Source organism: Adiantum capillus-veneris, chromosome 1 (assembly GCF_014529385.1).
Source record: "Adiantum capillus-veneris isolate H3 chromosome 1, ASM1452938v2, whole genome shotgun sequence".
In the NCBI taxonomy this organism is placed as follows: Eukaryota; Viridiplantae; Streptophyta; class Polypodiopsida; order Polypodiales; family Pteridaceae; genus Adiantum; species Adiantum capillus-veneris.
Genome location: NC_140931.1, coordinates 113,602,907 through 113,747,085, shown reverse-complemented (window position 1 = coordinate 113,747,085; position 144,179 = coordinate 113,602,907). Strand labels below are relative to the sequence as shown.

General features: G+C 42.3%; 1 protein-coding gene and 1 pseudogene across 1 annotated transcript; one reads left to right on the top strand and one right to left on the bottom strand.

Annotated features, from left to right (window-relative positions):
- The first annotated feature begins 35,120 nt into the window (after window positions 1-35,120).
- On the top strand, window positions 35,121-80,170 carry LOC147465378 (uncharacterized). The gene is made up of 2 exons (XM_086519763.1): window positions 35,121-36,011; window positions 78,945-80,170. Exons 1-2 carry the CDS (start codon window positions 35,286-35,288, stop codon window positions 79,800-79,802), a joined length of 1,584 nt encoding a protein of 527 aa, XP_086375889.1. The 5' UTR covers window positions 35,121-35,285; the 3' UTR covers window positions 79,803-80,170.
- Window positions 80,171-86,740: 6,570 nt separating this feature from the next.
- On the bottom strand, window positions 86,741-88,592 carry LOC147465377 (uncharacterized; annotated as a pseudogene).
- Window positions 88,593-144,179: the final 55,587 nt, after the last annotated feature.

Below are 144,179 nucleotides of genomic sequence, written 5' to 3'. Positions count from 1 at the left end.
AAACCAAACAACAAATATGTGCCTTCATCACAGGAGGAGCCGGCACCGGAAAAACAACAGTACTGAAAACACTTGTTGAGCACCTAACAAGATTCTACAATATAGTCCACAAATGTGACCCACTTAAAACCAAAGTACTCAAACTAGCATTCACGGGAAAAGCGGCATACAACATAGACGGAACAACGATACACTCTGGATTACATATACCCATCAATCAAAATATGCTCACATAGGTGCCCGACGAACAATTGGATACTTTGACAAAAAAATTATAGCGAGCTAAAAGTAGTCGTTATCGACGAGATCTCATTGGTCGGTGCAACAATGTTGACACACATCAATAAAAGGCTACAGACAATCCATCACACACATCGTTTACCCTTTGGAGGGCTACATGTCATATGTTTCGGTGACTTATACCAACTTCCACCTGTCAAAGACAAATGGATTTTCAAAGACATTACACCGATGCACTCAAATTTATGGCGAGCAAAATTCAAAAAGTACGAACTCACACAAGTCATGCGCCAATCAAACCCCACATTTGTAAACATTTTGAATAAAATAAGGAAAAACACTCATGATATCCAAGACATTGACTACATAAACAACATTTGCCTTGCAAAAGAAACATACAATATTCACATGCCACACCTGTTTTACACGCAGCAAAAAACACAAGAACATAATAATTTATTGTTCCAAGAAATTGAAGGCCCAACATATACCCTAATAGCAATAGACTCCCCTCCAACATTGCCTTCAGGAATTGCACAAGACGTTAAAAAACAGCAGGCTTTCAAACAAGTCTCAAGCTTAAACCTACAATGCTTGTTGAGCTTTGCTCAGGAAATTATGACATAGCAGATGGCCTTGTCAATGGTGCCGATGGGTATTTTCAGACAATATCAACTTACAAGAACCAAACAATTATTTGGATACAATTTCTAAATACAAATGTTGGACATCAAACACACCAAAAATACCACCATCTTTATACTGATAACATAAAATCTACATGGACATGTATTTTTCCAATCACAAAGGAGTTCCATATATCAAATACAAACACAACCAAACTATTCAGAACACAATTTCCCATTCAACAAGCATCAAGAAGAACTGTTCATCGATCCCAAGGGTTATCTCTAGACACAATGGCCTTCTCACCTGACAAAGCACACACACATGGGTTAGTCTACACATCATTATCTAGAGTTAGAACCAAAGAACAACTATTTCTCTTACAACTGTTACAAGCTAGAAATTTTTCCCTGGATCAACATGTACTAAATGAAGATCACAGATTGTCCACAGAAGGCAAATGGAAATTCTCAATAGACCCGTTTGTCCTAAACAGAGATCAAACAACCATCATAAGTACTCTGAACACTAGATCACTACCTAAGTATTTTGAGGACTTAAAGGCACACCCACTTTATAGATATAGTGACATCATTTGTTTGCAAGAAGCAAAAGACACCGACTCCATCATAACAAATAAGCTAACATTATACAATGCAATTTCTTGTCCTCCACAAAATAACACAATTGCACTGTATAATAAAAACTACACACTATCAACCACATCAATACACAAACATCCAAACCACGAAATCATTGGAACATTGCTTTTGACAGATACTAACCAAGCAATCAAAATTGTTAACTTATATCACTCGCCGACCAGCAAAGACACACACACATTCTTTGAAACTCTGAGCAACACCTTGCAACGCACAATCCAACCAATGAAAACTTTTGTGTTGGGCGATTTCAACATTGACTACCTTCAGCAGTCAAGAGATCGAGAAACTCTTATCGCCATAATGACAGAACACAAGTTCCAACTTACTAACAGTGGACCAACAACAGTCTACGAATCTCAACTAGATCATATATGGACAAACTTTGAAAAAAATCAAATCATATCAAAAAATTACCCAGCATACTGGACATATCACGATCTCATATACATATCCCTCAAAATAAAAAACAACAACTACGTTCCCTATACAACACCACCAACTACAGGTAAACCTCTTCCATTGCACTTTGCATATCTTTGCCTTACTGGGATCAAATCCGTACTTTTGAAGATATCTCCCATGCAATACTATGACATTTTGAAAGTTGCTCGACGGCCACCAGCTCATACACACAGTCCCATTGTCAGCTTCTTCTACCTTCACATCAAGGACACATGTTATCACATCAGGTACTCAACTACTCGCCGCCTGTCGCCCCCCATCTCTCTCTCTCTCTCTCTCTCTCTCTCTCTCTCTCTCTCTCTCTCTCTCTCTCTCTCTCTCTCTCTCTCTCTCTCACACACACACACACACACACACACACACACACACACACAGGCAGTGCCGCCGTTGGCAATTTAGTGCCAGCCTTGTTTGGTAGGCATTGCTATAGAATGTTGTGACGAACTTTGTGTTTCCCAATAATGGATTAAACAAAAAATGAGATACGATTAAATATACATGAAAATGAAACCACACAAAAGTATTAATGAAGTCTTAAAATTGAACTACTTCACTAATGTTATGGTAATCATGTACGGGCATCATCCAAATGTGCATTGATTCGACTCCAAATTAGGCCAATTGATCATCAATTGAAATTTGATATCTTCTGTTTCAGTAGCACTAGAACAGACCTCTGCCATGGAATGATCGCACGAACGTACGCCGGCATTTCCAGCAACTGCGGTCATTGATGCTTCGGCACAGCTTGTTGGCGGGCCTTATTCGAAGTTCTCTTCACAATCTTAACGCAAGTCTTGAGGTGATGGATCTTTCACACAACACCCTTGAGGGTGGGATACCCCCATGGTTTCAGGACATGCGATCTCTGCGTGTTTGGATACTCAGTCACACAACAACTTCTTTGGCTCTCTCCCACACACAAAATGGAATACCTCTCTGCTTCAGGTTCTTGACCTCTCCTTTAACAACTTGAGTGGAGGCATTCCTGGTGAAAGCCTTGACCAGAAATTGCTACAGGGTTTTCTTCACAACCTGAAAGCTGGCAAGGACTCAGTTTACCTTGTACAATGAGGAGATCACAATTGCGGGTAAAGGGGGCGAGTTTCACTTGACCTACATCCTTAGAGCCACAGTGTGTGAAGACCTCTCTAACAATGCTCTTGTGGGGGGTATCCCCCCCAACTAGGTTCGCTTGCTGGTTTGATCTTCTTGAACTTATCCCACAATCATCTCACTGGAACCATCCCAAAAAGCCTTGGAAAGCTTCAACAGTTACTCTCCCTAAATTTGGCTAAGAATGAACTGGATGGAGAGATCCCTAGAGAGGCCTTATGCACACTTACATTTCTGAGTGTGGTGGATATGTCTAATAACAATCTGGAGGGCCCGATCCCACGCTGCAAGCAATGGAGCACATTCAATACACCTCAGCCTTTTCTTGGGAACAAAGGGCTCTGCGGACCACCTCTCCAGTGACAATGCATCCCTGGAAAAGGAAGTGGTAATACTTATACAAGTACAAATAAGCAAGAAGATGGTGATGAGATCTTCCAGCTAGAGGCAATCTTTGCGGGCTTCTGTGTGGCCTTCACTATGGTTTTTGAAATGAGCATGCTGTGGAGACCACTCAGTCACCGCATTAGCCGAGCTTCTTGATGGTTTTACAACAAAATTATTTAGCTCTTTCATAATTATGAGTCTCCAAATGTGACATGTATAAAGCTTAATGGCTCTAGTGTTCAAAACCTTCATTCTTCTTTTTAGTATTTTTCCCTTATAACATGTTTCATGGTACATTAAATCCAGTTTGCTTTGGAGGTTCCAACCATACTATTCTTTTGAGAGTGCTTATCACGTCAAGAAGCAGCCAAAGTACCCTCCATCTTGATGATCTGTGAAATATAACCAGGTTCGAAAGGTCATATAGCAAAGACAAAATCGTACTTTCACAATAATACCAGCTTGCACAGACAAACATCGCGGAAAAGAATTGGTGTGAATATTGAGAATTAGGCATGGGGATCTGCTACAATATATCATTTCCATGAACATTGAACATTTAAGCATGAGCTATAGTTGGAGCGGCATAATGTTGGCCATAACTAGTTGCATCTGCAAAAACGATCTAAGTATGGTAGTTGAAGCTGGACATATTGTTCAGTTGGCCACTGGATCTACTGCTATGATCGCTACGTGGGGAAGGCACAAAGATCACTAGGTGGGGAAGCTGCAGGTAGGCTTATAGTTAGGTATTAAGGCTTCACTGCAAAAGAAGGCCAATTCCACCAAGTGAATAAAATAGAAAAAGCACTTTGCATTGCTCAATTGCTCTCAGAAGCAGTTCGATCTGGACTTCTCAAGTTCTAAGGAGCTCCGAGCTTTGTCTGCAGGTTTTTCTCTGTACACTCTTTGCAAGCGAGAGAGAGAGAGAGAGAGAGAGAGAGAGAGAGAGAGAGAGAGAGAGAGAGAGAGAGAGAGAGAGAGAGAGAGAGAGATAGAGATAGATAGATAGATAGATAGTTCTATTATCGTCCTGGGAGGTCAAATATGACCTATGGGACCAAATGAACATGTCACGTGGTGTGAGTGGAGTTCATAAGTGACTCTCGATGCTCAAAAATGGCTGAAATGAGCGTCGCAATAGAGAGTCCACATCGTGGTTGGGAGAGGAAGGTATGTAGGGAGAGCTCATGGCTGAATATATGGGGAAAAGAGGACCTAATGTGGTCAAAAGCTGAGCACTCAAGTAGTGTGTGGTACTCACTCTCTCGCACTTGACGAGGGCATAAGGTGCAAAGTCGATGACACTCCTCGCCAGTGCCCCAACGTCCTGTCTCGCAGCGTAGAGAATGGGAGCTAAGACGAATGGAGGCAATGGTGCGGATCGCACTCAACGGGATGGGCTCAAGGATGTAGGAATGGGTTCGGTTACCTCGTTCCGAGAAGAAGAGAGATTTGTAGTTTGGGGCAACGTGTGTGGTGTAATGGCTGAAGCGAGAACCTCCAGATTTCTCCCAAGCCATGATACATTGGCGTTGTAAGAAGGCCTCATTAACTTGGGAGTCGATCGACGCATCCTTGACCAAGTGACATGCATCCCATCTTCCAAACCATTTCTTGATATCAAGCATCCACCCCGAACTTAGTATTTTGCTCTTGCATGTCTTTTGAACCTTTTGACTTGCTTCATATGCGATTCTAGGAAGTCGATGCAAAGGGCTACGTTGTGTCTTACGCATGTACTCCACAACCCTTTCCATGCCCAAGACCTCAATGGGAAGCGATCCGGACTCAAGAAGTAAGAGCATGTAGGGTGTTTGTGTCTTGACTTGGAGAAAGTTGGTGAGAAAACGCTTTTGGACATTCTCAAACTCTTTCCAAGTAGACTTCCCGATGCTTCCACCCCACACCTCCACTCCATAAAGAAGCACCGGTGTCACCAATGTGTCAAAGAGGTACTTTTTGAGAGCCCAACACTTGATCTCTCCTGCATTGCACATGTTCTCAAATGCATAATAAGCCCTCTTTCCAGCTTCCAAGCGACGCATTGCACAATCCTTCCATTTATGATTGGATGGAACCTCAAGGCCAAGGTACTTGAAGTGATCTACCACTTCAAGTTTCTCATTGTTGTATACAATGCATGGATTTTTGTCATTGAGGGTCTTTACAAGCATAACCTTGGTTTTGGATCCATTCACGATCAGCCCGCTATGTAGGCAAAAGCGTTCCAAGACACTCATAAGCTTTTGTGCATCTTCTAAGGTATGTGCCAAGAGCACTACATCATCGGCATAAAGCAAAAGCATGATCACCGCATTTCCAATCTTAACCTCTTCTATGCCTTCTTGCTGCATAAAATCAAGAACCATGTATTCCAATTCATCAATGAGTAGCCCAAAGAGGGTTGGGGAAAGTGGGCATCCTTGTTTGACACCAATAGTGCTTGCAAAAAATTCTGAAATTCCATCTCCCATACGTAATCGACATATCACTTTTTGGTAGATGCGAAAGACTGCATGCATAAATTCTCTCGGCACTTGAAGGCTTTGCATACGTCTCCAAAGATTTCCTCGCGGTACCATGTCAAAAGCTTTCTTGAAATCCACAAAGCAACAATACAACTTTTTTCCTTGCAATCGAGACGCTTCCATAAGAACTCGAAGAGTGACAAGGTGATCAATAGTGCTATGATGCTTTCGAAAACCTGCTTGGCCAAGCGCACGTTTGCCATTCTTTTCAGCCCATTCACTTATCTTCATCTCCATGATACATCCAAATAACTTTGCCATCAAAGAACCAACCATTATAGTGCGATAGTTGTTCACATTGTTTACATCTCCTCCTTTGTGCAAAGGTTTGATCCAATTTGCACTCCAATCATGAGGCATGCCATACTGAAGTGCAAGGTTAAACATATCGCATATCCAATATCGTGTTTTCTTGCTTGTCCATTTAATCATTTCAGCCTTGACACCTTGAAGGTCACCTGCCTTGCGAGTAGCAAGTTTCTCAAGCGCGCGGCATACATCTTCAATGGTAAAGAAGGGAGACATAAATGGAAGGGAGCTACAACCCTCCATCTTATCAACATTGGGTTGCTCATAGAGGTTCTTACAATGCATATACATATCCTCAAGAGTCAAGTCACCAAAGCTCTCAACGCGCTTGCCTTTTAGATTTTGCCAAAACTTGCCACATGCATGTGCTTTCTCTTGTGCTAAAAGAAGTTGTTTTTCGACTTCCCACCTTCTCCTCTTCTTTTGAACAAGTGCTTTGTATGTGTGTGAACATTCCAAGTAAACTTCCTTGTCTTTGATTGCATCCAATCTTAGCAAGTGTTTTCGGGCTTGACTACATTCCATGTCAAACCATTTCTTCTTGGTGCTACCCTTCTTAGACCTTTTGCAAGACATGTGTTTCACCGAAAAGCATTCCTTCGCACAAGAGAAAATTACTTCTTTGAAAACTTTCCACTTGCATTCTAATGTTGGGCTCCCTTGATGCTCTATCATGCTTAACATTTGGTCCACCATATCAGCATATATAAGTGCTCGTTTGAAGTCTAGACGTAGGTACAAATGATTCACATCATGATTGGAGGCTACATGCTCGGGCCGTTTACCACACTTGAGGTCAATACATAACATCCTATGATCCGATTCCGGATTCCATTCACCAAGTGTAAAGCTTTGTATGCATTCTAGAGTGGCTTCTGAGAACAACATATAGTCAATCACACTAGCACCATTGTGCTTTCTACATGTAAAGTCATTGGTGCCTTGCCATAGAGATACACCATTTGCAATGAGCATTCCGGTACTATTGCACATATGTAGAAGTGACTTTCCATAGTGATCCACTTCTTTTGCATCATTAGAACTTCGATTATACATGTATGAGTCATCCACTCTTCTTGATACATGCGGCATGTCGACTTGTTGTGTGTCGTGTTGTAACATATTTGTGCGAGCATTCATGTCTCCAAAAACAATGACTTCACCTTGATTCTTGTAATAAGCAATGTCTTCCTCTAGTTCAACAAAGGGCTGATCTCTATCCATATTCAAGCGAGCATAAAAGTTGGAGTCATAGTGAGGAATGTAGCAGCCGGCCACAAACATGACTTGACCATTTGGTGGGCTGATTTTCAGCCATAAGTAGCGTTTATACTTATCTTCTTTGACAATGGAAACATCTTTCAAACCCTTTTTGGTCATACATGCTATGCCTCCTTGGCCTCTTCGTTGCTTTGCATTTTTGGCCCACATCAAAGAATGTACATCGTATTTGTCAAATCCAAGAATTCGTTGCGCATCATGCTCCCATGTTTCGACAAGAAGTATCACATCGGAGTCATTGGTAAGCTCATCAATGCCAATTCCCGCATTCCATGGATACCCGTTACAATTCCAAAAGCTTATTCGCAAGCGTGAGTTGGTCTCATAGATCATGTGTCCCTATTTGTTGGGTGGACTTGCATCCTCCTCAAGTGCCTTTTCTTCTTGAGATGATACCTTAACCTTCTTGCTTCTTTCCTCGTATGCTTTGCGACGTACATTTTGTTGCATAAGAGTGCGATCCTCATATACATTACAACCCGTTCCTTTGAGGTAGATCCAACCATTGTCAAGGATGATCTTTCTCTTTACCTCATCAGCCATGGTACATACAATAGGTCTTTCTCCCGAGCGAGGGACTCCTTGTTTTCCAACTCGATGTGCACCATAAGCCATGATTCCTGACATGCCAAAGTGTGTAGCAAAAAACTCTTCAATAGCAACTGCAAGAGATTGGGGTGTTTCCATGCTTTCCTCCTTGATTCCACGAATGACGATGTTCTTTGAGCGTTTTTGTCGTTCTTGCAATTCTTGAGTGTCCACATTCTCTACATTCTTTGCTTGGACAACGGCTTGCGTGATAGGAGATGTAGAAACCACATTATCCTTACATATATCAGCCCATGATTTGGATGCATTTCTCATCTCACATACATCATGTCGTATTGTATCTATCGTTTCCTCTTTCAATACATGATCACTCTCAACTTTGCTCAAGCGCTCTTTCACTACATTCATGTCCACAAGAGAGCGTTTACATTCTTGAACTTCATTCTCAAGATGCATCAAGCGCGTTGTTTGCATTTCAAGAACCTTCTTGAGGTGCTCATTCTCCACAACGAGAACTCTTAAAGTACCATTTTCCATTGCAAGTGCGCGCAACTCTTCACCTTGCTTGTTGACGGTTTCTTGTAACGAGATCAAGTAAGCCATGATCATTGCTTCCGTTGTTGTAGACGATGTGGTTGGATTAGCATCCAAATTCCTTGGAGATTTTGCATCATTCTCCATGGCGAGTGTGGCTTTTCCACCCTTGCGAGTTTTGTCTGACATTGCCTTCAAGTTGGCAACAAAAACGCAAAGTTTTGACAGTTTTTTCAGTTCTGAGATGCTGTTACAGCAAAGCCTTCCATTACACAGAAAAATTCTGTCTTTACATCAATGCGTAGAGGGCTTCGTGCTCTTCGATTGAGGCTATAGATCACCTAAATCGGAGTTCGGATGAGCAAGTTATGGTCAAAAGAGTGAATTGCTGTCTACTAGGTCAAAAAAACGGCTGTGTGTGTGTGTGTGTGAGAGAGAGAGAGAGAGAGAGAGAGAGAGAGAGAGAGAGAGGGAGATAGCGAGAGCGAGATCGAGAGAGAAAGAATGAGAGATAGAGTACATAGACAGAGAGAGAGAGAGAGAGAGAGAGAGAGAGAGAGTCGGCAGACTAGCTTTTCGCGTACTGGAGTCTTTTTTATTTAGAGCTTTTCATGACAGCGATGTTTTAAAAAAAATTAAATCCAATGCCACGTGGTGGCTTTTGCGTTCAGATACTAGAAAAAGAGCCTTTGGCTCAACCTGGCATCCTGCTACAACCTGCTCCTTAACCTTGAGAGCACCAAGTCATGCGGTGTAGGACAATCTGCAAATAACGTTATGGAGTGTTCATTTGAAAAGCTACACATATCAGCTAGTGAGGTGCCAGAGCATATTTCAAAAATGTTCATACATACTAGGTGACATACTATATTATTCCAAAGTAGGAAAGAATAGCAATTTATAAGAAAAATATACTTACTAGAGCCTTGATTCTTGTCTATAATGTTGGCATGCAACAACATGCAAAACATTGAAATGGTCCAAAGAAAAGGGATGAGATTGTTAATCAGGGATGTGCATTGCAATGCTTTGGTCTGCATGCATCCCAAATGTGATGCACTTTTCAAAGCAGAATATAAGATATGCTTAACACAGACACATGTAAGTAGGTATGAGCTACTTTTAATGATTGTGGATCAAGGGCTTTTATCCAAATGTGATCAACTTTTCTTTTCTTTTTTTGAAGGCATAGGGAATTTTGCAAGACATTGACATATGCAAAAAAATATCATGATGAGCCCTCTAGTCAAGCTCTATAATTTTGCAAAAGCTCTAATTGAAAAGCTCCCTTTTTTAATACCCTCATATTTTCACATGGCCTCTAATTAGGAAATTTTATGCCATTGTAGTAGTATGATACTCCTATGCCTTTCACTTGCTTCTACCTGCCTTTGGCTACTAATGTTGTTAAGCTTACTAATGCCTTGGATTCTTCACATTGGATGGATATACTGCATTATTTAGGTGATTTTTTGGCTATAAAAGATGTCATATTATTTGAAAAGGGAATTTTTGAAGTTTGAATGCTCATTACCTTTGACTCATGGATTTCTTTTAGTAGTAGTATTTTTTGAAAGAATTTCCTGGCTTGACGTTCACTATCATAAACCATGCAGTGCGGTCATATTCAGACCCTAACTCCTATTTATTGGTCGACATACATTAGGATGATATTTTTTCGTTATGTTCATTTGTTGAGGTCTTACTCTCTGTGTGGAAAGTGAAAACTATGGGTTGTTCACCAGTACGGAGATTATGAAAACGACTTCCTCCACTTTCACAAAAGCCTATCTCCTTCATTTACAACAACAAAGGTCTTTCTAATAAAAGAAAGCTCTGAATTAAACCTCTCTCAGAAAAGGAATAAGGATAACTTGTAAATGCACGTCATGTTGCCTTCTGGAATTTATATACAGGGGATCAATCAGAGGAATTAAAAAAATTACTTGACATGATTGCTTGTAATCAACAAAAAATTGATACATTTGTGGATCACCAACGAGTGTTCCAAATATGAGGGCAGAAAAATATGCTTGACCACTCATACATCCTCTCATTAACAACACCCTTTATGTCTTTGGCTCACCCATGGACATGTAATTTTTGAAAAAAGGACCACTTCAGTCTCCAATCACAAGCACTTGGATGAATACGAGAGTGCGGAGGTAAAGAGAGTTTATAAGCCATATCTCCAACTCACTTGAGTATATTTAAAGGCCCACAATATCTCGAAAATTTGCATAATCACAATATTGCTAGGCAACCCATAAAAGCATATAGTGCCATGAGTAGTCCCAAATCACAAAAAGCATCTACTAGTGCCATGAGTGACCACCACTAACTGCTTCAGTGGAGTGTGCAAGAATATAAGCTTGATTTATGTGCTATGAATAGTATGCCCCTATCATTGCACAAATGACAATTCAACTATTGTGCAAATGATTTTCTCTCTCGACTGTCGCTTCCACTTTGGCATTTTCTCTCTCTGTATCCCTCACACACCCTCTCTCTCTCTCTCTCTCTCTCTCTCTCTCTCTCTCTCTCTCTCTCTCTCTCTCTCTGTACTCTCACACCCCTATCCTATCTCTATTCCACAAGTATGTTTTTCTCTCTCCATCTACCCTTCTTCTCTCTCCTTCTCTTGGTACTTATTTCACCTACCTCAACGCCACCATAGAGAGTGTACATATGAGAGAGCTCCATACTTATATAAACTCAAAAAAGCATCACCTTTAGCCAAAAAAAAGGAATTGATTAACTCGCAAATAAAATTAACCCCATTTTCTCCTCTTGTCATGGAGGTAGCCTTGACATCTTACTTCACATCAAGGATTGGTCCTACGTATTGGCCAACTACTAGAATGAATTTTTATTCCAATTATCTCACAAACTTGTTTATGCTCTTCTTGTTTTTTCCTAGTCCATCGTATGTTTTGTATGACATACTCATATTTTGGGCGGTGGGAAACACCTTCCTTAACAGGCGTTTCAAGTGTGCCCTAATGCTTTTTCCTTAGTGTTTGTGCATCACCATCAATGGATACTCTCCTTTTGGGTACATTCAACTCCATTTCCACCTCATTGGCTAGATTAATAACATTGCTCAATACCATAGACATTGAATCTCACCTATTTTTCATTTTTTGTAGTCTTGGACCACACCCCTTGCATCCACCTTTGATAAATGAGTCAAACCTTGATTGTTGCAAGAGAGAAGTGTCTAGATCTCCTTGACAAGAAATTAAAAAAACTCTTGTATCTCTGCCACCAATGAAAAGCTTACTTTAAGAGAGTTTCTTTCATAAAGTTTTTTAGGCATGTTTATCACACTGAAACTTGGAGTCTGACTACTTAATGCACCTGTCTCTGTATTGATGAATCTTCGTTTGAGGTGACTCTGCTTGTCAAGCTACCATGCACCACAAAAGTTCTCCCAAATTGACTATAAAGTTGAAACATGTTGATGTCTCCTCTTTTGGTATTTGGCATTTCAAATGACAAGCCATTTGCTCTGCTTCTAAAGATGTGATCAAGTCGAAAACTATCTTCTCTAAACCCAAATTTTGCTAACAAATCTTGCCTTGAGACGTCAACACCACTATTCTCTATGATAAACTCTACTTGCTTTATTTTCCTCTTGTTTCTAATCGCAACAGTAGTTATCTCGCTGCATGACACTCCCTCAATGCTCTATTCGATTACAAAACCTTATTATCTTTAAAATCTCTACTTATCATTTGAGATTTGGTGTTCAATACATACATAATTTGAAAGGATGTGCAGCAATTGATTCTCTCTCTCTCTCTCTCTCTCTCTCTCTCTCTCTCTCTCTCTCTCTCTCTCTCTCTCTCTCTCTCTCTCTCTCTCTCTCTCTCTCTCTCTCTCTCAAGGATACTAAAATTTAGTTTGCAGAAGATCTCACACCCGCCCAACTCAAACAAAAAAAGGCAGAACTCCAAAAGATGCGAGAAGCACGCATAGCAGGGAAATGGGCAGTCTATCGGGGAGATAAAGCCATCATCCAGGAGTTTTGAACTCCCACGCCGGCTCCCTCATCACCTTCCCCTTCTTAGTTTTGGTCATTTTAATCTTCCTTTCGACACCTCTTTGGACACCCTCAGTCCTTAGCTGAGATGTATCTCATGACCCTCCTGTTAGAAGAACTCCTTTGTAATGTTTTGGTCTCGGTCCCATGGGTCATATCTTACCTCCGCGGACGTTAATTCAATCTCTCTCTCTCTCTCTCTCTCTCTCTCTCTCTCTCTCTCTCTCTCTCTCTCTCTCTCTCTCTCTCTCTCTCTCTCTCTCTCTCTCTCTCTCTCTCTCTCTCTCTCTCTCTCTCACACACACACACACACACAAAGAAAAATGTTGCCCCTCCTAGACGTGGGTTTTGCTGGCCAAACCCTATTGAGGGTAGGAAATAGTGCACATGGCTTCGTAAGGAAAAAGGTCAGGAAAACCTTCAAATGGCATGGAAAACAATACCTACTGGAAAAAAGGCGCTCTTCAAGTGGGTTTCGTTGGCAAAACCCTTTAGAGGCTACGAGTTGTGTCTAGATTGGAGTAAACAAATTGCATGAACCAGTTTTCTTGTGGACTCACAATGTGGAGCAAAGTGTGAATTAGATTCACTGTCAAAGGGACTAATCATTGTGCATGGATCAAGGGACTTAACGTCAAAGGGAATGATCATTGTCCATGGATCAAAATGGGAGGCCTTTTGAGGTCGTCATGCCCTTCTTGCACCAGATTAAGTTGCACACCTTAACAGTCGTTGTTGCACTCACCATCAATTTGCAACGTAGTGACTTTGAATATTATGTAGAAATTCTTGGACTTGCAAGCTGCTCATTCCCTGACTCAATTTGGGGCGACTATGCACCGTCACATGACCTCTCATTCTACTTGGTAGTGCGCAATAAATATATGATTAGCTCAAATAAATTTGGAACTAATAAGTATATTGCATGAATTTAACAATGGGTGTGTCCAATTGATGTTCATGTAGGCTTGTTGCTTCGAGGACTAAAATATAGGCCGTTTAATAGCAATGATCGAATCGTTCTCCCTTTCACCCTAATGGACATGGCCTTGGTAGAAGATGAAAACAATCCCATAACTCACTTAATTTAGGGTGCAGATAGCCAAAACAATGATCGTAGGTTACTAAAGGGGCCATGTCGGGCCATTTTCAGTAACACAAACTTAAATCTTTCGTGGACTGTGAGACTTGGGCAGATAGGAAAACAAACTTCATGGGTGATGCGGAGAGAAAAATGAAATGAAATGTTATATTAATGTCTACAAAAGGCCAAAATGACCTGTGAGACCAATCTGTTACAAAATAGTGAATCTGATACCATGTCTGGGTACAAAAGAACTAGAACAAAAATACTACTGCTACTAGAACCCATCCTCATTTGTACTCTGGATGTCGAGAGAATATGGCTCGAATACTCTGATGTAGTCTTCGTCGATTCTATGTAGCCCCTCTCCTCAATCGTGGTCGTCTGGATCTCCGTAGCTCCAATGCTCGGTTAATGAGAGTGCCGATAGTGTTCGAATGAGTGTCAGCCAAGATCTGCAATGATGGATGCTCCTCTGGCTATCCCATATCTAGTGAAAAGAAATCTGTAATCTGTCTTTGGATCTATCTCTCTCTAGCTCTCCCCAGTAAAGTGTCTCTATATCATTGTAGCTCAAGTAGATATAGCCCAAGACATCTCTGATCCTCATAACTCATGACCCTAGAGAAAGGACCGAAACCCTCTCTGAATAAGCAGTGGAAACGGCCCCATATCTCATAGTACATTGTGCAATGACATATATATTGTAGCTTTGTCTCTTGCTCTAGCTGGCATAAGTAGCATATCCTATTGTCTACAGGTATCCCTCTAAATCTACCAGTCTCAATCTCCAGCTGATGTGAGAATGTGCATATTTGGCCAATGGCACACTGCAAACCATGAGACATATACGTGTCCATTTAGTTGGGTCGAATCACAAATCCATCTCCTGTGAGGAGGAGAAGATGGTCTCTATAGAAATCCATCTTCTTTCCCAACTCATGTGGCGGCTCTATCCATGTCCTCGTGGTATCCAGTTGGATCAGGTCCTGACAAATGATTCTAGTAGTCTGCACCCATGTAAGAGACATCAAAGGTGCCCGAAGAGAGTACTGGCAAGGGGCAACCTTTCCATGGTGAAGCCATGCGTCTAAAACCATGATGTCATCTTTGCATACCAGCATGAACTGTCCCCCTGAAGAGCTAACTGTCTGGAAGACTCAAGGGCCAGTTAGCACATCTGTCTCTAGTAGTATCCCACAAGCTATGCACATAGGAGATTGATCTGGTAAGTGCCTCAATCTCCATAGGAGGGGCATCTAGCTCTGCTTTGATAGGATGGGGTACGAAGGCCTTGGCTATGATTAGTTGAGAGATCATAGATACCAAGGGCCTCTCCATACGTCTCCAACCATCTTAGCCTACAAAAGGTCCCCATATTTGCACCCCATACAACATAGCTGAGGCTACTAAAGTATCAACCTTAGGGCCATAACTTTGTCTGAGGTTCCTATAATTGAACTTGCGAGAACACATCCTCTCCAAGCCTCCCAAGGCCACATAAGCTCTATTCAATCTAGTCTCTACTACTCTTCCCAAAGAAAACCTTGGCCTAATGAAGACAACCCCAAGGTAAGTGTATGCATTTGTATACTCTACAATCTCCTGATCCACTATGGTGTGGTGTTAGAGAGAGAGAGAGAGAGCTCTTTTTCTGTTTTGGCATTGAGGCGGTCTGGGGCGGGCAACAAGAAGAGTGGCCTCTAAGCACTCTTTTAGGCTCCCATGCTGCTCAATTGGGTTGGGGTTGGAAAAAACAACAAACACACACACAAACACGCAACCTAACCCTACACAAATTTGGGGCACCACCTAGTTTTGGATGCGAACTAGGACACGTAAAGAGAGAGAGAGAGAGAGAGAGAGAGAGAGAGAGAGAGAGAGAGAGAGAGAGAGAGTGCTCGGACTGCTTTGAAATGTATCGGCAATGATCAAGCAAACACAATTATATATGTAAGAAAGAGAGAGAAGGGGGAGGGGGTGCTTGTTGCATTAATACCTTCTTACAAATCTGTCATGACCAATCAAAGTGAGATTAGTATTTGTTCAACATAGCTTGAGTAAATTACACCACAACACATCACAAGAAAAGACACCCCAATCACTATCTTAAGGCCAGGGGAGTCCTCTCCACCTTGTCTCCCTCTTACAGTATGTGGAATTTATGGTTGAATTATGACAACACCCAGAGACAAGCTATCAAGAACTTAAAGAAAACACCAAGACACTTACACATCATTGTTGTCCATTACTTCACGTTGGAAGAGAAACAAAGTATCCAAGCTTAGTCCAAATCCACCCTCCTTGATTCAGCAAATGTTGGGCTTACACTAGTAGGAGAAATGATAGATTTCCTACTCTCAATTGAATGATCGCTCTCTCTTACAACCTCGTAGAGCTCCCTTGCTAATCACCCCTAATACAACACATGCATATGCATAAGACAATGAGCTTCCACTCAAGAGCTCCTTCTAGAGAGGTTGATCTCGGCTTCTCAAGCTATAGCATAGTGCTCTTGCTTATGGCTCCCCCTTTTGTGCTAGCTACACCCTCCTTTTATAGCAATTTTGAGGGCTAGGGTTACTCCTCTAACCATGGTTGGGTTAGATTTTCAACACTTATCTAATTTCTTTTGCTTGGAATTATCAAGAAGTTGGTGGGGGTAGATGAAGAAGAGAGAGAGGAGAGAAGTGGAGGTGATAGGACTTTTCATAGTAGATTAGTGTTAGTAAATTAGTAGAGTTAGTATTTTTATTGATTTACAAATGGAATTGAATATTTACAATGGGAGTATCCATGTAGGATACAAATAAGGAAGAAAAAACTCTTAATAGGTAAGAAAATATGGATTTCTTACAATGTTGATGCTCCAAGTGTCTTGAGTGGGGTCAATTTTGACGCTTGTTGACGGTCCACTCGCTTTGACGGTACGTTTTTTCTCCACTCTTGACCTTCCTTGAGAGCCAAGGTAATTGAATATGAGTAATCAATCAACATGGTGCTTTCTTTCAAGAGAAGAGGCTGAATTTTGTGGTTTTTTCAATAGATATGGCATGTGATGCTCATCAAAAACTAGTAGATAATTGGGGTGAATACCTTCAAAGTGTTATGTGGTGTAGTCCACAACCCATTGACGTCGCATAGCTAGAGGCTACAAAGAAGCCAAAGTTGAGCGGTACTGTAAGGAGACGACTAAATCAAGAGCTAGCTCAACAACCAAAGGAAGCGGAAGAGAAGTCATAGTCCGCAGAGCAACAAGACCCCACAGACATACATCCAACACCTGAGCACTTCAAATACTACACAACGAAGGAGCATAAGGTTGTGTATACAAAGGCATAGAGAAGACCTATCAATGGAGTAATGGAGTCTATGATGGTCCCGTGATAGTGAAGGAAATAGAGTTAGCGGACCCAGGTAAGGAGTACAAACCTCTCTTCATTGCCCAAGATCTGACAAAGACAGAGGAATATGTTCTTAAGGACCTTCTCAAGGAATTCAAGGATATATTTGCTTGGACATATCATAACATGAAAGGTGTTCCACCTTCCGTGGTGCAACACACAATCCCCATGAATAGCATGGCTAAACCGGTCCAGCAACGACCCTACCTAATGAATCCTAAGTATGCAAAGATTGTTCAAGAAGATATTGAAAAGCTTATCAAATGCGGATTCATATACCCTACTGAGCACTCAGAATGGGTGTCTCCAATAGTTATTGTGCCAAAAAATAATGGGAAACTCGAAGTGTGCATGGATCTCAAGAAGGTCAATGCCGCCACTAGGAGGGACCATTACCCCTTGCCATATTTGGAACATGTGCTGGAAAGAGTTGCAGGAAAGGAATCTTATAGATTTTTAGATGGGTATTGTGGCTACAATCAAATCACAATTGCACTAGAGGACAAATCTAAAACTGCTTATAACTCAATTTTGAGTGTTTGCATTTCATGTTATGGCTTTTGGTTTAACCAATGCCTCTGCTGGAAGCTTTCTTAGATGACCTTTGTGTTTATTCTTCTTCGAAGGAACGTCTATCATGTTTACAAAAAGTATTTGAGAAGTGCGGATTGTATTGCATCTTCTTAAACCCTTTCAAATGCCAATTTTGGATTAAACATGGAGTCATTTTAGGGCATGTAGTGTCCAAAAATGGGATTTCCACAAATGAGAGCAAAATTAAAGCCGTTTTCAATTTTCCACCTACAAACTATAAAGGAGTTCAAAGGTTCATGGGCCATGTTGGTTATTACACGCGGTTTATTTTAAACTTTGCCGAGATAGATCACCCTTTGTCCAAGCTTCTTATTGAGTTCCACTGGACCGCAGAGTGTGACCATGCTTATGAGTCATTGAAAAGAGCTTGACTAGTACTCCCTTTGGTTCTCTTCCTGTTATGCAAGCTCTTAATTGGGATAAGGAGCTTTATGTGAATCCATCAGTAGGTGAGGATGCTATTGGAGCTATGCTTCTCCAAAGAGGTAGCAACTCCCACTACACGAAGCCTATCTATTGTGCTAGCAAAGTGAAGCTAGAGATGGAAAGAGTCTATACTAAGGTGGAGCTCATTATGGTGAGTGTGATTTATGTATGTAGAAGGTTTAGGCACTACCTTCTCCCTAAACCATTCGCATTCCTCACTAGTACACTCTTCTACCTCAATTGGTGAATAGCCCTACTTTGTCAAACAGGCTCATGAAGTGGATTGTGGAGCTACACGAATTCCAATTCTCTTTTCTTGTTGAGGAGAGTACAAGGGCTACATTGGCTGATTTGCTTCCTTATATGGAAAGCCCTCTTCTTCTTAAGGAAGACACGATGAAGAAGCAACAAAAAGAAGCTCTTGACATAGACAATGCCTATCTATTGTTTTTTGATGGATCTTACAGGAAGTGCATGGTGAAGCTTCAGGAGGTATTGTAATTTATGATCCTCAAGGTGCTTTGGTAACTAAAAGGAGTTTGAAGCTTACAGCACGAAGCAACAATGAAGCCAAGTATGCTACTTTGGAGGAAGGACTCAACCTTTGTCTTGAGCTTCGCATCCACCGTGTGAGGGTAAGAGGTGATGCTCTTTTAGTGGTTAAGCAAGTACTTGGGGTGTGGCAAAGTAAGAATCCAAGGCTAAAAAATATGTGTTTTTAAGTGAAGAATCTGCTTAAGCATTTTGAATCTTGGAGTTTAAGGCATGTGGACAGGTCACAAAATGAAGAAGCACATGGTGCAGCACAAGCTTCAATTGGACAATTGTATGTGATAAGGGCTGATTCTCCTCTTTATTCAGGAATGGAATCTTTAGAGAGGGAGGAAGAGTTTCTACAAACAAGTATGCTTCCATCATATTTGGAGAAGTCAAAAAAGCATGCCTTTCTACGTCGTGCCAAAAGGTATGTGCTACTCGGTGATGCCTTATATATGAAGGGGGTTGATCTTGTGATGAGAAAAGTTCCTTCGAAAGAGGAAATTTACAAAATTTTAGAGGAGAATCATGAGGGTTCTTGTGGTTGTCACTTTGCTTCAAAGATGACTTTGCATAAAGTCTTGCAGGAGGGGTATGTGTGGCCAAGCATTCAACGTGATGTTCATCATTGGTGCAAGTCATGTAAAGAGTGTCAAAGCATGGCAAATAGGGTTCTCAAATCAAAAATTAAAGGCACCATTGTGGTTTATGATGTGTTTCAGAAGTGGGGTATTGATGCAATAGGTCCTCTACCTATGACAGCTAGAAGAAAATGTTACATACTTATTGTCGTTGACTATCTATCCATGTGGGCCGAAGCCAAAGCTATTAAGCACATCACGAGTAAATATGTTTCCTTATTTATATATGAAGATTTTTGCTACAAATTTTGTTGGAATTAGGGTTGCAGAGAAACGCACACAGCTTGGAGAAGATGAAGGAAGCTCAAGGTACACAATAGAGAGTGTGTTACTTAGTATGCAATGGAAAGATAGATAGCCCTAGAGTGATGGGCGTATATATAATGCTCAAGGGGAAAAACCTCTTAAAGAGGGAAAAAATGCCCCCAACGGTCCTAGTGTGTTCACACACATCACTACCACATGTATATGGTAACAAATCCCCCCTGGAGTGATGCGGTGAATGAGATCTGGCACATGAGTAAAGGGAAGTGCCATGCCTTGAGGACATGATCAGTCCACAAAGGAGAGTAAGCCCAAAGCCTTACGGAAAGCTTCAAGCTTCTCACAAGACAATGCCTTTGTGAGAAGATCTGAAAGGTTGTCCTCTGTTGGCACACAAGCCAAGCTGATCTCTCCTGCTGAGAGCCTCTCCCTGACATAGTGGTAATGCACCTCAATGTGCTTTGTGCGAGCATGAAAAACTAGGTTCCTCGCAAGTGCCAATGCGCTCTGACTGTTAGTGTAGATAGTGTTGGCAGTGTCCTGTCCAACACCCAAATCAGCCATAAGATGTCTGAGCCATACACACTCAACCGTAGCTGTGAAGATTGCCATGTACTCAGTCTCACAACTCAAAGTGTCCACAGTAGGTTTCTTCTTGCTCAACCATGATATACATGAACTGCCAAGCATGAAACAAAAACCACTTGTGGACACTCGCGTGTCACAACAACCAGCCCAATTTGAGTCCAAAAAAGCATGTAAGTCTAGCGACAATGATCCCCCCTTGGGATAAAATAAGCCAAGATGTAAAGCGCCACTAAGGTAGCAGAAAATTCTCTTGACAGCCTGCCAATGCTTAGACCCTGTGCTATGCATAAATCTGCTGACATGTGAGACTGCAAACTGAATATCCGGCCTCGTGTTGCATACATAAATGAGGCAGCCACCAATAGTAGTTTGGTAAAGAGTGACATCAGCAGGATCGCCAGCATCATGTAGACTCAACTTCAAACCTGTTTCCATGGGAGTGGCAATAGGTTTGCAGTCCTCAAGTCCAAACTTACATAGCAATGTCTCTATGTAACTTTTTGACACAAGGCAATACCACCATCACACTGCTTAAACTGTATACCCAAGATGATGCAATTGTCCCAAATCTTTCATCTTGAAAGTAGCATTCAAATCAGCCTTAAATTCGGCAATATGTCTCTCATTTGGTCCAGTGATCAACAAATCATCGACATAAAGAACCACAATGAGAAGTACATCACCCTCACGCTTTACATACAATGTGCTTTTTATTGGACTGTTACAAAAGCCTCGTTTGACCAAATGAGTGTCAGCTTTCTCATACCAAGCACGAGGAGATTGCTTCAACCCATACAAAGCCTTCTTACATCTGCACACTATGTCCTCTTGTCCTTTTATGACAAAACCGCAAGGCTGCGTTACATAAACTTCCTCAAATATGTCACCATTCAAAAAAGCAGTAACAATGTCTGATTGATGTACATCTCAACCAAAATGAGCTGCCAATGCACATAGTAAACGCACAGTAGTCATACGACAAGTGGGAGCAAAAGTCTCTTCATAATCTATGCTTTTTGTTGTGCATAACCCTTTGCAACAAGTCGAGCCTTATGGCGATCGATCTCACCATCCGTCTTGCATTTCAACTTGTAAACCCACTTCGTACCAATGGCCTTTTTGCCAGGAGCCAAATCACATAAAGTCCATGTGTCATTTTCTATAAGTGCAACATATTCTGATTGCATGGCAGCCATCCAATTTTTTGAATTTTGTGCTTCATCAAAAGACAGAGGCTCCTCAACATCACGTAAGCTAGACACAGCCAAAGCATAACAATCTGATGCATAAGATGCATGGCTAGAGTCTGAACGAGTACGACTAGACAAAGGTGCATCCAATTTACTGTCACGCAAAGTGTGCACCATCCATTTTGGCATACCTCTAGCCTGCTCATTTTCAGCCCTTTCCTCATCAAGTACATCATGTACATATGCATCAGTAATAGGCTGATCTGTAACATTTTCAGAAACCCCCATAGGCTGTACATTTGCCTCATTGGAACTTACATTCATATTTCCACCACTGAAAAGAGGCAACAAAGCGTCATAAATGTCAAGTGAGCTTACGTTACTGTCTCTAGTACATGACAGCAAGGGCTGAACAAAATCTTCCACAAAAACTACATCCCGTGAAACCAGAATTCGTTTTGTTTGCGGATGATACAACCTGTAACCTTTGCTTTCGGCACTATAACCAACAAAAATACATTTGACAGCCTTATCATCCAATTTCTACGCTGTGTTTCTGGCGCCAAACAACCAAAAACACGCATGTGCTCAATAGAAGGCTTTCTATCATGCCATGCTCCATATGGAGTAATAGACTGCAAAGCTTTTGTAGGACACCTGTTTAGTACATAAGTGGCACACATGATGGCCTTAAGCCAAAAAGAATGTGGTAAAACTTGACTTTTGACCATACATCGTGCCATTTCCGTAAGTGACCTGTTTTTCCTCTCAGCAACACCATTTTGCTAACGTGTATAAGGCACTGTACATTGCTGTTTTATCCCACGACTAGCCAGAAATGCATTGAATTCATGAGACATATACTCCCCCCCTCGATCAAAACGGAGGGTGCCCATAGTACATTTTCAGCCATAGCCAGAAATTGTTTGAAGCACATAAAAACTTCGGACTTCGCTTTAAGCGGAAATACCCATGCATGCCAGGAGTAATCATCAATGAAAGTCACGAAGTAAAGGTAAGTGCCCAAGGACGGAGTTTGCATGGGCCCACAAACATCACTATGCACAAGCTGCAACCTGCATGTGGCCCGAACTGAACCATCCTTTGGAAACTTAGAATGCTGCATCTTACCCAAAATACAGCCTTCAGACCGTTTGCTCACCTTCTTTGCTTGAGACAGTGGTTTGCTCTTGGGTGGCAGAGTCTTGTGATTTGGAGCATTGTTTGCCATAGTTTTGGCATAAATATGGAGATGCTTCAGGTTAGAGGCGGTTCTTGCTCACGATCGCGACTGACATGTTGGCAATGCAGCCACGATGAGCATATTAGGCGTTGTTGCTTCAGGCGTATGAGGTAGTAGAAGAGGCAAATGCATGGTGCTACTATGAGGAAAGATGCTAGAGAGTATGCATGTGACGGGCATGTCACTTTTGAGTCTATCTTGCCTTCAGACTACTTTGTGTCTTGGGATAGAACATTGTCTACGCGTTTTCTACTAGACGAGCATATAGTCTTTCACTTGACACCACGTCATGATTTGTTTTGCTCTTTCTCTAGTGGGAGACTTGGTTGTGTGCAGTTTGTTGATGGTTCAAAATATGACATAAAGGGTGTTGTAGATGTATGCATGTCTTTACCTAGCAGTGCATTGCTTACACTACGAGATGTACATAATGTACTAGGACTCAGCCAGAGTCTCATTTCAGTGCGTCAATTGTAGAGTAGTGAACATTGTGTATTGCTTAAAGAGCGGTCATTTTAGATGCATAGGGGATCACTGGTGATAGCCAAAGGTGCTAGGAGTGGTCTGGTATACCCTTTTCATATTTTTGACACACAAGGCGGTGTAGTCTATGTGTATTTGCAGCCATGTTTGGAGCGAGAGACGAGGCGTGTCTCTTTTGCGGATGTGTTGCATGGAGAGCAGGTTGTACATTTGTCTTGTGGTGACGTTCACGCAGACAGTGGTAACTCTAGGGATGTGCAGCTTGGCAAGTCATTAGTTGAGGTGACATTAGTTGGAGCCAAAGACAGATGCATTGTTCTATGATGCGTCTGATATGTTTGAGGGAGACAATGTCCTTCAGACAGCTCTGTGTGATTGCAATGGTGCTGATTTTTTGGTTTTGCAATCATTCTCAGCAGATATGCCTTTGCCAGATGATGCTAACATGGTGATGCACAGTCAGGTGGTTCTTGATGAGGATGCATATGGCACTGAGGTTGCTTACAGGGATAGGTTGGCACACATAGTGCATGTTTCATCGGCTTTCGAGTCTCTCATGTCTAACCTTTTGGTCTCAAAACCTGATCTTGCTTATGCGGTTGGTGCATTTGGAGTGGGAGTCATGTCAGTTATGTGATGACTAACACTGGCATTGTGCAGTGTGGAGCCATGCAGATCGTCACTCGATACATGCATCAGGAGTGTCATCGTGGCTCTAGCCCTATTGGTATGCATGTTGCATCTATACTAGAGCAGTTATACAGATGCACTCACATGTTTGGAGTGAGCCAATGGGCATAGGTTGAGAGCCGTCTTCTCTCACCTCTTGTATATACTAGTTGTAGGCTAGTCTTACCGCCACTTATCGGAACACAGCCTTTAGTGGAAGAATGTTAGGTAAAGGCAGTGTGCCTCACCGTGCTTTTCCCGTGTTCACCGGCCACTGTCCGGCCACCTCATTTATCTCCTTATTCTTTATACATACAAAGAATAAGGAGCTCTCACTCATTCTCACGCTGTGCTCATACAGTGAGATTTGGGAGCACCACCCTACATCTTGAAGTCATAGTCGTCCTCGACTATGGGGTACAGAAGATAAAGCCTATTCATTAGTCCTTTTTCTAGCAGGTAGAGGATCCATATCTTACCCTATGACATCGTTCTAGAATGGATGACTAATCCATTTGGTGCTTGAGAGCCTAAGGCTGCGCAAGCATGTCTGCGCATTAGTCCTATCAATCTTCCATAGTAGAGTGACAAGCTCTACTTGGTGTTTGGAAGACGTCATCTCCACAAACTTGATTCTAAGCATGCATACTACTTAACATTTGTGCACAAAAAAAAGAGAGTCTTAAAAGACAAAAACTTTGTTTATTTTTGAACATTTGTACATTTGCTTACTCTAGGGAATCATTGTAAGCATTGACAAGGTTTAGGTTATCCTTTTATTATATGACTTGCATCCATCTAGCATCTTCAAAAGGATAATTCTTAAACTTAATAAGATATATATCGTCGGATAGTCTTACCGCCTCTTAATACCTTGTCTTCATGTCGGAGAATGGACTCCGGCTACAGCACTTCTTCTTGGTCCTCGATCTCTGGTGGGTCTTCAATAGTTGGTTCTTGAGGTGGCTCTCCTTTGTAAGGCTTTAGTAGGCTCACATGGAAAGCATTGTATGAGCCAATGGCTGGGCAACTTGAGTTGATAGGCCATTTCATTGTTGGTCAAAGAATCTGGAAGGGACCATAGTACCTTTTTGCTAACTTAGCATAGTACTTTTGGTGTCCCATAGGATTCTTGCCCATCGTGTGCCTTAATCAAGCCTTGGGAAATTTAAGCAAGACCTAATCATTTTCTTTAAAGGCTTGGGCTCTTTTGTGCTTATCAGCAGCAGCCTTTTGCATTTGTTGTGAGATAGAGACAACATCATTAATCTTTTGGAAAGATTCTTGTAGGTCTTGGCTATACTCATCTGCAGCAAAGATCTTCCCGTGTACCTTAAGTAGCAGGGGACTTTTTGATCTTCCCTCAATTACCTCGAAAGGTGCTTTTCCAGTGGAGGTATGTACAGTATTATTGTAGGCATACTCCACCAAGGGTAAGTACTTCTCCCATTGAGACCTTTGATCTACTTCCGTTACGTAGGATTTTAGTAGATTAAGAATTTTTAGGTTACCTATTTCACTTTGGCCATCCGTTTGCGGGTGATAGGCCGAAGAGAAGTTTAGCCTTGTCCCTAAATTCTCAAAGAGACCCTTCCAAAAATTACTGGTCATTCTAGGATCTCTATCCAACACTATGGACATTGGCAAGCCATGGTACTTGAAGATTTGTGAAAAGAAGAGGGTTGCCATTTGATGGGCTTTGATAGGCTTTTTGACAGGTATAAAATGAGCTTGTTTGCTGAACCTGTCTACTATCGTCCATATTCCAGTATTCCCATGGATAGACTTAGGCAATCCAAAGATAAAATTCCATGGATATGCTCTCCCATGGTGAATTAGGGATTGGCAAAGGTTGAAGCAATCCAGGTTGCTTCTCTCTATCAAACTTCGTCTTTTGGCATACCAAACATTTAGAAACGTACTCTTGTATGTTTGCTTTTATGGTAGGCCAATAGAAATATGTTTCAATCCCTTTAAGGGTAGACTGAACCCCTCGATGCCCCGCATAAGGAGGAGCATGAGTTTCACACATTACTTTCTCACGGAGTGAGTTAGTAACGCATAGTCTATTGCCATAGAGAAAATCGCCATCTTGTAAAGTAAATGGTTCCTCTTTCTTCCCTAGTGCAAGGGCTGAAATCACATGTCTCAAATCGGGATCAATAGCATACTCATCTATCATAGAAGATAGATCATTGTGAGTTGATATGGTAACCGCATTCACTCTCGGCGGTCTTGAGAGTGCATCGGCTACTTGATTATGCTTGCCAGCAATGTGAGCAATATGAAAATGAAATTGCAAAAGGAAATTTTCCCACCTCATTTGTTTGTCGGAGAGCTTGGTCTGCGTCACGAAGTGCTTAAGGCTTTGGTGATCCATCCCATATAATGAAAGGAGTCCCCAATAAATAGTGCTTCCATGAGTCTAAGGCATGTAGAACTGCGAGGAGTTCCTTTTCATATATGCCTAGAGCTTGCTCTACAGGGTCGAGCCTTTGACTTTCGTAGGCTATGGCGTGCCCTTCTTGGAGCAAAACAGCTGCAAGGCAATCACAACAAGCGTCACATTGGACCTTAAATGGCTTTGAGAGATCCGGCAGTGTAAGCACAGGTTGAGAGATAAGCTTTTATTTAAGCTTTTTGAAAGCATTATTCTCCTTGGCAGACCATGAATACCTGCCGTTTTTCTTTGTTAGGTCATGTAATGGTCCTGCTATTAGTGAGAATTTTTCTATGAAGCGTCTATAGTATGCACGCATACCTATAAAGCTTCTTAGTTCATGAAGATTCCTTGGTTAAGGCCATCCTTTTATTACCTCTAGCTTTGATGGATCTATTTGGATGCCATCTTGAGAGATAATGTGACCTAAATACTGAATCTCTTGTAAGAAAAACTCACTTTTCTTTCGATTAACATAAAGTTTATTCTCTCTTAATACTTGAAATACTACCTGGAGGTGTTGCTTGTGTTCGTCTAGTGAATTAGAGTAGATGATACTATCATCAAACAACACTCCAATAAAGGTTCAGTGAGGCCTAAATAGCTTCTTCATCAAGCGTTTGAAGGTGGCTGGTGCATTGGTCAAGCCAAAAGACATGACAATGTATTCGTAAAGACCAAATGTAGTGCAAAATGCGGTCTTTACAATGTCTTGATCAATATCCTAGTTTGATGGTAGCCACTTTTTAGGTCAATCCTACTGAAGTAGGTCGATCCTTGTAGCTTATCAAATAGGTCTTCTACCCGTGGAACGAAAAACTTATATTTGATAGTGATCCTATTTAGTGCTCTATAGTCGACACACATACCATATGTGTCGTCCTTCTTTTGCACTAATAACACGGGTGAGAAAAATGGAGATGAGCTAGGCCTAACCATGCCCTTATCAACTAACTCGTGCACTTGCCGCATAATCTCCTCTCGTTGAGCTTGAGAAACTCTATAAGGAGGTTTATTAGGCGGTGAACTTCCTGGAAGAAGTTAATTGCATGGTCATCATTGCCTCGTTTAGGAGGTAGTTCACAAAGGGATGTCGTCAATAAAGACATCTTGAAATCCCTTGAGAAAATTGGATAAATCTAATTCTTTGTGATTATTTATATTTTCTTTTGCTAAAGCATTAGGTTCATTTTGAGAATCTTTAACAAAAATCATGTACACGGAAATAGAGCTCTTTATTAACTTATTGAAAGCTTACGTATGTACAATGGGTATGGTGTTACCCATCTCTTTAGCATCTATGTACATATCTTTTTCCCTGAACCTAAAGTAGATTTTCCTTTCAAGGAATTTAACATTGGCAGCCATGCGATCAAACTATGGTTCCCATATTACATCCTCGCGCTTGAGAGGAGAGATAAAGAAGTCCTCTTTGTCCACATAGCTTTGGACATGGAGCCTCAATTTCCCAATTAAGGGAGTGATTGAAGCTTCTTGCCCCTTGAGAGCACCATCGGCGGGTAGGACATCTCCCATCTCATAGGCTTGGATTCCTAGCTTGGTGGCCAACTCTGTGGATATGAAATTGTGAGTAGAACCAGAGTCAAAGAGAATAAAAGCATCATGTTCTCTTACCATTCCCCAAGCGTAGCATAGAGGAGATCTCTTGTGGTGAGCTTCCTCTTCTTGGATTTCGACCAAGGTAGCTCTAGGAGGCTCATGGTGGCGGGTGTTCTTTTGGGGGCAAGCATGGTACGCATGCCCTTGCTTGTCACATTTGAAACAACGGTTATCCTTGCGATAACGCTCAAGCTCTTCAGGAGAGAGTTTGTTTTTGCCTTTGTAAACTCCCTTCTCCTTAGCTTTGTTGTTATTCGAATTTCCCTTAGGAGACTTTTGTCCTTCCCCTTAGGCTCATTGGAACCCTTGTTTTTAGTGGGCTTAAGATTTCTCTTAGCCCCTGTTTGGAAATTGATTCGTGAAGCCACCATGATATGGTGTATGACCGCAGATATGGTGTGTGGCCTTTAAGAGTTGACATACTCCGCCATATCTTCAGTTAAGCCCGCACAAAATTGTTGTTTTTGCTCTCCAAAATCCATGTTTTTGAAGATAGTGGCTTTGAGATGTAAGTCCCAAAACTTTTCTACATATTTGTGAATGGATTTGTAGGGAGAGAGCTTCAAGATTCACCATTCGGTGAGTACTTTGTCTTTGGCATCGGTGGCCAAAAATTGCTTCATGATGAAAGCTCTTAAAGCTTTCCATGTTCGTGGAGCTTCAACGTTTGCCCGTAGGCTAGACCACCATTGCTTGGGAGACTTTGGAAAATGCATAGCTACATGGCGTTGCTTAGAGGACTCCATGAAGCCCTCATCTCCAAACGCCGCATTGAATTGCTGGATGAAAGCCAAGACTTTGTCCATAGAACCAAAGGTGCCATCATAGGTAAGGAAAGAGATGCTCTTTCCTCCATCTTTGAACTTCTTGAGCTTGGACGATCTCTTCCACGCGGCATAGCATTTCCTATGGCCTCTTTTTTATGGTTCAAAAGTTGCACCATCGCTTTCTTCCGAAGATGAAGAATTTGAGGAAGATGGAGAAGAGGGTGACCTCTTTCTCGCCTTTTTCTTTCCTTGATCCTCCTTGTCTGCACTATCACTTTCTTCATAAGAGGAAGAGGATGAAGAAGACGGAGAAGAGGGTGACCTCTTTCTCACCTTTTTCTTCTCTTGTTGTCTGCCATCTCCCTTTCAATTATGATGTGGAGAATTGTGCGATGGTCTTCTCCATTTAGGAGGTGATGAAGAGTGTTTTGCCCGCTGTCTTCGTGGAGCCGTCTCTGTCGAGGTGGCAGGAGACTCACTTCTTTCTCGTTCTTTTGGTGGGGGCTCTTGAGTTCTCCTTTGGGAAGGAGATATGTCATCAAGAAGTAATTTTTTGAGCCCTTCGTATGGATCCTCTTCTTCTTCCCGAATTGGAGAGAGGCCTCTTTTGGAAGTCTCACAAGGAGGGTTCCTAGGTACTCTCTCTTCATGGTGGGGAGCTTGGGGAATCCCATGAGCACGAAGCTGCCGTTGCACTTCACTTTGGAGGGATGGATTGCCCATGGCTTGTTGAAGCCTAGAAACAAGTTAGTTAACAAGCATAGGGGCATCATTAGTAGCCTACTCATTAGCAAAATCAAAGCTATCAACATTAATTTCACTCTCTTTACTATTGTCAGGCATTCTAACAACTTTTAGGTGTACTTTAGCACTTCAAGCCCTAGTTGTTGCTCCTCCTTACCCCTTTAGAAAAGCACTCAAGCTCCTGTACCCGTGGCTTGAATATCATTAATTGCAAGGAATAGAAGAGAGGGTCTCTCAACACCAAAATAACACCGGCTCCTATCAAGCTTCTAATAGCTCGATAGTGGTTAAGCCGTAGGCAAGCCCCATAGGACTCCACTATTAAGACCATAGCTCTCGACGGTGATGCCCCGTTATTTGCACGAAGGCATGCGCACTGCAAGGCTGAAAAATCCCTATTCTACTTACTCAATTGCAATTAATAATACCAACCATTTATAGCTAGCTTGAGGACCTCCCTTCTTGAGCAAGAAAAGAGAAACCTTGTCCTCTGATACCAATGTAATATTTAATGGCCTAGTAACTTGTGTGTAGCGGAAAATAACATGAACATAGTGAGCATTTCATTAGAAAGAGATTCCTAATGAGCATAGCAAGAGTGCTTGGATGGAGAGAGCAACAAAAAGCATAACACCTAGTTAGATAGGCATGAAGAATACTTTGAAAGAGAGAGAAATTAAGCGATTGACAACAGTTGAGGACATGGAGATGGTCCCCCCTCCAAAAGGCTTTGTATTATAGGTTTCCCCCATCAAGCGAGACATTTTACGATACACTTCTTTGTGTTCCTTCAATAACTAGCTAGTGCAATGAAGATGGAAGCTTCAAGCACTAAGCAAACACTTTAAAACACAACATCAATTCCCTCACAATCTCAGACCCAAGACCTCCCACACCTTCGAAGATGGTGAGAGCTAGCGGGGTATGAAAGTAGATTGAGAGGAAGAAGGAGTAGTCTTACGAGAAAGAAGTATGTCTCCTCACATAATCACTCATAATATCTTAGCATAGCTTAGTAATTAACATGGTAGACGAGATGAGCATGCATTGAAGCTTGGATCTTGGTTGGATTTGCATCACAAAGCCAAGAGTGGTTGGTGTAGGCCTCCCTTCTCACAAGCTTGGAGTAGACAATGAGCTTTCCATTAAAGCTTGAGAAGGAGAGAGAGAGTCTTCTTGCTTCACACATGAGATTGTGTGAGTGTCTGTGATAATGCCTTGCCAAAATCAGCCCCCTCTCTCTCTCTCGGTCAAGCCCTCTTGCAAATTACTCATGCTGGCACCCCATTGGACCCTGCAAAGCTTAGCCAATCATAATTGAGAAGCATAAGTGATAGCCTTGTGACATGTGTCCCCCTTTCCCCTTTTGTGAGAGCTTTAGGTAGTTAAATAATGCAGCTAAACTCTCATTGGACCCCTTTGTCTTCTAGCCAATAGGAATCAGGCAAGCCATTGGACCCCTTGGGAGAATATCCAATAGTCTTCTAGAGAGCTTAACTCTTATTGGTTCTTTTATCAAGTGTTTTTAAATGAATTAAACTAGATTTACTCTAGCCTAATTCTCATTGGTCGACCTCTGTGGCCATCCAATAGTATTTGAGTGCACCTTGTGGGCAACTGGGCTAGGGAGCTGACATGTGTCCCCTATTCCCTTTGTGTAAAGGGAGCCTGTGAGTGTACGTGTGCGTGTGCGTGTGCGTGTGCATGTGTGTGTGTGTGTGTGTGTGTGTTTCTCTCTCATCCCCTACTTACAGGGCTCGCCCCCCCCTCCCATGTAGGAGTCTTGAAGACTTTTGTGTACACTCACAAAACATCCAATTTCCCTAAGGTTTGACCATTGGACACAACCTTTGAATTTTGGAACCTTAGCATTTTGGAAGTCTTAATGGGCTGAACCTTAGGGTCTTTAAAGCCCATTGTTGCACATTGCTCTTTTGCAGATGCCCCCCCTTTGGATCCCTATTTTCCCTCCTTTGGATCCCGACTAAGGCCGGTCTGCCAGCTTAACCAATATTCTAGCTTTTTCTCCCTTGGTACTTCCCCATATTAAATGATAAGTTTAACATGAGAAAATCATTTCGGAGAATTAAATATTAGTTATTATGATAGCTTAAGGCGTGATTATGATAAAAGTTCTCCTTATAAAATGACCTAGGTACCTTATATACTAAGGCTACCATAGATTAAACCTAAAATAGAGTTCAAGGGTAAAATGGCTTTGTATTTACAATCTGGAAGTGCCATTGCACCCCGGCTTCTGCAACTAGAATAGCTATTCATTACAAATGGTGTTTTTAACCATGATCCGTAGCATTTCATAACTCTCAAAAAATAAGGCTTTGTTGAGTTATGTCGTACTGTTGACCCACGGGTCAACAGATTGCCTCGACGATCCTTCTCCCTTTGATAAAACCTTTCTGTTATGCACAAATACATTTCATTAGGATAAGAGTGATCCAAAAAGCAACCACTTTGGCAAAAATTTTGTAACAAGTGGAGAGCATAGTAAGCGGTCTCCAATTAGCAAGGTATTCCTTGACACCTTTCTTATGCAATAGTTTTACGATGCCTATATTAATGGAATAAGGGATAGCTCGATGCCTGATAGCCTCTTCCCATACCCTAAGGAGAAAGGGGGCTAGAATTTCTTTAAACATTTGAAAAAATTATGCAAAGGTAGTCCTTCAATACCCGGCGATTTATGAAGAGCCAAGGATTCGATGGCAGCCTTCATTTTTGAAATTGGGAAAGGGAGATCAGCCTGAAGTCTGGCTTCATTAGGAACCACTTTCAGCCTTTATTTCCAGATTTCTTCGCTAGCATGGGACACTTGGGCATATATAACTTCTTTTGGGTTGAACGTTTTCTCAAAATGAGACCAAGCGAAAGCAAGATTATCTTGCTGATTTTGAATTGAGCAATCTAAATCTATGAACAGAGGGGTGGATTCTCTTGCTTGCTTTTTTCTAAGAAGTTTAAACATCTGTTTAGTAGGTCTGTCGATTTTTCCCGCCCACCATTTTCAAAAGAATAAGGTGGCATGTCTGTTTGCCACATCCTCCTCCTGTTTCAGTTTGGATCTCAACTCAGAGATGGAATTCTGAGAATTTTCATCCTGTGGTCTAGATTCTAGCTCTATTAGCACACTAGAAATTTTGTCCCTTCTCTTCCTGCGAATCAAAGAAACTTCTCTTCTGAAGTTAGACAGTAATTTTTGTGTTTCTCTTATTGGTGCAGACCATGCTGCAGCAAGACTGAATGAACCCGAGAAATGTGACTGTCAGACCCTGCCTATGGCTTCTTGAACCATGGGTAGTTTGAAAAGAGAAGGGTCCATGTGAAACCACTGATTCCTAATATTCTCCACTTTTTGGTCAATGACAGTGACCGCTAGGTAGTGATCCGTCAAGAGGCAAGAGTTAAATTTAACTTTTCTCGTGATTGGATTGAACGAGTTAGCGAGAGGCAGGGAGATATAGGTGCGATCAAGTCTAGCTTTTCTGGCCATATTTTCTCTGGAGTAATTCTGCCAAGAGAATATTCCTATCTCCCCACTATCCCATAAGTCTTAGTTCTCTTTAAGTCTGTCCCAAGCAATTTTCTCACTACCATTAATGACCAACCCTTTGCCCAAGAACTTGTCCAGAGAAGACTCCACCATGTTGAAGTCCCCCGTTAGAATGACATCCCCCCCTGGCCTGAGAGATTTCATCCCACATACGGGTTCTTTGGACCGTGGAGCCAACAACATATACCGAAACAATAATGCAAATTATCAGAGAGGAAATATTTACAGCAATCTAGTGCTCCCCTGAGAGGACAGACGGGTTAGGAGAGAGCTAGTTAGGGATGTCTAATGCAGTTCCCCCTGATCCTCTTTGATGGGAGGAGGAGAACCACCTCAGAGATGACAAGATTTCCCGAAGTCGTTTGGAGAGATCTTCCCCAGAGACCTTTAATTCCTGCAATGAAATAATATCTACCGGATTTGCCATGACCCAAGACTGGATCTTGCGAGATCTGGATGGGTTGGTGAGACCCTTAATATTCCAAGTTAGGGCTTTCATCTATGAGAACTCTTATCTTTTTTGGCTTTACCTGATGGGGACTTGTTAGCCTTCTACCCAGCTTGTTCGTGTGCCTGTTTGTTGTCCTTCTGAATCTCCATATGCACTGGTGGGGGAGAGGGAGGAACATTTTCTTTGTTAGCAGGGACCGGTTGAGGAGAGGCTAAATTCAAGTCAATGAGGGTGTCCTCATCCATCTTGTTTACGTGAGATTCTAACTCCGTAGGAAGAGATTCTTTTGCATCTGATTCTAAGACCTCATATTCTTGGAAATCAATGTCATCAAAACCATTTAATGGGGCCAAAACTAAAAATCTGTTTGGCTGCTAGGTTTTTCCTTTATCATAGGGTTTTTCCTTGTTCTTCTCTGAAATGTGTGACACATTTTTTCCTCTAGCGTGAGACATCATGGTGAAGTTGTTCGAAGCAACATCCTGATCTTGGTCTTCTTTCACTACCGGGTCGGGTTGAGGGGAACTTGATCGGACAATTTTTTACATGATGAGATTTATCCCCGCAATGAAAACAAGCATTAGGGAGATATTTATAAGTAATCTCTTGTTCAAATAACCCCCATCATCTGTGTAGATGTCTATAGCTACGGGGAGGTCAATTGAAATATCCATTCCTATTAGGACCTGCAGATGCCAAGACGGTACATAGTTGGTCTTCTGTCTTCCTCCAAGAACTTTCCCCAAAGGTGCCCCTATTTCTGCTAAATGTGCATGGTAGTGCATAGGTAGATTTGGGAATTCCACCCATACTGGATAGTTAACCAATGCTGAGGGGGGATGACCTAATGACCCACTCACTGGCCATGACTGAGCACAGAAAAGGCCATTTCTGCATGCCCCTTAGGAAGAGCCTGGATAGTTTCCACTTCTGCTGACATGGGACTCCATTGTGTCCGGATCCAATTCCTAAGAATGTCTACAGGAGGTCTTGGCCCAGCTAACAAACCTATTAAGGCTCTCTCCTCGAGGTCCTTCTTTTTCTTTCGAATTTGAGAGGCAGGTAATGTTACGTAGGGTTTACCTCGCTGACTTGACGAAGCACCTCCCCAAGCAACTCCAGGGCCTTCTTGCTCGAGAAGCTCTTCGGACAATAGATTCTGCTGGATGTGGGGGCATTGCCGATGAGCCTCACTATCTCTTTCTGCAGTTGCTTGGGGATGGAGTGGCGCTGAGGGGGCTCCATCTCCAACAACTGGAACCGAAGCTCTAAGTTTCTGCGCAAGCCCTTGTGGTAGAGCCGATAGCACCTCTTGGAATAGTGACGCCTTGAACTGAATGTTTGCTTAGGGTGTGTTAGCCATGACTAGACTGCGATGGGGAAGCGAATTAGCTGGATGCCACGCGTTTGGCGAGGATGGGGCATTTAACATAGTTGATGGGTGCAGAAGTGACATGATAAGGAAGATAGGGACGTAACCTAAACAATTATGCCCTGTTAATCTGCTTGTTTGTGGCTACTTACGCCATAGCTAACCCTAATGTTAGCCCAGGTGTCTCTCTCTCTTACCCCCCACACACATACATTTGTGACCCTTTGGTGACCCTCCTCTTCCACTGGCTAATAAATAATCATTAAACTAACGCCGATGAGTTACTCCGTGTAGGTTCGAATCCTCTCTCTCTCTCTCGCAAGGAGAATGGGTCGACAACAGGCTCTGTCGCGAAGACAGCCTCTCGTGGGCACGTGAAGCTCCTCTTCTTTGTTATAGGGAAAGAGGCTGGACCTGGGCTAAGGTTTTTGGAATTTTGCTTTGAGGATTGGAAATGGACGACAATACCATTGAAGCACTGCGAGAGGTTCTGCAGGACATGACCTCGGCAATCGAGCTCTTATCCTCGGGAGAAAGAAGCGGCGCAGCCTTAATTCACTTCATTGAGGAGATGCTGAAGACCATAGAATCGTGGGCTGCCAAATACAACGTCTTTCTTGAAGATGGTTCCTTGGCCATAAATTCTGCACACGGTTCTCACCTCAATCCTGAACCCCACGATCGATCTAACACTAACCCTCAAGTAGAGGAAGCCGTTGATCCTATGAATTTGGACCAGGCTGTGACTGGGTCGCTTGATACAGCTGACCAATCAGCAAGACAGCATCCTATTGAAACAGAGGCCCCCAACCAAAAACTTTCAACTTGCAATGCAGAGGATAGAGGCGATCACCTGGTGCACCCTCAAAATGAGGGTCGAGAAAGTGGTGGATGGCAAACAGTCCCTTCACAAATGGATCCTAGTTCAGGAGTTACTGCTTCTAGAGGAAGAAGAAAGACACGATCACAAGCAGCTTCGATGCATGCAGATGCAACTCCCATAGGTGATGGCGAAGCAAATATGCTTTTATCTCAGTCTGAAACGGGTTTGAATTTGTTGGGGAATGAACCTTTTGAAAGCAAAGGGGAGGTGATCGAGTCACCTAGCTGGCTTCCTGAAGGTTGGGTCACAGAGGTGAAGACTAAAAGTACCAGCAGCAATGTTGGCTCCAAGAACAAGGTCATTTATTGTGCTCCTTTTGGCTGAATGGTACAATAAGACCTTGGTTTTCAAATCAACCATGTAGGAATTAGGCTCATGTGCATTAGGGGCATTAGGAGCATTATTGTTGTGATAACCTAAGCATGCTAGGCCTGCAGCATTTTTAGTGTTATTTCGCTTGGTGTAGTCCAAAAGTCTATTTTGTGTGCATTTAAGTTGCCCTACATTCCTTTTTTTAGTAAGCATGTTTCACTTCCAGCACCTTTCTCATGCTTCACTTGAATATACAAATTTGATTTGAAAAAAAATAGACATGCAAAATATTGGGTTCAATCAATTCAATCATGTCTTGTTTGGAGCATGGCATGATGGAATCAGCCACATGCCTTACTATTTCAGAGTTTCAAACTATTAAGTGGTTGTGTGAACGGATAGATTGTTGGCTATAACTTTTAGAAAATCATGTAGATGTATTATGCATGTTAGCTCAATTTGTACGCGGCAACTTCAGCATGTCTATACCTCACACAATTTGTGCCATGAAAGGTTGCCGCTATTTGTGGCCCGTGGGTTGCTGCAGTGCTATCTTAGGCCAGACTTTAGTGACCGACGTGTTGTCTCCCAAGCCACATATATCCACCATCACGGCGGTGTATCATCCGCATTTTGAGGAAATGCTTGAGCAGTATGCTACAGATATAGATTTTGCAGACTTCTTTGGTAGGAAACATAATATGGAGATTTTTGGAAGATATTCTCTCAAGGAAGGTTATTTGATGTGAAAATTCATGTTGTGTGACACATGGATTGAGGCAAAAGGTGTTAACAGAATGCCACAATTCTTCTTTTGTTGGGCACAGGGGCATTGAGGCAACCTTGAAGGGTGTTGAAAAGTATATCTACATGCCTCATCTCAAGAAGGATGTGGACGAGTTTGTGCGTACTTGCGTTGTAGGTCAGATTCGATAGGCACAAAGTGATAGGCCTCCTACAACCTTTACCTATTCCGGATCTACCGTGGGAAACTAGTGACTACAAATTGATGGGCTCGAAAATAGCCAACTCAGTGGAGTCTGACAACAAGACTCAATGGGAGAAATATTTGCCATTGGTGGAGTTTGCTTACAATAACACTGTTCACACAACTTAAATTCTCTTTGTCGTTTGATCCACAGATTGATGGGCAGTTGAAAATAGTCAACTTAGTGGTTTTGGATTTGTTGAAGTCCTATATTCCTAACAACAAGACTCAATGGGAGAAATATTTGCCATTGGTGGAGTTGCTTACAACACTGTCCACATTTCTACGGGAAGACGCCATTTGAGATCGTCGAGAGCGTGAGAAATGTTCCACCGATTTTGTGCACCAAGGACAATTTTTTTGAAGAAGATCAATGCGCACAAGATCTGGAGACTCCTTTTAAGGTGGAGGCTTTGAAGAAGTCTCAAGCACAACATAAGAAGGCAGCAAACAAGCATCGACGTGACTTGGAGTTGAAGGAGAATGATTGGGTGCTACTTTGCTTTGAGAAAGCATGCCTATGGAAGAGGAAGGGTAAAAAGTGGCTTTTTCCAAAGCTTAGTATGCAATACTATGGGCCCTTCCAGATTCAAGAAAAGATCGACTTATTTTGAAGTTACAGATACTTGGTGTCAGGTGTAGCGAAATTGAGTCTAGACTTTACACTTCCACAAACCTTTACTTCTTTCCTTACTTAAATGTGTGCTACTTAGCATGAGAGATGGTTCCTTTTTCCTTGTATATATATATATATATATATATATAGAGAGAGAGAGAGAGAGAGAGAGAGAGAGAGAGAGAGAGAGAGAGAGAGAGAGAGAGAGACACCCGATGGGGTCCCAACCAACCTTTGAAGGGCCCCCCATACCGTTGCCAATGTGATATTTGCTTTTGATTGCATAAATGGAATGTACACACATACAATACCTCAATGCAGACTCTACTAACTCGAATGGGGAATGTCACCGCGGTAACTCTTCAAATTGAAGCACCTTCGGGGCAGGGCTGAAAACACAGGTGATGATGGAGCCGATAATGGACGGCAATGTGAGCACTTGGTGTGGTGAGGGAATGGCCGAGAAGAGGCTCAATGGGCTGTCGAAGGTGCGGGCTGCAGTAGGGGAAGTAGTGTTAGCAGATCCGAGCAATCTTCAGCGATGGAAAGGGCCGAAAACTGAAAACGCTAGCTGCTAGGGCAGGTGGCTTGGGATGGTAGCAAAAACGCGAAGGGCTGATGTGTAGATGCAAAACGCTAGCGCTGAATTGTGGCGTTGGCTAAATGTCCCAAAATGTTGGCTGAGCTGCTCCATTTATACGGCGAAAAACTTCTTGTGAACTTTTTAAGACTTAGGTAGGGCAAATTTGGAAGACAAACTTAAAAAATAAATCATTAAAATGATTTATTAATAAACTTGACTTCAACAAAGTTTGGGGGAAAACCTACGTTAATGGAGTGGTTCAAACATGCAGGTCCGGTGAACAGGCTCACAAAATCCTCTTAGGATTCTAGACACTCCTATCTAGGGATACTTGCAAAATTGTCTCTAGAAGTCGATGAAGCATGTCCACGTGGCACACAGAGCCATATGCACGTGACACTTGGAGGATTGACAATGCTTTTCATGTGAGTTTTTTAAGGCCTTTCAAGGGTGAGATGCCAGAGGATAGGGAGCAAAAGCAGCGACTTGAAGTGGAAGAGACGAAAGTTCCAGAGCAGGTCGTAGCGCTCAAGGAAAGGAAAGTGAAAGGTAAGCTGGTCCGTTGATATTCTGATGTCTTTGTGCAAGTGCTAGATGCGTGTAGTCTGGTGCATGGGTGTATAGAGTTAGTGTCTACTGAGCCAATTTATGTTCTTTATTTGTTTTGCAAGCGTAATCGAGGGTGATTACTCTTCTTTCAAGGGAGGGGGTTATGTCACAAATTTGATGACATGGCATGTTGACCCAAAAAGAGATGGACAAGAAGTGGACCGAAAGAGTCTGAAGTGGCAAATTTTGACGAGTTGCTGTAGTGGCAGTCATGTCTGCAAAACGCACCGCAAAAAGCAAGGGTTGTGCGGACATCATAGAAATCCAAGCAGCTCTTGGGCGTATGTTTTTTTAGTAGTTAGCATACTTTTTGGGGATGCCCATATTAGGGGTCTCTTGTAGATACAAAAGAACGACTCGGGGTTGAGTTTGGCAAATTAGCTTGGTAGTAGATTGTAGAGCTTCACCTCTCGACGATCGTACTTTCTAATTACCAATAAAGAAAGAAGTACTGAAAAATGCGCCAGTTTGGGCCAGTGCATCTTGAAGGGGAACTCCGCCACTTTATGTGGACTCTCTCTCTCTCTCTCTCTCTCTCTCTCTCTATATATATATATATATATATATATATATGTATGTATGTATATATCTATATAAATATGTATGTGTGTGTATGTATGTATATTGTCATAAAATCTAATATCTAACCAACCCAAATGATTTTCTCATATTAAATTGATCACTTAATGTAGGAGAATAAACGGGAACAAGTGTTAAGATATAGATATGTGCTTATAGATCTATCTCAACACGGGGCCAATGGTAAAGGGGCCCAAATGAGAGATGGTCTATCAAAGAGCAAGGCTAACTAATGGAGCATAAGACCTTAGGGTTAGCTTCATTGAAGACCTCCAATAATGTGTGTAAAAGTCCTTTGACCTTAGGTAAGCTAGGGCTGAGCTTGAGGCTGGAACCCGGCCCAAGCTCGAGGTGCTTGTCTTGCTTGAGGTGCTTGTCGTGCTTGAGGTGCTTGTCATGCTTGAGGTGCTTGATTAAGGTGCTTGAGGTGCTTGACCTGCTACATGCTTGAGGTGCTTGACTTGCTACTTGATTAAGGTGTTCGAGGTGCTTTGACATGCTTGCCTGAGATGCTTGTGGGAACACCCCTAGTTCAAGTGCATTGTCATGCTTGATGACTAAGGTGCTTGAGCACCAAAAGTCAAAAGTATCCCTACAAGAGGGGGGGGGGGGGGGGGGGGGGGGGGCGAGCCCTTTTCCTAGGGGATAGAGAGAGCACACACACTCACACACACAAGGAAGGCCCAAGCTTGAAGAGGCAGCAGGGACACATGTCAGGCCCCTACCTATGTTACCTTCATGAGATGCCTGAAGCCTATTGGTTGGCCACCCAAGGGGTCCAATAGTAATTTAGGAGATTTAATTAATTGATTTAGCATTTATCAAGCCCTCTCTCTCAAAGGGGAAAGGGGGACACTTGTCTCAAGGCTACCCCTACTGCTTGTAATGCCTCCTGCTTATGATTGGCTAGGCCCGGAGGGGTCCAATGAGCTTCAAGCATGAGCTACAAGGGGGGGTCGACCCAAGCAAGCTAGGGGGTTGCTTAGGGGGTATACTCACCCACACACACTCACAAATACTCTCATTTTGTGCTATGCAAAGTGCAAGAGCTCCCTCTCCAAGCAAGTAGAGGTAGAGAGCCTACACCAACACTCTTGGCTATGGAGTGCAAATCCAACCAAGAGCCATGCTTCAATGCTTAAGCTTGCCATCTCCTTCTTCTTCATTACTATGCTATTATGTATGCTAGCAACAAGAGTATGATAAGTGAGGAACTAATTCTTTCTCCTACGAAATGTTTCTTCTTCCTCTTCCCTACCCTCATTCCCTGCTAGCTCTCTCCACCTTCGAAGGTGTTTGAGGTCTTGGGACTGAGGCTTGGGATAGTTAAAGCTTTCTTCAAGTTTATGTTATGTTTGTGATGCATGAAGTTTTCCATCTTCATTGCATCACCTAGGTCACAAGGAACACAAAGACTGTATTGTAACAAGTCTCTCTTAATGGGAGAAATCATAATACTTCTCCACATAAATCCAGTCCTCAACTGTTGTCATGTTCTCTAAATTCTCTCTCTTGCAAAAGTATTGTTCATGCCAAGTTAACTAATTGCTATGATTATGTTGCTATCTTCAATTATGTTCACCCGTTATGCTCGCAAAGTTATTTCTCAAAAGTACTCTGATTAGTTTCCGCTACTCTCAATTTAAATAGGCCAATTCATATATATATATAAAATCTTGTCACAATTTGTTTTCGTGTGTTGCCTGCGCTCTTTCGCGCCGCAAATCAACCAAGGCTCACTCTTTAAGGAAAAAGTGATTCTATCTCGGCGACAGAACCGTGAAACCGGCTCGTAGGGCGGTAGAATTTGCAAAGCTTTCACCTGAAACTTTATTTTACTTGAACTCTAGGATAGAGAAACTTTGCATATAAAACGTCTAACTGGAATTAACAGTTTGAACTTACACGACTTGGGAAGCTAGAGCGCTCCAAGCAAACGCCGACAACTTGTTGGCCCCAAAGACTGGCGCCCCTTTCGGTATTTCTTTATTCTTATCAAAAAGGGAATAAAGCTTGTGATTTCCTACGAGTTGTCCTGCATAATCCGAGCTGAAAAGGACCTGTTCTGGCCCGATTTCGGCAACATAACTATACTAGGAAACTTCATAGACAAAATCCCCACGTAATGGATGACTTTCTTGGCGCATACAGACATTTTATAAAACCTTGCGAGAATCTGCAGCACACTGAATTCTCTGTTTTCTGCCTTGAAATTGCGCCAGATCACCTATTTAACAATCCTCTCGCTTCGCCAGACCTCCTGGGTGTATTAGGGACGATTAGGGCCGAAACCCTAAACCTGCAAATTTACACAGTAGGGTGTAATTTTCTAGTTTGGGCTCCGTTTTGCGAGCCGAACGCATCCGTAGCGAGCCCTTATACTCTTGCACCTGTTGGGCTACTTGCCCTTGAATCGAACAAGATTTCTCGCGAGAAATCTCTCTGAATTCACCTGTACGTGCGAGGGATTAGCAATTAGCTAATCCAGTACCTGGACAAGAGGCTCTTGGCTCAGCATACATGCATGAGCCCACATAACTGTACAGATAGATGAGTAGCCCTTGAGCGGGGCATTACGATTCTGTATTCAAAAGGGGGGAGAGGTGCACGAGAGCGGAATCATCGTGCTACATAGTGCAAGGGAGAAGCAAGCTTTCCATTAAAGCTTCATCACCTGCATCAACTACTCACACATACTTTGTAGTCACTTAATGAGCAAAAATCAGCCTCCTCTCTCAAAATGGCCGCCCCCTCTTCATGCAAGCTGGGAAAATTGCCCAGGAGTCACCATGTGTCCACTTTGCCTCTTTTGGCATCCAATGCAGGATAGTTCTTGAATTTAACCAAGAATCGCCTTCTCACTTTACCCTTAATCTTTCTGTCCTTATGTGCCAATATCTGTTCTGGAACAAGGATCTCCTCGTTTTCTTTCACTTCGGGTTGGTCATCAGGCTCCCCATCTTCAGGCACATCACCTTTAAAAGGCTTTAGGAGACTCACATGAAAAGCATTGTGAATCCTCCAAGTTCCGAGTAGTTTCAGTTAGAAGGAGACATCATTTATCTTTTTGGAGATCTGGAAAGGTCTGTAGTACCGCATACTAAGCTTTGGAAAAAGCCTCTCCTTTCCCTTTTTCTTTCTCAGGCATGCCTTCTCAAAACGTAAGAGCACCCAATCATGCTCCTTCAATTTCAAATCACGACGATGGCAATCTGCTGCCTTTTTTTGTCTTTCCTTAGATTTTTGCAAAGCCTCGCGGACCTTGGTAAAAGCCGTGTCCAAGTCGTGCGTGTACTCATCATCTTCAAAAATCTTAACTTTCGTGCTTAGGAAGGGTGGAACCTTCGTAGCACCTTCAATAATCTTAAATGGCGCCTTCCCCATCGAAGAGTGTATCATGTTATTGTATGCAAATTCCACCAAAGATAGATATTTTTCCCATTGAGTCTTTTGATCCGAGATGTAAGACTTCAATAAATCTAAAACTATTGAATTGGCAATCTCAGATTGTCCATCAGTCTCTGGGTGGAAAGATGACGAGAACTGCAACCGCGTGGCAATGTTCTCCCAAATTGCCTTCCAAAACAAACTCGTGAATACGGGGTCCCTGTCGGAGACAATTGTCTCGGGCATGCCATGTAATTTGAAGATCTGGGCCACAAATAGTCTCGCTAAATGATCCGGCTTGATTGTTTTCTTCATTGGAATGAAATGAGCCTGCTTGCTAAATCTGTCAATAACAGTCCAGATACCATCGTGACCACTCTGTGTTCTCGGGAGATTAAAAATGAAATCCATTGCAATACTTTCCCAGGGGCGGGTGGATATGGACAAAGGCTGTAACAATCCCTGTGCTTTATGCCTGTCAAACTTGACCTTCTGTCATACCAAGCAACTGCGCACAAACTTGTCCACATCCTTCTTGAGTCTCGGCCAAAAGGAAGTATCTCTCTACCCCTTTCAAGGTGGTAGCAATGCCACGGTGACCCGTAAAAGGCGGAGGGTGGCATTCGGTCATAACCTTTTCCCTCAACGGCTGGTAACGCACAACATACTTTTCCTCATCAAGTAGCCATCCTGAATGGAATATCCCGCTAGTCTCCTCATCCCATATCCGTGTGAAAATGTCTGCAAAATCTTTATCCGTGGCATACTGATCGACCATATCTATGATGTATCGCGGAAATAGCCAGAACCAACGGCTTCCGAGACAAAGCATTTGCCACCTAATTCTTCTGTCCTTGCACATGGACAATTTGGAAGTGAAACTGTGACAAGATGTTCTCCCACCGCATCTGCTTTTCCGATAGCTGCTTCTGTGACAAGAAGTAGTGTAAACTTTGATGGTTTGTAAAGACAGTAAAATCCGCCATAGTAACAAGGAATGGCCGTTTTCAGGTCTCCGTTCCCCGTTCCCATTCCAAGTTCTCGTTCTGAATCCCCGTTCCTTGTTTCAAACGTGAGTACCCGTAACAAGGAATGGCATTTTGTTCGGCGTTCCCGTTCCGCGTTCCCGTTCCGGTTTCCCGTTCCTGGTAACTATGAAATCCGCTCCGAGTAGGTAATGTCGCCACTGAGTAAGAGCATGGATAACCGCAATGTGTCCCAAAAAGTGCATCTTTCGTAGGAAAAATTTGTTGGATTAAAGGCCTAAATAACCCCTTTTTGTACATTTTTTATACTTTGTCCAGAACCTGGACACATTTTTTTAAAGTCACTTATAATAAAAGTGGAAAAACCCAAAACTCACTTATTGAGTTTTTCCCAAAAACGTGAGCTCTCTCTCTCTCTCTCTCTCTCCCTGCTTCGATCCCTAGCGTCCTCTCTGCTGCACTCCGCCTCCTGCTTCTTGCCCCAATCCTGCACTACATCGCGACGCGCACCTACCGGTACCTTCTGCTTCGCGCTCTCAACTGGTATCAGAGCCCTAGGGTTTCAAAAAAGCCCTGCGCAGTCTGCTGGACAGCGAGTTAAAATTGCTCCCTCGCGATCAATTTCGCTTCCATCGCGAAGTCCCTTGCTTCCGGAGTCGAAAAGGTCACCGAAACAGCCAAAACAGGCTGTTTTTAGGTCAAAACAGGTGATTTACAGGTTATAACAGGTCAAAACAGCAATATGCAGGTGTACCAAAGTTGTGGGATCACATGTATTGATGTTTGTCGCGACAAATTGAGTGAAAAGATGAGTACAGGTGCTTGAAATTGCACTTTTCAGCTGAAATTTCAGATTTGGACAGTTTCATGTAAAGAAATTGTGGTTTATCGTATGCAAAGTCTTGTGGTTGCCTCTATTTGCTGAAATTTTCAGCCTATTGCATCTCTCTTGTATACACACTTGTGGTTGAATCAAAATGGCTTCTTCCTCTTCTGCATCTGACACTAAAAGTTTGATGGAAATCAAACGGTTCGATGGTCAAGGCTTTGCCCTCTGGCAAGAACACATGCAAGGTATCCTTTTCTTAAAGGATTGTGAAGATGTATTGGAAGAGAATAAGCCGCCAGGTTTGTTTGACGAAGAGTGGGCCAGGTTGAATAAGAAGGCTATGGCCTACATCAAAATGGCTATCAATGATGACATTTTGACGGACATCACGCGCTTGGACTCTGCTTATGCAATATGGCAAAAGCTAAAGTCCAATTATGAAAATACCACACTTGTAAACTAGGTACATTTGATGCGAAAGTTGGTGAATATGCAGCTTGATGACTCGAAGTCAGCTTCTGAGCATTTGAGTGCCTTTACAGGTGTGTTGAGTCAGTTGCAGGACAGTGGGCTTCAGCAATTCGATGATAAGCTCTTGCTTATGACATTGCTAGATACTTGGGAAACCTTGGTTGTCTCCTTGAGCAACAGTCCCACCCTCATGTATGACGGTGTGAGAGGGTCTATTCTCAATGAAGAGATTAGACGCAAGTCTAGTGGGGAAGGTGGCAGTTCTGTCTACAATGCAAGAGGTAGAATCAAAAGCGTGATGCGGGTAACAGGACTCAAAATAGAAGTAAGAGCAAGACAAAGGCTAAGGATGTCACTTGTTATCAATGTGGCAGAAAGGGTCACAAGAAACCCGATTGCAGGTATTTCAAGAAGGAGCAGGAAAGGAAGAAGGAAACGCAAGATAAGAAGAAGAAAGATGAGAAGAAAGGGGAAAAATTAGCAAGTGATTCCTCGAGGGATGCTGAGAATGCAAATGTATCCTCTAGTGTGGTCATTGAGAAGTTGTCAAACGTTGAGGAAATCTTGGTAGCAGCTTCATGCCCCTCAGATTTGGTGATAGCTAATGTAGAAGACATGCTTATCTCGAAGAAAGACGTCATTGATGCATTGCTCAGTGCAATGATGGCCTATCCCAGTCATGGATGGTGGATTCTGGTGCTTCATTCCATGTGACTCCATCTTTGGAGTGTTTTGCTACATATGTTGCAGGCAATTATGGCAAGGTGTACCTTGGTGATAATTTTGCTTGCAATATTGAGGGAATGGGTACTATGCGTTTGGCTCTTAACAATGGTCAAGAGCTTGTGTTGAATGATGTCAGGTTTGTACCAGGCATTAAGAAGAGTTTGCTATCTGTTGGCCAGTTAGATGCACATGGTTATACTACCATCTTTGGTGGGGGTTCATGGAAGTTGCTTAAGGGCTCTATGCTTGTTGCAAAAGGGTCTAAAGAGGTACTTTGTATTATCTTCGATGTAAAGCTTTGCCTGACAAGTTTCTTGCTGTTGCTGAAGTTGCTTCACACACGGAATTGTGGCATAAGAGACTTGGCTATATGAGCCAAAAGGGTATTGATGTGCTTTCCTCTCTGAAGAGGGTTGATGTAAAAGGCAAAAACTTGGATTTTTGTAACGATTGTCTTTATGGAAAGCAAAAGAAATCTTCTTATTACTCTGGTGTCTCTCGCAAAGCTAATCCTCTTGATCTTATTCACTCCGATGTATGCACTATGCCTGTTAAGTCTTTTGGTGGTGCATTGTATTTTGTTACATTCATTGATGATTGTACTAGGAAAGGATGGATGCATTTGTTGAAAAGTAAGAGTGAGACTTTTAATGCTTTTAAGAAGTTTCATGCTTTTGTCACTACGCAAAAGAGTACTAAGCTTAAATGTCTCAGATCTGATAATGGAGGAGAGTATGTATCTGCTGGATTTTAGTGTTTTTGTGATAAAAATGGGATTAAAAGGGAGTTGACAGCCCCTTATAATCCGTATTCTAATGGAGTGGCTGAGAGGTATATCGTACTTTATCCGAGAGAGTACGTTGCATGTTGTCCACCGCTAATCTTTCCCAAGAGTATTGGGGGGAGGCATTGAAAATTGCAGTTCATATTTGCAATCGCTCTCCTAATAGTACGCTGAAAAATGACATTCAAGAGGAGGTTTGGTCTGGCAAACCTGCCTCTTATGATCATTTGAGAGTATTTGGTTGTGAAGCTTTTGTTTATGTACGCAATGACTTGAGAACAAAGCTTGATATAAAGTCCATTAAAGGAGTCTACCTAGGTTATGGGGAAGAAGGTGAAATGGGCTATAGAGTGTGGTTACCACAGTTTAGAAAGGTAATACGTAGCTGAGATGTAGTGTTCAAATGAGGCAAAATTGCTTGAGAATGCTACAAAATCTGATGCTGACAAGAAAACAGTCAGATTTCAGCCTTCCGTGCCACCCATTGATGTTGAAAAAGAGCCTCATGATGCATTACCGCAAGCTGAAATTGATAATCAGCCGGTTAACCTTGAGCCAGAAGAGATAGGACATGATTTTGATGCTCCTAATGAGGATGGACAGCCACCTAAATTGGTTGAGAATGATTTTCAGCAGCATGATAGAGCTGAAAATGAGTTGCCTTATGATGTAGAACCGTTGCCTGAGAATGTAGATCATTGGGTACGCAGGTCAACTCGTTTGAGAAGGCAATTGCAGAGATTTAACCCCTCTTTGGATCATGTAATGTTGACAGATGAGGGTGAACCTCTTACATATAAAGATGCCAAATCATGTGAGTCAAGCAGTAAGTGGGAGCTTGCGATGCAAGCGGAAATGAAATCCTTGTATGCATATGATACTTGGGATCTTGTGCCATTGCCTAAAGGGAGAAAGGCTCTTCCTAACAAATGGGTATACAAGATTAAGATAGTGGATGAAAAACCCAAGTATAAGGCAAGATTGGTTGCAAAAGGATATGCACAGAAAGAAGGAATTGATTTTAAAGAAATCTTTTCTCTTGTTGTAAAGCTTACAACTTTACGTGTTCTTTTTGCTCTCCTTTTTACTCTCGTCGCGGTGCTTGATTTGGAATTGAATCAAATGCATGTAAAGACAACGTTTTTGCATGGTGACATTGAAGAGAACATATACATGAAACAGCCTGAAGGTTTTGTAGTTCCTACACGTGAGGAACTTGTATGCAAACTGAAAAGGGCTCTGTATGGTTTGAGACAATCACGACAGTGGTATAAGAAGTTTGACACTTTTATGCTGTCTCAAGGCTTTAAATGCAGCCATGCAGATCATTGTTTGTATACGAAAAGGGATGAAGATGGTAGTCCCATCATACTTGTTCTCTATGTTGATGACATCCTGCTGGGAAACATAAGACTAGTCTTTATGCTCTGAAACATAAGCTAAATTCAACATTTGCTATGAAGGATTTGGGTGATGGAGAGCATATTTTGGGCATGCGTATTAAAAGAGATAGAAAGCTGAAATTGCTGTTTTTATCTCAAGAAAGGTACATTGGAAAAGTACTTGACAAATTGAATATGGCTGATGCTAAGTCTCTTGGGGTACCTTTACCTCCATACACTAAGCTTAGCAAAGCAGATTGCCCAAAGGATGAGGTGGCATTGAAAGCACTGAAGGGAATCCCTTATGCACCAGCTTGTGGTTCTCTTATGTATGCTATGGTTGCCACTCGTCTCGACACTGCTTATGCAGTGGGAGTTGTTAGTCGATACATGTCGAATCTTGGCAAAGCGCATTGGGAAGCTGTCAAATGCATTCTGAGATATTTGAAAGGTACACAATCAAAGTGTATCTATTATGGCAAAAGTGACTTAAAGTTGCAGGGATATTGTGATGCAGATATGGCAGATGACATGGATACCAGGAAATCTATCAGTGGATATGTATTTGCCATTGCTGGTGGTGCAGTCTCTTGGTGTTCTAGGTTACAGAAAATTGTGGCATTGAGTACTACTGAGGCTGAACATATTTCAGCCATAGAGGCTTCAAAAGAGGCCATTTGGTTGGGTAGACTTGCAAAAGAACTTGGCGTGCCTGCTCATACACCCGTGTTGGGTTGTGATAGCTAGAGTGCTGTCTATTTAGCAAAAAATGCCATGTTTCATGCACGTACCAAACACATAGATGTGCTGTACCACTTCATACGACAGGTATTGGAGGATGGTCTAATCACCTTGACTAAGATCCATACATAAGATAACCCTGCAGATGTTCTCACCAAGAGTCTTGCTAAGGCTCAACATGAGCATTGCATACAGTTGGTGGGAGTTGGTTAACTTAAAGGCGTCATTTATGCCTTTAAGTGGGAGGTTGTTGGGTTAAAGGCCTAAATAACCCCTTTTTTGTACATTTTTATACTTTGTCCAGGTTCAATTTGAACCTGGACACATTTTTTTAAAGTCACTTATAATAAAAGTGGGAAAACCCAAAACTCGCTTATTGAGTTTTCCCCAAAAACGTAAGCTCTCTCTCTCTCTCTCTCTCTCTCTCTCTCTCCTTGGTTCGATCCCTAGCGCTTCCTCTCTGCTGCACTCCGCCTCCTGCTTCTTGCCCCAATCCTGCACTACATCGCGACGCGCACCTACCGGTACCTTCTGCTTCGCGCTTTCAAAATTCACTTTTCTTCGCATTAATCACTAACTTGTGATCTCGTAATGCCTGAAAGACCTGAAGCAGATGTTCTCTATGTTCCGCGTCATCCTTGGAGAAAACAATGATGTCGTCAAAGAAAGTGCCAACAGATAGTCTATACTCTCGAAAAATCCTCTCTATCATCCGGTTAAATGTCGCAGGAGCATTGGTTAGGCCAAAAGGCATCACCAAAAACTCAAATAACCTTTCCTTGAGTGATACAGAACTCTGCCAAAGCTCTGATACCAATGTAAGGTGCAACGGAAGTGAATGTTGAACTTTGCTCAAGATGAGTGCTCCGAACTGTGCTCAAGGTTCCTTTTACTTACGGAAGGGAGAGCCTTCCGTGCCTTTAATGAGAGAGTGAACCCAAAGTTTTAAGCAGAAAAAATTATATCATTCTACGACACCAGACAAGTTGTCAAACCCTCCTTCAAAGGCCCCTCTCTCGATGGCGAGAGAGGTCTATGCTATTGATTGCACAATCTGGTACAAGATACTGATGCAAGTCGTGAGGCTATGATGCAATGTGGATCTAAGTCTGTAGACGACGGTGACGACGAGAGCGGCGACGACGACGTCTGGCTGAATTAGCTCTTTTCGGGCTGTTCTTTTTCGGCTTAATTCGCTGGATTTTCTGCTGAAAAACGCTGAATTGTTGCTGTCCAAAAACGCTGAGTGGTTGGTTATGAAAACGCTGATTGCTGCTGTCCAAAAACGCTGACCTGCTGGCTATGAAAACACTGGCTTAGCTTGTCCAAAAACGCTGATCTGCTGCCTTTACAAACGCTGAAGTGCTGTCCTTGGAAACGCTGAAGTGCTGCCTTGAAAATGCCGAAGTGCTGCTGAAAACGCTGGCTTTAATCTGTTGGAAAAACGCCAGGCTGAAACCGGCCTGTTCAATCCAAAAAGGGCGGTAGACTTTACTTTAAACCTTGATTTAGCTTTCACCCATTATTAGTCGTCTATTTTACCTGTACTTTCAAGACACAACAAAGGGGAGAGGGATACAGGCTGCTAGATTGCACCTGTATGAGTAGACGGACACCAGATTGGCCCCTAACTTAGGCGCCCCTTTCGGTATTTCTTTATTATTCAAAAGAGGGAATAAACGCTGTGGTTCCTACAAGCTGCCCCGCACAAACTCGGCTGAATTTCCACTGTTCCAGCCCGATTTCGGCAGCATAACTGTACTAGAACCCTTCACGGTCAGTATTCCCACGCATTGACTGACTTTCCCGACGCATACGGGCACTTTGCAAAACCTGGCGAGAATCTGCAGCACGCTGAATTCTCTGTTTTCAGCCCTGAAAATGCGCCAGATCGCCTGTACAGCGGTCCCCTTGCGTCCCCGAACCTCCTGGGGGTATTAGGGTCCGTTTAGGGCCAAAACCCTAAACCTGCAAAAATACACAGCAGGCTGTAATTCGCTGTTTCGGGCTCCGTTTCGCGTGCCGGTCGCATCCCTAGCAAGTCCTCGAGCTCCCGCACCTGTAGGGCTACTTGCCCTTTGAATCGGACGAGATTTCTGGCGTGAAACCTCTCCGAATTCACCTGTACCTGTGGGGGGATTAGCCGCTAGCTAATCCAGTACCTGTTGCAAGAGGCTCTTGCCTCGGCAATCGCGCATGAACCCCACACAACTGTACATGGTCCAAATGAAGGCCAAATAGACAAAACATACTGCCAAAGGGGAGAGAGAGCTGCGTAGCGTGCAGGGCATCACTCCTGGCACCGCACTGTGCATAGGGAAAGCAAGCACTCCATAGCTCTTAACATTGACAAAGACTGCAAGGCTCTCCCACTGAATTCAATCTTCGACTTCTTCTTCATTGGAAAGTGCACCAGAATGTGCCACTTGGCACATTTACAAGCATTTTCCCGTTTCGGGTGCCGCCTAAAAAATATCCCAACCGGTTGCCCAGTTGACTTCACGGCAGAGTAAGAAAATGTTCCCTTTGTCATTCCGGAGGTAATGACGCCAACACATTTTCAGGTCCCAAAATAGCAGTTCCCTAAATTTTAGGAGATGCTGCCATTGTATCTTTCTAGGTCATCCGACCCTCTTTGTACACTGCGGCCACATCCAGAACTGAAATGTAGCCTCTGTAGCAAAGGATTCCACTTTGGCTAGTCAATGACCCCACTTGGCTAACCATAGTCCTTGTCCAACCTTAGTGCTCTCTTGCCCTCAGGCCTGGACTCCCTCTGGACAGTTCCACACTAGCTATGCAATGCAGGGCAGTTAGATTTCCCGAGGGGTGTTTCCAAAAAGTGAAAGTAAATAGATAATAAGAAAGAAATCAACAAAAAGGATAGATAGTAGTCACACGCTGGTGACATACCCCCCTCTTGAAATCTCAAACGTCCTCGTTTGCATCTATGTCGTACATGCTCCTAGTCAACACTGATGTATTCAACACCTGTCGACACATATACGACACATACATGCTCATTGTCAACCCTGGTGTATTCAACACCTCGTCGACTCATGTATTGCCTGCGTGTGAACCCTGTCCCAATGACATAGTGGTAGCTTCGCACTCTGCCATTGCTTTGAGTCACTAACTTTCCAATGACAAAATGGTAGCTGCACATTTTGCCACTGTCTTATAGTACACGTTGGATCCCGTAACACTTTCGAGCATACCCAAACCGACAGTTTAAGAATGCAGTTACACATGTACTCTTCAATAGAAGCAATCACTGTATCCTTGACAAACTGACAAGAAATACTCACTTCTATAGCACTAACCAAACTTTTGGACATTCCATAAGAGCAATTGCCAAACTGACAATCTGTACAGCTCTAACATTCATGTAACAGGTATTTGATTTGAGCTCACTTTAAATACCATGTACATCATTTGTTTCAGAAGCCATTGTCACACTGACAATCCATGTAGCTTTGAAACTCAAGGGGTCAAGGTAGGTTGCAAATCGAAGGCTTCCAGGTAAAGTGATAACACAGTTGGTGACTCTGCAAGTTCACCTTCTTCCATCCACTTAGCATCCATTGGTGGATAGTTTCTGAACTTTACCAAGTAACGCCTAGCAACCTTGCCTTTCACTTTCCTTTCTTTGTGTGCCAAAATCTGTTCAGGGACCAAGATCTCGTCAAGTTCCTCGACTTCCGGCTGATCTTCAGCTGGATATCCTCTGGCACATCACTCCACACATAGGGTCTGAGAAGACTCACATGAAACGCATTGTGAATCTTCCAACTGTCAGGCAATTTCAGCCTATATGCAACATCACTGATTATGTCGCATACTTGAAAAGGCCCATAGTAACGCATGCTGAGCTTTGGAAACAGTCTTTCCTTGCCCTTCATCTTCTTTAACCTTGCCTTTTCAAAGCGTAAAAGCACCCAATCACCAAGTGAATATACCACTTCACGACGGTGACGATCAGCTGCTTTCTTTTGCTTTGCCTGAGTCCTTTCTAAGGCCACTTTGACCTTCTTGTACATTTCATCCATGTCTTGAACATACTTATCTGCTTCAAATATCTTGTCCTTTGTATGCAGTATGGGAGGAACTTTCTTGCCACCTTCAACTATCTCAAAAGGTGCCTTGCCAGTTGATGAATGCACTGTATTATTGTATGCATACTCCACCAATGGCAAATACTGCTCCCACTTTCCTTTATGCTCTGACACATAGCACTTCAGCAGATCTAGGACAGTAGAATTTGCCTCTTCTGACTGCCCATCTGTTTGAGGATGAAATGACGAAGAGAATTTGAGCGTGGTGCCCATATTCTCAAACAAGCCTCTCCAGAACAAACTTGTCATGCGTGGATCACGGTCGCTAACAATCGACTGTGGCATGCCATGATACTTGAAAATATTGCTCATAAACAAGCGTGCCATCTGATCTGGCTTTATCTTCTTCCTGACAGGAATAAAATGAGCTTGTTTGCTGAATCTGCAAATAATGGTCCAAATACCATCATTTCCTGTCTGCGTTCTCGGAAGATCAAAGATAAAATCCATAGCAATACTTTCCCATGGTTTATCTGGAATAGGTAGTGGTTGCAATAACCCTGGTGCCTTTTGCCTGTCAAACTTGACCTTTTGGCATATTAGGCATTCTCGCACAAAGGCATCCACATCTCTTCTCAATGTAGGCCAATAGAAGAATGTCTCAACCGCTTTAACTGTAGCATCGATACCACGATGCCCTGCATACGGTGGGACATGACTCTCTTCCATAACTTTGCGTCGCAATGGCTTTGTGACACACAATCTGCCATGCATCATCATGAACCCGTCTTTAAGAAGATAGTGTTCATGACGTTGTCCATCCATTAGTTGCTCGAAGACCCTTGCAAAATCTTCATCATTTGCATACTGTTCTCTCATATCATCAAGTTCATGATGATAAGGAATCGACACAGCTGAAATTTGTGGCTTCCTTGACAAGGCATCAGCCACAACGTTCTTCTTGCCTTCCACATGCACAATCTGAAAATGGAACATGGACAAGATATTTGCCCATCGCATATGCTTCTCAGATAACTTTGTCTGTGTCAAGAAGTATCGCAAGGTCTGATGGTCCGTTTGGACAACGAAATCTGCACCTAGCAGGTAGTGTTTCCAACTTAAGAGCGCATGAATCACAGCCAGTAACTCTTTCTCATAGACCTGCATGGTCATCTCTGGCCCTTGCAAAATTCTGCTCTCATAGGCTACTACCCTGCCATCTTGCATTAGCACTGCACCAATGCTACTACCGCAGGCATCACACTGGACCACAAATGACTTCCTAAGATCTGGCAACACAATGACTGGATCTGAAGTCATCTTTTCCTTTAAGAGATTAAAAGCTGAAATCTCTTTCTGTGTCCATCTAAAGGTGACTGCCTTCTTTTGAAGAGCATGTAAAGGTGAAGCAATCTCAGCGAAATTTCGGATAAACCTTCTGTAATAGGAGCATAGTCCCAAAAAGCTTCGGACATCATGCACCGTCTTCAAATTTGGCCATGACTTGATCGCTTCAACTTTTGCAGGATCCATTCTGACACCATCCTTTGAGACAATGTGTCCCAGAAAGTGAATCTCTTCCAGAAAAAACTCACTTTTCTTTGCATTGATGAGCAACCTATGACTGCGTAGCTCTTTGAACACAATGGCCAAGTGATGCCTATGCTCCTCTTCATTCTTTGAGTAGACTATCATGTCATCAAAGAATGTACCAACAAACTGCTGGTGTGGACGGAAAATTCTGTCCATCATCCTATTGAACGTAGCAGGAGCATTTGTGAGACCAAAGGGCATCACTAAAAATTCGTAAAGGCCAAACGTCGTTCTAAAAGCAGTCTTGTGCACATCCTCTGATCTAATGCGGATCTGATGGTACCCACTCTTTAGATCTATCCTGCTAAACATACATAGCTGCTCCTTCTAATTTGTCCATAATATCATCAATTCTAGGTATAGGGAACCTATTCTTGATGGTATTCTTGTTCAGTGCACGGTAGTCGATGCACATACGCCATGAGCCATCTTTTTTCTGCACCAACAACACTGGAGAACAGAATGGAGATGAACTGGGCTGAATCAGCCCCTTTTCTAACAACTCCTGTACTTGGCCCATTATCTCTTTCTGCTGAGCCGCACTAACCCTGTACGGAGGCTTATTTGGTGGGCTACTGCCTGGCACCAAATCTATCGCATGGTCCTCGGGTCTCTCTGGCGGTAATTGAGACGGTAATGAATCGAAAAAACAGTCACTATACTGTTGTAAAAACATTGACCTTTCTTTATCTAGCACAGATAAATTTGATTCATCACAATCTGACACTTCACGTGCAAAAACCAAGTACGCAGAAAGATGCTTTTTCATTACAGAAGTAATAGCAGAAGCTGATACAGTAGGAATAGACTCCCCTTTAAGCTTTACATCCAGAATGTGAGTCTTTCCCCTGCTCTGTACAGTGATCTTTTTGTTGTAGGCATCCATGATTCCCTGTACACGAAACAACCAAGGAATACCTAACAACACATCACATCCGTCCAGTGGCATGATGTAAAATTCTTCAGCATCTACATAGGACTGGATATGTAGACGCAACTTTCCAATGATGGGTGTCACAGCCTCTGTATGGCCAGGACATGCCAAACCTGCCTCTGCTGTATACCCCATCTCTTCAGGTCTGATTCCCAACTTTGAAGCCAATTCTGGGGAAATGAAGTTGGCTTTGGCACCTGGATCAAAGAAGATAAGCACTGTTTGATCCCTAACCTTTCCCCATGCTCTGCAAAGCTCACTTGCATCTGAATTTGGCTTGTCGCCCACCATATCTGGCACTAGACCAGCCATGGGCTTCTTTCCTTTCTTGTCTTCCTTGTCTTCAGAATCAGCTGGCCTTTTCTTTGTAGGACAATTGTAAGCAATGTGGCCAGGCTGCTCACATATAAAGCATTTGTTCTCTGTCCTCAGGACCTTCTTTTGCTCTTCTGACTTGCGAGGAAAACGTCTTTTCCATTTCTTTGCTGGTCCTTTTTCTGATTCAGCCGTAGCTTTGTCTTTCCCTGCGTTGGCCGACTCCTGAGTCCCTTTAGGAGCCTCATTGGGAACGTGCTTCTTGGCTGAATTTTTCTTGCCTGATCCTGCCTTGACGCCAGTGTTAAATTCACAATCTTCTCCCTTGAGCAAACCATTGCCAGTGTTTGCTACCTCGATGAGCTGCGTCAAAGTAGTGACTTTTGTCTTCGTGCAGTATTTTCTCAATCCTTTGGGTAGGCCACAACAGTATTTTTCAATCTGTTCTGTCAATGGCACAAACCTATAGGAAGTTACTGGAAGTAGAGCTTTCCAAAACTTCCGATTGTAATCATCCAGATTTCTGCAAGTGGCAGCATTAAGCTGGTGCCATTCTGTCATGACATCTGCTTCGAAATCATCAGATAACCATGCTGCTGCAAAAATCTGCTTGAAGTAAATCCATGTGGACGGAGCTTGCCCTTGAAGCAATAAAGTTGTCCACCATTGTCCCGCATTCCCTGTCAAGAAAGTGGCTGCCTTGCGGACCTTTGAAGCCTCTGTAAAGTTTCCCCCTGCATAGGCCTTATCAAACTGCTGGAGGAATGAAAGAGCCTTCTTCCTGTCATCAAACCCTGTAAAGGTCGTGAATGACACACCTTTGCCACCTTCTTTGTACGGAGTTGGCCTCTCCAGCGGCGTTAAATTGTCATATGGAAGTGACTGAAACATGGGAACACTATTAGGGTTCATCTGTGTTCCTTGGCCGCTATTAACTTGACCTGGAAATGCCATATTTGGCTGCTGATTTGTAATTCCAGCCATACCAAAATTTGCCTGTGGCATCCCAAATTCCCTGAGTGCTTTGAAACCCTGGTTGCATACCCATGACACTGTACATGGGGTTAGGCATCATCGTTTGAGCACCGCCAAACACTGTTCCTGGCGTGTAAAACTGATTTCCAGGTGCATGACCAGCCATGCTCTGGAATACCGATCCACCTCCAAAATAGCCAGGGTGTACTGAAGGTGGTGGGAAGACCTGTTGCATAGCCTGTAGGTTGCTTCCCTGCCCATTAGAACCAGCTATAGGCTGCTGAAAGGTGGCGGGCTGAACTGGTACAGCTTGAAAGACTGGCATCTCAGCCACCTGTTCTTGCACCTTAGGCATACGTTGTGGAGACTGCATGTTCTCCGTCAAGTGTACAGGTGTTTCCATTGACTGTGCGGTATGAATCACCTGTGCTCGAGCCTTAACAGGCTTTTGAATATGATCCAGTGACCCAACTTGCTGAGACGGAACAGGAGGTTGCAGAAAGGCTAAAAACCTCGGATTCTGCATTACTTGTGTGAACATAGCCACAGCAGTAGCCAACTGGGTCCTGAATATATCGTCATCTGTCTGTGGTGGTCTTGAGGACTCACCCACTTCATGTGTCTGTTGACCCTGTGAAGAGGAAACCTCTTCAGTCACATCATCTGGTCTGTCAGCCATAATTGCAATTCCTGTGTCTGGTCTATGATCCCCTGTGTCTTCAAGCCCAAAACTGACCAAGGCTCACTTCTATGGGAAAAAGTGATTTAATCCCGTCGATGGAACCATGAAACCGGCCTGTTCAATCCAAAAAGGGCGGTAGACTTTACTTTAAACCTTGATTTAGCTTTCACCCATTATTAGTCGTCTATTTTACCTGTACTTTCAAGACACAACAAAGGGGAGAGGGATACAGGCTGCTAGATTGCACCTGTATGAGTAGACGGACACCAGATTGGCCCCTAACTTAGGCGCCCCTTTCGGTATTTCTTTATTGTCAAAAAGAGGGAATAAACGCTGTGGTTCCTACAAGCTGCCCCGCACAAACTCGGCTGAATTTCCACTGTTCCAGCCCGATTTCGGCAGCATAACTGTACTAGAACCCTTCACGGTCAGTATTCCCACGCATTGACTGACTTTCCCGACGCATACGGGCACTTTGCAAAACCTGGCGAGAATCTGCAGCACGCTGAATTCTCTGTTTTCAGCCCTGAAAATGCGCCAGATCGCCTGTACAGCGGTCCCCTTGCGTCCCCGAACCTCCTGGGGGTATTAGGGTCCGTTTAGGGCCAAAACCCTAAACCTGCAAAAATACACAGCAGGCTGTAATTCGCTGTTTCGGGCTCCGTTTCGCGTGCCGGTCGCATCCCTAGCAAGTCCTCGAGCTCCCGCACCTGTAGGGCTACTTGCCCTTTGAATCGGACGAGATTTCTGGCGTGAAACCTCTCCGAATTCACCTGTACCTGCGGGGGGATTAGCCGCTAGCTAATCCAGTACCTGTGCAAGAGGCTCTTGCCTCGGCAATCGCGCATGAACCCACACAACTGTACATTGGTCAAATGAAGAGCCCACTAGAGGGGCATAACATACTGCCAAAGGGAGAGAGAGGGCAGTGCGTAGCGTGCAGGGCATCACTCCTGGCACCGCACTGTGCATAAGAGGAAAACAAGCACTCCATAGCTCTTAACCTGTGACAAAATCAGCAAATGAGCCCTTCTCCCTTCAAATTCAGCGCCAACTCCTTCTTGCATTGGAAACTGCACCAGAATGTGCCACTTGGCACATTTACAAGCATTTTCCCGTTTCGGGGTTGCCGCCTAAAAATATCCCAACCGTTTGCCCAGTTGACTTCACGGCAGAGTAAGAAAATGTTCCCTTTGTCATTCCGGAGGTAATGACGCCAACACATTTTCAGGTCCAAAAATAGCAGTTCCCTAAATTTTAGGAGATGCTGCCATTGTATCTTTCTAGGTCATCCGACCCTCTTTGTACACTGCGGCCACATCCAAAACTGAAATGTAGCCTCTGTAGCAAAGGATTCCACTTTGGCTAGTCAATGACCCCACTTGGCTAACCATAGTCCTTGTCCAACCTTAGTGCTCTCTTGCCCTCAGGCCTGGACTCCCTCTGGACAGTTCCACACTAGCTATGCAATGCAGGGCAGTTAGATTTCCCGAGGGGTGTTTCCAAAAAGTGAAAGTAAATAGATAATAAGAAAGAAATCAACAAAAAGGATAAATAGTAGTCACACGCTGGTGACACAGGCCTTCTTGAGAGGAGAGAGAGAGAGAGAGAGAGAGAGAGAGAGAGAGAGAGAGAAGAGAGAGGCCTTCTGCAAGTTACTTGCCTGTGCACTTCTTCCTCTTCAGCTAGATTGCACTAGCGCTAGGTTTTCTTTTATATATACTAGGCTCATTTGCCCTGCCCAGTTTCCAACAAAAGTCACTTAAAAATAATAAGTGAAAAATGGCTAACGTCACAAAGTGATGATTGTGTCAAAGCCTAAAGAATGGAGCCAACTTACAGATGTTGGCCGAGGGGCCTAAACCCTAAGAAGAACAAGTAGCAAAAGAAGAAGAAGTCCTACCAACTTATGGGGACCCCGTCCAATGGGGCCATAAGTGACATAAAGAATTAAAATAAAGCAAGACTCACACACACACACACACAAGAATTGCGAATCTCACTGATGACATGGCAGATTTTCGAAAATCACGATGGTTGATGACGTGGCATGTTGTACGGATTTTCGTGTTTTGCGCTGACTGCTGACTACGCTCTCTCTTCCGTAAGAACTAAAATGAACCTTGAGCACAGTTCGGAGCACTCATCTTGAGCAAAGCGCAAACAATCATTCCGCTCCACCTAACATTGGTATCAGAGCTTTGACAGTGTTCTGTATCACTCAAGGAAAGAACCACAAGAACCACAAGAACCACAAGAATTTTTTTGCTTGTTGAGGTCGCACGAACCCAAGTTTGCTTGGGTGTGTCGATTCCTAATCGTGTTTTGTTGAAGAGTGACAGGAATCCCAAGAAAGAAGGGCTTGTCCAGCCTCCCCTTGTGTCTCTTTTCACTCATTGAGAGCGGACCGTGCACTTAGCGGCCGGCCAATCGACGTGAGGTGGGAAAAAGCAACCTTGGTGTGAGCGCAAGGCCGCCAAGGGTGCGCCCGCGGAAAGGAGTAGAACTCGGGTGAAGAGAAGATCCTTCTCAAACACGGTTTGCAAGCGAAAGAAAACCTCAAGAACCTCAAGAACGCAAGAACCCAAGCTCCTCGTGAACCTAAGAACCCAAGACCCCCAAGAACCCAAGTTCCTCGTGAACTTAAGAACCCACAAGAATCCACGACTTCAGAATGGTCATCACTCCAAGCGGAATGGATACTTCGCTTGGAGGTGATGAGCATGAGAGAGGCGAAGAAGAATTTTCCCCACCAGGAGCTTTTTCCGACCCTCCTCCTTTTCCATCTACGACAAGGATTGCACTAACTCCTATGGAGGCTTTCGACAAGAGGATGATGGACAAGAAGTTAGAAAGCGAAGAAAGAATCGCAGCCATAGAGCGTAAGTACCAAGAAAGAATGGCAGCCATAGTGTGTGAGAGCGAGCAAGCACGCTTGGAAGCCAAAGTAAGAAAAGCAGAAATGGATCGTAGGCACGCAGAAGACAAAGCAGAAAGAAAAGCAATACAAGAACAGAGCAACCGACAAAACAAAGAGTTCTTGCGACTTTTTTCTCAAGTACAGGCGTACTTTGCACAGAATCACGAAAAGGAGACTCTCTTAGTCTCTTCTTCTCCCAAGCATGATACACAGGATTTGCATGATTATGAGAAGCATGATCAATTGAATGATAATGATGAGCATGACGATTTGAATGCCAATGATTTGCATGATGATTTGGATGACAAAGACAAGCATGATGATTTGCATGAAGAAGATGTGATTGTTCACAAGGATGATGTGTTAGTGGATGCTTTCTAGCAAAGCTAACCTCGTTGCAGATTCGATCAATCACGAAGAAGCGATCTTGGCTCTCGAGCCTCGGTCTCAAGAACCCTCACAGGAACTATTATGTGTTCGCATGATTGTTACGCACGCATTGTTCGAGTGTTTCATTCGTGATCGTTTCGTGTATTTTAGCCAACTTCTTTATGTGATCCCTTTTCCTAGGCATGACATATTGGACGTTGAGCACGTTTCCCTCATGAATGAGCACGAATGTATGCGGATTTTTCATGAAAACTTGAAAAGAATGCATTCAAGGAAGTCACATTCCCTGTCTCTTCCTTGGCACGACACAGTTATAGAACGAGCACATGAAAGTATGAGCACCAAGCATGGGCATTTCCGTTGTGAATTGCCACAGTTGATTGCTTTAGATTAGAACGACAAGATTCGATCTCATTGTTTGCGTGTGTGTGGTGAATGGGTTAGCACTCTGTCTCTTTGTTCATCTACATTGCATGCACAGTCTTTTAGGAAGACAAGATTTTTTCCACTCACTTTACATGGAATGGGTATGTTCATGGTGTTGTGTTGGAAATGGTTTCAGGAATTTTCAGCCATGGAGATTCTTGAAGAAGAAGGAAGCATGACTCTCAACGAAGATGTAGCATCGAAGGAGCCACAAAAGACTTAGTCTCTTTCGGTGCGGCCCAAAGAAGAAGGCATTGCAGACCTTTATGAAGTTCAAGTACCGCACGACCCACACATTAGAGTGGGCCGGCGAAGAGTCCCTTCCAAGATTCCGGATGCTATTGGCGATCTCCCTCGACGCCATACAGTTCGGTACCAGTACCTCACTTTGAAAAGGAGGGGATGTCACGTGACACATCCAACCCTATGTGTCCGTGGACAAGCTACAGCATGATCAGGGTTCAGTCAATCCAGTCAGTCTAAATTTAGAAGTGATCTGACACTTTTGTGAGTCTATTCTTAGACCGTGCATGCCCAGTCACTTAGTGTAGATGCATATCCTCTAGTTGCACACAGCATGATCATCAGTATTCCCGGAAGAATCCATCAGATTCAGTTAGGGAAATTTTCTAGTGCATTTAGCCTATTTTACCTATTTTTAGTATTTTCACTTATTATTATTTTTTTTTCCGAGAAAAATTTCTTCCTATTAGTTAATGAAAACTGCCCGTAGGGCTACAACCACCTCTGCAAGAGAGGGCTACAACAAACATGATGGGGAGACTCTCAAAATGAGAGAACAAAATATATACAATGAGGCTAAATCAAGAGATGGGAGGAGGGAAGAGCCACACAGGTGGTCGGTAGTGCCATCTGAGCACACCCTAGACACTGGTGAAGAAAGGCCTAGGGCTCCAGAGTCGAAGGAAAGCCTCTCGGCGCTCCCGCATGCGGTCGGAGTTGCCCTGTAGTCCCTCTAGCTGTCCTTTGAGAGTATGGATCAGCTCTAGCCAAAAGTCACGAACAATCTCTGCTGGTGGCACAGAGCGAGCCTCAAAAATGCGGAAACAGCGGGCCCGCCAGATGAACCAAAGTGTCAGGCCGCTGATGAGCTCCCAACACTGCTCTCTCTCACTGCACCACTCCTGTGGAGTAAGCTCTGTAGCAGGCTGGAGTGTAGGTCGCCCCCCCTGTATCACTATCATCCTGCTGGTGGAAGATAGCTCAAATTGAAGTGCCGGGCCCGTGAGAGTGGACCAAGCCGCTGGCCCCCAAGTGTACTGTCTAGCCGTGGAGAGAGTAGGCATCAGCCGAAGAACTCGTAGCCACACCTGCTGGGCCGAGGGACAGTCCCAAAGACAATGACGTTGGCTCTCCTCCAACTAGTCATAGGCTGCATATGCAGTCGAGAGACCACTATGCACAAGCCAGCTCCCTACTGCTGTAGCTCTGTGTGCAACCAGCCACTGAAACAAAGTGACGCACCTCGGCTGTTTGGAGTCCCACAACCTCTGCCAAAAGGCTGCCAAGAACTCGACTGTGAGGCCCTCCTCCTGCCAATGACGTGCTGCAGCTGGGAGGGCCTCTCTCTGTGCTGCAAGTATATGACGTCCAAGCCGAACAATGTACTGAAAGAAGGGGACTCCTGGGTGGTCTGCAGAAGAGAAGGGGTCCCTCCATAGCCACTCACCAGGATCCCACTGTACTCGTGCCAGTGGACAACACTCCCAAGCCATAGCCTCCAGTGTCCAGTCTCAAGAGCTGCTGGGTCAGGGTCTATGACGCAAGTCCTCCCACATATGCCCACAACTCGGATCCTCTGGAAACAGCACTCTGCTACCTGTGGGACCTTTACTGCAACTCGCTGTAATCGTCCCACACCCTGAAGCTCGAAGAACAGGGCTGGGACAGTCTTTGAGCAGGCCCTGACTGAAATGAGAACCTCCAGTCGTGTGAAGGTTCCCATCCACCGGGGTGCTACTGGCTCGAGAGGCGTGAGCCACTCAGCTGGAACTGACTCTGAGATGTCTTGACGCATGCTCTGCACCCCTCTCATGCCCTGTAGCTGGAAAACCTGCACCTTCTCTGACAAACCTGTGAACTCTAGCCAGTCACTAGAGAGCGCGCTGGACCTGCTACCATGGGACCCCAAGAAACATGAGGCCGACTACCAACCAAGTGGCCTCTCTGAGTGCTAACCATGGGGTTCCAGACGAGGGGCTGCTGTAGGCGCTCCTCCGTGCACGTCGGCTGTCTCTGCTCCAGGCCACGCCGTAAGAGCTCCCAAGATTGAAGCAAACTCACAGCGAAGCGGTCCTCCGGTCTCCTGCTCAAACCAACTCGGCATATCTCTGTAAAGATCCATCTGGTCGAAGGTTGCCAAGGGCCTCTTGACTGAGGCACCCTGGCACGAAGCCTCTGCAGCAAGAACTCCTTCCAGGGCTCCTCACCTGGAAGAAGTCCTTTGACTATGAACTTCCCAAGAAGGGCTCTGCTCTGCTGTGCTGGATCAGTGATCCCAAGCCCTCCCTGAGAACAAGGAAGCGTGATGACCGACCAAGCCACCTTGGCTCGGTCTATCTGAGTGTCACGTCTTGACCAAAGGAAGTTCCTGATCAGCCTCTCTACTTGGCTGATACAAGAACTCGAGAAGATCCAGCAGGAAGTGATGTACCACATAGTCGCCAACAGCACCTGGTTGACAACTACTACTCTACCAGCCAGCGAAAGTCGTGCTGAGCTCCAATGTTTCAGCTTTCTCTTGATGGACAGGAGAAGAGAAGCAATTTGCTGCTCGGGAGACAAGTCCAAACCAACATGACAACCCAAGTACCGAACTGCAGTCCCTCGGGGAATCCACCTGAAACCCTCCTGGCATCCAACCTGGCACAGGAGCACTACCAACCGAGAAAGCCATTGTCTTTTTTCAGTTGATCAGTGCGCCCGATGCACAACAGAAGGTCTCCAAAGCCTGCTCACATCTTGTGAAGATTGGCCTCCTGGCCATCTAAGTACAAGGCTGAGTCATCGGCAAACTCAACGTCCAGTAGTTCATCTCCCCAAATAGGGAGTGCTAAGCCCCGTAAACCAACCTACTGAGACACCAAAAATCTGCTCATCGCCTCCGCATAGAACAAAAAGAGAAAGGGGGCAAGAGGACAACCCTATCTGACCGAGCGTGTGAGCATGAAGCGCTCACCTCTCCCACCTGCCAAAAGCACCTGACTGTGAGCCTGTCTGTACAAAGCTAACACCCCTCTGATCCAAGCATCTGAGAAGCCCATCCTGTGTAGAGTGCCCTCTAGAAAGTCCCAGTCAACTATGTCGTATGCCTTCTCAAAATCGAGAAGAAGAATCACAAGGTCCTCACCACGGAGCCGTGCCAGGGCAGAAGCCTCCCAGAAAGTAAAGATGTTGTCAAGGATACTGCGTTTCTTGACAAAACCTGTCTGAGTCCCATGTATAAGGCTCTCTAAAAGTGGCTGAATCCTCAAACGCAGAGCTTTGGCAAGAATTTTGTAGGTTGAGTTGAGGATGGTGATGGGGCGCCACTATCGAATCTCATCCAAGGAGCCATCCTCCTTGGGAATGAGGTAGATCAAGCCCTCACTCATGTTGTCAGGCATCACTCATGTGTGCAAAATGTACTGAAAAGCACTACAAAGATCTGGGCCAAGCAGGTCTCAGTACTCCAAGAAAAAGCTGGGAGTCAACCCATCCTCACCTGGACAGCTACCACGAGGGAGGGCCCTAAGAGCCGTGTGCAGCTCCTCAAGCTGAAGTGGCATCTCAAGCCTCTGGCGCATCTCCTCTGTCACATGACATGGCATCTGTGCCCAAACCTGCTCCCTGCATGCATCTTGCCGCTCTGATTGAGGCTCAGCCGACAGTAACTCATGGTAAAAGTCAGTAGCAACTGCACGCATATCCTCGGGCTCACAAGCAACTGACCCGTCGGACCTCCTCAACTGAATGACCTTGGCATGCGAGTGCCGAGGTCCCACTGTCTCAAAAAAAGCACTAGTCACTCTGTCACCCACTTGAGTCCACTGAGATGCCTGTTGGTGAAAGGCAAACTCATGACGCCTCTCCTCTGTGCTAGCAAGCTCCTGTCGAGCCTGCTGTAATTGCTCCTCCAACCATGGACTGTCTGGATGTTGCTCCTGCATCCTCTGTAGTGAAGCAATGCCTCGTCTGAGGTGCTGCTCCGCCTCTCTCGCTACAGCCCGGCGAGCCAGAGACTCCTGAAGAAAAAAGTGGCTAAGCTGAGCTAGGCCTGAGGCCACTCTGTCTGCAGGTGAAACCTGGCTGTCCATGCCCTCTGTCCAGAGAGCCTCTACCTCTCTCTAAGTGTTGAGTCCAACAAGACCCTCTCTGGGATGCGAAGCATTGTGCTCCCACTCCTCTGCCTGTCTGCCACTGTGAGGATCACTGCTGCATGGTCCGAGAAGGATGTCCCTGCCAGGATGCCCACTGATCCCCCCAAGTCACTGAAGTGGTCACTAGTGTAGAAGCGATCTATCCGCGATAGATTCACTCCTCCCACTCTGCGGTCCGATCTAGAGAAGGCAAGACTGTCTGGGGGCCTCACAAAACCAGAGTGCTGCCATGTATCCGAGACCCTCAAAGTCATACACAACCTCTCCCAAGCTGCCAACTTGACTCCATGCACAGTAGCATGGCTGCCACCAATCCTGTCAGAAGGGTCCTCCAACATGTTGAAGTCCCCTCCTATACACCAATGATCGGCCTGCGGCAAAGACTCAACAATCTGTGACCAAAACTCTGCACGAGCACTCGCCACATTGGGCGCATAGATGTTCAAGAAGCCCATAAGGCCACCCTGAACCTGCATAGTAATCCACTGAGCCCTGCCTGGCACAATAATCCCTCTGCCCACAATGGCCTGCTGCAATGAGTCCGCAATAGTCATACATACCCCACCTTGGATGCCTCCAGGTCCAAAAGCAGCTGACCAAAAGGTATCATATCGTCCACGCAAAATCTGACCACATCGCCGAATGCGGCTCTCACACAGATGGTGCTCCTGAAGCATAAGGAGATCAATCTCTCCTCCCACAAGGCAACGCCGAAGCTCCTGACGCAATCGGCCCTGCTGTTGCTGAAACTAGGGCCCACCTAGTCCTTGCACATTTCATGAGACGATCCTCATGGGGAGCGAGAGAGATGTGCCGCCGCAGACGATCCGCCGAGAGATATCATCTTCGAGGCTGGCTGTAGATGGAGTGATCTGCAGGGTCCTATCCCTCGAGGCCTAGCAAGCCTAGCGCAGCAAGGAAAACCCCTCCAGGAGTCCTCATGAATATACACATAGCAAGGCAAACACTGCGTATCAGCAAAGAAGTACACCACAATGTGCCTACATCCTGCTGAGTCTGGGGGTGTCACCGCAAACTTGGCCAATGGCCACAAAGTCTGCAGCATATCTGTAACTCCAAGTTCTCCCATGTGGTGAGAGAACTCTAGGACCTGTGTATGCAACCATCCCACCACTTAGTCGAGGGACCACTCTGTCTCGGCCCTACCACAGAGGGGGAAGGAGAAACCAACTGCCGAGTCCAAGGCCTCTGTCCCCCTAGCGGCGAGGAACAAAACATGGACCTTGAAGCAGGCTGCCTCATGGTCTGCTGCGGAATCGGCGAGAAAACGAGTGAACCCGTAGTCGAAGAAGTCCCAGTGGCGTCGGATGTCAATGCTCGTCAGACCACGAGAGATAGCTGCAAGGGAAGACGTCTGAATCTGCAAAGGGGGCCGCAAGAAGTGCTGACCCTCTCTCGCTAGGCGACTCGTGGCAAAGGCGTTGCCAAGAGATCTCCTAGCCGCCGGAGAGGGACCTGTCCCCTGAGTCGACTGTGAAACTGGAGCAGGAGGGCGGGAGAAGGAGCTGGGGGAAGCGGAGGAGAAGAGGGGCGGGATGGGGCGACAGAGGTAGAGAGGCGAGGTGGAGAGGCGACGGGAGCAGAAGGTGGGGGGGAGGATGAGGAAGAGGGGGGGGAACTCTGGGGGGGGGGGGGGAGCGGCTGTCAAGGGTGAAGCGGAGGTGGGGGCTGGCGCAGGGATCTCCTCCTACTCAAGAGGACCAAAGCGGTTCCCCGTGGGAACCCATTGCTGCTGAGTAGGCACCTGAGGGCCACTCTGAGTACCAGGCTGACGCTGTGGCCCCTGGCGTCGTCGGCCACGGGCTTGCTGCCACCCCTCCTCCGTTGGAGCCCCAGGCTCGGAGAGTGGCTCTGTATGTGTGCGCTGTGTTGCTGACTCTGGCTGCGGGCCAGCCCTGTCAGGCTGGGGCTGAGACTGTGGTGCAGGTCGCGGCCTCCTCCGTGGACAGGCCTTCGCTAGATGGCCCATCTGTTGGCAAATGAAGCACTGGTTCGGGAGGCCCGAGTACTCCACACTTTGTCTAAACCAACCCCCACTCACCCGAGGAAGAAGGATAACCTTCGGGAGCGTGTGGTTATCTCTGACCAAAACTCGAACTGAGGGGATACCTGCCGCCTTGGCAGCTACTGATGTTGCCGTACGAGGTGTCTCCAGGATAGTCCCAATGACGGAGCCGATCCTAGAAAGAAGTGGTAAGTACTCCCTCCGTAAACCCGGAAAGCAGACCGAGATGGGGATGTTTGCCTCCTCTACTAGAACACCCGAAGCCGGGTCAAAACCATGTCGCCACTGTCGAAAGTGGGCACGTGATGTTCTCGGATGGCCAATGGACTCATAGCTATGACCTTGGACGCCATCTCGGAGGTCTCAAACTCGATCTGATAGTAACCCCGTCCGAGAATCTGGACATCCAAGATCTTGCCCACCTCTGCGAGAAGGCGGGCCTGGAGAAGGTCTCGCAGCTCTCCTCTGTTAGGTCGGGTGCCGAGAATCTTGCAGATGATCGAAGTCGCCTGCAAGCGCTCTACCTCTGCAGTTAGGCTCGCTTGCTCTGCCGATGAAAGAGCAAGTCGAATGGTGGGCTCAGCGGGGTCGGGCGAGGGGGCTTCGGGCGAGTCCCTCTGTGGCGGAGCTGGAGCCTCCATCTGTGTCTATTGCTGTGTCGGAGAAGTGGATATAAAGATAACGCTGCAAACGACCTTGACGAGCATTGTCCAAGGAGGAGTACTGCCACTGCCGGCTGAAGGATACCTTCGGGAAGAAAGGCGAAAAAACAGAGGAGGCCGGGGGGGGGGGGCGCAATGTGGATTGGGCTGGGATATGGCGGCGGGCGGGGCAAGGAGGGTCAGCGCGCTGGAGGGACTGCGGGTTGGGATTGGGTGCGGCAGCAGGGCGGGGGTGGGGGGGGGTGGGACGCATTGGGCGGACAGGGGGGGAGGCTGTGCAGGAAGGCAGGCAGGGCGGGCTGCGTAGGGGGCAGGCAGGGCAGGCTGCGCAAGGGGGGCAGGGGTGGAGGTGCAATGCAAGGGCAGGGAGGAGGAGTGGCGATGGCGAGGAAGGGGGAGGGGGGGGGGGGGGGGGGGGCAACAGTAGCGAGCAGGGGAATGAACATCCTTTCACTTATTATTTTTAAGTGACTTTCCAACAAAAGTAGGTAGGGCAATTTTGCTAAGTTAATATATAAGAAAACCCAAGTTAGCACTAAATGGCAGAAGAGACAGCAGGAGCTTCCCGCTCAACAGGCAACCTCTCAGCAGTACCTCCTCAGCACCCTAGCACTTTTGGATCGCCATCTCCAACCCTCCCTTGGCGTTTCTCAAGCATCAGCACATCGCCATCAAAGCTCCCCTTTCCTGGCATTTGTTCCCCGTACAGGCCACCCCATCCTTGGCGTTTTGGCTCGCCAACCACCTACCCCATTCAGCGTTTTTACTAACGCTAAGCACATGCTGCAAATCAGCGATTTCCAGCATCATCAACCAGCGTTTTTCAGCCATATAAAAACGCAACTTCAGCAGTAGCAAAACGCAGGAATTCAGCAGTTAAAAACGCAGGTTTCAGCCTTTAGCAAGGTAGCAGATACATCCCAGATTGGTTGCAGAAGTCCCCCCATTTTCAGCCATCGAAAACGCAGCCAAAACAGTCATTTTCAGCCACCGAAACAGTCTGAAATTCAGCAGTTAGAAGATCTCAGATTTCAGCCATCAAGTCGTCGTCATCACTTTCGTTGTCATCGGCCTAGTCCAAGTTGCATCAGTCCATTGCATACGCATTGTACCACTTTGTGCAATCAAAAGTAGACCACTCTCGCCAACGAGAGTGGGGCCTTCGGAGGAGGATTTTACGTCTCTGGTGTCGTATCTCTCTTCTCTCTCTATCTCTCAGTCTCATACACTTGCACGCACATTGTCCATTCACTTTGTTCGTGATCATAGCATTTTCCACTAAGAACGGAAGGCTCTCCCTTCCATAAGAACTAAAAGGAACCTTGAGCACAGTTTGGAGCACTCATCTTGAGCAAAGCGCAAACAATCATTCCGCTGCACCTAACAACTCCTGTATAGCTTAAGAATGTCCGGGCCGGGAGATATTCAACGATTCCCTCATCACTCCTCCCGCATAACCTAAAAAGGTATGGGCCGGGAGATATAGAGGCCTTTTACAACCAAACGCCCCCCAGACCGCAGCCTGCGTCGTTTGGAGGTGCTGAGAGTAACCACTGCTCAAACTTCTTAATACTCCTCCCGCATAACCATCCAGGTCTGGGTCGGGAGTCACAATAACAATACTCCCCCCGTAAATAACCACAAGGGTCCGGGCCATGAGTATGAACAAGCATTCTCAAACATCATTATTCACTACTCCACCCGGGAGTAAACTCACCAATCATTGAAACCAGTATTACAACTAGAGTCAAACAATTCAAATCAGCACCAAGGCAGGTTCAAAACATATACCATCCATTTCAAACAAACTCCAAACAGGATCACCAAACAAGTTCTCAAACAGATTTCAAACTTAAAAAAGCAATCTCGACATCAGTCGAGCTCGAAAAGTCGATTGACTTGCCAACCTGAAACTTGCACCAAAAATTTAGGTTTAGGTTCATTCCGTAAGGTCGTAGCCGAGCACGGCATGGTCCATCAGCTCTTGGACAGACAACGTTTCTTTGGCGACGATGGTAGTTCCAAGATAGCAATCGCACGGAGCCTCCAAGGTTATCACCTTGAGAAGAGATATCTACCGAGAGATGGCGAGAAATTTCAAGATATAATCTGCTAGGGTTTCCATGGCAAACATTTGAGGATACCCCACTTTGCGAGAAGTTGCACTCCGAAGGAAGATGTCAGAAACCATATAACTTTGGGCAAAATTTTTCTTGTAAGCTTGCCAAAGTACTTGGAGTATGCTGCTTGGTAGCTATCAACATCTGCATGGTACTCTCTCTGAGAAAAACAGCAGCTCGAAACAAATCTTGGATCCTTCTCTTGCAAGTGGCTTATGCCATGTAAGACATGAGCGGTGAAGACGAGAGCGCGTCTGATGCGCGATGAAGTAAGGGTGGCTAATAAGTCCGGGTTGTCCGGGTTGGAGGGCGAAGATACCGTGAATAAATTCTAGAAGTCTGTGATTTGCTCTGTCTGCTCTTTTGTGGGACCGGTATGCTTTCAGAAAAGCACACGCTTGATGCTCTGATACCACTGTCACAAGACCGGCACCACGTGCAGAGAGAGAGAGAGAGAGAGAGAGAGAGAGAGAGAGAGAGAGAGAGAGAGAGAGAGAGAGAGAGAGAGAGAGAGAGGGGGAGGGAGTGGCGGAATTCCACCCCAAAGAGTATTGGCGCCAAACCTTGGCGCCCCTTTCCGTATTTCTTTATATTGCATCAACATAGTACAAGCCGGTACTCCAGACTTTGCACCTTCTCCAAGAAGCATGCCAGAGAATGAGCCCTAACCTCATATTTAAAGGCCCTTGGCCTAAAAAGCAATTTATAGTGAAAAGCCTTCAAACTTAAAAGCTTCTGGTCCAAAAAGCAATGCCAAAAGCTGCCAGCGTGATTTATGGAAATCCGTATAGTTGCCACATCAGCAGCCAGTGCAAAACACGGAAATCCGTACAGTTCTGCCACGTCAGCACTGCCAACGTGAAAAGCGGAAATCCGTATAGTTCTGCCACGTCAGCAGTCAGCGGAATTTCCGGAAATCTTTTGCTGGTTCTTTTGTTGCTTCTGCTTCTTCTAGGGTTTAGGCCCCTCGGCCTGTAGCTCCATTCTTCAGTAGGTCGACACGTCAGCAGTTTGTTACACTAAGTGCCTCGGCATGCACGGTCTGCGAACAGACTCACAAAAGTGCCAGAACACTTTCTAAGCTAGGCTAACTGAACCCTTGTCCTGAAGTAGCTTGTCCACATGCGCATAGGGTTAGATGTGCATGTGACATCCCCTCCTTTTTAAAGTGAGGTACTGGACCGAGCTGCATGGCTTCCTTGTAGTCTGCCAACAACTCCGGGTAATCTTTGAAAAACTCTTCGTCGACCCACACTGCTTCGTGGGTTCCGCAATCTTTGAACTTCAAAAAGTATTGTCTCACTTGCTGCTTTGAACCATGGCGAAACCGATGCAACAATACTTGGTCCGGCTCCATGACTTTTGCTTCATCGATGATCTCCGGTTCTTCTTCTTCCAAAATGTCCTTCAGAGGTGTTCCCTGAAACACTTTCAACCAAGAAACACAGAAAACGTTGTGCATGACCATGAGTTAGGCAATTGCAATTTCATTGAAACCTCATTTATCTTTTTAATGACAGGAAATGGACCATACATTCGAAAAAACAACCTGGGACACTTCTTTCCAACTTGCTGAAGACGTTGCTTCATGATTTTTAAATACACCCAATCCTCTTCCTTGATAGAAACATCTTGACGATGCTTATTAGCCTGCTGTGAATAAGATTCCCGAGCCTTGCTTAGCCGAAGCTTCACTCTCTCAGAAATCTCATCCAATGACCGACTTTCTTCATTGGCATTAGGCATTTGATTGACCGAGCGAGTCAAAGTGACTGGAACAGACGGCCAAAAGCTGTCTCATACGGAGTTCGACCAATGGCAGAGGAAAAAGAGTCATTCAAAATAGCCTGAACCAATGGGAGATAGAGCTTTCATTGAGACTACTGATCATGCACATACGACTTTAAAACATCAAAAGCTAACTGATTGTAAATCTCTGTCTGACCATCTGACTATGGATGAAAAGTCGATGAAAAATTGCCAAAATTTTCAAAGAGTGCGCGCCAAAAATTGGATGTGAACTTAACATCCCTATTTGAAACAATCGATTTTGGCAAACCAGAGAGGGGGTACCAATGCTTTATGAACAACCGTGCTACATCTTGTGCTGTGATTGTGGCCTTACAAGGAATTAACATGCAAAACTTGCTGAAACGATCAACAATTGTCAAACATTGAGTGTTCCTTGAATGCAAACTAGGTGGAAAATAGTCACAAAATCCATGGAAATATCTTGAAAAAGTCCATCGAGAATAGGTAGCGGAAGCAAGAGGCCTTGCTGCTTACCCCGAGGCACTTTTACCTTTTGACATATAGTGTACTGTGTGACATAACGAAACACATCCTTTCGTATTTTAGGCCAATAAAAGAATCTTTCTATTTTTTCTAAAGTGGTGTTCATTCCCCTGTGCCCACCCGTGAGAGAATCATGTGCATCATGCAATATGGTTGGCCTGAGAGAGGGCAAAATACATAGACGTTGACGAAAATACAACAAACCATCATGAATGAGATAGTTGCTTAGCCTTTGGGAAGCAAGAGCCTGCAACCATTGCTTACCAAACTCGGAATCCGCATACTGGTTCTTCATGCTGTCGAAAGTCACACCTTGAATAGAAATTGTGGATCTTGACTCAAGAGCCAAAATCTATCCTTTGCGACTTATTGCATCTGCAACAACATGGTTAGCTTTTCCAGGCACATACTTAATCAAACCTCCAAATTGCTCAAAAAATCGTGAACACCGTGCTTGGCGATCACTCCAATGTGCTCTAGGCATAGACTAGAGCCACTTGAGGGCTTGGTGATCTGTGCAAACTGAGCTTCCGACTAAGGAAAGCTACGGGACGACCATGCTGCTGAAGCACAGCGCCTATGGCAACATTGCTCGCATTCGTCCGTACCTCAAAGGGTCATCCCAAGAGGCAAGGATAAGACACGATGCTTCTGTCACCGCAATCTTGAGAGCTGCGAAAGCCTCAATGGCTGCTTCGAGCAAGTCTACGTATTGATGGCGAGTCTTTACTCCTTTCAAAACATCAGTCATAGGTGCGGCAATGCGTGCAAAATTCTCTATGTGCGAACTATATGCTTGACATAAACTAAGAAAAGAACGCATATCATATGCAGTCTTGGGCAAATCCCAATTACGTACCTGTTCCACCTTCACGGGGTCTAGCTTGACGCCTTTTGCAGCAATGATATAACCCAGATAAGTAACTTCAGTGATAAAAAACTTAGATTTCTTAGCTGCAATGTACAACTGACACTCATCCAAACGGGTTAGTACCCTTTCGACATCCCTTTCATGTTGTTCCCACGATGCAGAAAAAATGAGAATATCATCCAGAAAGATGAACACACATACACCAACCATATCGCCGAAACGGCCTACCATAAGACGATTAAATGTACCCACCGCACCTGTTAATCCAAAAGGCATAACAACATACTCCCATTGCCCTCGCTTTGTGCGAAAAGCGGTCTTGAAGATGTCGCCTTTGAATACCTGTACCTGATGGTATTCACTCTTGAGATCGACCTTACTGAAAACCTTTGCTCCATGGAGCCTATCAAGGATATACTCAATGCGAGGCATCGGAAACTTGTTCTTGACGGTCACCTTGTTTCATGCCCTGTAATCAACACACAAACGAGACGAATCATCTTTCTTGCGGACAAACAAAATAGAAGCAACAAAGGGACTTACACTGGACGTATGAATCCTCGAGCCACCAACTCCGTGAGTTGCCGCTCTAACTCTTCCTCCCGTGTCTTGTCAAACGGTAGGGAGCCTTACTGACAGGTTGTGCCCCCTACATAAGCTCCATGCGATGGTCCTCCGGCCGCTCGGGTGGGAGACGGGGTGGAAGATCATCCTGCAAAAAGAGATACTTAAACTTGGTAAACAAAGCTGAATACTTGTCTGGAGCTTGAATGCTCTGGGAAACTGGAGCAGCATAGATGAATGCCGCTTCTGCTCCTCGTTGTAATTCACGCTTTACCTGCACATGAGAAATGAGAGGCAAAGAATGTAGACCCTCCAATGTGAGAGTGTTGGCCTCCCAATCAATGAGAGGGTTATGCTCCCGAAACCACCTAATGCCCAAAAGCATATCATATCCTGAAAGAGGAGACACGAGAAATTTCCTACGGAAAGCAGCCTTTTGAACTGTAAACAACACATCAAGGCACTCTTTCGTGATGAGGGAGTCCATACCGGGAGCGAAGCCAGAGACCTCGAGATTTCTGACTAACCTCTAGGCGGGCTCTCTCAACAAGAGAGGCACTAATCACAACATGCATACTACCTGGATCAAACAATATGATAAAACGCTGACCCTTTACATGACCATAACACTTCAAGAGAGACTCATCAATGTGTGTGTCAAAGACATGAGAAGATTCAGCTTGGTTCCATTAAAGTGCTTGTGGTTGGTGTGGGTGCTTTTGGTTCTTTAGCTGGGGGTGTCTTAGGACAAGCCTTCTTAATGTGACCCTTGACGTGACATTGATAACATCTACCTTCCTTAGCATAAATCACTTGTTTTTCAGCCGCTATGTATCCTCCTATAATTCCTTGTGCGGCTTTTTCATCCGGGGTTAGCTTAGGTTTTGCAGGTGCTTTAGCTTTACCCTTAGATTCATTTGGAGAGTTCTTTTTCGAAGGATTAGAGGAAGATGGGCTAGAAGAGTTACCATTCTTACCATTCTTAGCGTTCTTACCATTTTGCAAGTTCTGAGAAGTCTGAGAGGTTACTTGAGAAGTCTTGTTCTCCTTAGGCTTTCCCTTATTGTGCTTCATCTCCTGTGCGAGAGCAATCGCTACCGCCTTGTTGAGATCGATTGGATCAAGTATCTCCACATCAAACTTGATATACTCGTTCAATCCATAAAGGAATGCCTCTTTGCGCTCCGCATCTAATTTGCGTAATTGAGTGCCGAGCTGCAAAACACGATTAGAGAAAGACATAACTGGCATACCATTTTGCTTGAGACCGCGCTGATCGTCCTTCAATCGTGCAAGGTATTGGATTGGCATAAACCGCGCCTTGAGCTTGTCTTGGAAGTCAGCCCAATTGAAAGAAAGGGGCACGCCGTCCTTGGCTTCCTCTAGGTGCGCGGTCAACTGTGCATCTTGCCATGCGTGGTACCAATTAATGGCATCACCGGCAAGGTACATAGCTGTCATCAAAACCTTGCTATTTCCTGTCTTCTTAGTTGTCTTAAAATAAACATTAAATTGATGCAACCAAGAATGAATAATAGTAGCATCCATCTTACCATCATACTTAGTGAAAGTCAACTTCTTGGTGACTGGGTTGTTGGAGTCCGAATCTCGGCTTGCGCCACTTGATGAACTACCAACATCTTTGGCTGGCTCAGACTTTGAGGTGAGAACCTGTCGGATCAACTCTTGCATGCGTAGTTCTCTCTGTGCCTCACGTGTTGTCTGTCTTTCTTCGGCCGCCAAGCGCGCTTGCTCACTCTCACGCTCACACTCCATGGCTTCTTGTCGTGCTGCTTTTCTTTCCGTTCCTCAGCCGCCAAGTGCGCTTCGCGATCCAAGGTTTCCCGTCTGTTTTGGCGTTCACACTCCTCGGCAACGCGATTCGCTTTTCTTTCTTTTTGTTCCAAGCAAACCAAGCGCGCTTCGCGGTCCAAGGTTTCCTGTCTGTTTTGGTGTTCACGCTCCACGGCAACGCGATTCGCTTCTTGTTGTTGTGCCATCATGTCCATCATCGACTTGACCAAAGCCTCCATAGGAGTCAGTGCAATCCGTGGCGTAGATGGGGAAGGGGGAGAGTCAGAAAAACCTCCTAGTGGGGAAAATTCTTCTTCGCCCCTGCTATGCTCATCACCGCCATGCGAAGTATCCATTCCGCTTTGGGTAATGACCATACATTGAAGTCGTGGGTTCTTAAGTTCACGAGGAACTTGGGTTGTTGTGGGTCTTGGTTCTTGAGTTCTTGAGGTTCTTGAGGTTGATCTTTAGCTTGTAATCTGTGTTAGAGAAGTATCTTCTCTTCAGCTCGAGCTCTTCTCTTTTCCGTGGGCGCACCCCTTGGTGGCCTTGCGCTCACACCAAGGTTGCTTTTAAAGTTTTCGGTGGCTGCTGGATCAAAGAAGCTAAGGGCTTTGTGGCCATTTTGTTCGTGGATTGTCGTCTCACAAAAGCTGGTAAGCTTCCAAAAATGAACGTTCTGATATCTCACAAGCATATTTTAACTCTGTCGTTTTTGAGTTACAAGCCCCTGAAAAGGGCTGTTTTCCAACGCTTAAAAAAGAGGTGTCCCAACCTTTTGTCTTTCTCTCGCGTATGATATTTTTGTGCCGCATGTGTGTTTTGACTATTTTTGACTGGTGATGGGCACGCGAACGAACGATCTTCTTTTGGGGCTAATTATGGAGTTTAAACGCCACTGCTTTTTGCCTACAACAAAGCCGTCTATTCTTGGCGAGATTTTTATGTGATTGTGAGTGCGATCGTGATTATGATTTTTCCGTATATCTGTTGTGCTCTCTATATCCATTCTTGTGTTGTCGTGGATTCCGTTACAGCCTCTACCTCGTTCTTTGAATGCTCATTGGCCAAAGTGGCCTCATCCTATGCCATGTCCCACTCAGTGAAGTGATTTGCCTTCTTTCACCAAGGCTGGAAGCAAGCACTTGACACCAAGCACTTTCCAAGAACAGCGTTCCAAATCGAGAATGGTGAACGGTGAGAATTTTAGGAAAAAAACGGTCACTTTGGGGGGGATTTTCAAACTCCCTTTGAGGGCTATTCTGACCATTCCTTTGGGGAAAGTTTAGGGGCATCTATGGGGGCCTCCAAAGCCCGCAAAAGGAGGGCTTGAGCCTTTGGCCTCCTCAAGCTTCAAGTTCAAGCTGGCTGCCTGCGACCCCGCTGATCCGTCCGGCCATCCGTCCCCAGTCGTTCCGTGCCGTTCCCGTTCGGGTACGGCCATCCCCGGCCCTAGCATGCCTTTCCCTGTTCGCTTGTGACTATGCTGTCAAGTCATGCCACATTATCACTTTGTGACAGCCAAAGTTCAAACCCTGCGCATAGTGTGAAGGTGATGCGAATGGCGACTCCAGCAACAGAAGAGGGTGGTGAGCAGGGGTCAACAGCAACCACCAGCTCGCTAGAATGGGTGGGGAAGCCACGACTGCCTCACTGCAGGGTAGCCAATCTTGAGCAGCTGCGTACAGGGCGCGCGCAGTGGTGAGGTGAATGGCATAGTTATAGGGAATGTCCATTTTCAGGTCTCCGTTCCCCGTTCCCATTCGAACGTCTTGTTTTGAATCCCCGTTCCGTGTTTCAGATGTGTGTATGTGTAACAGGGAAATTGAATGGCATTTCCTGCCCGTTGCCGTTCCCCATTCCCTGTTTTGGGGAACTAATGTGAATGGCCATCATGAGGGCTTCAACTCCTCTCTCTCTCTCTCTCTCTCTCTCTCTCTCTGTGGCTCCTCCTCCTGTTTGCTCTCTATGTTTGTGTGTCTCTTTTTGTTTAGAATCATTACACTAACGAGCATGATCCGGAAAGTGAGTTATTTTCCATTCCAATTGTGTTGATGGATTGGGGTTTCCAAAATTAGGGTTACGTTTTTTAATTTGCAGCCCTTTTTTGCTTTAAATATTTTTACATGCAAAACTGCTTGCACATCTAACCATCTTTCTCCAATTCACCCTTTGATCAGCCACCAAGGGGTGAGTTTGGTGAGCGAATATCAATCAGCCACCTTCTTAACTCTCAGGTCTGACACTGCAGGACTTCAACTGCAGCCTTTGCCTGCATATTGCTACTTTGTGAATCTTGATATAGCTGCCATCTCCTTGGTGTTGGCCCAAAAATGTTGTTGTTGAGATTCCTCATATTGCCAATAGTAAGCTTGGATCTGATCTGGTTATGGAGGGCTCAGATTCACAGTTGGGAGGTCAAGAGGTACAAGTTTCCAATTCTAGTACTACCCCCGAGTCGATACCTGATACCAAGAACAAACTAGACTAGGTCTCGGATTCAAAGTTGGAGGTAAATCAAGAGGCACATGTTTCCCATTCAAGTACTACCTTTTAGAAGCAATCGTTGAGGTGTTGCCAAAGTTCAGAAGTGGTTGCAGTCCACAAATTTGAGTATGTCTCACCAAATCTGTGCAGGTGGTTTAAATTAGTGTCGCAAATCTTTTTCATTGACAAGGTTCACGTGTTATCAAAGCTAGAGGTTTGGGTGGAGAAGAGGTGGAAAAATGCAAATGTGCAGCAATTATCATTGAGATCACCCAGTGTGTTGGGATTGCCTTTGCCTGTAACTTTTCCCTTCATGCAGTTACAAGAGATGGGCATGTCCACGCAACAAAGAACTTAGGTGTTTGCCTGTAACTTTTCCATTCATGCAGCCACAAGAGATAGGCATGCCCACAAAGAACTAAGGTGTTCGACATTAAATAGCCATGGTGATGGGTAAAATGAGGCTTTGTTGTTTAGCTTTAGCACAGTATATCTAGCCACATTTGCGAACTTTTTCAGTGCATCAGCATTGGCAATTGAGCCTCTATTCAAACCATTCGAGAAGGGCTAATTGCCACTGCTGCATCTTGTTGTAATCAAATGACTGATGGCTCTAGAGCAGCCCCGCCCCGCGCCCCTGGTCCCCACCCCCCCCCTTCCCCCCTTCAAAATCTGCAGTAGTGGCATTTTTCTAGTTAATAGGTCACTATAATGCTTGTTTTTCATAGATAACTGTGTGCATACTGCAGGTTTATGTTGATCCTACTTCACAGCATCGCTTTCATTCAAAGAAAGAAGTTTTGGCTTTCTTAGGGACAACCAAACGGAAGAGGGGACGACCAAGGAAAACTGAGTCTTCGAAGGATATTTCGCCTGGGAATGCCAATGATGCAGCTCAAGCTGCAAGTGTCCATGACTCAGCAGTAGGCAATCCTGAAGTGCAATTGCCTTCAAATCCATCTCCAAGCATCAACATTCCTTCACAAGTTGCTGCTGAAGTTTCAGTAGCAGGTGTAGATACTACAATTGCTGCGGTTTCAGCAGCAGGTGTAGATACTGGAAAGCGTAAACGAGGGAGGCCACGCAAGGTAGACTCTATAAAGAACCTACCTCAAACAAAGGATGCAAATGTCTCAGGCCTAGCAGGAGATGTTTCTGAATCAGTCGTAAACTCAAGTGCAGAAGCACAAGTACCTCCCAGCATTTCGCCGACCACCAACAATACCCAACCTCATGCTTCTGCCTCTTCCACACCAGCCTCTACAAGTAGTATACCCCTCCCTCATCAGCCAGGACAGCCTTCAGAATGGCTTGTCTATGAAAGCTTGGCAAGCTTACCGTTTCCCATGTTTGATCATCTTCGCTATGTAGAAAATAATGCAAACAAACTGACTACTAACAGCAGCCCTCCTACCTTGTGGCCATGGATGCTTGGCAACTCGGAAGGCGTGAAGAAGCCTTTCACAGACATTAAACTTAGTGATAGTAAGCCAGTATCAGAAATCAAGCAAGAGGAAGCTGCACCGACATCTATTCCGGAGGAGACACAAGCTTGTGAGGTGGTGCCCAAGAGACCGAAGAAAGCAGCCAGGAAGAATGCAAGTTAAGGAGCGTTTACTGTTTCTATAATAAGCTTCCTTGTAATTAAAGGTGGAGTTAAGAGCTTCCACTAAAGCATTCATATTACATGAGGGGCTTACCTTTTGCGTAGACAAATTTTGTGATGTAACTGACACACAGCATGTGGAAAAGATATTCTCGAAGGCAAATTCGAATTACATGGAGGGCTCTAAGTTCTTAGCACAGATTAATTTTGTGATGTAGCTGACAATAGCATGTGGAAAGGAAGGCCTTGTAGGCCTAGCTGGACTTTTTAGTGATTATTTAGTTACATGTCTGTACCCAAAGATTGGCATTTGTACAAGAATTTGGACAAAAGATTTTCGAACTGCTGGGAATTATTACAGCTTGCCCACATCTACATCCATGTCATGTTGTGCATGTAAGTTTGTCATCTTGAAAAATGATTCAGGCATTTCTGCAAAATTGCTGCCTCCAAAAACTCTTCATTATGATGTCTGTTTAATGGAGCAGAGTTTCTTTTAAACCTTGCTTCTGAATTGTGCAACCTAGATTATATGGAACTGACTAGCCGCGTTTAATGAGCTCTTGCCGATCTTCTATTGACTTTGATGTTTGGCAAGATTCAAGGCAACAATTATTCAGAGGAGATGCAGAATCCGAAGTTTCAGAACAAATCTACATGGTATAAAAATTCGTACTGTGAACATGCTAACAAACAGCAAAAAACAGCGATTCTCGAACTGCATATTGTTTCGATATTAGTCTGTCCCTATCTAAATTCTGTGCTTTGCAAGGTAGAAAGATGCCTAAATACTGCACATCTGCCTTCCATAGCTTATGCATATTATTTTTGAATTGTGCAATGCATGGAAATCCCTTGAGAGAGATCAAAATTGGGATAACACCATGCAGAGCCTACGCTGGCCTTGTCAAATTTGAGTTTACTGGCCATGAAATGATGCTGTTTGGTATAATGGATCTCCACCAGAACCATGCTAGGTTGTCATACTCACATGCTCTTGCAGATGTTTTGTTAGAATTCATGGGTGTAGTGCTGAACAAGCCAATGCTCTCTCTCTCTCTCTCTCTCTCTCTCTCTCTCTCTCTCTCTCTCTCTCTCGTGCGCACTCGTCCACAGGTATTTTGACAAGTGGCAAAAAAATGAAGACCAAATCACCTGTTTTATACCAACCCCAAAGCAGTTGAGTGATACACATATTCATTACCACCTGCCAATTCAATCTGCTGTTCTGGCTATCTTAGAGAAAGTCCACATTTCAGAACTGATTCTGTCATGCATCTTGAAGTCCAGTGGCGAGCCGAATATCAAGTTGTATATATTTGCAAAAGACAACTTGATATATCTGTAGTGCAGCCGCAGTGTTTATTTATGGCACTTGATAAATGCTGAAGTTCAATCTGCTTGATGCAAAAGCTTGGCTTGCAGAGACCAAAATGCAGCCTTAGGATGACAGATGTTTTCATTCGCCATTTATACAAGCCATTTTGCTGCTGACATACATGCTCCACACATCATTTGACATTTTTCAAGGCAGTTCCAAACAATCCAAACACTAATCCTAATTTGAAGCTGTTGAGAAGATGAATAGGTAGTGAAGGGTGGTGCCAAATGCGGTAAAAGTATGTAACCAGCTCTGTGAAAAGCAAACATAAGGCTCCAGCAATGTTGTTGTTCAGATGCAGCATAGTGAAGGTGATAAGGATTATTCTGGCAGCATGGAAATCCACCACCTTTGCCAGACATCAGAACATCGCCCTCCAAGTATACCTAGCTTACTTGCTTTGTAGTAGTAACCAGTGTTAGAAAAAAACCGGGGTCTAGTGTATTTTAACCGGCTGAAATTACAAAATCCCGGTTAGATTTTGAGCTTGCATTTAAGAAAACCAGCAAATTTACACAAGTTTTAGTGTAATTACCGGCAAAAGATTCCCTGAAAACCGGGAGAATTTCAAGTTTCCCCTAATTTTGTTCGGTTGGGAAAAGTGTATTTTTCTAGCCGTGGTAGTAACCCCATTTAAAGAGGTGCTCCAACTATGACCTAGAAATCAGACCATTAACAATCCTACAATTTTCATAGCAAACTCAACTTTAAGACTCATGTATATCCTACAACGTTGATAACACGTTATGCATAATTAGTAGCTTATGTTGAGGAATCCCAAAATCCGAGCAAAGAAAATCGAGCAAACCATAAATCGAGCAAAACCTGTGATGTTTTGTGACACCCTTGTTCAATATATTTGTTATATACATATTCAATTTTTGCTGGGGTTAGAAAAAATCCCTTCATAGTTTCTTTACTTTAGAAAACTTTTTTTCAATTGTTCGATCACTCACACATGCCAAAAACCTTACATCAACAATGAAATCGACAAAAAAGATGTATTGCACTTACAATTCAAAAATGTGTACAATGTACAACAATACTTCCAATCAAGAGTACTTGGCACAAAATTAACGCCCATAGCCATATATCACCAAAAAACTACTTCTCCAAACCATTGCAAGGTACACAAGCCTTCAAGGCTACATCTTTATCCGTGCACCTCCAAGTGCTTGAACTAACTCTATTTTTGTTAGGGAAGCCTCATGCATGAACTCATGAGCGTGAGGGTCAAGGCCAAGGACTTGCAAAAATATGAATTAAATGTGCTTACATGGCATTTATACAAGGTGTTTGATTTCTCGATTTTGAAAATCCTCATAAGTACATCTAGGAAAATCTAGCATTGTCACAGAGTATGTCACTCCCTTTGCACTTGACCCCATAGTCGTAACATAGAAAACATGTGTTTCATTGCAAACCACAATGACCTCTTGCATGAACTCTGCTGCCATGGTTCTACCTAGTTCAAAATTGCCATGAAATTTCTTTGTTAATCGTGATCTTCACTTTACAATCTTGCCATGAAATTCCTTTGCTAATCGTGATCTCCACTTTACAATCTTGCCATCTCTCAGTTTGGGACGGATGCCGCTAGCAACTCTTTGGTTCAATGTAATTGTTTCATGAATTCTTGTCGCTAAAGTCACTCCTCCTTGCAAAAAAAAAACCATTGGCTTGCAATTGAGTTACCTCTTGAGGCTGCCAATCTGTGCCCTTTGCGACCACCCAAACACCAGGAGCTAGACCTGGTGGCCCTTCAAACCTTCCAAGTGTGCATGTTATTGGAGTTACAAAACCAAATGAACCCTTCTACAAGCCCTCCTGAGTTTGAACCAGATCGGGGATATTTCTTGCGACCCTAGAAGCAAGGAGCGGGCACCCCATTTTTGGAATCCATATAACAATCATTAATGAGCCGCCTACAATGATCTCCATCTTTTGACACCACACCAAAACAAGTCATCTTTCGCCCAAGTTCTGTTCTTCTTATTGCCCAAATTGACTTTGCTAAAATTACCTCTAGATATGAGACATTCCTTGAAGGATTTTTTGTGTGTTGGAGCCCACCAATTGAAGTTGTCACTGTAACATATTCTGGTCGATGGCTGTCCTCCACCAAGATAATACTTGCATCAACAAAAATTGGCCTTTTTTTTCTAATACTCTTTTCTTGGAGTATAGTTCTATTCATTTTAGGACTATTGACACCCATTTCATGCATTAAAGAGTGTGTTAGGTCAACTAATTTCCTTCCTACCGCTGTTGCAGAGGATGAAGGTTGGTTCATGAAGCGATTTGCCAAGTCTTTAATGCCGAGACCAAAAGAGCTACGAGGCATTATATTTCACACTTTGAAGCACAGCCAAAGCCATATCTGCACATGCTACCTCATACAAACTTATGTGACCCTTATATCCAATAGAGGCACGCATACTAGAGGAGATGAATCCTTTAGGAAATGATTTAACAAGTCGACCTCACCACTGAGACTCATTGGACATATTTGAGCCCAAATAAAATGGACAATCAATGTTAATGCAATGCAAATGCCCAAAGCATCTGCTAAATCTAACAACACCATTAAAACTATCACTACTGCAAGTGACATACTCTGTCCACATGTGACTATCATGTCTTTGCTCCATACCACATACCTGAAGAATCATCAACTGGTGGCAATTCAAATGCAATGTAGACATCATATTCAACTGGGATCTTATCAGTCTGGACCACCTTCTTGGCTTGATGGAGTGCAATATAAACTGCTTTGCAATGGCATGCACTTAATCATGTCAATCACACTTGCATTGATCTTCAAGTGATCTACTTCGTGTAGATCATCATTAAAATTCTCCATTGTTGTCTTTATTATCTTGAGCATCTTTGTCGATGCCTGCACCAATTTGATCATCACTTCTAGCATCTACCTTGTAGAGCTGGTGCAGCTCATGATCAAGCATAAAAGTTTCCTCACCATCATCTGATATTGTAGCCTCCAGCTTTACTTGTGGTACAGAGAATGTTAGCGATCAAAGATAGAAATTGGCATCACAATCTCAAAATGTTATTGCACAGAAGCAACTGCTAGTGAATAAAATCTACTTTCAAACATTAGCACTAGCTTATGTCCATGTCATGGCCCAAAAACTGTCATGCATCTCCCCATGGGTTAATAGTGTGACGAGCAGAATTTTTAAAATATTGATACAAACAACAAGGAAGCAGTGGTAGTGTACAAATTGCTACAAAGGGTTGGATCAAAGTTTTAAATTTCTTTCCAAATTTTTTACTTGAAATTCTAGTCATAACTACAAGCCACCTGACGAGGTTTGTATGTTCATGTATCCATACTTGCTAATCATGGCTTTCTTTAATATCTTATATCTATATCAAAAAGAGCAAGTCAATTGCCAAGTGGCAGCAAATCCCACTCTCCAGCCTAGACGCTTCCCCTCCCACTCTCCAGCCTTATGCATCTAGCCTACGTGGAGGTTTTCTTGCAACCACGCCTCTAAACTGCCAGTCTCAACGTCGGTTGCACTGCCACCTCGCATCGGTCTATCCCTCACCATGCCATCCCAATAGGGTCGTTGCTTTGGCATTGAGATGCGAAGGCGCACTGAGGCATTGGGCACACTCACGATCAAGTGCATGTGTTGATCTACGGGCTCCCACTCACGACATGCACTTATAAAACGGGGGTGCACTATCATGGGCTTCTCTCTCTATTCTCTCTCTCTCTCTCTCTGTGCCAGCTTGCAAATAGGCGCTAATCTTTGACATTAGAGCTGTGATGCATTGTTGACAACACTTTGCTATAGAATTCTCTCTTTCTCTCTATCTGCAAACAGGTGTTGATGAGTAGATGTGGACCGATTTGCTGATCCATTAGGCTAAGGAATCGCTCTTCCTTCTTGGCTAGGCTTACTTTCTTGGTGTGCTCAATATCCACCTCATGATCATCAAGACGTGATCCCTTCAATACTACGTTAGATGGATTCCAAATTTGCTCCACCAATACTGTTGGCCACCTCTTCGTCCTCCTCCTCTGTTTCCTCTCTTTTTGTGTACTGCAGGTCCTCCTCTTGCTCCTCTTCGATTGCATAGTTCTCCACCATTGCAGGCCGGACCATGCAGCTACTGCATCAATAGACTTACCGACTGCACATGATCTCTATAGTTGACCAAGTCGTCACGACGACATGAGCCCAAGTGATGTGATGGGAGCATGGTAGTAGATGTCAGGGAGCTTTCCCATCCCCTCCAGCACAGTGTGCACCTTCTGTTAGATGGTTAGGGACAACCCGCTATCGGAGGGCTGCATAGTCAGCTGCACTTGTGTCCGCGCCCAATATGCAGGCACTGTGATGCATTGTTGATAGCACTGAGAGAGAGAGAGAGAGAGAGAGAGAGAGAGAGAGAGAGAGAGAGAGAGAGAGAGAGAGAGAGAGAGAGAGAGAGAGAGAGGCTATAGTGCTCAACCTCCTTATTTCTCTCGCTCTTTGACGTGCTTCACTTCCTCAATCCTATCCTCAAGCCGTCACAAACACGAGCACAGGCTCCCGTGGTTTGCATTCCACCAAGAGCTCGACTATCTCTAATGGCATTGTTTAAGCTTCATTGTGAGAAGGCAAGAGTCATCATCCGCAAAGAAACCTCCTAGGTACCTTTGAAAACTGCCTCTAGCCATCCATGCCGGCGTGGATGGCTATAGACAGTCTTGTTTACATAATTTTAAGGTTACTGTGCACGGCTGTGTTATTAATGCAGCTTCATCTAGTGATAGATATTTTTTAATCAACTCCACGTCGTCAGTTCCCTCACCTCTCGCCCCCTCTTGCCCCGCCAAAGCTTGCATGCGCTGTGTGTGTGTGTGTGTGTGCGTCTGCGTCTGCGTGCCCCTCCAATGCCATAGTTGCAGTAGAACCCTGACTAGAGAGTATGAAGAGCGCGGTTGTTGCAGTACAAAGCGGCAACGATCATTGACATGATCATCTCATGATACCGGCCTATTGCCCCCAAGCCAGATTCGTTCGCATCATGAGGAATTAATGAGCTAAAATAGTGCTAGCTGAGCTATAAGCGATAGCTGTGGCAGCTTGTCAAAGCTTTTAGCCCTTCATTTCATGCGCCCACCTGGCACATGTTTTAAGCATGTTTAGAACCTGATCTGGCGGAGATAGTGGTGGCGAGCAAGAGCCGGCTGGTTCAATAGCATGGCTGTATGAGACGGACGGCAGGACTCTTGGTGGTTGGGCTCCAGATACTGGCCTTGGGTGGGTGAGGTCAGCACGGCCTGGAAACTGAGTGCGGCACGCTCTTAATAGATTTGCAAACTACTGGCCTTGGGTGGGTGAGGTCAGCACGGCCTAGAAACTGAGTGCGGCATGCTCTTAATAGATTTGCAAACTACCTGTAGCTATCCACGCCGGCGTGGATGGCTACAGGAAGTTATTTACCCTAAGCGTGCACGTCTCCTCATAACACCGGCTAGCTGCTGCAGTTTCATGATCGCATGCACTAGATTCTTCCTGCCATAGCAAGATGACATATCATGATCTCAAAGCCGGATATGTCCCAGAATTGAAGACTTGAGGAGTCGCAATTGTTTGAAGCGTACTTAACGGCACCTGGCCCTGCATGGGAGGATGATGCAGCGGCGGCGGTGGCTGAGGAAGTACATTTGCATATCCAAAACTGTGTGTGCTCATATTTGTTGGTTGTGGTGGACCTGGGGGCCTGAGTGGAGGATAATGAGGTTGACCCTGCTGAGGAGAGGATGAGTACATCTGCACAGAACGAGAATAATACTGTGGCCCTGTTCCTTGTAACGGAGGCGGTGGTGGTGGCTGTTGGTCCACAAAAGCTGAGTTATTTTTTGAACTTCGCACAAAGTCTGATTCCTTTTTTCTAGGAAGTTGATATTGGAAGATCCCTCGAGGGGTGCACTTGCAGTCCTTATGTTTGAAGCTTCTTCAACCACCATTCATGATAATACAGATGCCACCTGAGCTGAGGATGATGAAGCTGCTAGCTTGGCCGCAACCTCTACCATGACTCTTGAACTTGTCTACGAAAGAGGTCATTTCTTCTGCTGGGGGAAGTGGCGGCCATTGGTACGTATCGCTTGCCATGCTTTTGAAGGATCCCATTTTGGCATCCAATTTGTCCTGCTGTTGAACTGATTCTGTTGGAGGAGGGCTACTGCGTGCCAGAAACTGCTGCCGTAGTTTCTCAGAATGATGTACCTGAGACTTTGCATTCTGCGTACATCATAAAGAGAGAGTTATTGCAGCAAGGAGGCATCCCACTGTTGGATAGAATAGGAGGCATTTCACAATTAGAAGGTTCACCTGAAGTTGAGACCGAATCAGCTCAAGCTTACTCTCCTGGTGGACAAGAAATCAATGTCAGGTAACAGCTTCAGCCAAGTGGGGATAATCAATACTGAGAAAGATGACTATAAAAATTACCTGCTCTTTTAGTGCTTCCTTTAACATAGAGATTAGAGCAAGTTTATATTGTCACTGCGAATATGCTTGACCCTATATAGATATCACTGGTCTACCTTGATTACCGTCCAGTTTCGGGTTGCACTAGGGGACCATGGGTTTGGGCTGAAAAGGTGTCGAAGGATGCCAATAGGCACATGCTCTGTGGGTGCATAGGATATTCCAGCCCAGACAAGTACCATGACTGGCAGACCATAATATGCTATTAGTGCTCTTAGCCAACCAAGCTTATCATTACAAGATTCTTATGCGCCTTAGTATAAGCTTTCATTTGTCATGACAAATAGCCAGCTTTCAATTTACATGAAGGAATAAAAAACACAGATAGCACATATGCATGCCTGCTTCTTAGTGCCACGCGCAAGCCTGCCTGCTCCTTAATCCTGTAAGGAGAAGTCCAAAGGAAAAAAGTAGACCAAACATCCCATTTGCAAAACGCCAAGTAGGCTGGAACTCTAGATGAGTCGGATCATCTCTTTTAGGTTTTTTGAACTCCTCAATGGCACCCTTTGCAAGTCAAGTTGGAAACAACTTTAGTGGCTTCCTTTCACATGCTTACAAGAGTTTGAAGTGCTAAAATTGAGTGACACTTACCTTGATAGCTTGTTGCAACTTGCTGCACAAAAAACATTGAGATAATGGTGCTACTCTTCGCTGCTCATAGTGCTCTAGTTCGCACAGCTGCTACAAATCAGGGTCGTTCTCATGATAGTTTTGCAATAGTACATGGCACGTTGTGACTGATCAGGGATGGCTGAGCTACTAGTGCTACTTCCATATTAAGAAAAGTATGATGATGCAGAGCTGTTTTCTTGGCAGAAACATGAGAAGAGACACCATTATCGTGAGAGCGATATCCCTGCTTAATCATTTGCAAACTATCTATAGCCATCCACGCCGACGTGGATGGCTACTGAAAGATTTTTTCTCATGAGTTTTTAAGAACTATAAAATCAATGATGGGCCATAATTTTTGAATCATTACTAAAAATCAAAACGGACCACTGTGATAGCACATGAGATTGTTTTTAAGTTTATTCATTACGTGCTAGAATTTGTTAGCTCCTTCAAGCCATCCAAGGCAGCATAGATATTGCCGACATGGTTGGCTAGAAGGAAATTCTGAGTTAGTTTATTAAATTTTTTTAATTGCAGTAAAGTTCGTTTGGTATGGAGTGAAGTAAGGAAATTGATTTTTGTTGTGTTATGATATTCCTACTCGTGGACGAGGTTGGAGAGGAAGACGACCTTCTTCAAATCAAGCTTCAAGTATTTTAGAAAGAAGTGATCAAATAAGTGCGATTGCCATCACTGATATGACAGAAGGCTGTGAGACAGAATAGGAGGAGATGCAAAGTCAATACTTGGGGCTTGGCTCCATACATAAAGTTGATGAGTCTCTTGCTCCACAAGAGGCATGCCTACAAATAGTGCCGTATGTAGAGATGAAGTAGCAGTAGTGGCACAGAGTTGGGGGATGAGCACAAGCTCTAAATGCATCGAGGACAGGATATTCTTCAATCTACTTGCATTTTCAGTTGTTTTGATTGTCCACCAATTCCTCTATGTCGATTGATTCCCTATGCAAGGGTGAGAGGTTTAAGGGATGATGTTATTGGATTGAAAGCTGCTTTTGCAAAGGAGGGCTATATGCAAAAAAAAGGAGCTCTCATTGTTTCACTTTGGAATTGTAAGAAGGAGGAAGCTTATGTGACAAGTACTTGATTTTTCTACTTCGGTTCTTGTTTGGTTGCTAAGTGTTCTTTCTTGTTGTCATAAATAGTTGCTAAGTGTTCTTTTTTGTTTGTGCTTATGTATTTTGAAGAGGAACTTCTTTCATCATGGGACCCAATCTGGGTTGACATACACAAAGAGTTTGAGATAGAGCTTTCTAAAAGACCTAATCTTTAAGTTCTCTCTGATAAAATGTTTTATGTGTGGGAGGGCAACCACAGAACAGTCGCTTGGATGGCTGCAATTAAAGAGAGTTTCTCCTTTGATCGAGAGAAACATTTCAGTGTGCTTTGTATAATTATTGATCCTACATGAATGCCAGAGATAGCTCTACTTAGTAGCTTACAAAGAATGAATTTGTAGGTTTCATGACTTTCTATATATTCAAGAACACAATGTATTTTATATTTCTCTGACTTGGTATTGATAGCCGTTTTTCGGCTTTCCATAATTGCCATAGTAAGCTACCTCACCCTATCAAATCATTGAAACATTTTGGTTATCCCTACCATTTCACTGTACATAGCGTGTGTGAGTTAGGGGACTTTTCCCATATCTTCTAAAAAACCCTCAATTAGCTAGTCACCGGGCTAGTTGAGCCAAAAAAATAAAAATAAAAAATAAAAAATAAAAATTATAAGTATATTATGGCCCATTTGTGTGTAAATATTTCATTGTATATAGAGCTTAAAGAAAAGGATTTTTCATAATTATTTTGGTATTTATTTAAATATTTCTACCTATGGTGTGTTATTTATGCTATGTACATTGACTCACCATTACCATATTTTTTCTTACCATTTTTCATACTCTTTATTCCATATAAAAATAATTTCATGCAAGCTTATCTTATTTTTGGTGTAACTCCATCCCAACAAAAATCCAAAAAAACTAGTTCATTTATGTGTATATTTTTTCACTATTGTGATTTTTTCCTTCCTACATCTATTCTCTATTACTCTCATAATTAGACCACAAAAAATATTCATCTTTTTATGGTAGACTTATAATGAGAGAGATTTATTTTGACCCCTTTATATTTTTTCCACCTATATTATTTATATTTGACATGTACATATTTTTTAGACCCCTCAATATTTGATTTTCTTAGTTGTACTATTCATTTATATCATGATCTCAACAATATCTTTAATTATAGACCTACCAAATAAGGTCAAGGGTATGTGGAATGCATGCATGCACCATGGGGAGCTCACTCTTGGAGGTATTCAAAAGAATCATCCAAAGAAGGACCTCACAAGGACCTTGTGCAGTGGAAAAAACAGTCCGTTTTGCTGAATTTTTAAAGATCACATGCTCCCCGAATTTGAAAAGGTGATACAAACAAAAGTTGTAGCTCATGAGCTGAAATTTCACCTCAAATTTTTTCATATTTTTTTGAGCTACGAGCTGTGAGCTATGACTTTATTGGTGGACCCCAGTTTGCCCATGCTATGCAGCCACACTCCCTCTTTCACTTTATCATTTTCCTCTTTCACACACACTCCTCCCTCTCCTTCCCACTCCCAAACCTGCAACTCCCATCTCCTAATTCACCCTCTTCACCATTTCCACTTCTCTCACACCTCCATAACCTTCATCCTCCATTTCTACACCCTATGTGTCCCCCTTTCTCTCTACATATATGTCCATATTACCATACTCTCTTTAGCTTTGTAAAGAACTTCAAAAAATCAGCAAAAATCCAAGGATAACCTCTCCAAATGAAGGCTTTTATAATGAATTTTCCAAGGTTTGAAGATAACATAGCTTCATCGACAGGCGCTACTTCGCCATGCTGACCGCTTCTTCTACCGGTGCTGTAAAGAGGTGAATGTCAACTTCTCCAAGCTTCAACCTTGCTTTACAAGCTTATCCCTTCTCTAACTTCTCTCATCATATATCTCACCATTTGGTGAATGATTTTGTAAATATTTTTTAGTGATAATTACTAACTACTAACCACTAACCTTATTGTAAAATGCACCCTCTACTAGAGTAGGCACTCCCAAATTATTCACTCAATCCTCTCTCCTTTCATCCTCAATAATTATCTTCCCTTGAGCCCACATCCATGTGAGTCAAAGGACAAGAGAGACCCACCCTCATTAAAAAAAATAAAAAATATGCATAATCTTTTATTCCTTCAAATAAACTTGATTGGGCCTAATCCTAATCGGGGCTTCTAAAACCTATAAATAGATCCCTTCTCTCCCTTGTAAATCATCATATGATCACACTACACCATACCATTCTCAATACATAACACACCCCTCTTCAAGCCTAGTTGTGTAGAGTGTGTGCATTGTGAGTGCTCTATTCCATCACTACACATAGGTGCATGGAGAAGCTTGAAGTTAGTTATGCCATCTAGAGGAGTGGAGTGATACTATACTCTGCAATCACACTTGTAGCCTACTCTTGTCCATAAATAAGATTCATAGTTTTGGGTGCAATTGTATGCTGCAACTACGACTCTTCTCTCCAAATTGATTTGATAAGTTGGCTCATCAGGTGGTTGAAGGTATATTGTCCTTGAAGTTTGTTGTGCCATTTCATGCTTGGTGGTTTGAGGGCTTGTTGAATTGTTTGCCAAAAATTTCAATTGTAAGAGGGTGCTCAGTGAGAGGGCTCCCGTGACCCTAAGGCAATTTGTGTATTGGCAACAAGGTCAAGTTTTGTGTTGTCTCTCTATTTCTCATCAAGCTTTGTGTGCATCTAGTCTTTAAGGCTAAGACTGAGTTGCTCAAGTTGATTTGTGCTTTTTACCTCTCTTTGGCGTGGTGAATGTTTGTGTTTGGTGTGTGTGGCTATCTTGCATTCCCCTCTCTTTGTGCGTTTGAGTACAAGGAGATATCACGTGCGTCCTAGTTCGCATCTACAACTAGGTGGCGCCCCTTTTCTTGTTTGGTTTCTGGTTGTGGGTTGTTGTTGTCTCTGATTGTGCTTGCCCCAGCCCCAATTGAGCAGCACGGGAGCCTCGAAGGGTGTTTAGAGGCCGCTCTTCTTGTTGCCCGCCCCGGACCGCCTCAAATTGGTGCCCCCACGGAGGAATGACTTTGTGCTTATTGTTGTTGTATTGCATGAACGCTTGAATTTTAGTATAATCAAGAAGATTATATGAATCATGAAAACTTGTATGACTGAGTTTAATTTCAATGCAACAAAAATTGATCTAGAATATGGTTTGGATTAGCATAACATAAGAAAGGAAAAAAACATTTTCACATAAGAATCTAGAATTCATATTGAAAGACCTTTCAAAACTTTGTGTAGTTAGTTGATGTCATGAGAGAAAATGATTGTTTGGAACTAATCTTTGTGTGGTTCTAGCATTGAGAGACTATGACACGCTATACCTTTGATGATATCCCAATTTTCTTCGGAAATCTAGAAGAAGATGTTGATGATTTTCTTGCTGATTTTAGAATGGTTTGTCATATCCTTGGTAAAAGGGATGACATTGAAAAAGGGGATTTTCTATTGCTATGCCTTAGAGGCAACGCTGAGCAATGGTTTTGGAGTATGTCTTCTCAGATTGAAGATGGGTATACCCAAATTTCCAAAGCTTTGAAGACCAGATTCTCTAAATTTCCAACAACGGAGAAAGCATGGGCTTCATTAGGGAGACTTCAACAACATGGTGAAGACTACTATGCTTATGAGGATATGTTTTCTCGTCAATGGGGAGGATATGGGTTTAGTTCTACATTTCCAGATTATGTAAAAATGGAGCAATTTATTTCAGGTTTGTCTCCTTTCCTAAAGACTAAGGTTACTTGTAGTGGACCCTCTACCTTTGAAGAAGCAGTCACTATTGCCCAAAGGAAGTTTCACAAGTACTTCTACATCAAAAATGGTTTCCATCATGCTGGAAGAACCAACCATCATGAAAGTGTTTCTATCAAGGAGTCATCTTCTTTGCCATACTTGTCTCCTTCTACTCCGACAAATGTTGAAGAAGTTACTTACATGCCAAGTGATTATTCAAGTGCTAAAGTGTGTGGCCAAGACTCAAATGTGGAATCTCTTTCTTCTACTTTTATCACAAGCATGCAAAAATCGACACAAGATATCTCAAATGGCATTGATGATTCAATAATGGATACATCCAACCTTTTAGCGGAGGATCAATTTCTAGTCCGAGCAGACGAATCATTTGTGCAACATGACTCTATGGATAATGAAGACCTTGAAGGTAACCTTGATCTTACGGAATGTTCTGAGAGTGTATCTTGTCTAAAAGAAGAGAGTGAAGAAGAAGATGAAATCATAGGTGGGGAGATCATAGACCACATTGATCATAAAGAGATGATTGTGTACATGGAATGCCAACTCCGAAACAAAGTAGAAGAGTGTGAGTTTAATCCATGTGAGGATAATCTTCAAGAAGTGTTTGAGGATGTTGAAAAGCATTGGTATGACCCATGTATGTTAATCATGGAGGAACCTATCATGCAAGAAGCCAAAGTTTTTACAAAATCAAACAATAATCCGTCAACCTTTGGGGTGGTACAATGTGAGGAGTTACAACCTTGCCAAAGGGGGGGGCTTAGAGGGGGATGAAGAACATGGGAGAGTAGTAAAAAATAAAATAATAAAAGGAAACTGTCAGAAGGGTATCATTATCTCCAATGGTGTTTTAGTGGGTGGATCTTCATTAATGGGACAATCTCTTAGCAAGAAAATCCAAACTTTTGAAGCCCCAATCATCTTCACATTGGGTTTCACCTCTTCAAAGTCAACTTCTCCTCTCTTCACATATACCTTTCATCGGGAGCACCATACCTTCTTAAGTGGAAGAGGACATGAATACTTGGTGAAGAACGGATGTTTCCAAACCTTCTTCATTTGGTTCTTTGGTGTATGGAGGTCGAACATTGTGATGCTTCTGGTCTTCATCATAGATGAAAAACTTGTTGATTGCTACATGTGGATATTTCATCAATCAGTACCAAAATCTATTCTCTTCCAATGTGTTGGAAGCAATAGAAACCTTCGTCTATTATCTACTTATGTGATAAACTATTTGCAGTATCTTCCAATAGCGGTTGGAAGTATGAATCAAGCTTTCATAAATCATGAAGGTCATAGAATTTTTGACTTGATGAGCCTACCCAGGTTGAATGAATTTTATGAGCTACAGTTCAAGAATTTGCTCATACAAGCTCTTGAAGATCGTAGCAGATATATCACCTTTACACAGGAGGAAGAGCAACCAATCTTTTATATCACATTCATAGTGATAGATGCAATGATGGACAACAATAAAATCTACAAGTTTCTTTGACCAAAATCAATAAGTGATTCCATACCATACATCTCTCTTTGGGAAAGATATTTCAAGATCTTTGATCCTGGGGGGTGCTTATGGAAACTTTCTCAATGAGGAGGTTTACTCCGTCACTTCATTACATCCTGCTATTGGCTCTGAGAACCTTCCATATCACACAAGGTTTTTAATCATACAACAAAGTTTCTTCAAAGATGAGAGCAGACAAAGACAAACGTTACACAATCTATAGGTTGTATGGTCGGATAAATGGTACATGAATGTACCATTATCTAAGGGGGGGGCTAATGATAGCCGTTTTTCGGCTTTCCACAATTGCCATAGTAAGCTACCTCACCCTATCAAATCACTGAAACATTTTGGTTATCCCTACCATTTCATTGTACATAGCGTGTGTGAGTTAGGGGACTTTTCCCATATCTTCTAAAAAACCCTCAATTAGCTAGTCACTGGGATAGTTGAGCCAAAAAAATAAAAATTATAAGTATATTATGGCCCATTTGTGTGCCCTTCTCTCCTTTGTAAATCATCATATGATCACACTACACCACACCATTCTCAACACATAACACACCACTCTTCAAGTCTAGTTGTGTAGAGTGTGTGCATTGTGAGTGCTCTATTCCATCACTACACATAGGTGCATGGAGAAGCTTGAAGTTAGTTATGCCATCTAGAGGAGTGGAGTGATACTATACTCTGCAATCACACTTGTAGCCTACTCTTGTCCATAAATAAGATTCATAGTTTTGGGGTGCAATTGTATGCTGCAACTACGACTCTTCTCTCCAAATTGATTTGATAAGTTGGCTCATCAGGTGGTTGAAAGTATATTGTCCTTGAAGTTTGTTGTGCCATTTCATGCTTGGTGGTTTGAGGACTTGTTGAATTGTTTGCCAAAACTTTCAATTGTAAGAGGGTGCTCGGTGAGAGGACTCCCGTGACCCTAAGACAATTTGTGTATTGGCAACAAGGTCAAGTTTTGTGTTGTCTCTCTATCTCTCATCAAGCTTTGTGTGCATCTAGTCTTTAAGGCTAAGACTGAGTTGCTCAAGTTGATTTGTGCTCTTTACCTCTCTCTGGCGTGGTGAATGTTTGTGTTTGGTGTGTGTGGCTATCTTGCATTCCCCTCTCTTTGTGCGTTTGAGTACAAGGAGATATCACGTGCGTCCTAGTTCGCATCTACAACTAGGTGGTGCCCCTTTTCTTGTTTGGTTTCTGGCTGTGGGTTGTTGTTGTCTCTGATTGTGCTTGCCCCAGCCCCAATTGAGCAACACGGGAGCCTCGAAGGGTGTTTAGAGGACGCTCTTCTTGTTGCCCGCCTCGGACCGCCTCAGTATGTGTTCTATATAAACTTGGAATAGCCTGAACACACATGCCCTTGTAGGAGATACCATTGGTGGCTGGGTTGATAGATTTTGTCGTGCATCAGAGTTGGCTATTATTCGTCGCATTGCTGTCCTCCATCATGGAACTTACAGGATTTCAATAACTTTGGTGGTCAGATTGATGTAATTCTCTTCTATATACGAACTTGTTTGTTTCTCATTTGGTGTGTTAAGTGTTATTGTTCTTATAATTGTCTATGTTGTGGTGTAGTGTCATTGTTTTCTCCTACTTATGGTGCATAGGACTGGCATGCAACCACCTTGCTTTTTGCAAGCACACCACTTTTCAATCGACGTGGCATGAATACTTTGGACTCTTACATGATGCATGACTTTCTAGAGTCCTCTCAGGTGAGATCATCATTAGGGGAGCCATGGCGTTGTGGCCTTCAACAAAGTCATTCTTTTGTTGCATGTTTTGTTGAGGTCTTTGTTTGCAGTTGGGATGTGGTACAACTCCAATATTGGTAGCATGCTTAGGTACATGGTGGGTGTGTGCAGCCATTGATAGTGATGATTCCTTGATTTCAAATTATGTGCAACCATTACTTCGTCCTATAAAGCGGAGCAGAGAAGGGGTGGAAGGGGCTTCCACCTCTCTTGATGTTGATGATGTGGGTGACATGCCTTCGCGTGTCAACCCCTTTGTTGACTAGTGAGACTCCACCTTACTCTTCCTTTTGCTCTCTAAATTATGTTCCCATCGTACTTGTATGCTATTTTGTCACTATTTTGGTATCATTGTTCGTTATGTAGGAATTATGGATAATGATTCAAACAAAAATTTCAATTTTATATTTCTTGTTTCTATGATGTATGTTCTATATTTCTTACATATCCTTTTTTTTTTGGGTATGGAAGTGTGTTGCCAATTTATGCTGAGGGGATTGCAAAAACCATGGTGGCTTATGTACGATACAATTTTGACATCCATGAGAAGTGTCAGAGGCATAATCTCTTTATTGATGAGTGTGACTCTTCATAGTCACTAGAGAAAACTAAAACATTTCTTAATGTTGTTGTTGAAAAGGCACAACATGTTACTCTCTATTTTGCATCAATATCCCACTTTTTATCTTACAATTCTTAAAAAATCTCTCTTTTTTGGATATAGGATATGAAAATTGTTTATTGATATAGTTTAGAAACGTTGTAGGTGTATGAGCATTGTTGAATTGCATATGATTTATTATTAAAATTTGAATTTAAAATATAGTGGTGATTGTTTTTGTGGATCATGACATGGTTTGCATACTTATAAAATAACTTTGCTACTCGATTAGGTTTCTCATTGCTCGACAAATCTTGCATTAAAATTGTAGTTTTGATTGTTGTTGTGGATCATGACATGGTTTTCATACTTGTATAATAACTTTGCTACTCGCTCGGGTTTCTCATTGCTCGAGAAATCTTGCTCGGGTTACAGTAAGACTCCTTATGTTGAACATAACGGTCACGAAAAGGCTTTTGTTTGGAAGTTATATTACATAATTTTATTAATCTATGAAAACAATTTGCTTCCCATTAATTGTTCACTACTTTACTATCTTGATGTATCACTTCCAACATTACCAAAACTAATATAAACAACTTGCTTTCCATTAATTGTTTACTGCTTTACTATGCTGATGTATCACTTCTAGCATTACTCTAAAGTAAAATTTCATGTCTCAAATAGCACTTCTCAATTATGACAATAGTGATACATACACAATATCAATTCTCCTGCTACACCTGTTTGCTCTTCTAGCGATTGGCTGATTACAGTGTAGAGAAAGTTGAGCACTCAAAATGCCATTGTTTAATCACACTTCATATGTGCTCATTTGAAAGGTATGAAGACAACTCTATTAAGCAGACAACACTTTAGTAAGTAACAAAACATATCAAAATAATATGGCGAGAGCCATATAAACATAAATTTTTTGAAACCTGATGCATACAACCCTTTTTAGTCATTAAAAGTATCTAATGTGGCATTCATACCACACGTGCAACTATGAAAAAAGTGGTTGTGCATCTTGTTACCAATATAGGTTTTATGCTTTTCATACAACGTTCACTTTGTAAGACAAAACACAACCATGTGCCATTACATTTGCAAAGTAAGGCCTCTGATTCAGCAGGGTGTTGGTATTCAGAAGCACATAACCCTATGCTAAGGGGAAGTCCCACTGTGATGTTTGAACACAATTTCACCATAATTTTTTTGTAAATAATAAGAAACTTGTACTCTTGAAATGCCTGCAATATGAACAACAACCTTATCAATGAATTGGCAACCAAAAACGTTCTAGGGTTATTCATTCAATTGCAGTTCATGTAAAAATCAATATTCCACCAATTTTATCACAATCAATCCATAAACCTATTGACCTTGAAACTTGTAAGTGTACCTCTGTTAACTTGTACAAACTTCTATCGAGTTTGTACAAGTTAACAAAGGTACACTCATAAGTTTTTCTATGACTTCCATAGAAGTCTCTATGACTTCCATAGAAGTCATAGATTGTAAGTTAACTTGTATCAAGTTTGTAGAAGTTAACAAAGGTACGGTGACTTCCATAGAAGTCATAGATTGTAAGTTAACTTCTATCGAGTTAACAAAGGTACGCTAACTTCCATAGAAGTCATAGATAAACTTGTAAGCGTACCTTTGTTAACTTCTACAAACTCGATAGAAGTTTGTACAAGTTAACAAAGGTACACTTACAACTTTCAAGGTCAACAGATATATGAATGATTGTGATTAAATTGGACTAGTGATTTTTACATGTATTGCAGTTAATTAGGATAACCTTGGAATGTTTTTGGTTACAAACTCATTGATAAGGGTGTTGTTTGAGCAGGTATTTCAAAAGTACATCTTGCTTATTATTTACAAAAAATTAGGGTGACATTGTGCTCAAACATCACAGTGGTTGCCCCTTAGCAAATATTTATATGCTTCTAAATACCAGTGCCCTTCTAAATCAGAGGTCTTACTTTGCAACTGCAATGGCACATGGTTGTGTTTTGTCTTACAAAGTGAACGCTGTATGGAAAGCATAAAACCTATATTGGTGGCAAGATGCACAACCACATTTTCATAATTGCATGTGTGGTATAAATGCCACATTAGACACTTTTAAAGACTTACAAGGGCTGTATGCAACGAGTTCCATAATTTGTATGCGTATATGGATCTCATTATTTTATTTTGATATGGCTTGTTAATGCTCAAGTGTTGTCTGCTTAATAGATAGGTTAATTAAGATAGAAAAAAAAAACCTTTTGACATACAGAGATCCATAGGCTTGGTAACCAAAAGCAACATGACATAAATATAGAACTTAAAAACCACCTTACATAATACAAACCAATAGCCTTAAAAAATAATTTAGCAGGCTTGATCACCATCCTAGATCACTAGCATTATCTTGGATCATGGAAACCTTCAAAAAAATTTGCATGGGCGTACATAACTGCAATGTGTGTAAGGTGACAAAATAACCTTACCATGTGAGTGAGGTTTGTGCAAGCTTTACAGGTTCTCATTGCTGACTTATTAGGTTTGGATGAAATCAAAGGACTATGACACCAGAACTAGTAAAGTTCCTTATCCTTGCATAGAAAATGGAAAGTGACCCAAAATGGTATATTGATGAAACTTTCCATTTTGTGTAGAATTTGGCTCGCTAGCATCATTCACGTAAAATGGACCCAAAATTCTACACAGAAAGTGACCGGCCAAAATGGTATATTGATGAAAAACGATGCATATCTATGCTTTTTATGCTTATGTGAGTGATCCCACAAATTTAGGGATTTTTTGACTCCGTTTGGGATTTTTCGCATAAAAAATGGCATTTTTTGGGTATAAAATGAGCCGAAAATGGCTTAGTTTTGGTCCAAAGTGGAAAAATGGCCTAAAAATTGACACATCAGCTGAAAATGCCGTGGGTAAGAGAGAGAGGGCTTCTTTTTACAGAAAAAACCAGTAATTTTTCTCTACTGTTCAATAGTTCCATGGTTGCCCAATCTATGTGTGCTGCAGTCCCGCCTCTTCACAATCTTGTATCTGAGCTTGTGAGGGAGTGAATTAGGGTTTTCTCTTATCAAAATGGTGTGTGGGCTTCACTTCAGAAGCTCATAAATTTCTATAAAATCAGAAAATTTTCGTCGTGAAGGTGGAAGATCGAGTATTCCTTTCAATTGTTTGATGTTACGACTATGAAATTGGGGGCGAGGCTACATGATACCATGAAAGAGGTTTGGGTTTTGATTGAGAATTGTGTTTGTATGAGCATTGAGGTTTCATGGCTGAAACATTAGTGTTTTTCAATGGTCTTTTTAAGTGAAATTAAATATGATTTGGTGATCCTCTCATCATAATCTCGACTACGAGAACAAGGTGAAAGAGGGTTGGTGATTCTCCACAAACGCTTTTTCACAAGTGTTTGTGACTCTCATCACGAACTCTCACAGCTAGAGGTTCTGTACCTTCCTAGCTAGACCGCACACATTCCGAAATTTCTGGTGAACCCGACGCGAAGCAGCTAGGGTGGGGATTCAAAAACTTATTTTGAAAGGTTTAATTACAAATAATTAAAGCTATGAATCAACAAGAGCAACAAGGCATGCGTTTTGATCAAGGCACAATGCAAATGTTTCAAGCATTCGCCATGTTTATGCAACAACAACAGGCTGCAGAAAGAAGGGAGGTGTCAGCAATGAAAGTCCTTCAAGCTATTGTGAACAAAATGGACCAATTTGAAGGGAAAGATGTCACAAAGTTTCTTCGTAAAGGAAATGGAGCTACAACGGGTTCCAGAGGTGGACATGATTTGTAGTTTTGAGCTTGTTGTGGTCCCCGAGATTAGAGACCATGTAAGGGTAATCAGGGAGGCGCATGGAGCAATTCAAATTAGCCCTAAAGGAGGAATACTTCATGGAGGACTCTGAAAGGGTTACAAAAAGGACCTTCTTGGAATGGGTTGCAAAGCCAAAAGAAGAACTTTTCATCGCCGACCTGTTGAGAGAGTTTGAGCGGCGCTATGCTCAACTGTCAGGAACAGAATGGGCTACTTTGGATAGTGAAAAGGCCGAATTGTTCCTTCAAGCTGTAGGTCATGAGCTCCAAGAAAAGCTAGAGCTACTCCTTGAAGACAAGAATACAGAACAGGGTCTAAAGGCTGAGTGGAAAGAGGTTGAAGACGCAATCTCATTGCTTGCTAAGAGACAACGTCGTAGGGATAAGATGGTGGTGAATGGTACTACCTCTCCTCCTCGCACATCAGAGATTCCACTAAAGCCTACTGTTGTGAGTCCAAAAAGGTGATAATTCAATGCTTGATGAGCTTGTTAAGGGCATGCGAGAAATGAAGTTAAAGCTAACAAGGCTTGAAGAGAAAGGACAACCTGCTCCAGGACAAAAATCCCAAAGCAAAGAAGGAATTGTGCACAGATGCATATGGTGTGATGGCACATACCATGGCAAAAGGGATTGTGATAGCTTTAGTGAAGCCTTAAAAATAGATGTTGTGTTTTTTAAGGATGGCAAGATCTATCTGTGGGAGACAAGTATGCCATTAGGAACTAACTTTGGAAAAGGAGGTATGCGGAAGTTAGTGGACGATATGGCAACTAGTCATGCTATTTATGTAGTGGGGGCTGCTACCTATGGGGCAAAGATAGAGCTAATTCCAAAGAAAGTGTTAAAGTATACTCTTGATGATTTTGAGGAGGTTGATAGCTTGTGGCCATATGCATTAGCCTCAGCCGAAAAAGGGAAGGTAACTAAACAGGTAGTACATGAAGCTGGTGATTGCATACGCCATACAACAGGTTGGGATGACCCTGTGGACTCTTTATCAATGCATGCCTATCTTGAAAAATGCTATAACAATGAAGAAATTGTGGAAGAGAAGCGCAGATGTGAGAATGGAGATGCAGGTCCTTCTACTTCAAAGAGGGTTACAAGAGCTGGTGGAAGAAAGGATCTAGGACCTTCTTATGAGGCTCCACCACATGTGCCTCCTCTTCCTGAGACTCCTATGGAGGAGGCATCTACAGGGAAGAAGAAAGAGCAAGGAAAAGCTAAAGCAAAAGGCCCTGCATACAAACTACAATCTGACATTGAAGCTGCCACAAACTTAAAGCATGTATTGGAGGAAAGGATTTTGAATAGCAAAGTTGAGTTTACCTTGGGTGAGGTTCTTGGCATTTCTAAACACGAGTTTCATGAAGAAATCATAGATATCATAAAAAGAAAGAGGCAAACTCTCACTGAGTCTATTCCTCCCCAGTCTGAGGTGAAGGGGAGTCACTTAAGGCACATGGAATACATGTCCAAGAGAGTGATTGTGATGAAAATGTGGTAGGATGCTACCAGTCTTCTCGAAGAGATTCACATGCTAGATTTACAGATGACGATGATGATGAAGCCTCCTATAAAAGCCACTACTCCAAAAGTCATTGGGCAAGAGCTACAACAGAAACCTTAGTCAAGGTGGGTGAGCTTGAGGAGCCATATGTTGCATTCATGGCTCTGAGATCAGTCTTATGTCCAAGAGTCTTTACATGAAGGGTAAGTGGCCGACAGACACAGACCATGGGTGGATGATTAGAGCTGCAAATAACTCATCAGGAAAGATGTATTGGGCTTGTCCAAATGTGAAAGTGACGATTGGTAATGTGAAGGATGAGCAAAATTTCTTTGTGCACGAGATGTCTACCTATCCTCTTATCCTTGGGCAGCCATACATCACAGCCGTTCGCATGGAAACAAAGGTCTTGGATGATGGTTCTGCTTATGCTAGGGTAAAGAGCACAGATGGGAAGTGAGTTGTGCAATTTTTGATTGTGTGTGTGAATCACGAGAGGAATCGCAATAGCCTTCGTGAGTATCCTCTACCAAAAGCAAACAAAGAATTCAAAGAGTACAGGGAGACAAGGGGTTTTGGCCATGTACCATTGCGAAGCGGGATTGCAATGGTACAAGAAGAAAAAGATTATCGCCTGACCCAAGCGAGAAGAAGCTTTTTCTACATGTTTCCAGGGATTAACAGAGCATGGGTCAGTATGTTTTATGAAGCTTGAGGATATGAATAGAAGTACACGACAATATGTATATAGTGTACAGATACATGAAAGAAAATGGTTTCATAGAGGATAGTGAATACATTTCAAGTTTCTTTGAACAAGTTTCTCATGTAGATACTATGCTTGAGCTTGAAGCTATAATGGATTCTAGCATGCAAGATGGAACCCACACTGTGGAAGTATGCTCTATGGAAATGTATGATGTGATTGAGGCTTTCAAAGATCAGAAAGATTTCAATGCTAATGAAGGACCGGAAAACGGTGGCAAAGAAAGTGAGACCAGTGGCCTTACCTTTACCATCAGATTGCAAGCTAGAGCAAGCTTCTTTGCAGCCGAGTCTCAGGGATCCAAAAACAACTGGACACAAGTTCACAATGGAATCCCTAAAAGAGATAAAAGTTGGTTGTAAGGAGTTTTTAATAGAATAAGAGTTCTAAAGAAATGCTTTCAAGACATAGTAAGGCTTTTGCTTTCCAGCCACATGAGATAGGGTGTGTTGATCCTAATGTTGTTGCACCTATGGTGATCTTCACTATCCCTCATGTACCTTGGAATCTACGCCCAATTCCGGTTTCGAAAGTACATTTGCCAAAGTTAAGAGAACTACTAAATGAAAAGATTAGCATGGGTATCTTGGAGCCTTCTTGTGCGCCATATTCAAACAGGTGGTTCACTGTGCCTAAGAAGAATGGAGCTTTGCGGTTCATACAAGATATGCAACCTGTAAACAAGGCTACCATCAGGAATGTGGGTACAAGACCTATAGTGGATGAATTTACAGAGGCGTTTGCAGGAAGGTCAATTAACTCAATGGGAGATCTCTATTCAGGGTACGATCAATTTCAGCTAGATGTTGAGAGTAGAGATCTGACAACTATGAAAACACCTTTGGGACTGGTAAGGATGTGTACCTTACCTCAAGGAGCAACAAATTCAGTTGCACATATGATGAATGGGATGAACAAGGTTCTACGTGACTTCATACCTCAAATCACAATGCCATTTCTTGATGATGTGCCCATCAAAGGATGTGAAGACAAAGATAAAGATGAAGCTATGGATTCAAGGGGGTTCCGTAAGTTTGTTGTAGACCATATCGAAGATTGTGAGAAGATTTTGTCAAAGCTGGAAGAAGCTAATATTACCTTGTCAGGGCAAAAATCTGTATTTGGTGTCAATGAAGTGTTGATTGTGGGGCATATGTGTGGTCCTTATGGTGGAAGGCCTTGTCCAAAAAAGATGGATGCAATCAAAAACATGTAAAACTATAACTGAAGTTTGAAGATTTCTTGGTGCTTGCGTACATTATGCACATGTAGCAAATCCCCTTTATAGGTTGTTGAGAAATAATCACAAGTTTCAATGGGAAGAAGAGCACACAAAAGCCATGAGAAAGCTAAAGAAGCCACTTCTTTCATTGACAAACTTGAGAAAGGTAGACTATGCATGTGTGAGACATGTCATTATGACGGTGGACACGAGTCCTACAGGGATAGGATGGGCAATAGGGCAAGATGATGATGAGGGAAAAAGGTATGTGGTGAGATTTGGAGCCAAGATTTTTAGTTCTCGCCAACGAGATTATGCACAAGTAAAAAGGGAACTATGGGGGGTGGTTACAACATTGAGGTGTGACAAGGAGTACTTGATAGGGGCATCAGTGGTTGTGGAAACTGATTGTTTGCCTCTTCTTGGAATGATCACAAGCTGTTTGGCTCCTGATATTGCAATGCTGCGGTGGATAGCCTACATAAAGTCCTTGAATCGCGAGTTCAAGCATATTTCAGGAAAAGACAATCCAATGTTAGATATGCTATCTAGGGCAAGGTATGAAGATGAACAGGACATGATTATTGAGGGAGATGATGTTGGCACAAAGTTTTACACTATTGATCATGCAAAGAGTAGTCATGTATGTTTTGTGTCTTCACTTGAGTCCTCGTTAGAGGAACTATATGAGGATGAATGGCTCTTAATAGGTTGCTACTTAAGTACTCTACATAAGCAGGATGATTGGACTGAGCGGGAATTTAAGAGGATATGAAGAAAAGCATATGGATACTTCTTAAGGGATGGCTACTTATGGAAGCATCCTAAACGAAGAGATGGAACACCATTGCGCGTAGTATGCAATAAGGTTACTCATCAACAAATCATCAAGGAGTTCCATGAAAGTTTATGGGCAGGACATCGAGGTGTATGGGCAACATTTGCCAAGGTAAAAGAAAGGTATTCGTGGAAAGGGATGTATAAGGATGTGGCTGAGAATGTGGAGTCTTGTGTGACATGCCACATGTATTCAAATGTAAGGCATCTTAATGGACTACATCCTACTTATCCATTAGCCATGCATTACAAATGGGTTGTAGACTTGGTTACAATGCCTTTGGGACTTTGGCAAATGAGGTATTTGGTGCTTGCAAGAGAAGATTTATCTAATTAAGTTGAAGGGCGTGCATTGAGGACAAAGAGTACACAAGCTGTATGTAAATTTTGTCTTGAAGATGTGATCTGTCTCTATGGGTATGTGGGAAAGATAACCGCAGATAGAGGAGAATTGGATGTTTATGAAGCAAGGGAATTGTTCTCTAGAATGGGCATCAAACTAGCTTTAGCTTGTGCTTATAACCCAAAGGGAAATGGCAAAAGTGAAAGAAGGCATCCTCCAATAATCAAAGCTTTAGCTAAGGCTTGTGAAGGTAAGCTTGGAGAGTGGCCAAGGTTACTACCATTTGCATTGTGGATCGACCGTACAACACATAGTTCACTCACTGGCTATATGCCTGTTGAATTGATGTATGGTCAAAAACTTGTGATGCCAATTGAAGATGTAGTTCTTACATGGAATGTATTGCCATGGGAAGATGGAATGAGTAGAGAAGACCTTCTTGCATTGCGCATATAGAAATTGGAAAGAAGGCCTGAAGACATTGAGCTTGCACAAGCTCCACTAAAGAATGCAAGGTTGAAAAACAAAGACAGATTTGACAAGATGCATAGGCTCAGACCAAAAGACATTGAAGAAGGTGATTGGGTGTTGGTGTACGATAGTAGCCTTGAAAACGAACACTCGACAATAAGGAAGCTTTCAAAGACATGGTTTGGTCCTTATGTTGTCAAACATGTGCATGGAAATGCAACTTACACCTTGCGTGCACTGGATGGGACAAAACTGAAAATTCCCATTGTAGGAAAAAGAATTAATGTATTCAAAAGAAGAGAAAATACTGATCCATTTGATGCACAACCAAGTGAAGAGGATGATGAAGCCAACTATATGCAAACTGAGGATGAAAGTGAGAATATGGCGTCTGACCATGAGTTTTAATGATCTACAAATGTTGTTGTGGCACTATATCGGAGGTGTGCAGGTTCAGAGGGGGTGGATTTCGTGCCGTGGTACGTACATAGTGTGAAATAAAAATATTCAACTCACTCTTGACACTTCTCGATGTATGAAAATAGAAGCAATCATGTACATATTGTGATATATGTTGAAGCGTCTACTGCGGTGATTATCATGTACATACCTATCCGGGGAGTCGTGGCCTTGGATGTGGCGCATTTGCATGCTTTTCCACTTGATAAGATGCTTAATTTGGTTTGACAATGTACATAGTCCAAGTGTTTCATGGTGGCACACTCATCTCGCCTATAAAGACTGATGCGAGCAAAAACTGCCAAAAATAGCAGCTAACAGGCGCCGTTGCAAAATTGCATGGAAACTGACCCAAAATGGTATATTGAAGAAAAATGATGCATATCTATGATTTTTATGCTTATGCGAGTGATTCCACAAATTTAGGGATTTTTCTGACTCCGTTTGGGATTTTTCGCATAAAAAATGAGCTGAAAATGGCCTAGTTTTGGTCCAAAGTGGAAAAGTGGCCTAAAAGTTGACACATCAGCTGAAAACTCCGTGGGTAAGAGAGAGAGGGCTGCTTTTTACAGAAAAAACTAGCAATTTTTCTCTACTATTCAATAGCTTCCATGGTTGCCCAATCTATGTGTGCTGCGATCCCGCCTCTTTGCAATCTTGTATCTAAGTTTGTGAGGGAGTGAATTAGGGTTTCCCCTTATCAAAATGGTGTGTGGGCTTCACTTTAGAAGCTCATAAATCTCTGCAAAATCAGAAAATTTTCGTCGTGAAGGTGGAAGCTCGAGCATTCCTTTCAATTGTTTGATGTTACGACTATGAAATTGGGGGCGAGGCTACATGATACCATGAAGGAGGTTTGGGTTTATGATTTGGTGATCCTCTCATCATAATCTCGACTACGAGAACAAGTAGACTCCAAGCACGATAGGAAAGAGGGTTTGTGACTTTGCTATCACGAACGCTCTTAGTTTTTCTGTCACCCTTAGAAAGAGGGTTGGTGATTCTCCACAAACACTTTTTCACAAAGTGTTTGTGACTCTCATCACGAAATATCACATCCAAAGGTTCTTGCTGGAATTAGGGTTGCAGAGAAACGCACACCGCTTGGAGAAGACAAAGGAAGCTCAAGGCACACAATAGAGAGTTGTTACTTAGTATGCAATGGAAAAGATAGATAGCCCTAGAGTGATGGGCATATATACAATGCTCCGGGGAAAAAACCTCCTAAAGAGGGAAAAATGCCCCGGCGGTCCTAGTGTGTTCACACACATCACTACCACATGTATATGGTAACAAATCCCCCCTGGAGTGACGTGGTGAACGAGAGTTGACACATGAGTAAAGGGAAGTGCCGTTCCCTGAGGACATGATCAGTCCACAAAGGGGAGTAGGCCCAAAGCTTTGCGGAAAGCTTCAAGCTTCTCACGAGACAATGCCTTTGTGAAAAGATCTGCAAGGTTGTCCTGTGTTGGCACATAAGCCAAGCTGATCTCTCCTGCTAGGAGCCTCTCCCTGACATAGTGGTAATGCACCTCAATGTGCTTTGAACACTACATCCTGTGAAACCAGAATACGCTTTGTTTGTGGATGATATAACCTGTAACCTTTGCTTTCAGCACTATAACCAACAAAAATACATTTGACAGCCTTATCATCCAATTTTCTGCGCTGTGTTTGTGGCACCAAAGCATATGCCAAATAGTCAAAAACACGCATGTGCTCAATAGAAGGCTTTCTATCATGCCATGCTTCATATGGAGTAATAGACTGCAAAGATTTTGTAGGACACCTGTTAAGTACATAAGTGGCACACATGATGGCCTCAAGCCAAAAAGAATGCGGCAAAGCTTGACTTTTGACCATACATCGTGCCATTTCCGTCAGTGACCTATTTTTCCTCTCAGTAACTCCATTTTGTTGAGGTGTATAAGGCACTGTACATTGGTTTTTTATCCCACGACTAGCCAAAAATGCATTAAATTCATGAGACATATACTTCCCCCCTCGATCAGAACGGAGGGTGCCCATAGTACATTTCAAGACATTTTCAGCCTCATCACCAGAAATTGTTTGAAGCACATAAAAACTTCGAACTTCGCTTTAAGTGGAAATACCCATGCATGCCTGGAGTAATCATCAATGAAAGTCATGAAGTACAGGTAATTGCCCAAGGACGGAGTTTGCATGGGCCCACAAACATCACTATGCACAAGCTGCAACCTGCATGTGGCCCGAACTGAACCATCCTTTGGAAACTTAGAACGCTGCATCTTACCTAAAATACAGCCTTCACAAACATGTTTGACAGGTGCTTCAAGAGGCAACAAAGAAGCAACCATATCAGATTTCTGCAAACGCAGCAAACTGGCAAAATTCAGATGACCAAAACGTGCATGCCAAAGTTTTGCATCTGAAATAGCCTTTGAATCTGCTACAGCATTTGCAAAATTTTGTCCACAGTTGTCATACGAAGTGAGCTTATACAGCCCACGGCAAAACACGCTAGATGCACCAATTTCATCACCAAAACTGAGATCATGAATTGTATATCTGTCATCCACAAATTTGACTACAAGTCCAAGTCTAACAAGTGCGGATACAGACAAGAGATTCTTCTTGATCCTAGGTACATAAATTGCATCAACAAGTGTGAAGGAACTATCATTTGCAGCAGTAAACACAATCTTTCCAACTCATTGAACTGGATAAGAGGCATTGTTGGCACAAGTGACTGAATTCCCATGAAGGACAGACTCGAGAGAGGTAAACAATTCACAATGTGAGGTAATGTCCTTTGTAGCACCACTGTCAAAATACCACACATGTGAATCTGCAGCAACTGACAAGCATGCATCATGGACATCAAGATTGTAAGTGCACTCTGCGCGAAAAGCCCATTCTGCATCAACATCAGCATATCACAGTCTCTTTTCACAGAAGACTCAACAATGGCTGCATTTATAGTGAAACCAGCATTTGCAGTGGAACCACCCTCTTTCTTCTTAGCCTCTTTGGCCTTCAACTTAGGACACGACTTGATCAAGTGATCATTAGCTTTACAATAATGGCAATGCATCTTCTTTTTGCCCTTATCACCAGAATTTCCACACGAATTGCTGCCAGCAGAAGCATTAGGAACATAATTTTTTCCACTCGCAGTAGAACCATAAGAAGTGGCTGCATTGCTGTTACCACCCTTTCTTTGAGAAGCAATAAAAGCCTATTCAACTGCACGCTGCCTATTCCTGTTTTTTCTAGAAAGTGACTCTTGCAACAGAAATGTGCATAATGCATCAAACTTGACAACTTCAGGATTTCCTTGGGTCATAAGTCTCCAAGTACTAGCAAAAGTCTGGTAAGAATTGGTAAGGCATCAAGAACAGTCTACACAAGGGAACTGTCTGAAATGACTTCACCTGCAGAAATAAGTTGCTCATTGATATCCTTGACACCAACAAGAAAAGTGTCCATATCATCTTCCTCATGCATAATCTTTGACTCCAGCTCTTTACGCACCAAAGCAATTTTAGCCTCATTGCGTCTTGCATAAAGACTGCTAGAATATCCCAAGCCTGTTTTGCAGATTTTGTTGAATGAATGTGAGGAACAATGGTGCGCTTCACAGACAACGCAATCAATGCATGAGTCTGCACATCCTTTACATCCCAACGAGCGTGTTCTGCCATAGGCAAAACAACTCTAATAGCAGCAATCCTTGCAGCAGGACCTGCAACATCCTCAACATCGCCTACATCCTCAGAACTAGGACGTACATCAATGCCCTGCACAATGTTCCAGATGCCCTTTGACACAAGGACATGTTGCATCATATAAGCCCACATAGGGTAGTTGTCCCCATCCAACTTGTCCCCAACAGCAAACATCTTGAACACATCTGTGTTGTTGTCAGCCATGGTAAATGCTGCACCTGATGTGAAATCTGCCCGAAAATAGGAGAAATGGAGCAAGAACAACACGTGCTATAGCGGCACAAACCGTAGAAGACTATGAGACACCTGTTATGCAGAAAATGGCACTGACAAAAATTCTGCAAAAAATTACGAAATAGCCTGTGCAGTACTGCCTGTAGTGAAAACGGAGGCCGAAATGAGCCCGAATCAAAAATCTGAGTAGACTAAGCTCTACGAGCTCGCCCAAAATTTTTATCGAGCTACAAACACTTGCCAAAGCTTACTGAAATCGGAGAAAGTGAGCAAGCGTGTGATGGAGCAGCTGGCGACTAAGCCCGGGAGGACGCAACCTGCTCTGATACCAATTGTGGGAATTAGGGTTGCAGAGAAATGCACACAGCTTGGAGAAGATGAAGGAAGCTCAAGGCACACAATAGAGAGTGTGTTACTTAGTATGCAATGGAAAAGATAGATAGCCCTAGAGTGATGGGCATATATACAATGCTCGGGGGAAAAAAACCTCCTAAAGAGCGAAAAAATGCCCCGGCGGTCCTAGTGTGTTCACACACATCACTACCACATGTATATGGTAACACTTATGTTTATGGTTTATGGTTATGTTTATGGTATGGCATAGATGTTGTGGTTAAGATTTGGCAGTCAAGTTAAGGTTATGGTTTTGCTATGATGGTATGACAATCATGTGATGGTTATGGTTATTGTTATGGCTATGGTTATGGTTGTGCAATGATGGTATGGATGTTATGGGTATGGTATGACAAGCAAGTTATGGTAATGGTTATGGTTATGGTATGGCAAACAGGTTATGTTTATGGTTTTGCAGTTTTCAAGTCATGTTTTAATTATGGTTATAAAATCTTTATGCCGTTATGCCATGACCAAGCTTTTGATTTTGTGGTTATGTTTTTCTTACAATTTTGCTAATTGCCATACACTCGCTCTTTAGTGTCAGCTTGTAGGTGGAGTGCGGTTGCTTGTGCACTCTTCCTTTGGGTGGAGAGGGTTGTTTTCTTTTGCTACAATACATGCAACATCAATTTCCAGCCCTCTCTGCCCAAAAAAAAATTGCAGGTTTGGTCATCGATATAGAGTACGGTATAAGCATCAGTATAGACCTTGGTAGCCGCGTCAAAATATGCAATAGTATTACCGGCGATTATTTCATTGCGTTTTCTGACGCTCATTTCATGGTTTATTTCGACGCTTAATATACCGATACATACCGACGTTACGATACCGGTGTCTCTTTCAAGGCCTATTTCAGTGCTTTTTAGTTTTAAGACTAGATTTATTTTGTCGGTATTTGCACCGATTTCTGTGCGCCATGTTGTAGTGATTTCCTCTATTAGGAACATCAGTTGCGCAGATGAAATGGTGGACATATCAAAATAGAGTGACACAGGTGACCCTTTGGGGTCGAGAACACTTCAGGAACAATATCTGTCTGGTGATGGTAAAGGAAGCCTTGGCCTTAGGGCCACAGTATTATTATGTGGAACATTTAATGAAGCGTGGATTTTTCAAGCGGTTATATTTGCTAGCACAGTTTCTACCACATCGTAAGTTATTTTTGTATCGCCATTTTGGCCTACCCCCAAGAGGATATTTTAACTACTCACCCCAAACCAAGGAGTTTAGTGTAATTTTAGCCAACTGTATCTTACCTTTGGCTGAATGTTCAAACATGTGTTTTTATTGTGACAACTGCTTGTGTGATCATGTATGGATGGGATAATTGAGATGTAAAGGTGAAGAAAAAAAGAGGGGGGTTTTATTGAATCTAAGCCAGGCTCTTTTTGTCCAATTTATGTAGTGAAGCAGCATGAGAAAGGACTCATGTAATTTTGTGTGTGTGTGTGTGTGTGCGCGTGCGCGCGTGTGCCCACCCTTTTCCAGGCACCATATTCTAAATGGTAGTAGGCCCATAGAATATGGGCCTACTACCTCAAGAAGAGAAGAGAAAAAAAATTATTTCTATTTTTCTGAAGGAAAAAAGGGGGTTTCCTTCACGACATGAGAAATTTATTTCCCAAGTGAATCTCATTCTAGTTTAATGAGACTAATCAAGTTTTGCATATCAAACTTAAGGCCGAACCAGATATGCATTTTTAGGGAATTGCAGATACATGCAACTAGGTCTTTTCTAAGAAACCTATTATTGATAAACTTGGTAATAAGAGTATTGATTTCTTCATACGTTGAAAATTTGGACGAGGCATACATTATTAGAAATAGCATTCTTAGACAAGTGTGTAAAGAATTTTTAAAGGGTCTATTACTTTTTCTTTTTGTAACTTCAGAAGATACGAGCTTGAGATTATATCTTTTCCAGAAGGAACGAGTATAAAAACTACCCAAGAATGGGGGAATTAGAGTAATCTCGATATTCAAGAAGCGAGTCCTAGAGACGACCCATTTATCAAGCCTCATTATTCTATTAGAGAAAGTAGGTTCAATATTAAGACAGGAGGATATATATCTCTAAGTGTTTCTTCGAACATGGGATTGTTAAGGCTACACAGGTCATCCAGAAACCTATACGTATAAACAAAGTGTGTTAGTAACGAAGCCCTACCAGGGTCACTTAACATTTTCAAGAGCCATTTGTATTCAAAGTGACAAAGATAAAGATTACACATAACAGTGAAGGAGTACGAGCGAAAGTGTGACGCGAGAGAGAGTGCGAGAAGAAGAGCACGGCGATATGGTGAACTCGCTCTACTGTAATGTGTAGAGCATACTGAGTTCTTATTAGGTTTTTACAAAAGAATATGTGTACATACCTGGCGGCCCGCCCACTTACCTGGGCGATCACATTAGGCTTTATACCCCAACAACCTCCCACTTAAAGTCCAATGTGGTACTTTAAATGTGAGAGAAGCTACTATACAAGCTAATATACAAGAGATGTAGAGAAGTGATGTACTACCCTACACCTAACTGCTTGCGAAAATGCACAAATCTCTCTGAGGGAAGTCCTTTTGTAAGTAGATCAGTAGGATTTTCTATGGTGTGAACTTTGACAAGTTGAAGTTGCTTATCCTCGAGCATTTCCCTGATGAAATGATACTTCACATCCACATGCTTTGTCTTTGAGTGATAAACTCGATTGCGAGCCAATTGTATAGCACTTTGACTATCACAATATAACACAGGCATCTCTTCTTTGATTCCCAAATCTGTTACTAGTCGATTAAGCCAAATTGATTCTTTGCATGCCTCTGATGCTGCAACATATTCAGCCTCTGTAGTAGACTGAGTAACACAATCTTGTAATCTAGAACGCCATGATACTGCTCCACTAGCCAATGTAAAGACATACCCTGACGTAGACCTTTGGTTGTCTAAGTCACCTGCATAATCTGAGTCTGTAAAACCCTTTACACTTAGCTCCTAACTCCCATAGCATATGCGCATACTCTTTGTAGCTTTCAGGTATCTCAATATTCCTTTCACTGCCTCCCAACGTTTCTTGCCTGGGTTTGACATGTATCGACTTACTACTCCCACTGCAAATGCAATGTCTGGGCGAGTAGCAATCATTGCATACATCAAACTACCCACTGCAGACGCATATGGAATCTTATCCATTTCAGCCTGTTCTTCCTTAGACACAGGACAATCTTGTTTGCTAAGTTTCACATATGGTGGCAATGGAACACTCAATGCCTTTCCCTTCTCCATATTGAAACGTTGCAAAACCTTGTCAATATACTCTGTTTGAGATAACCAAATCAACTTCTTTGATCTGTCTCTCTCAATGCGCATACCAAGTATATGACTTGCCTCACCCATGTCTTTCATGTCAAACGATTTTGCCATTTTTGACTTCAAAGCTGAAATTTCTTCCAAGTGCTTGCCACCAATCAACATGTCATCCACATACAAAATAAGGATCAGCCAACTGCCATCCTTAGCCTTCTTTGTATATAGACAGTGATCGAACTCACTACGTTTGTAGCCTTGAGAAAGCATAAACTTGTGGAACTTATGGTACCATGCCCTCGGTGATTGTTTTAAGCCATAAAGACTCTTTAACAACTGGCATACCAAATCTTCCTTGCCTTTCTCAACAAACCCTTCTGGCTACTGCATGTAAATTTCCACATCTAAATCACCATGCAAGAACGCTGTCTTGACATCCATTTGGTGCAACACCAAATCTAATATGGCAACCAATGCAAGAAAGCATCTCAATGTAGTCATCTTGACCACCGGAGAGAAGACTTCATCAAAGTCAATGCCTTGTTTTTGCTTAAAGACCTTGGCAACAAGCCTTGCTTTGTACTTTGGCTGACTATCATGAGCGGTGATCTTATACCTGTAAACCCATTTACAAGGTAGAGCCTTTTTGCCCTGTGGTAATTTAACTAGCTTCCATGTCTGGTTTTTATGCAGAGCTGTCATCTCTGACTGCATGGCCAATTGTCAATTCGCAGAGTCCTTCATTTGCACTGCTTCCTTGTAACATGAAGGCTCATTGCAATCAGTCAACATGGCATATTTCATAGATGGAACAAACCGATCAGGAGGTTGCGCGATACGTCCAGATCTACGCACAATAGGTGGCTCAGGCTCAGCCACAACCTGTGGTTCCAATCTATCCTGTCCTTGCTCTTCTTGAGCCCTGACATTTTGTCTTGCACGTGCAGGTCCATCTTCTTGGAAGACAACTCTTCTAATATCCTCAACCCTCTCTGGTTTAGAATGATATTTGGATTCATTAAAGTGAACATCATTGCTGCGGACAACCTTTCTGGATTCGGGATCCCAAAGTCTGTACCCCATCTCACCAGAATTACCATAGCCTAGAAAGATGCACTTTCTACTCTTTGGCTCAAGTTTGTTCCTAAATTCCTTTGGAACGTGAGTATATGCCTCACAGCCAAAGACTCTGAGATGCTTGTATGAGGGCATTTTGCCTGACCATACCATCTCTGGCACTGAATCCTTCTGCAAAACCTTGCTAGGAGATCTATTTACAAGATGAAAAACTGTTGATACAGCTTCAGTCCAAAACCCATTTGGCAGCTGTGCATTAGACAACATACTTCTGACCTTCTCTTGTATGGTCCTATTCATCCTCTCAGCAACACCATTTTGAGGAGGATTGTAAGGAGCAGTAAGTTCACATTTTATACCTTTTGACTCACAAAAGTCCTGAAAGGACTTTGAAACATACTCTCCACCATTGTCAGTGCGTAAGCATTTAAGCGTCTTGCCACTCTGATTCTCCACAAGTGTCACAAACGTTTTGAAAACACTAAACGCTTCATCCTTGTGCTTGAGAAAGTAAACCCATACTTTCCTCGAGTAATCATCTATAAATGTCATAAAGTAAGAAGCTCCCCCTAGAGATAGGTTAGGCATAGGTCCACACAAATCACTATGAACAAGTGCCAACTGTGTATCTCTTCTAATGCTTCTATGCTTATGTGGCTGCTATGTTTGCTTACCATACAGACAATGTTCACAGAATTCAAAATCATTAAATGAAAAGCCATGCAAATAATGAGAACGAAACAAGATTTCCATTCCCTTCTTGGACATATGTCCTAACCGGCTATGCCACAAAGAAACGTTCGGCTGCTCGCTTACATTGATTACATTTTTTAAGACATTTGATACACAAAACATGTAAAGTCCTCCAGACTTTACTCCATGTGCTACTGTCATAGAACCCTTGGATATCTTCCATATGTTCTGTCCAAAAGTGGTGACGTAGCCAGCATCATCAAGTAAACCTATGCTGATCAAGCTCTTTGTAATTGCGGGAACATGTCTCACATTCTTCAGCGTGAAAGAAGAGCCATTCTAAAACTTCAATTGAACATCTCCAACACCTAAGATCTCACATGTCTGCCCATTGCCTAGCCGAGCATGATCTTTAGTGGTCACATAAGAGGTAAACCACTCCTTGTTTGGAGACACATGAAGTGATGCCCTTGAGTCTATAATCCAGTCACTCAGTGCATTTCCATCAGATGCTGTAAGAAGAGCTGAGTCCATTGTATTCTTCAAGAAGTAGATGTCTCTTGACACTAGGCTGTCATCCTCTGCAACAATGTTTGTCACATTTATTTCTTGAATCTTCACTGAGGACTTGTTCTTCTCACCATGGTCTTCATCTTTCTCTTTGCCTTTTTCTGCTTTCCATTCTCTGCAGTCTCTTTTCATGTGACCCTTCTTGCCACAATGTTAGCATTCTATGTCACTCTTGTCTTTAGCACTGCGGGACTTGCTACGAGACTGATTCCTCTTTCCACCTTTGTACTTTTCTTTGGTCCTTCCCTTGACAACTAAGGCTGTTCCTTTGCCTTTGTCCATTGTCTTTCTATTGGTTTCTTCAGTAAGAAGACTTCCTTCTACACCTGCTATGTTCAAACCATCTGGAGCTGTAGAATTACTCAAAGCTGTGCGAAAAGTGTCCCAACTTTCCGACAATGTGATCAACAAGAACATAGCTCTAACAGGTTCATCAAACTTGACACCTTGAGCTGACAATTGACTGTAGATTGTGTTGAATTCATTCAGATGATTGGACATAGGTGTCCCTTCTTTCATCTTCAAGTCAACAAGCTTCTTAAGCCAGTATACCTGTGAAGCTGCACTCTGCTTCTCATAAAGATCACTCAGCTTTAACCATGCTTGATAAGCCGACATCTCGTCTGCTACATTGAAGTAAACGCTTTCTGCCAAAGTCAGCATAATGGTAGAAAGTGCCAATTCATCCATTTCGCTCCATTCATCTTCGTCCATATCTTCTGGTTTTATCCCCTTGAGCTTTATAGTTTTTATCTTCTTCTTTTGTACCAACACGTGCCAAATCTGCTTCTTCCACAATGGGAAATTGGTTCCATCCAGCTTCTTGATATTGTAAAGAGCAGTGTCCTGTGATCCAGCCATAGCTACGTTTCACAGTAGTTTATTTTCCTGGGAAAAATTCGGCAGAGTTTCCCCTGTAAACTGACCTCTGAACCAATATCAACCTGTCCAATGAACCAAGAAAGCTTCAGATTTTGCATAAATTTTGGCAGAGTCTCCTTTGTAAAATGGCTCTGGTGTACTAAAAAACAGACCAAAAAACAGCTCAAAAAACCACTGTCTCTCTAACACTGTAAGCTGTGGGTAAACCTGTCCTGCACCTGTACTGTCTCTCACTGTCCTGTAAGCATAGAATGCGATAATGCCTCAACGGCAGTAAAGCAAAGATGCAATCCCAACTGTCTAACTCACAGTCAATACATCCTAGTTGCCTATCTAAGGGTGCTCGAGGGATCGCTCCAAGACTTGTATCACCGAAAGAATCTCAACATTCGAGAATCCCCCAGCTCAATAAAACCTCACTCGACCCTCAACAAAGGCTGCAGTAAATCTGACAGTACATAGACTTCCCACAAAGTCATACATCCACAAATTTCCCACTATATGCTGTAACAGTTGCGGCGGTTGTTTGCTGTGTGACTCACAACCAGCAAACCCTCAACAGATATACATCATCTCTGACAATACATCCCATGTGGAAGTACCTGCAATGTCAGGATGAAATCTGGAATATCAAGCAGCAAACACAAGCTACCTGATGAACTAGTGAATGTCGCCTACAGTTTGTGTGTAGATGCGCCCGTGTCGTATGTGACACACCTCCAAGAACTGTGAGCTGTCCTTCGATGTGAAGACATCCACAAATCAACACTCTGGGAGTGCCGATATCCTCAGCACCTGCAGTCGTAGGCCAAAACCCCAAATTTGCAGAGTCGGATCTGCACCCGTTGAGACCACGTAGTCGAAAATGGCCCGCGCAGAACTTTGTCGAAGCCGAACGGTGGCCGAGATGACCTCAGAATGAAATTCTGAGAACACCGAGCCCTTTGGGGTCACCCACAGGATTTGGGGCCGTGTCTTCGCCTGTCGAATCTCACTCCAATCTGAGTAGGTGACTCTGGCTACCTGCAAATGCGGCCTCGAGCCTCGATCTGAGCTCTGATACTAGTTGAAGGAGTACGAGCGGAAGTGTGACGCGAGAGAGAGTGCGAGAAGAAGAGCACGACGATATGGTGAACTCGCTCTACTGTAATGTGTAGAGCATAGTGAGTTCTTATTAGGTTTTTACAAAAGAATATGTGTACATACCTGGCGGCCCGCCCACTTACCTGGGCGACCACATTGGGCTTTATACCCCAACAAACAGGAGAGCAAGAAAATCCCATTGGGATCCCTAAATTTTTTTTTGTAGCAAGTAATTTCTATTTGGGGACAACAATTATTAAGGAGCCAAAGAAAATATCTATATAGATCATCTTTTTTAAAGACGACAAGTGTAGACATTTTAGATTTTTTTACCCAACCTGTATTCTTTTTTGTTGAGATACATGTATATCCAAGTGTTGCTTTGTGGGAAAAATCTATCTTTATAAGATTAGAGAAGGTATTAAAAAAACCAATAGATCCTGTTAGAGGAATATTCTCATAACATTGTGTTATGTCTGCTGTAAAGATAGAAAAATGTTTTCTAGGAGGTTAATAGAAACCTCCACTGCATTCTTTATAATCCAAAAAGGGTAGCAGTCTAAATTCTTGAATCATCTTAGATCATTACGCTTGATGGCACAAATAGCTTCTATTTCTAGTAGAATAAGGTTTAAGAAAAAGGTGATGTCATTAGTAATACAAAAAAACACGCTATTAGATGCATCAGAGATCCATCTAAATTTATGTTTATGATTTTTATAAATTGGAAAGAGGACATGTATTTTCAGAGAGTTAGGACAATAGCCAAGTTCTGATAATTCATTATTTAGAAGTGCAAAAGTTCTAAGAGGAGAGGTATCAAGTTTAAAAAAATCAACACTATTGAGTCAAGATAAGGCAAAATCAAAAGCTAGTTTTTTACACATAAAGGAAGTAGTGTTAGACGCTTTATCTAGGCCTATGATAAACCACCTCTCCTTAATATCAGAGATGGAAGTCTTAATACTAGGAGTCAGCCAGGTAGTCTCAATACTTAGCCACTCATGCGGCATAAGACTGATCTTTTTTTAGAAAATATCTTTAAGTGTAGAGGTAAGTAGAAAGTGAAAATCAACCTCCAGTTGGAGTTTTAAGGCAAAGTCGGCCAGGCATTCAAGTAGAGCCACGTAGGCAAGCTGAGGATTTCGTGGAAAAGGAGGAATATGATTCAAGCCTTTACTTAAGAGGCTTCTCACATGTATATCAGTTATGATTTCTAAGTTAGAAGTATAAACATGTAAGCCTAAGTTAGTAAAAGACTTACAAAACTCAGGATACATGTGACAAACACAGATAGGAACCTCTTCATTGTGGAGGAAATCATTAGAATAAATAAGATTTTTGATAAACGGCAAGTATTTCCATCCAAACATCACATCTTTTAGCAAAAAATTTGGTCCAAAAACGTGTCTAAAGCATTCAGTAAAAATAGATTGGGGAGTAAAAAATTCCAAAATCTTGCTAGTAAACAAGCAGTGTGTAAATATTCTATTACATGCTTCTTCCTTCGGAGGTAGGTAAAGTCTGCACAGGCGTTCCTTCGTACCTGCACATCACATATTCAAAAGATTTTGGATTGGTAGGTTTCTGCCACGGCCTCTAGTATAACTTCTAGCCCTCCCTCTTCCAAACACAGAATCACTAGAGGAGGGAGTCAAGAAGGAGGTGTAAGAAGCAGACGGGGAGACAAGTGTGTTGGGGCATTTGGATACTTGAGTATCATCATCATGAATATTAGGCTTGATTTGCCCAACCATCCCTTTGATTCCTTTATAACCTCCATAAGTGATTAACAGTATGCCACAACCTTCAGAACCCAGCTCTTGAAGGGTGTCATACATAATCAATTTGTAATGTATGAAGGCGATTTGAGCTAAGACTAGATCCTTAGCTTGTCCACCAAGCCACGAACAAAAGACGGAAAGATGAAACTCTTCTGCTTTGTCAGGAAAGATATTTGGAAGATTGTTGAGGGCGTACCAATAGCATGGTCAAACCGAATGATGCTCGACTCACAAACAACTTTAGAATCTAAAAATCTGCATGCACACTTAAGTTAAGGTCTGAACACATTCCACACTGTTTTGGTGTAGTAATCAGCATTATTTTTACTGAAGGTCATTAGACCTTTGGTTCTTGCATATAAACCTGTATTAGATCCGCATTTTTTGTCATCAAGGAAATTCGTATTGAAAGGATTTTTAATTAGTTCTCCTTTATCCAAGAGCTGTATCCCTTTAAGAACCTTAAGCTTGCATTCTTCAATAGTGCCAGGTGCCAAGTTGGCAAGGAAGACCCAAGTTTCCATAGAAATGGGAGCAAGAAACCCTTTATTTGGGAACATCCAAAGTGTGTGCTCTACACCCAAGGATCCTACTTCAATATGTCATGATGGTAAAAAAGGAAAGGCCCTAGAGACTTTCGACACCATATCCAAAAGGAAAGTCTCATTGAGTGAACAAAGGTCCTTTTGAAATTCTTTAACAGCTTCCAATGCCACAATATCTCTACAAAAGAGGCTGTTAGAAGGAGGGACTATTGGAGTAGAGGGAGTAGTAACAAACATGGGACTTAGCCCGCAAAATTTTCAGAGAAGATTGGATAATTCAGAGCCTTTAGAAGAGAAGGAAACTAAGTCCTAAATATGGGCTTTGGAAAGACTAGCCAAATTATAAGTAAATTCCAGCAGTAGGTTGATGCCCTCAGTTTTATTCTTAACGAGGAGAGCGAGAACTTTCACCCATTGGTCAAATGAAATAAGTTGGACAAGTGACAGACTAGAATGTTTTGAGGCATAAAAAATTAAAGCTGAAGCATCGCTATCTTGGATACATTTCAGCACAAGTAGAGAAGCAAAGAAAAGGGGTTCCAAAGGAAGAGTAAGACCTTGGGAAAGGAAGATAATCTGCAAGATTTCAAAAACAAAAGTTAGATTAACACATCTTGGATGAGCAGAGTAGTCCCGTAGAGCTTATACAGAGTGTAACTTCTATTTGAGTTTTAGAGCCCTGTGAAGATAGGGCCTAATCCTAAGTGAGATATTAGGAAAGACATTTTCTAATTCTCTAGCAAGTCGTAATTTGTCCAAAATCAGAGCTCTTTTTACTAGGTTAGAGCAGACCTTCATTCTTTCTATGAGTTTTTGAGTATCCTGGTGGACAAAAATTTATAAAATAGTGAAATGACAAGGAAAAGAGGACGTTAGAAAGAGAGAACGAGAACATTTATAATAAAATGGTAGTGCTAGCAACCTTTTACCAGTCAGGTCAAAATGGGATCACTGAGAATGTGTGATAGCACCCTTGCCTATCAGAATATAATAAATTATATTATAACAGGCACTAAGAACTAGAACTAAGGTCCGAGAGAGAAAGACAAGTCTATCTCTCTTTTGCGTTTATTGTGTGTATAACAGTTCAAAATAGGTACATACGCGCAAACGAACACTACCTGTTCACAGACAAGTAATTCTAGGCAAATACAATGGATTTGTACAATAATTTATTTGTTGTTGAGAATAAATTTTGTACAAGGTAGTGAAGAAAACAAAGTATAAAAGAGAGAAAGTAATCCCTAAGTCTGTAGTGATGCTGCTTCGAGGTAAAAGATAAGCCTCATGTCCTCAACCACATAGAACATTATGTTTTTATCAAAGAAGGTAGCCCTCACCTACACCCATAGCCACAAAAAAACACTTTGTTAGCAAGTGATTGTACGTAGGTGATGCTGGGCATCCCAGTTGTTATCCATGTCACAATGAAAAAACAACAGTTCTCAACATGTATTTTGTTTTTTTTGAAAACAGACTAAGAGTCCTTGGTTTCTAGCAAATCTTTCCCAAAGAGTGAGATTCTCATAATAAATGCTACTGTATATCAAGACACTTCCAGATTTTAAAAAAAAACATTCCGCTGCCTATTGTTGGTTTAAAGAGCTTCAAAGAGATTATCTCAAAAAACTATGTTTAAATATTTCGAAATCATTCTTTAACCAGATCGGGGAGATTTTTACCCCAAAGGAGCAAGCACAAGATAGCTCAAGACATACACCCTACACTAGGCATCAGTTTTTAACAGCTATTCAATTACAAAACACCTCCTGGAGAGATAGAGGAAAGCTTGGTTACGCATGAACAAAGTCAGAGCCAGATTTTATTTCAATTACAGAGCCTAAAGGCCTCTGTAGTATATTAGAGAAAACAACACCAAAACCTATCCGAACGACACAGTAAGGTACAGGACTACGATAACCAGCAGAACGACTAGAGGAGTCGGAACCCATATGCTTGTTTTTTTTTTGAAATATACCACTACTTGAGTTAAAAACAAATTTAATCAATTCAAAAGCCATCATTATTTACAGCTGATTCTCTTCTATGTCGTGGCCGACATAATTTTTAACAAAGCCAGTAACAAATTCTTGTTTAATTCCTTGCTAAAAGAGTAATAATCAATACCAATTCTAGTTGTTACCCGATATTAAACAGAAGCAGCAGATTTGTTTTTCTCAGTATGGAAACCAAAAAAGCAGAAGAATTATAAATTATGTTTTTATAGTGCAGGCCAAAGTTCAATTCGTTGAATCACAACCAGACTAGCTGGGCAAGTCAAAGCCCCAAGCAAAGCAATAGGCCAAAATCATAACAGTAATAGCCAGAGATTAGAAAAGTACAATAAGAAAATCCAGAGACCAACAGAATCATTTTCCAAAGTCAACCTCTCAAGCTAGAGAGTAACCATTATACCATAAACCCATGTTGAATGTCTGATCCCTAGGTAGAGAATTCAAGTTTCACAGTCTTTGTAACCAGCATCATGCGGGTAAATTTGTAATGCAAATCCAACTTCTAACTGATATGATATGAAATGAGAGTTGTATGGCCAAGTTCAAGAGAGCAAAGCTAAGATCATTTTACCGTAGGGGAACTAAACCAAAACCAAGCAAGATATACGAAGCTACAACATGTCAACAATATTTTCAAGATGCAAATGGTAATCAAGTGATCTGGCTAGTGTAGTAAAAAAACTAGATATCATTCGGGTACGTTATGGCAGTCGGCAACCGTAATCAAGCTCAAAATGAGAACTAGACATCATTAGGGTATGTGATGTTATTTATCTTCAAAGATTATTTTCAAGCTCTGGCAGTACCTCAGTACCAAGTAATCATACGACAGTGAGATTCCTAATTTTTTTAGAGTTTTCAGCATAAAACTAGCCCAAAATCAGAGCATACCATTCCATTACTAAACAGTCCACTAGCCGGAGTTATAAATACACAGAATACTCTCGAAACCATTTTATCACTATATCTCAACCAAACCAACCCAGCCCAATCTTAAATGCTAGATAGGAGAAGAACACTGCTATATCACATATAAAGAATTAAAATAACCTATAGACTCGGAGTAGATGACGATTCCTCCACAAATTTCTCCTTTCGCATAGGCATGATGTAGTCTTAATAACTTAGAAGTTTGAATGCATAGGTTGAAAACACAGAACACTGATGCTAAGTGAGTGTAGTACTGACTTAATCCATATCTGTGAGGGTTTTATAGAGGTTGATGTACAGTCGTAGCAGATGCGACCTGAAATTTGCCAAAAATTCCCACAATTGAGGTCTCTCATAAAGCCCATGTCTACAAGGATTTCATTAGCACAAGATCCGGTAGCACATAGCTTGTGTCAAATGTGAGCGTTGTAGCCGCATATTTGTGAACACTCCATTCACGTGCAGAGGGTAGTGTACGACAGAGCGGATGTACGAGCATATTAAAAGATTGGAGAAGTTTAAAAAACGCTATACATGTGTTCATAAGGTAAGGCTATTTTTGAGGGTTTAAAGGCAACAAATAAAACCAAGCTTAAGTAATTTCTAAAAAGAGGCTACCAAGAATTCCCCTTATTTTACTGCCATTAGGAAAGAAATGGACTCATTTTCGAGCCTTTTAGCTCTACTGAGAGAATGCTCCTTGGCCAATAGGAAGAAGGATAACGTTACGTTGAAAAAACCTTTTTTGTCATTTTGAAAATGTCCATGAAAACCATTTTGGTGAAATTGTCACTATCATTAGAAAAGTAAGGCGCTTGAAAATGACATCTTGCACAAGCGCCGAACGCCTTTTTATGACCCGCTGTTGCTATCCTATAAAGTGAAGTACTTGTACTTGTGAATCTTGCATAAGTATCAATCACCTTTTTATGACGTACTCGCAATTTAAATTTGAACAGATCGTACTTGATAGTGATTGATAGGTACTATTTAAAACTATGAAGGAGTCAGAACTAAGCGAATAGAGGCCCTTGAGGGGTCTCTGGGACCTCTATTCACTTGGTTCTCATGACCTCATGAGGCCCTAGGATTAAGATATCACTTTTTTAAGCCCAGAGATGCATCGAGAATGTCCCAAAAACCTTAGGATAGATCTTTGAAACGCTGAAATCTGACGTCTCTAGCTCAACATATAGCATTTTAAAGCTTGGGGTCTCATGAGGTCAGTACCAAGCGAATAGAGGCCCTTGAGACCCCTCAAGGGCCTCTATTCGCTTGGTACTGACCTCATGAGACCCCAAGCTTAAAAATGCTATATCTTGAGCTAGAGACGTCAGATTTCAGCGTTTCAAAGATCTATCCTAAGGTTTTTGGACGTTTCGAATGCATCCGTGGCATTATTTTTGTATTTTGAAAACAACTCTTATGTGTTTTCTCTCTAGTAGCAGTAGCCAGTTTGAACATATCAAACTAATTTTGCTAGGTCGATGCGTGGCATAAAAATTTCTTATGAGGTATACTATCCAACTCTGGATGGTCGCATACGGAAAAAACCCATAGTACCGATATTTCAAAAGAGACTATTATATGTAGGATGGCCAGTTGGGTAAGCTTCTAGAAGAAACATATGTCGAGAAAACAAAGGTGAGTTAATGTGTTAGGGGACCCAATAAGAGTTGGCAAGTAGAGTGGATTTTTTGTACGGATAGTCACTAGGTAGAGGTTGCTATCTGGGTCTATATAAGATAGGCGTATTATACTTTAGAGTGCACTGTAACAGACTTGAGCAATTTTTAAGAGTTTAAAGCCGATAGTTTACAAGTTTCTTCAATAACTTGTCTTAAGTTGTGTCTTATACTTCATTAGCTATGACTTATAGTCAAGATCAGTTATTAACGATAACGCTTGCCCATCTGCAGTAGTCAAGTGAGTCCATCAGGAGAAACACCATACTTCGTTATGAGTGTCTTCTATTCCCTCTATTAAGAACATCAGTTGCACAGACGAAGTGGTGGACATATCAAAATAGAGTGACTCGGGTGACCCTTTGGGGTCGAGGACACTTCAGGAACATTATCTGTCTGGTGATGGTAAAGGAAGCCGTGGGCTTAGGGCCACAATATTATTATGTGGAACATTTAATGAAGCATGGATTTTTTGAGCAGTTATATTTTCTTGCGCACTTTTTACCACCTCGTAAGATATTTTTGTATCGCCATTTTGGCCTATCCCCAAGAGGATATTTTAACTACTCACCCCAAACCACAGAGTTTAGTGTAATTTTAGCCAACCGTATCTTACCTTTGGCTGATCATCCAAACATGTTTTTTATTGTGACAGCTGCTTGTGTGATCATGTAATGGATGGGTTAATTGAGATGTAAAGGTGAAGAAAAAAAGAGGGGGGTTTTATTGAATCTAAGCCAGGCTCCTTTTGTCCAATTGAAGCATGAGAAAGGACTCATGTAATTTTGTTTTTGTGTGTGTGTGTGTGTGTACACACACTCCCCTACTCTTGCCTAGAGTCTCCCAGTGCTACCATTAATTTGAAAATTGTGATGCATTATGGCTTGCATTCAGTGCTACGTGATTTCCTAGCACTACTACTGCTGAAACTAATCCCCATCTTGTTTCAATGCAGAGACCTCAAATGCTTGCATTTGTTGCATATTGCAAGCTTTCAACTTATGCCCCCTTTGCCTTGCTTGATTTTCCCGATTCGACCAAGTATAGGCACGTGCTGTTTGCCTTAGTCAATGCCTTCGGCTACAGTGCTCCTTTGCTTTCAATTGTTGTGCTTGGTTTGCTTTGCTCGTGAGCTCCTGCAAAGCTTGCCTTGCTTGGCATGCTCTCCAATGCTCTGGACCTTCATCGATTTGCTTCTTTTGTCAATTTTCAAAATTTTGATATATTGCTCTCCTTCTTCACAAGCTCACTGTGTATTCGACCAAGTGTAGAGCTCTAATGCTCATTGCTTGACCTGCTTGATTTTTCTCTGTGTAGATCCCCAATTTCTTGCAGAGATACCCTCTCAAGCTATTATCTTGAGCTCAAGAGGAGTTGTGTGCACCGGTTTGAGAAGCCAAGCATTGCTTTTTAGACCTCTGCAAAATCACAAAATATCTTCTCTCAACGGCCTGTTGATCCCCATTTTTGCTAAGATGCAAGAATCTCTGTCAAGACTCCATCTCTTGCTTGGGAGGGTTGCGCTTGTGTGTGGATACATGTGTGCGCGGTGCAATATGGGAAAGGGTAGAAGCAAGACCATGTTGTGTGGGTGGAGCAAGCCTCCAGAATGGTGAGGAGCCCCTTATTCTTTGGTATATGAACAATAAGGTATGTACACATAGTGGGTGGCCACACGTTGAACGCCCAGCCTGGGGCAAAGGCGCGACGCCTTTACCCCAACAAAAGGGACATATTCTTCATATGTGGTATACAAGATGGAGCTACACCACCAGTGAATGTAAAGACATAGCCCAATGTAGGCCTTTTCATGCCCCTATTCCTTGCATAGTTTGCATCCTTATTACTAGCTACACGTGCATCTTTTCCTTTGACAAAAATTCACAACTCTTTTGTACCATGCAAGTATCTATTCACACCTTTCATTTTCTCCCAATGCTTCTTGCTAGGATTCACCATATTAAATCTGCTCATTAAAAATGTGATGCATGCACAAGTCCCAACCATGGTGTATATCAAAGAACCAACAATAGATGCATAAGGAATCTTGGCTATCTCAATCGTTCCCTCATTAGATTTGCACAATATTGGCTTCTCTAATTTTTGCATATGGAAACAACAGAGTAGATGTGATCATCCCGCCTACTTATAGCACCACTTCATCACACAAATGTACTCTTTTTCTAACAAGTAGATAACCTTTTATAACTTATCGTGGGTAGTTTCGCGTTAATAATCTAGTTTGCTTATTTAATGTCAAATTTTTCATGTAGCTTTGTGAAATTGGATAGCTCTTTGAGTGTGTCAAATGCTTGCTAAAGTACATCTACCTACAATGCATTTCTTTCAAGATTGTACTCCTCCTAAGCAACGATGACATATCGTCCATACAAAGGATCAAACTCAAAGGAGTACCATATGTAGTTATCTTTGTGTATAGGCAATTAGCATTTTTTGTCTATCCATGTCCTTGAGACTTCATGAAAGTGTCAAACTTATGATTGCACTCCCTTGGTACCTACCCTAGGGGTGATTGCTTTTCAAAAAGTGTGCCATGTCACATGGATTGAAAGGAAAGGATTATATAATACTCTAAACTGTATACTTTGTTTATAAATTAGAGGGGAAGAGGGTTTTCAAAGACACCCGTAGTGTGAAAACGCTCCAAATCCATGTTCTCTCTGGAATCCAAGGCAACAACCATCCAATAGTAGTCAGTTTGATAATTGCTGAAAACACCTCCTCAAAATCTATACTCGGGGGCTGCACTATGTAATCATGTTAATGTATAACGTGAGTTTGAAAGGAGGGGTTTTGAAATACAAAAAATTTTAGGCAATTTAACAGAGATACATTAAAATAAGGGGTTTTTTAATTCAATTTTGGAAAAATTTCATAAAATAAGGGGTCATTTTATTCATTCAGACATGTTAAAAGAGGGGTATTTTTTATATCCCATGAACGCACATTATATAGGGGGGTATTGAACGGTGAACCCCTCGAAAATCTATACCTTGCTTATTGAAAGCTTTGAAGACCAGCTTAGGCTTAGCATCATTGAATGTGATCTACAATTTGCAAACCCATTTACACATGGAATAATTCTTCACTTTTGGTACATGTATTAAGTTCCAAGTCTACTTCTTCTACAAAAAATCCATCTCTAATTCCGTAGTGCATTCCTCTTAGCATGTATGGCATTGACTAATGTACAATTATAAGGTAGACCCTTAGTGAGAGGGGTTTCAAGGGAAACACTCTTGAGGAATTATTTAAGAAGATTCTCTCAAACATTTCCATCAATTCTATATCTTCTATGTATGCCCTAAAGTTTAGAACAATTGATTGATGGGGCCGGTGATTGATAGATCAATGATCTGTGTATACAAAGACTGCATTATCACAATCAATATTGTGTAAAATACCCATGCTATATACATTAACCTGCCACTCTTGCTCAATAATGTAAAATATAGGAACATCATCTTGGCCTAAGGCATCCATGATTATGGATAATCAAACAATGCTACTTGTATTGCCTATTAGCTTGAGTTGTCTAAGTTGCCATCTTAGTTCTACCTTGAGAGTGCATGGGTGGACAATTCAATCACATTGTATCATTTTGGTAATTGAAGACTTTTTATTCACTCTATTGTCTAGTTTGCATTATTTCTCTACTTTCCTTTACAACAAACATAGATATCACTTTGCTCATCGATGACACAGAGTACAAAGCCAAGGCAAACCCTCATTCACTTGCAAAGATCCTACTTTGCTACTATTTTATTCTATTTATCTCACACATAGTAATCTCCTTATTAATCTTTTCATCTTATTGTATACTCTCATCATAGTAGAAGAGCTCTCCATAATTGGTAAACACAATGTAGTCTAGACTTGGCATAAACCATTTAGACAACCTCAAAATTGGACTTGACTTTGTCAATGCAATAGGTTTTGCATGAGGATCTAGTTGTCCCATTGGTGTTTTAGCACCATTTGATAGATTGCAACCACTTTCAGCATAGTTAGAGCCACTAGGAGCATCTTTGCATGCATCCTTTACCTTGTGGCACATCGACCTCTGTTGTATTCCTCGCACAAAAACTGGTCGTATAACATCCTAAAAGGATAACCTTCCTCATCTTTACATCTTTGGGAGCAATCTTATGCATTTTCTTCTCATTGAATATGATAGCACTGTTAATATGGTTAATCTTATAAGATGAAGATCCTGCAAGCATATCCCATATTACCATCTTTTCCACATCCACTGTTGTGATTTTGGTTCAAGTGTGTCTCTAAGATCCTTTGACACATGTACAGACTTCATAACCAAGAATTGTAATAATCTTATGATCAAGCTTGCGAATAGTTTGGTTTTGGCTTGTTGTGTATGCAAGATGTTGTGTAACTACAAAAGCATATCAAGTGATTGAAGAGTGCCTTCTTTGAGACATTGTTGCATTGATCTAGTCTAAGTTTAAGCACATGCAAAGCTAAGATTGACTACAGTTGTGTTTATATGCATGTGGGGTTAGATCGGATAGCTCTCTCTTTACTTTATTGCATTGATCTAGTCTAAGTTTAAGCACATGCGAAGCTAAGATTGACTACAATTGTGTTTGTATACATGCGGGGTTGAGATCGGATAGCTCTCTCTTTACTTTATGGTTATGATGTATAATTGATGCCATTGACTCTTGAGGGTTTTTGCTACAAGTTATGTATTGAAGAATAGATGAAGTGACAATGAAACCTTGTAGAGGACATGGGAGGTCCTGTATCTCATACTTTGGAGATATTTTGGATAGTTTTTACGACTTTGGTCCAACCGTGACTCTCTAGTTTAAGGGGAGGTTTCTTGAGCTCTATGTGGCATCTCGTCTTTCTGACATTATTCATTGTGACATGTTGAGACAGTTGCTGAAAAAACAAGATCAAACAAACATGCAAAAACTTGTGTGTGCATGCCCTCACACTTTGGGTAGTTCACCTCTAATAAATCTTCTATATCGCATGTGTTTAAAGCGTATTAAACAAAACTTATGTACTTATATGCTATGAGAAAAGAAAATGACCCCTTGTTCTTTAAAACTATGATAAAACCCCACTTCACTAAATGTTTTCTTGTAGATTTTAGAAAATTTACCAAATAAATACCCCTATTAAGAACTCACATGGTACATTTACATTTTTAAAGGTGCATCCCTTCTCTCTCTCTCTCTCTCTCTCACACTCTCACACACACACACACACACACACACACACACACACACACACACACACACACACACACACACACAAGTGCGTAGGGGGAGAGAGCAACATAGATTCATGTGGTTCACCCAATTTGAGGTACGTTCACACAAAGACTTGCCTCAATAATGTGCTTCTTCTTCACCATGCACTTAAAACCGAGTTCCATATTGTCATAAAACGATTTTGAAAGTCCCTCCAGCACATGATGAATTTGTCCATTTTTTTTCAAAAATTACATACAAAATCATAGTTAAAAATGCACTATTGTGACTTTGGTTCAAGCTTTTTTCTAAGCCCCTTTGGCACATGTGCAAAGACTATATAACCAAAACCTCTCAAGCACTAATCTTTTAATCAAACTTGTGACTAACCGGTTTTGTCTTGTTGCGTATGGATGATGTTGCATGTCCACAAAAGCACATCAAATTATTAATGAATGCCTTATTTGAGACACTGATTGCATTAATCTAGCTCTTTATTTGCATGCGGGGCTGGCATTGGCTAGCTATGTCTTGATTACAATTGTGCTGATTCTTTATAGAAACTATGTCGAGTTTATGCAAATGACTAATGTATAATTGATGCCTTGAGACTTATGGCTATAGGTTATTGAAGAATCAACAAAGTGACAATGACATCTTATAGAAGACATGGAAGGTCCTCAATGTCATACTTTGGAGATATTTATGGATAATTGTGACAACTTTAGTCCGGTCTGACTCTCTATTAAAAGGAGGATGTTGCATTGTATGTGACATCTAGTCTTTGGGGCATTAGTCTTGGTGACCTTAGTCATTGCAACAAGTGATTTTGAAGCCATGAAAAGAGCACCTATCAGTAATCCTCCCAATTGAATGAGAGAAGATGTGTCAAAATTTCCCCCGTTCTCACATAATTTTGAGTTCCAAATTTTACATAGAACTAACAATAAAACTATCTTTGTTGTACTAGAAAGATGAGAAGTCATTTCTCATGATGTGGCTTGTAAAAAGGGGTTAAAGGAGCAGCCCCCCTAACTGCTCAAAATATTAATATCTGAAGTTCCATAAAAAGATATAGTATGCAATCAGGTTTTGATATAATTTTTTCAGCTTTTGATTCTACTCTTTGGCAAATACTTCTTCAATCTTCGTGTTTGTTATTTTAGTGATTTTCCACTTTAGTGTCATGTAATAATCCGCATCAACTATCTCATCATACATTCACACCTACTAGATAAACCATTGCATTCACTGTCACATACTTCGACTCCGTATGAAAATCTAAACAATGGATGGAACCATCACTGCCCATGGAGTTGGACGATCAATTCCACCAAGCAATTCACCTGTTGCAACACCATCTTCCAATACATGTTCAAATTTAAATATTGAAGAAATACTTATACATGTGGACAAAAGAACAAGCCTTGCAACTTGACGATAGCAATTGGCTCACAACATACTACTACTACAATACATGGATCACTTCATTTATGCAAAATTAAAACTTCCATTCTTTAAAAAACTCTTATATCCTCTTCAGCTAAGCACTCTCCACAATTTCTCCTAAACCTGACCGTTTAGTCTTTATTAGTGATGTATCCACAAAGTTGTTTTCTCGCCTTACTTTTGAGATAATCTTTTCCTTATAACAAATCCAATAGTGCATCTTTGATGAAATTTTTTTATTTATGTTCCACATTGATAAATTTTGATGAAGTTCAATTTATTTCATCTACCTTGCACTTCCACATGAGCGATCTGCTTGTTCATCTTCCTTTACATTACCATTCACTACCTCCACTAACTTTCTCAGGTACTCCTTGTTGGTTTTGCAAGTAGACTCTACATTTTTTATATCTTTGTATGCATCATTAAACCCCCTTCCAAATCTAAGCAATCAAGACAAAATAATTTACGAGTTCAAAAAAACACCAAAATACCCCCAAAAAACGTAAATCTGCTAAATTTGAAGGGCAAGGGTGAATCAACCCTACCCAAGGTTCTTGGCAATCCATAGTTATATCTCACACATGCATGGGAGGAGATAAGACCTACGGTGGATGATTGAGCACCATAGATCTCAAGCAAAGTAAACTTGGGTATCCGAGTTTACTTCGCACCCCTTGCCCCCCCCCCCCCCCCCCCCCCCCCCCCCCCCCATCTCATAAGATTGAGCCCACAACTTGGGGGATGAGAACCATGTGCCTTAATTGCATCACCCACACACATCGTTCGTGAAATGCAAGCATCTTATTTGAGTTTTGACGTACAAACATATTGCAATGAGGGGATGTAAACTTGGGCACAAAAGTAAAGTCGCGTACGTCGTCGGAATGTGTGCGGTCTAGCTAGGAAGGTGCATAACTGTTACCATATACATGGGGTAGTGATGTGTGTGAACACACTAGGACCGCTGGGGCATTTTTTCCCTCTTTAGGAGGTTTTTTCCCCCGAGCATTGTATTACGCCCATCACTCTAGGGCTATCTATCTTTTCCATTGCATACTAAGTAACACACTCTCTATTGTGTGCCTTGAGCTTCCTTCATCTTCTCCAAGCTGTGTGTGTTTCTCTGCAATCCTAATTCCAACAATTGGTATCAGAGCAGGTTGCATCCTCCTGGGCTTAGTCGCCAGTTGCTCCAGCACATGCCTGCTCACTTTCTCCGATTTCAGTGAGCTTTGGCAAGCGTTCGCAGCTCGACAAAATTTTTGGGCAAGCTTGTAGAGCTTAGTCTGCTCAGATTTTTGATTCGGGCTCATTTCGGCCTCCGTTCCCACTACAGGTAGTACTGCATAGGCTATCTCGTCATTTTGTGCAGAATTTTTGTCAGTGTCGTTTTTTGCATAACAGGTGCCTCATAGTCTTCTACGGTTTATGCTATATAGCACGTGTTGTTCCCGCTCCGTTTCTCCTATTTTCAGGCATTTTTCACATCAGGTGCAACATTTACCATGGTTGACAACAACACAGATGTGTTCAAGATGTTTGCTACTGAGGACAGGTTGGATGGGGACAACTACCCTATGTGGGCTTATATGATGCAACATGTTCTTGTGTCAAAGGGAGTCTAGAACATTGTGCAGGGCATTGATGTACGTCCTGGTTCTGAGGATGTAAGCGATGTTTGCTGTTGAGGACAGGTTGGATGGGGACAACTACCCTATGTGGGCTTATATGATGCAACATGTTCTTGTGTCAAAGGGCGTCTAGAACATTGTGCAGGGCATTGATGTACATCCTGGTTCTGAGGATGTAAGCGATGTTGAGGATTTTGCAGGTCCTGCTGTAAGGATTGCTCCTATTAGAGTTGTTTTGCCTACGGTAGAACAAGCTCGTTGGGATGTAAAGGATGCGCAGGCTCATGCATTGATTGCGTTGTCTGTGAAGTGCACCATTGTTCCTCACATTCGTTCAACAAAATATGCAAAACAAACTTGGGATATTGTAGCAGGTCTTTATGAAAGCCGCAATGAGGCTAAAATTGCTTTGGTGCGTAAAGAGCTGGAGTCAAAGATTATGCATGAGGAAGATGATATGGACACTTTTCTTGCTGGTGTCAAGGATATCAATGAGCAACTTATTTATGCAGGGCAAGTCATTTCAGAGAGTTCCCTTGAGCAGACTGTTCTTGATGCCTTGCCAGATTCTTACCAGACTTTTGCTAGTACTTGGAGACTTATGACACAAGAAAGTCCTGAAGTTGTCAAGTTTGATGTATTATGCACATTGTTGTTGCAGGAGTCACTTTCCAGAAAAACAAGACTAGGCAATGTGCAGTTGAATAGGCTTTTATTGCTTCTCAAAGAAAGGGTGGTAACAGCAATGCAACCACTTCTTATGGTTCTGCTACGAGTGGCAAAAATTATGTTCCTAATGCTTCTAGTGGTAGCAATTCGTCTGGAAATTCTGGTGATAAGGGCAAAAATAAGATGTGTTGCCATTATTGTAAAGCTAATGATCACTTGATCAAGTCGTGTCCTAAGTTGAAGGCCAAAGAGGCCAAGAAGAAAGAGGGTGGTTCCACTGCAAATGCTGAATCCACTACAAATGCAGCCATTGTTGAGTCTTCTGTGAAAGGAGACTGTGATGCTGATGTTGATGCAGAATGGGATTTTAGCATAGAGTGCACTTACAATCCTGTTGTCCATGATGCATGCTTGTCAATTGCTGCAGATTCACATGTGTGGTATTTCGACAGTGGTGCTACAAAGCACATTACCTCACATCGTGAATTGTTTACCTCTCTCGAGTCTGCCCCTCATGGGAATTCAGTCACTTGTGCCAACAATGCCTCTTATCCGGTTCAGAGAGTTGGAAAGATTGTGCTTACTGCTGCAAATGGCAGTTCCTTCACACTTGTTGATGCACTTTATGTACCTTGGATCAAGAAGAATCTCTTGTCTGTATCCGCACTTGCTAGACTTGGAATTTTAGTCAAATTTGTGGATGATAGATGTACATTTCATGATCTTAGTTTTGGTGATGAAATTGTTGCATCTGGCCTTTTGTGCCGTGGGTTGTATAAGCTCACTTTGTATGACAAGTGTGGAAATTTTTTTGCAAATGCTGTTGCAGATTCAAGGGCTATTTCAGATGGAAAACTTTGGCATGCACGTTTTGGTCATTTGAATTTTGCCAGTTTGCTCTGTTTGCAGAAATCTGATATGGTTGCTTCTTTGCCACCTCTTGAAGCAATTGTCAAACATGTTTGTGAAGGCTGTATTTTAGGTAAGATGCAACATTCTAAGTTTCCAAAGGATGGTTCAGTTTGGGCCACATGCAGATTGCAGCTTGTGCATAGTGATGTTTGTGGGCCCATACAAACTCCGTCCTTGGGCAATTACCTGTACTTCATGACTTTCATTGATGATTACTCCAGGCATGCATGGGTATTTTTGCTTAAAGCAAAGTCCGAGGTTTTTATGTGCTTCAAACAATTTCTAGCGATGGCTGAAAATGTCTCGAAATGTACTATGGCACCCTCCGTTCCAATCGAGGGGGGGAGTATATGTCTCATGAATTGAATGCATTTCTGGCTACTTGTGGGATAAAACACTAATGTACAGTGCCTTATACACCTCAACAAAATGGTGTTCAGTGAGAGGAAAAACAGGTCACTGACGGAAATGGCACGATGTATGGTCAAAAGTCAAGCTTTGCCGCATTCTTTTTGGCTTGAGGCCATAATGTGTGCCACTTATGTACTTAACAGGTGTCCTACAAAATCTTTGCAGTCTATTACTCCATATGAAGCATGGCATGATAGAAAGCCTTCTATTGAGCACATGCATGTTTTTGGCTATTTGGCATATGCTTTGGTGCCACAAACACAACACAGAGAATTGGATGGTAAGGCTGTCAAATGTATTTTCGTTGGTCCGCAAACAAAGCGTATTGTGGTTTCACGGGATGTAGTGTTTGTGGAAGATTATGTTCAGCCCTTGTTGTCATGTACTAGAGAGAGTAATGTAAGCTCACATGACATTTATGACACTTTGTTGCCTCTTTTCAGTGGTGGAAATACGAATGTAAGTTCCAATGAGGAAAATGTACAGCCTATGGGGGTTTCTAAAAATGTTACAGATTAGTCTATTACTAATGCAGATGTACATGCTGTACTTGATGAGGAAAGGGCTGAAAATGAGCAGGCTAGAGGTATGCCAAAATGGCTGGTGCACACTTTGTGTGATAGTAAATTGGATGCACCTTTGTCTAGTCGTACTCGTTCAGGATCTCGCCATGCATCTTATGCATCAGATTGTTATGCTTTGGCTGTGTCTAGCTTACATGATGTTGAGGAACCTCTATCTTTTGATGAAGCACATAATTCAAAAAATTGGATGGCTGCCATGCAATCAGAATATGATGCACTTATAGAAAATGACACATGGACTTTATGTGATTTGCCTCCTGGCAAGAAGGCTATTGGTACAAAGTGGGTTTACAAATTGAAACGCAAGCCGGATGGTGAGATCGATCGCCATAAGGCTCGACTTGTTGCAAAGGGTTATGCATAGCAAAAAGGCATAGATTATGAAGAGACTTTTGCTCCCACTAGCATTTTGTATGACTACTGTGCGTTTTCTATGTGCATTGGCAACTCATTTTGGTTGGATGTACATCAATCAGACATTGTTATTGCTTTCTTGAATGGTGACATATTTGAGGAAGTTTATGTAATGCAGCTTCGCGGTTTTTTCATAAAAGGACAAGAGGAGAAAGTGTGTAGATGTAAGAAGGCTTTGTATGGGTTGAAGCAATCTCCTCGTGCTTGGTATGAGAAAGCTGACACTCATTTGGTTAAACGAGGCTTTCGTAACAGTCCAATAGAAAGCACATTGTATGTAAAGCGTGAGGGTGACGTACTTCTCATTGTGGTTCTTTATGTCAATGATTTGCTGATCACTGGACCAAATGAGAGACATATTGCTGATTTTAAGGCTGATTTGAATGCTACTTTTAAGATGAAAGATTTGGGGCTGTTGCATCATTACTTGGGTATACAGTTTAAGCAGTGTGATGGTGATATTGCCTTGTGTTAGAAAAGTTACATAGAGACATTGCTATGTAAGTTTGGACTTGAAGATTGCAAACCTATTGCCACTCCAATGGAAACATGGTTGAAGTTGATTCTACATGATGCTGGCGATCTTGCTGATATCACTCTTTACCAAATTGCTATTGGCTTCCTCATTTATGTATGCGACACGAGGCCCAATATTCAGTTTGTAGTCTCACAGGTCAGCAGATTTATGCATAGCCCAGGGTATGAGCATTGGCAGGCTGTCAAGAGGATTTTCCGCTACCTTAGTGGCACTTTACATCTTGGCCTGTTTTATCCCAAGGGGGGATCATTGCCGCCAGACTTACATGCTTTTTAGGACTTAGATTGGGTTGGTTGTTTTGACACACGAGTGTCCACAAGTGGTTTTTGTTTCATGCTTGGCAGTTCATGTATATCATGGTTGAGCAAGAAGCAATCTACTGTGGCCACTTCGAGTTGTGAGGCTGAGTACAGGACAATCTTCACAGATATGGTTGAGTGTGTATGGATCAGACGCCTTATGCTGATTTGGGTGTTGGACAGGACACTGCCAACACTATCTACACTGACAGTTAGAGCGCATTGGCAGTTGCGAGGAACCCAGTTTTGGAACCACATTATTGGCAAAAAGGACTCGTTGGGAGCGAGGGAGGATTTGAGGGTCTTGAAACGTCTCCCTACCTCCACCACTCCATGCCGAGCCCCAAATGGGAAGATTGTGCTTCCTTAAGTGCCATGGATGCTAGCCAAAGAAGAGCTGCTATATCAAGTGAAGGGTACCATTATGTCTATTTACACACCAACATGATACATGAGGTCACTAAAGGGATCTTTCACAAAAACAAAGAAAGGTGGAAGCGTTCAATTGTATGGGTTGAAATCCTATGATTGGCACAAGATGCTAGCTACAAGTAACTCTTTCTCTCTATTCTCTCTATTTGTGTGTAAGACATATTTAGGAATTTTGGGAGTTATTCAAGTTCCATTGTTTTAAATGAGATTTGAAATTGCAGTATTTATTGTTAAGTTTGACCTCATGGTTATTTGTGAGGAACCTTTGTGCAATATATAGTGAAGTACTAGCACATGAACTAAGAGCTCAAATTTAAGTTTAAGCCTCACTTGTTGATGCCATGTGGGATATTAATAAGAGTATTTAATTTGAGTTTGAGCCTCACATACGTCTCTTGAACTAGCAGGTGGACACACTCAAACTTAGTTCAAGGCACTAGCACATGGATGTGAGGCTCAAATGTAAATTCAAGCCTCACTTACTATAGGATGTTAGGATGAGGGTTGAACATAAGTTCAAGCATCACATGCCTCACTTGAACTAGCAAGTGGGCATGAAGCTCAAACCTAGTTTAAGACAACTGTATGTGACTAGAGGTTGGTATGATAAATTTAACCTTAACACATAGCCATAACCTCAACACATAGCCATAACCTCAACACATAGATATATTGTTGTGTTTGTGTATATAAAATAAAAAACTTGGAAACATACCTTTAACATTGTTGATATGGAAGAATACTTCTTTATGAATAGCACGTTTATAAAAAAATTCACTAATCAAAACAACATAATGTCTGAAAATTCAAGAAATTTTAAAGAGAGGCAATCGGAGTCTAAATCATCATCAAAGAGTAGAGTTAAGAAACTAAGATAAAAAATGAGAAACAAAAATGGACTTGTTCACATCCCTAACGAAAGCAATTTTCATGTTGAGGGAATCTCAAATGGGGATGGTGTTTAGAAACACCAAGATAACAAATGAAGAACAAAAGATATGAAGAAGTGCTCTTACTTGTGTAGGAAATTCATGTTTACAATAAGATAAATGTGAGTTTAGAACCAATATCAAGGGGCTAACCGTTATACATATGTGTCCTTAAACATTTTATTTTCTCTGTACATACCACCAGGTTTCTCTATTGCAAACCAATTCATTTACTAGAGTACTAAAAGGATATCCATTATTGTCTTTACATGTATCGATCTAAATAACCATGCAATGTTCACCTTAGAAACTTATAATCTCTACCCTCACATAAGTGGAATATGCACAAACATACTTCAATTTTGCAAAACTATGGAGCCTATTAAGTGAAGCATCTCTTTAATCACAAAGGTCACGGGACTCTCCCTTATGGAGAATAAGTACATGCTTATTATTTCAATGAATAATTTGTAGATATAGGCTACTTCGATTCCATGAAATCATTCTCATGGATTTTGTACCTTTTGGTTACGTTGCATGTCTTAAATATTAATAGAGCAATACAAACACATCACTATCAATAGATCAAAGAGAATAATATTATTAGAACAATAGAACAAATATAGGCTACTTCCATGAGATCAGTCTCATGGATTTTGTACCTTTTCATTATGTTGTATGTCTTAAATATTAATAGAACAATATAAACACATCATTGTCAATAGATAAAAGAGGATAGGGGTATGGTTCATGAATCCCAATAAACCACTACTTGTCACATGCTAGATTGTGGAGGGCATCTCTTTGAGAGAAAATGTACAAATTCTCTCTTATAAAGAGCACAAGCATGCCTCTTTTAGCAACTAAATAACACATATATGAAGGATATATATGTTCATGAAAAACTTTCATGGGGGTGGTTCTCTTTTTTTTATCTTCAAAAGCTTGAAGAGTAGCTAAACAAACCAAGAGCATCAGTATCAATTAGCATCAAAGAGAAGAGGAGTGTGGTTCATCACTCAAAAGTACAACCTTCTATCACATGCTTGATTTGTAGAGGACATATCTTTGAGCACGGATGCTAGAATTATCTCTTAATGATGAGCATAATCATGCTTGCATTTGGGAAATATTAATATATATTATGGAAGCTAATTCCATGAGATACTTCCATGGAGCATCCTCTCTTTGTTTGTATTGATCAATTGAATAGCAGGTACAAGCAATTTTTGAGAAATTGATAAAACTCCAAATGTGTACCACATATACTAAAAAATTAGAATAATTAGCATGCATTTTAGAATCTATTATGATGAAAACTCATGTAAACATGAAAAAATTTACACCAAGATAAATAAATATTACATTAAAGTTTAGATATGGTCAATACTTGGCACTTATTCAAGCAGTGCAACTTTAAAAACTTCACTAATAGTATTTTTATGTTTCAGTTGTTTTTTAGTGCTAGACATAGTTAGCAAATTGCATTTACACTCGATGAGGACATGAATACTTTGGCATATACCTTACAAAAATGCTAAAATATGTGTGATAAGGTGACATAACATGAAGTAGATAACTAAGGTTTATTATTTTGAAACAAGGTGTTTTTGTTCAAGCTACCTCTTGTAAAATACATGTAGCTTTTCCCTAAAAGACTTCAACTTCGGGCATACTTTTATGCTTTTGTCTTTCCATCTTTGTGTATATTGCAAAGAGGAACCTTCTAAAACCAAAAACAAAGCTACTAAATGTGTCCTATGATCTTGATAATGTGGCACTTAAATGCATCTACAATTTCTTATATTGTTCTCAATGAACCTTATCTTGTTTTCTACTCAGTTGGATTATCTTCACAAAGTTAGCCTCTATTTATAAGATGTGCTCGGCTGTTAAGAAAAAACTCAAACATCACATAACAAAACATTCATTGACCTCATTTAAATCTATGCTATAATATAAGAATACCATAATAATGCACTTGTCATAAAATTGTACCAATTGGAATGCTTGATGACATCAGAGATTTCATTAACGTGATCACAAACATGGAACATGTTAATAACATTGAGTGATCACGTTTTTCAAAATACATGATCACGTTAAATATTCATGTGACCTCTCCTTAACCTATAGAATTCATCCAATTTGGTAAGCCCACTATGATTTTTTTATTTCTTAATGGGCTCAATTTAGGGTTCACATAGTTTCCAAGTAAGCTCATGAGGAAAAACACATACCTTGGTGGGGTTTTGGTGGGTTTCCACGACACCTCTTATTGGCTTTTTTGTGATCACGTTAATTGTGATTATGTGAGTGTGATTACAAACATTATGATCACAAGAAATTTCACGTGATCACGTAAATATTAAATCCTTGTTGATGTCCATGTCTCTACTTAAACCACATCTTAAAAATATAATACCAATTCTACCTATTCTAGTCAATCGACTCACTCAATCATTAAAAAAATCAAAAGGTTAAAGATTCCTAGGAAATTTCTCTCTTCCCTCCTATTTGGCTGGTACCTTGCCTCATCCTCTGCACTTTTCACTTTTCAAGATTCCTAAAAAAAAAATCTCTTCCTTACTGTTTGGTTGGTATCATGCCTTACCCCTCTACCCTTTTCACTTGTGCAATCATCATCCCCCCCCCCCCTCTCTCTCTCTCTCTCTCTCTCTCTCACACACACACACACACACACACACACACACACACACACACACACACACACACACACACACACACACACACACACACACACACACACTACAATAGATGCATCGGCACGTTAGGGGGGTTTAGTGACATCAACCACAGTGTATACGTGGATTGTGTGATAGTAGAAGCCCCTATTACAAACAACACATCACATATGACATATTTCTTGTAGATGCCATTGCTTCAACTTTGGTGCTCCTCTCAACCACTTTCACCTGTACAACATCAATGTTTATCCAAGAGCACCTAACTTGAAATCATATCCTGAATTCTCACCCATGGAAAAATCTTCATCCTACACAACACACGCATGCCTAATTTTTTTTCACCCTACACTTTGGGCTTATCGCTTGTACGCGCTTACAAAATCACCATATCTACTATGCATTTTGATGTGCAGAGAGAGAGAGAGAGAGAGAGAGAGAGAGAGAGAGAGAGAGACGTTTTGCAAGATAGAGAAAGAGATTCTACTAGAAGGAGTGTGAGACATGTTCTACGAGACAGAGAGTGATATTCACTAATGAAAGAGGTATATTAGTGAGGTGTCAAATTGAAAGAAATGACTATGAGCACTACGCATCTAGAAACTTCTCGATAAAATCTAAGGAGCAGCAAAAAATTAATCCTTTCCTCTTCAGACAATAAGAATTTTTTGTAGATACTTTCTTTAGATAAAATTTTTAGAATCGTTTGCACATACTTATATTATTAAACTAAAAGTTCAAAATCTTCTCTTTTCTCAATCTTCCAAAATAATACGAAGAGGTTTTAGGATAATGAAAGTTGCGAGTTTTCACGTGTCCATATCCTTCTCATGAGAATAACATAATACTCATAAGATTGTTGAAAAATGAGCAAGGGATAATCCCCCACAAATTACAGTTGGCTTTGATATATTGAATAGGTACCAAATATTGAGTCAAGCTATCAAAAACGTTTAGAGAATAACGAGGTGAAAGGTGCAATTTAAAATCTTTAGAGGCTTTAGGATAATGAAAGTTGCGAGTTTTCACATGTCCATATCCTTCTCATGAGAATAACATAATTCTCATAATATTGTTAAAAAATGAGCAAGGGATAATCTCCCACAAATTACAGTCGGCTTTAATATATTGAATAGGTACCAAATATTGATTCAACCTATCAAAAAAGTTTAGAGAATAACGAGGTGAAAGGTGAAAGGTGCAATAACGAGGTGAAAGGTGCAATTTAAAATCTTTAGATAACTTTTAGCTAGAACAAGTTCTTCAAGCATTTCTAGATCATGAGACCCAAACTATAGTTTGAGCCTCATTTGATAGAAACTCTTGGGAATGGTTTCTAGTCAAAAAGAGTTTCTGTAGCACTCTTTGGAAGATGGCTTTCAATTTAGAACTTTTCCAAGAGTCTCTAGCTTGCAAGGCTCTCATGCTTAGTGCTATAGATAGTATTGTGGATAGTTTCTAAATAGAAGGAGTCCTCTTTGAGTTATCGTGAGGATAGATAATTGAGTCTCAAGGTCATGAAGGTCAAGAGCCTCATGAGCCAGAGATATTTGAAGATGGGTTTCAACTTGAAAGAATTTTACATAAGTCTCTAGATCACCAGGATCTTGAACTTAGCACAACCCATACTCTTGCATATGATTCATTTCTGGAAACAGTCCTACTATACTTCTCATGAGGCTTGAAAAGTGAGTCTCCTGATCATGAGGCTCCAACTAAAGTTCGAGCCTCATGTGGTAGAGACTCAAGAAGATGATCAACTAGGAAGAGTTATAGAAGAGCATGTGGCCACTCTAACCTAAGTTCCTATCTAATGAGATAGGACCCTTGTAGATGGATTCTAGCTTGGAAGAGTCCTATTAGACTGGTTGTAATGCTTAGAAATTGAGCTTCTAGGTCATAAGACTCAAATATAAGTTTGCGATGCATGAGGTAAAGACTCAATTCAGGTCTTTTGAGATACAAACTCTTCCAAATAGTTTCTAGGTAGAAAGAGTTCTACTAGAGTGCTTATGAGGTTTGAAAATTGAGTGTCCATTTCATGCGGCTCAAACTTAAGTTCGAGCCTCGGAGCTAGAGACTCGAAGCTCAACTAAAACAAGATATATTTGACTTCTAATGAGGATTTGAAAACTAAGCATCGAAGTCATGAGGCTCAAACTTAAGTTCGAGCCTAGGACAAATAACTAGAAATAGTTTTGCAAGAGTCTTTGTTTCAAGAAGCTCATAAGTAAGAGAGAGAGAGAGAGAGAGAGAGAGAGAGAGAGAGAGAGAGAGGTAGCATAACTTGAGCTACATATACCCACAAAGAAAAGGGCAACAAAATAGAGTGTTTCCATGTCATCTGGCTCAAACTCAAGTTCAAGCCTCAAAGCTAGAGACAAATTGCTCAACTAAAAAAAGCCATATTAGCATGCTAATGAGGTTTTGAAAACTAAGCATCCAAGTAATGAGCTTCGAACTTAAGTTTGAGCCCAAGAG

Excerpts from the sequence above, each read along its gene's own strand:
- LOC147465378 (XM_086519763.1), top strand. The coding sequence starts at position 35,286 with ATGGACGACAATACCATTGAAGCACTGCGAGAGGTTCTGCAGGACATG. Across the intron at positions 36,012-78,944 it reads ATGTTGGCTCCAAGAACAAG|GTTTATGTTGATCCTACTTC; the intron begins GTCATTTATTGT and ends TGCATACTGCAG.